The sequence below is a fragment of the Atractosteus spatula genome, chromosome 3 (assembly GCF_055471065.1).
Source record: "Atractosteus spatula isolate fAtrSpa1 chromosome 3, fAtrSpa1.hap1, whole genome shotgun sequence".
Classification (NCBI taxonomy): Eukaryota; Metazoa; Chordata; class Actinopteri; order Semionotiformes; family Lepisosteidae; genus Atractosteus; species Atractosteus spatula.
This window is the reverse complement of record NC_142708.1, coordinates 21,414,561-21,558,739: the sequence shown is the minus strand read 5'-3', so window position 1 is coordinate 21,558,739 and position 144,179 is coordinate 21,414,561. Positions and strand designations below refer to the sequence as shown.

Genomic DNA, 144,179 nt, shown 5'->3' with positions numbered 1-144,179 from the left:
CTTACCCTTTTGCACCACCATTAATAAGTAATAGTCACATGTCCATTGTCTCTGGTTATTTTCCTCAAAGACACTGAAGGGCTAGAACTCTCATTATTTTCTCGATGCAGCTGGTTTTTCTTGTCTTTGCTCCCAGCGACAGCTCTTAACACGACTCGTAGCAAGGCGATGCTGTTCCTGCCCACAATGGCAGAAGCTGACTGCTGTCATTTTGTAAGAAATTCAGACTAATCGTAAAAGAATCCTGCTATTCATTTTTTGTTTCATCATAAGAATTATTTTCATGAAAAGAAGGGAAATAGCTACATTGTTGCTTAATACAAAACATGGCTATCATAAGTATTTACCCCCTTTGGACTTTTTCACATTTTATTGTGTTGACAATATGGAATCTTGAAATGTGTTTAATTGGGATTTATTGCCACTGATCCACACAAAACACATTATAATGTCAAAGTGATAACACAATTTTACAGGCCCTGCTAAACTAATTTTAATTATAAAACATTTATTTTTAGAATTTTATTTTCCCAATTAAATACATCATATATTTTATAGTGTAACACAATGTTAAAAAGTCTAAGGTGGGTGAATACTTTGATAGCCTCTCTATGTTATATACGTACATAAGATATTACATGTTACATTTATACATAATGAATTACACAAAAAATAACTTCTCCTGGATATTTTAATCTCAGCTGTTTTTCAAAGTCGCAACAAGTACTGTATCAAGTTTACTCAGGGTCACGTTTGCCTCTGTCTTCTTTTTTTAAACAATTAAAATACCGAACATTGGGGAAACCTGATTTTAATATAAGAACATCAAAATGACACCTAACTGTAACTGACATGTGACAAAGTGTCCAGAGTCTCCACGACACAATCAGTGTCACAGCTGTATTTTCACCTCACCGTTTTGAGAGGTGATAAGATTAAAAGGAGACAGAGGAATGTAAGAAACTAAAGCCAGTTTTGCTATAGCAACCATTTGACGTAGAAACAATAGGTGGATAGTTGCAGGAATATTCTACATTGGCAGGACCTAAGTATATAGAGCCATATACAGCAGCTGAATGTCTCCCAGTTGCTTTCCCATCCCCCAAAAAACTGGACTATTTTCATTCATTCTTCGCACAGGTATAAGCGTATAGAGAAGGAAACTTCAGTCATTTTTCACCAGCAGCCTTGTTATACTGCAGATCCTGTGGAGAAGTAAGAAGTTGTTTCACCAATTGAATTAAGGGGGAACTTCGGGGAGACTAGATTTCTCAAGCTGTCAAGAGAAATTTAAGCAGGACACTCCTACTCTTCAGAGCAGTGCCATGACAGCTTTAACGACCCAAACGGCACTGAAGGACAGCACCTCCAAAAGCCCAGTTTGAACAAATTATATGTCTGAAAATCTGCTAAACGTGCACTGTGCTACTCATGGCTGACAGACACCATACAGTATTTTAAAACTGCTGCAAAACGCCTCTAAAAGACCCTAGGGCAGTGTCTCCCTGTAATGTTCTTCGATGAGTCAAGGATCATGCTAGATTTTCAAGATGAATGAGATGGGGTGTAGAGCTGAATGGAATGACGTTATCAGCCACCTACACCTCTTTTTTAGAGACACATAAAAGACCAGTGAAACAGATAAAATATAAATATTCTGTATAGAGTGTGACGATCTATGCTGTCTCAGATCTAAAGTAAAAAAAATCCTGATATGGTGCGTGCTGATTTTAAGATAAACTACAAATTTACAATACCTTAAATTTACTTATTTTTACAGTGGAATGCTTCATGTGTCTGCTTCAGGCTTTTCTCAAGGACTCTGGAACATCTCAAAGGGACCGCAGAGACTTCAATACTTCAGTTTGTGAGGATTGCTCTTATCCTTTGAACAGACACTAAAAATTCCTATATTTAGTATTTGCTGAACACCTAAATATCTTAAACTCTTTTGATCCCGTTTACCTACCAAAATAGTCTAACTGAAATATGTCATTTTACTTTTAGTTGCAATGTCAGTCTTAATACAAAATCAAAGCTCTTATTTGGTTGTATTCTGTATTAAATAGCTGTATTCTAAAGCTATTTACTGTACTAAACAATGACATTCCCAAACCAGTAGTCAGTAATAAAGAATAACACATGAAGATATAGCTCAATTATATTATATAAACCCCATAGGCATACCTTTCCTTTTGTACTATAGTAACATGTAATTTCAGTCGATGTCCATTGGCTACCTTCAGGACATTTGATGCAGTGCAGGAATTTTGTCTTTAGCTTTGTTTTGTCTACTCATGCCTCTGGAATTGCTGAATCCAGACAGTATTTTTTTATAGCCACTATTCAAATTGGCAGAATCCCCAGACAGTTCACTTTGGGACCTGAGATGGGTTTATTTAGCAGCCTGTACGCTGATAGGATTTAGATGCTTTGGTCATTGTTCTGATTTCTTGTTTTTAGGAACCTCTTATGAGAGTGGATTTAGGGCTTTGGAATTTCAGGATGCTAAAGAAAACCATATACTACAATAGAAGTAATTTAATTCATATAGCATCGTAATATGGCCTGTAGAAAGTTTAAATCTAATAGAAAACTTTCAGCATAAACCCAAAAATATACACAGAGTAATTCAGAGCAGTTAACATCAACACTAATTATGTATAATGGTTACAATGAGGTAAGTACAACTCTAATTTTCTTTAACTTTGATTTGCAGATTTAACCTTTTGAGCCTTGATTTTTTTATTTTACTTAAAGTGTGTCTGCTACACTGGGTGTTACTATTACACACTTAATAGAGATTCAGATTCTTAATTGTTTGAGATAAAAAAATACTTTACGTTTTCTTAATTTAGAAATCAAGATGGGAGAATAATTTCTGTCTGTGTCTTTCAGAGTCCTTATCACAAACTGATACATGCCAAGCTCCTCTCTCACAGTTCTGGAATTCTTTGGAAGTCGTTAGATACAGTAGGTGAAAGGTGATTAATTGAAAACTACCATACTGTATGTGGCTATTACTGTACCATCACGTTTTTTCATGCGTGTGTCGTACATCAAAGGAAAACATGTCAAAGGGCAGAATATCAATGGAAGGTCTAGGATTCTTTAGGGTTTGATTGAAACTAAAAGCTATGACAAGAGAAAGGTTTTTTTTACACATAAGGATGGTAGACTTATATTGTAAAAAGGGAAAGAAATGGAACTGGAGATGCTCTCACCCAACTCTATGTTAATAGTCTTCTGCCCCAGAGCAAATCACTGTGGACAGTAAAGGCCAAAACACAACCTACAAGAACTCTCATTCTGATTTTCCTCCTATCAGATTTCAGCAACGACCAAGATTCAACATAGCTATTGCACCAATGCCACCTCAAAAAAAAAGTAAAGCTGGAATCAAGGATCGATAAACGCAACCATCTCCTTCCCTGTTCCCCAGGACATATGAATATGGCATATGAATTCAGTAGAATGTGTAGGGGAAAACAAGATGTGCTCGTCATGCAGAGAAAGAATAATTTTACACTCAACAGATGGAGAGCATTCTATGCGATGAAAGAAGATCCAGGATTAAGTATTCATTCAAAATTTGAAAAGGCTCTGGCAGTAACGAAAGAGAAGAAAATGAACAAAAGCAGCAGTTATATTTACATTATAATATTTTTGTACAGATTTAATAGACAAGTCTTGTTTGCCTCTGTATTTTTGACACATTTTGTTACATTATTAAAAAATTGTAAAATTGTGTATTTTTATAAATGCACATCTGAGAGTGAAACGTAATTTGGAGCTTGATTTGCTCAATCGGTCTGCATCCTCAATGTGGATGGTTGACTTTGTTCAACATTCAGTTACAAGAAGAGTAAGTATAGGAAGCTTAATGCTTTTCTTGAGGCACATTAATTTTGTTCATTGTTGAGTTCAAAGAGAACTTTATTGTTTCACCTCTCTGGCACATTTTACGTGTGTAGAAAATAAGCAATATGTCTTCATATTGTAGCACTCTCCGGTTCATGTGGGTGTGCCTGGGGACTCAAACCTGGGCCTCCGGCATCACTCAACTGGGACCCAGCCAGTTGAGCTAAAGGGAGATCTCCCCTCAGCCCGGCAGCTGTGGTCCCTGCTATTCACAGGGAAGGGTGGTGACGTCTCCGCGCTGGCAACTGGCTCGCACAACCTGTAATGTTGGCCGTATGCATTACAATATGTTTATTGCTATGTACATGCTTTTTTCAGTATTCCATATGTAAGGCTCTTCATTTGCTTTAAATGGAAATGTATTATTAATTGTACATCAGACACCGTTCCCTAATGAAAACGAGTAGCTGATCTGTGAGGTGCACTGCCAATTAACAGATGGAAGTGAAATTCAAGGGCGTGTAGATTTTGTGCAAGCTGTAAAATGACAAAAACTTTCAGCAATTAAGACTTCTTTTTTTTACAATGTTGATAAAAATATTAAATTGGCTTTGGTCAAGGAAGAATTTGAATACCTAAAATATCTATCTTGTATTTTTAGTCTGAGTTGGCAATCCCAAATTCACAGATTAGTGACTCAGTAACTTGGAAGATATGATAGATATAGTCCTTGGGTGTGATTTTAGGTACAGTTTCATTCAGCTGTGAAATTCCCGTTTAGCACACACCTACTGCTTTTTTCTCAACTCAACAGTTGTTGTGATTTGGGCAGTTTGCGTTCTTGCAGGTGGACAGGTAGAGGTATTCACTTTTACGCTTTTTTCTGTTTTCTTAAATACTGTTACCTCCTTGCAAAGAATAGCAAGGACAATGTCATGTAAGCCTATTCCCAGTGTGTGCTCCCATGCTGAGCCTGTTAGAAGACTTATGCACGAGCGGGGAGCTGCTGATTAACCACCAAGCCTAGAGATAAGAAATGTAATCGCTGACCAAGATACTTCGGTGGTCCCTTGAGGCTGGCAGCATGTGATAACAACCACCTCGGCAGAGCGCGGGGCAGAGGAATCAATTCTGCCGCACCAAGGATGATCAAAACTGTGTGAAATAGCTACTCACATTCACCGTGCAGGGACTGTTTTTAATGGGGTTTTTTTTTCTTCGCATTTGCGCCCTTTGGACTCTAATCTTCTGTTGGTACACAAAATGCAGCTCGAAATCTAAGCAGTCTACACTTATTGTTCTGTTGCTCAAAGACTGGGGAACCACCCTGCCTTTGTTAGATCTTACAAGTCATTTGGCACTTTAAAATACTGTCCTTAAACATGCCTGTATGCTCCAGCTTCACATTCTGTTTAATTTACTGCTCAGTTTTTTTATTCTTTAACCAGGAGACAGTGATTTTTATTCTATCTGCTGTAGGTTATTCAAATAAGGTCTTTATTTAATACATGACAATTTATGAGGTTCTCATATATTCACATAGACCCAATGTTTGATTCCAGCTTCTTTTAATTCTTTTAATTGGATCATTTTTATTTCTGTACTTCACTTGATATGCCAATTGACAATGATAACCTGGAGACCCACGTATACCACCGGACATTTGCTGAACAATGCGAATGAAGTGCTCATTCTAGCTCATGGGTACAACAGCGGCCTGTAGACTTTCCATTTCAGAGTCAAACAGTACTCCATACTATTGCTTATTGTTAACGCCTTTGGCATTACAGCATTTATTTATGCTGTAGATCCAACCTATGGGCATCAATTTAATTCAGTGTACGGTCTGAAGTATGCAGTTGCCTTATAATTTAGTTTTCCAAGGCAAACATTCTGATGATACTGAAAATAATAATTAGCCAGACACTTTAAAGACATATATCAGTTGGATGACAAAATAAAATACCAAAAGAGATTGTAACACCTGGAAAATAGTTAGCTAAGTTTTGTATGTTTTGAATTTCTTTTCAACCAAATATATACACTATTAGTAGTATTCTGAAAAAACGTTCTCAAATGTCGACAACTACTGTTAATGTACTTTGCTTTAGTGTTCATTCCGTTTTCTAGAATATTGTTTTGTCACTGAATCAGAATTACATAAATCTAGTTTGGGAAACCCTCTTCTCTATGGAGAGCTTTGTTTTGCCTGATTTTCAAGGAGCAGTACTTTAAACAACTCACCTACCAGAGCAATATTGTCTGTGTAGTCTAAATCAGACCCCCCTGAATTCTACACTGCAGGATCCAGCCTACTGAAACAAGGACCAGATTCAGAGCAACGGAGGAGCTTTGGTTCCTGACAATCTTTATGCAGAGTGCATGATACTCCATGTACAGACATAAAGAGACATTTAGATCAGGGTGTCCAGTAAATGCCAGGCCATGAAAGGGCAGTGAGATAGAGCAAACTGTAGAGCAGCAGTCATCTGAGGCCCTGCTCATTCTTCCAGAGGGAGGATAATTCAGTCAGCCAGCCATTACAGTTCTTCTTAAAATAATTAACCTCATAATTTCACAACCTAGGTGTCATTGTGTTAAATGATCTGTAAGCTCTTACAGCAGGTCAATATCAGCAGCTTCAGAGAATTTTTTTTTCCAGTATTGTAACAATGTCCTTAAAATTGTATTGCATTGCAAAATCCCTGCATTTAAAGACAACAGCTGAAACTAAAAGACATTTACTGTGTTGTTTAGAGCCTTCGCGCTTACAATCCCTGAATATCAGTGAAGCTTTCCTGTCCTTCGGCAGTGACATCACAGTAATGTGGTGGTTAGCGCTGTTGCGTCACAACTCTTGTGTCCTGGATTCAGTTCCTCCTGGGGTACCTTCTGAGTAGAGTTTCCATACGCTCCCTGGGTACCCAGGTATTCCCAAACTACTCCGGTCACCTCCCAACTTACAAAGACATGGTGTCTAGGTCAGTTGATGTCAGTGAATTGCCCCTGTTTGATCTACAGTGGACTGCCATCCCTTACAGGGTGTAATCCTTCCTGTGCCCTCTGCTTCCAGGACAGGCTCCAGGTTGCCTGGACCAGGAATAAGCGACTTTCTAAAAATGGATGGATGGACTAAGACTGTACTATGCTAAGGACAATCTAGAGATCGTCCAATACTTTTCAGGTATGTGAAGCCCTGTAGCAAGTTTGAAGATGTACTATTGAACAGAATTATAAAATGCCTGAACACAATATAGTGAATGTTTTTCTCTGGCTGTGTAAAATTTGTGTGCTCTTTTTTATTTGCTCATATTTGCATGTTATCCTCTATTTCTCTGTATTAATATAGAAACATTCCCTTACCAGGCCATAATTCTGAAATCCCTTGTTTTTTATATTTTTTGAAAACGTGATATTGATTAATTGTTGTGCTTATATGGGAACAGCATACTTTGCAATGCAGTAAATTACAATACTCTATATTCTCTTAAGATAAATTATCCTCTCCCATCCCTGTTTTGTTTAAGGGTTTAATTATGTACTTTGCTTAATTAAATGGCTTTAAAATAATTTTCTGTTTAATACAATAAAACTTTTTTGTTTTAAACTTCTAACTATATAGGTTGGAAATCAACTCTATTTCTCAGTGATTTTTTATTCCATTGTCTCTGAATGCTATTACATTTTCATTTGGTTTGTTGTCCTTAAGTCAAAACGTTTAAGTGATAAATTCCTCAAACATAAGTATAAATGCCATATTATATGACTAGCTATGAGCTCAACAATAAAGCAAAGGTTTCTAAAGCTAACGACCAGCAGCCCGTTAAGGAGCGCACAGCTGATAACCATGTTGTGAGCCTCTGCGCCCTGCTGTCATTTAATCCAGGCCTACAGAAAACGCCTACGAGACAATGACTCAGGATTCTCATCCATAAAGGCTTTAGGCTTCTCTCTGAACTTTTGGTGGTGTTGTACCAATGCATTCCATTCTTTCAGCCCAAAAGGAATAGAAATCTTTTCAGAAAACTACTGTAACACATCACCTCAAAAGAATCGTAACTCTTACTTCTCACAGCATTGATTTTGCAGGGAAAGAAAGGTTTCTTAAGCAAGGTATTATTAGCAAAAAAGCTTTTTCAGAGAACAGAGGAGAAAAGAGCAGAGCCAATGGTGAAGGGTATTGCTTTGACACATTTAAACCCAATTACGGCACTTGAAACCAGATCTACAAATGTTATAAGCTGTAGAACAAGAGTTTTGCCCAAGATCCATTGTTACGTGACAAGTCTGAAAGCTCGATAAAGGACACAGCCAATTAATTATTATGTTAGAAGCAACGGCTGTCACGCAGCTTGGCCATTAGGGAAAGCTCCTTTGGCAGCAGTATGTAATCAAAGGGAGGTAACAATAGAATATCAATTATTTTGGGCCACGTGGCAGCTGAAAATAGATTGAATCTTTGAAAGATAAAAAGGGCCAAGCTGCATCTCCGTGGATTTCTCTACAAAGCTCCACACGTGAGATGAATTTAAAACAGGAGGGTGGAGAAGTCAAATTTTGCTTTTTTAAGACAACAAAGAGGAGCACGAGCCATTTATGAGTAAACTACGTTTTAACTCCTGCTTTCAATCTTTGTTCTCATATTCACCCTTTTCAGCTTAAAACCTGAGCCACGGGCTTTTGCATCAACATTGTACATGTCAAGACATATAATAATGTAAATCAAACCTTGTATCTGTTTTTGGTGTATTTTCAAATTCACATAAAACATCAACAAGTAATTTCCATGTAAATATTTGGGAGTTTAATGCTTATACAAGTGCCAGCAAATACAGAACTTTCTTTTTTATTGGGAAGTATTAATTGTACTATTTGTAGAAGGAAAAAAGTACAGCACACAGGTGCAATAGTTTCATAATGGATTTATTAGACTTAAATATTGTTTTTTTACTTGTAGTCGATCAAACACGTCTTATGAGTAAAATACATTGTAGTCCAATTCCTTCTCAATTACACTAAGATGATTCGAAATGGTAATCTTTGTTTAATACAATTAAAGTTATTTATTCATGCCACTGTCATCCCCCAAACAGGGCAGCTTACAGATTTCCTTGTGTGTCTTGAAAGGCCTCATCTGTTGTCAACAGCCAGTAACAGATGCACAGCTAAGGGTTGTGTCAAGTACTCCAAATGACAAAGGTCATTAAAAAGCAGCGAAGCAGGCTGATGGCACTTACATTGTGTTGAATTACAAAGAAGTATAATAAATACAGATTTATTAAGTAGGGGTGTTCAATCCTTTGCCAAAATCTTCTGTGTAAGTTTTCTCATCCTACAGTCTGATATTCATATGATTGTTCAGTAAAAGAACAATGGAAAGCAAAAGCTATTTTATGTGTTGGTTTAATATGCTACCGTTCCATAGAAATAACATTTGTGAGCCTCCTTTAGCCAGTTCAAAATACAATCTGTCCTACCTGTCTAATTAGCATCCTGCCCTCTGGTGTGGAATATCCAATATACTGGTTTATCTTTTTTAGCAATTTGGAATTGGTAATTTTTTTTTTCTTTTAGCGCATCCAGTTAATTAATTCTTGGTTAAACTATCCCCAAACTGAGCAAGCTCAGGTAATGAAGACTGAAACTGCCCACGTCCAGTATATGCATTGCTATGCTACCCAGAGCATGGATGACAGAGCTAACTGTGCTGGAAGGAGGACTGACACAGCTCTCTCAGGCTTGTGGTTGCATGATCAGGAACAGAAATTGTGGGTGTATACTGAGCAAACAGTCCTTAGTCGACCTCAACTCACCCAAACCTTGTGACATTTCATAAGCTTTTACCACGCTTGTGCAGACCATTTGAGGAGAGGATTCGATGTGCCTCTTTGAAGAATCTACCCGCTCAAGCCACACAGCGCACACAGATATTCAGGCAAATGCAGTCAACAGGCACATCACATGACTCAGCAGCTTTGTAACACCTTTCATGCCCTTACTGTAGCTCCTACTGAAGGATCACTTTAACATGTAAAAAGCTCCCAGCTATAGTCAGGCAGTAGTATAGCCCGTGATCTTCTGACTATTTCAGAAGAACTATGCAGGATTCCCCAAACTACAGTGCATAGTAATACAAGTATAACCTGCGTGATGCAAAAGTTACTTGTGTGAAGCCATGATTAAATATTGAAAAAAAAAGAAATAATGTATTACTTCATAAACCATTGTTACCACATTGTTACTATTAAGCTAGGTAATACTTATTAGTATGGAGTATTTGACCTACTTACTTTTGCTCATTAAAAATACATTCTTTGACTTGATACAACAGTATTTAAATACGTTAAAATGAGCTCTCACTTTGGAATTGGTCATTATGACCGTCAATAGACATTTCTGAACAGAAACATATGGCTGTGAAATACAGTAAGCTTTATGGTTTTAATATACCCAACCTTAAAAATATGGCTCTCTGCCCCAGGGTGCCCAACTCCTGTCGTGGAGAGCTGCATTCCTGAATGTTTTATAGGTCTCTTTAAATCAGCAGCACCTGAAAAACTGGAAAAATCTGTTAGACTGACCTAATTAAGGCACTAATCAGTTCCACTTGATTTTTAGGAATGAAATCTGCAAGACAATAGGGCTCCAGGCCTGGTTTTGGAAGACTCTGCTCTATAGCAACAATGATTGGACAAGAACTGTCTTCTAACAATGACAATAAGCCAAATGAGCACCAGAAATCGATTCAGATATGAACTGTAGTACAAATATAAAATCTAAACATAAAGGTGAACACAAATCACATAAAGAGGGAGAAAAAGAATGGATATACAAAGATTTTAGGGGTGCTGTCCAAGAAAAAAAACTGATGAAAATAGTAGAATCAATAGGGTGAATCCTTTCTTTACTCCAGAACAATTTATTTATTAACACTTGCCATACACAAACCTTCATCCAGACACGGACACAAATTGTGTACAATATGTAACAATATATTGTACATAACAGCATGCCAGTGCCTATCATGGAAACACAGGGCACAAGGCAGGTCTTGGTCCCCAGTGCTGTGAGACAGCAATGCTAACCATTCCACTACATGCCTCTCAACTTTAAACATAATTTAGTTAAGAAGTAAATGACAAAAGCTATAGAAACCCTTGTTATCAGTAAACAGCAGCGTGCTTTTGCACATTAAGCACTGAAGAGTTTTTTATTCGAACATTTCAAAGGACCTCAGGAGCTGTTCAATATGCTGTAGAATACCACAGAATCTGTTTGTAAATCACTCCACAGTCTCTCATGTATCAGAGTTGTTCCTTAATTGTATGAAACTTTATTACGAGCTAGTGAATAATTATATATGAACAACGAACATTTGCTTTATTTAAATGTGGTATTCTACAGCAATATCTCCCTTTTCGGCATCTTTCCACATCACTGCATTTTTAAGTTTCACTATACCTTTAGTGGACTTAATGTCACAATAGTGTCAATTCGCAGGCATTGTAGTTGACTGTGACACCTAACAATTTTAAAGAACCCTTGGCCTCACAAAGCCTGTCAGATGTTCCAGAGCCAGCAGTGCACCCAGAGACCAGCACAAGACAAGTATATTGCATCTAACAGTTTTACACTGCATTCTACTTGCAAATACTGTATATGAAGTATCCCTGTCTATGAGTTTAAAAAGGGAACAAACCCCAAAATAATAAATGGCACAGGAGCTACTACCTCATAATTCTGGCTTCCTTCAGGAAATGGGCAGAGAAGGAGACTCTTGGATCAATTAACACTCAAATAGGCTAGATAATTTGAACAGCCTCCTATTTGTAACTTTTCTATTACAAATATTTCTTAAAGTTCATCTCTTTTCCTTAGATGCATGGATGTCTCTTCATTGTTTGGTAACATTATCCCCAGCCTCCATCTACACACTTGAAAAGGTTTTACAAAGATGAGTTCGAGCTCCTGAGCTGGGGGATAAGTGAGAAATGAAATCTTTCAGCTGATGCATCAGAGGTCATTTGATGGATGATCCTCAAACCTTTGGCAAGGATGTGGGAGGAAAAAAAAATACACAGAGCATAGAAGCATATTAGCAGCTTGTATTGTTATCATATTTTTTGCCTCATGAATTTCCCAGCATAAAACTAAATCAAACCACCTCCAGATGTATTTTTTGGGCATCATGCTGTCATTTCAGTAATGCAAAAGGGAGAAAAGCTGTTGACCTGGCATAATAAGCAAGAATTATTATTATTTCACACAGTTACACACTGTGAAGGCATCTATTTCTATCACTTTTATGTGTGATGTGCATGTGGCTGTTGAAAATGAGCAAGCGAAACTTTTAAATGTATCATTTATATTGCTTTACTAACAAGATAGGTTATATTTAAGCAACGAATCACTCTAAAAAGTCTGAAAAATAGGCAATTATCTGTATAATTAAATACTATTAATCCATAAAAAATCATGTTTTAAATCCCCTAGATAAATTAAGGCCGGTGCCAAAGCAGAGGCGACAATTTACAATGAATCTAATTAGTACTGCCGAAATATAAACGAATAAATCATTCATTCTCTACTAATTATCCAAGTGCAAATACAGTTTAAAAAACTCTAATTGTAGAAGAATTGCAATTGCCACTGTTCAAGTGAAATAAAGCAAGCATATTAGTAGAGAAGCATGCAATGTTGTAATGTGATTGTTACACAAAATAAAATTTCCCTGTTAGTTAAAAAAATAGTCCTTGTTAGTAAAAATATATTAAATATTTAAAGTGGCATGTACACTGAATTTGTATCAATGACATATAAAGAATAATTAAGTCATAAAATGAATTATTTAAATCATTATCATGACAAATATTCTGTATCAGGTATATAAAATCAAACAAACCATACAATGTGAATATATGCATATGTGTGATTCCCTACACTGTATGTGTTATGATCCCATTACACAATTTTGCTAAATCCTTTTAAATGTTACAATTAAGGCTCCAGGCATCGATGGAATAGGATTTCATAGTTTATTTGGGTTAAAAGAATACAGATGTGCACCAAACACCATGTTTGTTTCACTCCAGGCTTAAAAAGAAATGTAATTCCAGGTTAGGTAGTCAAGAGGACTTTCCAAAACCAGTTTCATTTCGTAACCGACTCTTGAGCACATGCTTTTGCATGCGCAGTAAACACTTACATTTTTCCACAAACTATAATGCTTAATAATATGAAGCCCAGCTGTACCACATGCTTTCCAAGACTGACTTCATACTCTTCAGTGCTTCTCTGTGACTTAATAAACAACTCTGCTCTCCTCATAAACCAGCTACCATTTAAAAATGTATGTCAACTCATACTGTGTAGCATGTACACTACATTACAAAATACCACGTAAAGAGTTCTGTTGTTTTTTTTAGTTTTAGAACAGCTTTAAAAGTAAGGGATCCATTTTTTCAATCAATCTTGATTGATCTTGATGCCCACTTAGACCATATGCAGTGGTAGAACATATGTATGTTTTGGGTTTCAATAATATTGTAACGCTAGGGGGTTCAGGTGGGCGGCCTCACCTGCTGCCACATTAGGTCGGCCCCCCACTGTCAGGGACTCGAACCCAGGCCTCCGGCATCACTCGACAGGGACCCAGCCTGTTGAGCTAAAGAGAGATCTCCTACCAGCCCAGCAGCTGCAGTCCCTGCTGTCACAGGGAAGGGCAGTGATGTCACCACGCTGGTAAGCCAGCTCAGCTCTTGCAAGCAATGAAGGCCGTATGCGTTACAATATTCTCATAATCTATGCAGTTGTTTAGAACTATTACAAAACCTTTTGACTGTAATTAATATAGCTTAATTTGGATCAGAAGAAACCAGGGCTTGCCCTTTAGTGATCTTTAATTCACTTTAATCAGAATATTCAAATGTGATCGCTCACGGTAAACTAAACATTAGAAGTCAACCAATCTGCACAAAGGATTAAAGTCTCTGGTGTTAATGATGGTGAACATTGTCAGATGCCATTTTGAATGTAGATCTAGCTATAGTACTCTGCAATTCCCATTTCTTCTTCATAATGATACATATAGATTTATGCCAGAAATACTGTATATTACACTGTAGGTGTAGTCATACTGTATTACTTTTTGTGAAAGATAAGCAGTAAAACACATAGTAGCTACTGTACCACAGAGATTAAAAAATAAATCATGAAAAAGAAAAGTATGATTGATGAATGAAAACATCCATGTGTGGCATCATAAAATATTACAAAGCAAAGGTACTTCTAAACTTATAAAAGCCTTGGCAGCAGTTTACAGACAAAAACAGGTCACCATGGAAACAGCAGACTAGGAGGAACACTGAAATCTAGCTGTGACATGGTCTAGCTCAGGTGAGTGTTGGCAAGGTCTCTAAAGCCATAGACGGAAAGAACAATCTTGCTGGCGAGCATTTTTAACCCACAATTTCAATTCCCACAGATGATGTGCATAAAAAGCTACGAACATTCTTCCTTTGGGTTCATTTTCTGTCCATTCATTTAACTCCTTTAACCTGGCAGGCAGAGGGAGTTCAGTGGGCCTACAGCCTGAATAGAGCAGTTATAGGGCATGCAGACACACAGGAGCTTATAGACATCAATTAACTTGGACATGTCTTTGGAGTGTGGAAGGGAAACAGAGCCTTCAGAGAAAACCCCAGTGGACAAGAGAGAAACATGCAAACTCCACAAAGAATCAGACACAAGACCCAGGAGATGCAGCAGCTCTAATCGCTGCACTGCTCTGGGTTTGTTGTTAATAATAATTGCTTACACTTATGTTGCACTTTCTTGGACACTCCACTCAAAGCGCTTTACAGGTAATAGGGACTCCCCTCCACCGCCACCAATGTGCAGCATCCACCTGGATGATGCGACGGCAGCCATAGTGCTCCAGAACACTCACCACACACAGCTAACAGTGGGGAGGAGAACAGAGTAATGAAGCCAATTCATATTTGGGGATTATTAGGAGGCCATGATTGGTAAAGGCCAGGAGACATTTGGCCAGGAACACCAGGGTAACACCCCTACTCTTTTCGAGAAACGCCCTGGGATTTGTAATGACCACAGAGAGTCACAATCTCAGTTTTACATCTCATCTGAAGGATGGCGCCTTTTTACAGTATAGTGTCCCCGTCACTATACTGGGGCATTAGGACCAACACAGACCGCAGGATGAGCGCCCCCTACTGGTCCCACTAACACCTATTTCAACAGCAACTTTAGCATTCCCAGGAAGTCTCCCATCCAGGTACTGACCAGGCTTACACCTACTGAGCTTCAGTGGGCTGACAGTTGTGAGATGCAGGTATGCATGATACTGTATGGCTGCTGTTATTGTCTCAATAGTTCATAAAACCGCTTGGGTCTTAGCTAGAAGAATTGATCACAGAAATAATGTGTTCCGTATTTAAGGTGCTATTAATGAACATATAATTCCAGATAACAGTATGCTACCATGGCACATTACTGCCCTATAGATGAGTTGTGATGCATTTAGTGCATCTTAGTAAATTCAACCACCCAAGACAAGCAGCTGTGGTAACACATGTCCTAGCATGCTGCCATTGTACAATTGTAAGGACACTTTTAAATACATGATTTAAATACCAATTTAAATAATACATTTCTATCCCTGAACACATCTGACAAAACATAATCGTAAGATAATTGAATCACCATGAAAACTATTAAGACTTTTTAAACTCTAGCTTTGGTTCATTGGCTGAAATGTTATATTTATCTCTGATAGTCCTGTAGCCTGGAGCTACCGTGAGTTGAAACAAGTGATCCTTACCATTGCGTTATTTGCAACATGAATAAAAAGTAACAACTTAGCTGAGGTTCGTGTGAATTCTTTAGATCACTTTGGTGTAATTTTGTCTCTGTTATTCTACGGCATTGTTATTCTTTAGACATACAGTATCTGTACCTTCTAACATCACAAACAAGACTCACATTAGGTACACTTCACTGTTTAGATAAAGTATACTGTAGGACTACAGATTTGTCCAATGCTATGATGTTACTGTCTTTATTCTAATTTAGCTCAGGCCCCTTCCATGCCTCTAGATTTTGTGCCAATACCAGCTTAGTTGAAAGCTACTATGTATTCTCCAGTAATAGCAATGCACTCATTTGCTTGATCTCCATTCTTAGACCTGCAGAGCTTCAACTGGCTCTGACAGGAATAGCTGTCCCCTGCTTACACTAAATCCCACCAGCCCTAATTTACATTTCTCCTCACTGTGCTTTTGCTTTCCAGAGCTAGCCCGAATCGTATGACGTTACGTAATAATTCCATGAATATCAGACATTACACAGGTTCTTTGTAAAAATGTAGGTTCAGACTGTTATGCATTGCATGTGCTTCATGACTTTCAGCGGGACTTCAGAACAGCAACGTGAAGCTGTAGCAGTGGACAATAATATTCCCCACGAAGCCTCAGTGGCTGTTTCACATGGCACAGCAATGCAAAACAGATGGTCTGATTTTGGAATATGCTTTGCTCTTTGTTTGACCATATATTTAAAACTCCAGAAACTGCTCTGTCCAATTGTTAGAATCAATGAAGTCTATAGACTCTGATCCTTAGAAATAAATGAGATTAGATTTAATTTATCAAGGATTAATGACGCAAGATTGGTATTTCCCTTTTGGTATATATTTGACACCGATCTAGATAACCTAAAGGACAGGCCCCTCTGGCTCTGATGAAAAGGATTTCTCTGGATGTCAGTCCAGTGGGAGGTGAGGTCAGCTTGCCCTGATTATTTCTATTTTTATTCTGCCTTCAGTCATATTGTTATTATAGCATGACCCTCTTTTACTATTTTTCCTCCTACTTTTCTCTTTTCAGACATGAAAAGCATCTTTTATCTGAATTTATCAGGCAGTGTCCAGAATCATTAAACCAGTATCACATTATTTGAACAGTATCAAATAACAGAATAATAAATTACTATAATTAAGGCCAAATACTTTAAATTCATGCTGAGAGGAGATCTGAAAGTGGGCTAGCAAAGAGGAAAGAGGAGTTATGAAGTATTTGATCCAATTTCAGTTTTTGAGTTCAGTTACTGAGTGTCAGCGCAAGTCACTCTTATGGAGGTTCTATTTTAAACCTGACCCACATATTACTGTTTTTATTCAGAATGCAGTTCTTAAAATAGACTTTGGACTTTTTTTTTCCCACTAAAAATCACTTTTTTGTTGGAGGTTTATCCACTACATAATTAGTCAAGTATTAGCAAATTACCTGTATGACTAGACAGAGACCAAAATAATTGAAAGCAGCAATCAGAGCAGATGTAATTAAATTGTCCCCATTTGCAATTTTTCCTTTCTGAAATGAATATCAGCTTGCTGTTACATCATCCCAAAATGACTGTTGATTCCTGTAAACATCATGTCAATGCATAACTTTATGACGTTAATGGATTTGAACAGTAACGTTGTTGGTACCATTAATGATGGTGGTTTAAATAGTAGAGAAATAGCAAAACTCAAATACTTTAACCACCTAGAAAATATGTATTAAATAAACTATTTTTTATTTGTTAAAAATACAAATTTGTATTCTGTTCCAGCTTTGTTATACTTTAACCACAGGTGTTTGTACTGTAAAATTTTTACATGAGTATTGTAATACTAATAATTTCCAAAGTTGAGGTTGGAAAGTTATATTCTGCAATGCTAAAATATTATTTTCAAACAGTACACTAAAATTGGGAGAAAAATTTAAACGAATTGAAATATAGAGGTTTTAGATTGATTTTGTGGTCTCTGTCAGGTAGGATAATTTGTTTGTTGGGATGCATTCCAACTGATTAGTATTCAGAATTAGGCTTAAAGGTGGCTATGAGGATTTTGTTGAGTAGATGAGAACTGTGCTGTGTATTTTAAGTACACAGTAAAAATGAGAAGTGGATGAATTCTAATGTAGTTTATTCCAGATGCTGTAACTAACAGGTAAGGAAATATTGGGTGACTCAATATTAAATTTAAATTAAGAATAATGTTTGAGACTGGAAATGTTAATGTTTAGTTATAATATAGAGTATGTGGTAAATATAGAGTTTCCAAGAGAAACTAGTGATTAGCAACAAAAAAACTGTAAGAACAACAATTATTTTCTGTACTTTCAGTAACTCATAATCACTCAGTGATTCAAATTCCTGACTTTGGGAGGGATGAAAATTGAGCACTTTCATCTTTTCATTATTCTTTCCTCTCCTTCCTTTGTATGGGCATTAACAAATAAAAGCTGCCCTATCCCACTTCAGGGATGACCTCATTCATGTGTCTTTCAACTCTCTCCCACAACCAAGACTGGTATTGGTTTTTATACATTCCTGACTCACTAAATTTAAATTAACTCAAAGATAAGCTTTTAGAGATACTGCACATTTCTGTAGTTTTCCATTCTGGGCTAATTAATTTGATTCACTTTAATCAACCTCCATATCTGTTTGTTGAAGCCTATTATTCAAAAAAAAATACACAATACAGAATAAAAGATTAAGCCAGAAAGGCAAGTGGAATTCTTAAGTTAGCCCCGAGTTCCCTTTTTAAACTTCAAATTTAGCAATGATTAATAATTTAAAAAATCAAGGTTTGAAAATTTTTAATTACACAAAAAACTCAAATTAATACTTACTTTTCAGATCTAGCAATCATCTGTAAGAATTTAATAGTAATTAGGATAATTAATTCTTTTTCCTCCTTTTTGAGTGTCCTGAACAATGCTTAATAGAAATCTGTATGAGTCTTATATAATCCCTTATTTCTTGCCTCTTTGTTTAAGACTAAATAACTACATGCTTGCATATAATAAAATCAGACTTTCCTAACATACAGCAACATGTGAACTCAGCTTCATGGGGAGAAATTAAGTTTAAAAATATATTCCATGTTATAAATACTGTATACTGTAAGAGGGAGTATATCTTGTAGATTCAGACAAGATTAAGATCCTTGTCTGAACTACATCTCCCAGAATGCTGCTAGGAATATGTCTCTGCCTTCGGTCACCTGACCAGTTGTTGGAAGACAATTGTTCAGGTGAATTTAAAAAGCAGCAAGCGGTAGCTTGAATGGTTGGTTATGAGGTGGTGTCTGGAGGCAGTGGGCAGAGGGCATGGAGCAGAGGGCAGGGAGCAAGGAGCAGGGAGCAGGGAGCAGAGAGCAGAGGGCGGAGCCTCTGAGTGTAAAATTCACCAGAGGGAAGCAGAATGAAGGAAGTGACTAAGACTCTTGGGAACTGTGGAAACACGAGTTTTGGAGAATTAAGAAAGACATGTTAGGACATTTATGTTCTGTTATTGAAGCCAGTACAAGAAGCTTAGCAGCCAAGTTATGAGCAGTAAGAGACTGTGAGGAAGTCAGCAGCTCAAAAAGAAGCTTAGGCATTTGTTTTGGTTTATGATAGTTTTGTTTTAAGTTTTTGTGTTTCCCACAGTGTAAATAAACAGCACTAGCTTTGTAGCTTAAGACTGTCTTAGTGTTTCTTGAGACCCATCTATATAAAAGATCACTCACTGTGGTACAACAACCCCAGTGTGTTTGTATATATGTATGTTTCACAGTCCTTAGGTCATTAAGAAGGAAAAGTAATTTTATGGAAAATCTGGATTTTCTTTATTGTATGTTTCATACAGTCATTTCACCACAAAGGTTCCCAGTCCCACTAATGCTGTAACTCCTATGTGGACAAAGTGCAAGTATCTAAACACAACTGAGGTGTGAGATTCCACCCAACCAAGGCACTCCCCCCACTGCTGGGAGTTACTTTTTGTTTGTTAGAGGCAACTCTGGAAGCAATGTGGGTGGTTGTGTGAAAGGCGAATGTCTTTTGGTTTCTTGTATTTCTTGCCAGGTAATTACTGGCTTCTAAAAATGTAAAGGTTTATTAAAATAAGCACATATATATCTGAATCTCTTCAAATTCAACTAATAAGCATCTTTTTAATAAGCAAGTTTATTAATTTCAATTTATGCTTTTTTTGTCCACAGTATTACTATGATTTAATTTTGAAGGCCCTTAGCACCTCATAGTTCTCACAAATCTGTCCTTTTTTATTGGCTTTAGCTCAGAGAGCAGTGACTGTAACAGATAAAATGGAGTTCAGATAAAATGGCCTCTGCAGTATACTTAATATAGATGATTTATTGTTAGAGTCTGGGTTGAATTTACAGACTCTTCATTGGGGTCACAGACTTAGCCTATTTCTGGCTGTTACAAAAGAGGTTACTACGTATCGTAACTCTTCCTGTGAGGTTCCAAATAAAAACTAAAATCATCATTAATTTACATTTTCCTCCAGTAGTTTCCAAACTTGTACAATTTCCTATCATCTCAGAAATAGATGTCAAGGTGAGGCTATCCTTGGTTAGCTAGACTAATGTGCACTTTAATGCATGACTCCTGATAGCAGCGGTTTCTCTATTATTACTGCTTTAATTTTCACTCCAAAGCACATATAAATGTGTACAAAAGGGGAGGGTGTTACGAGCAAAGGGTTAATAATATGTAGAGCAAAGCCATCAATCTGGCACTGGTGGTTGCAAGGAGAACTGGGGCAGCATCAGTAGTGCATTTAACACAGGCGAGGAGACAGCTCCAGCTCCAGGGACACTTGAGCCAATACGAGCACAGCAGTCCCCAAGAGCACAGTCCCACTCCTTTCCATTTCTCCTCCGACACGACTGTGAAAACTGCAGGCAATATTCACATGACTGGCTTGGACTGGACTGCTATGAGGATAATGTATACTTGTATATTTATACCCTCTTCGAATTTCAACCCATAAGGGATAAATTGTTTTTAAAAAAAATGCTTCTCTGCTGCGACCACTGTGTTTTCGAAAGATATTACAGTTCTTGGGCTAGCATCTTTGCTGATTATTAAGAGAGATTAATCAACCCTGCAAATCTCAAATGGCGATTTCAGTGCTTCCCAGATTCCCAAGGTAACCAAAAGATTTTCATGAGGAATAACTATACTAAACTATAGAATTAAATAGATTGCAACCCATTTATTGAGGGTGTTTCACAGACACAGTGACATTTGGTTTAGCCTACTTGGCTGAAGGCCAGTGTCTTGGCTGTAGGACGAGGAGACTGGGACCCCCATGCAGACTGAGAAAGGAACCAAAGTGAGGGCAAAAAATATATAGTATTTATAGATAGTATGACGTCAGGGAAGATTACGATTTAGGACAGCCGAGGTAAATTGAATTTGGCTGCTGTCATATCTCCTGCACTTTCATTGTAAACTCTATTTAATATAGGTCAGAGGAGTTGCAGTCTCAGGGTCTTGAAAGACAAAAACGGAAGTATTCTGTGCAAGATACTGCACACAGCACTATTGTGTAACTTATTAAACATTTGATGTTTCAGAAACACAGGTTGTTGTCTTTCAATATTAGACTGGTTTCTGGAAGGCTGGTATAGTCTGGCAGGGAATGTTTTAATTTAATAATTTTGATCATTTTCACAGAGGCTTGCATCAGCTGCATGGTATAGGACTCTGAGGTACACAACCAAAAGAGCAGAGGGATAGATGAAAGGAGCAGCTTTTTGAGATTAGACAGAGAAAATATTATAGCTGGATTTACTGTCTTCGTACTTAGGGGAATACTAGATTTGTGCTTGCCTACTTAGAGAATCCTTCAGAAGGAGTGCTATAGTCTGCCTGGACGTTACAATTCCCTGACTCTCTGATTTTAGACTAATTTTGCATTCCCATATCTTCTTTTTTTATCTGTGAATCAGTACTACCCTTATACAGTTTAGAATCATGATTGTGTGCTTGTAAATACAATATTTTGGTCAAGACATACTTTGATAATTTTTAATACAGTGATCTCAATTACCTTACTGTAATTCATAACTTCTGACTTCTGTATGTGATGTTTGTTTATGATTCAGGGCTACTGTGGAAGAAATGCTTTCATGTAAGAGCTACTAAAGCAATGACCTTGCTAAGCCTGACAAGTACTCTTCAGCAGCTCTGAGGTGTGAAGTGCTGTGTAGTCCTGTAATAGCATTGTTTGCCTGTTTAGATGTCATTGCCTAACTGTCCCCATGAACCCCCAGAAGATGTTAAAGTTGTAAACATGATTTCCTGTGCCATTAACTTCACAGTTCAAAGTGCAGTCTGTAGTACATGTGGACATCATGTTTTCCAGCAAAAATGTCGTTTTCTGAATTGCTTGTGTAATTTTATCAACTTCCTGACTGACCAACTTTGTGTAGTAAGGACATATTAAAAAGGTAAAATAGAAACATTACCATTAAAGATGTTTAAGCTTTTCCCTCTTGACTTGGACTTGACCTGTCTGCCCACAAGACCCTTGCTTAATAGAGAGGGAGCTTATGTTACAGGGGAGCCATTGCCAGCAGTTCTGTCACAGTGTAACTGACAGGACGTACAGCTGAGGCCCTGACAGCTGTAGGTTTCCTGCAGCTTCGCACATTCCCTTCATCTGAACAGCTATGCTGGTAATTTTGTTAGGATCAACAGCCAAACACAAGGCTGAGCAACTCACTCATTGCAATGTGTCTTTGAAAATTTCACAAACTTAAAGGGCAGGAATGAAGTTCACTACTGTACATGCTGCATGTGTTGATTTAAGGATTTAACTTGGTAATATAACACAATATATAACTCTATAATACTATATATATAATATAATACTCTAAGTAATATAAATCTTTAAATTTAATGTGAAATGTAAAGTATAATATAACACTACAGCAAACTAAACTGCATTGCAAAACATGATGCTGCGCATAGACAAGTATTCCCAATCTAAGAAAATAAAAGGTGTGCACTTGTGCTACTGTACACTATGTAATTTTATAATATTGATATTTGTAGTATCTATTAATCGATAGCCAAATAAATAACTGAGTATTTGAGCAACCTCAGCATTCTTTAGAATTAACCAGTATCACTTCAAGTGGACTAGGTTCAATCATCTTCGATGCCCACTTCATAATGTTAAACCTTTTCTTCTTTAGAAATTCTGATATGATCTTGGCTGCATGCTTTAAATTGTATTTAATGGTATGAAAGCTTCATCTCATGCCAACATAACAGGGCAACAGGAATGTATCTTTTCAGTAAATAATAAATGGGATCCAACATGCTGTTTTCAGTACAGCTCCTTTCCAGACCAGGTGTTTGAAGTTGTCCTTGAATTATAATTAAATGTATAATAGGTCATGGCAAACACTTTCATTCCTTAACTGATGCAGCGTAGAACTAAACTATGACAAAAACACATTAGAGAAATTGCACTTTAATTATTCACACAAGTGAATATGCTAGTGTTATCAAGTAACAAGTTAGTTACTTACTGTACATACTCTTGTTTCAGGTTTATGCCTAATTTACATGGAGATGACTGAAATACTAACTACATGTTAGATGAAACTGTTTTAGGCTTTCTCCTGCTCCGGCCACAGCCACATATGTAGTGCCATGACTGAGATCCTGTTCACAGAGGAGAAAACTGGCTTTAAGTATTATAATATATAAGTGTAGGATTACTATACATTTGACACTCTGTAATAGGGTATATGGAAGACACACATAAACTCAACATAATGACAAATGTAACTCTCTGGCACTTTATTGCATTTAACACTTAGTAATGCATCCTACCTGAGTTTAGACAGTCAAGCTGTTTACCATCATATGGTATATAAAACAAAAATAAAATAGAGAGCTTTACCAGCACATTTGGTCTTTTCCAGACATTGATCAATATCTAGTTCAGGTTCTCCTTCAAAAAAAGGTAGCAGACAAAAACATACTGTAAATCCCCGATTGGTCTCAAGCTCCTTATTTTTGTCTTTGTCTCTCTAGTGTATCCTGGGAGTTGTGTGGTTTGGAGTGAATGAGAAATTCAGTTTCTGTCCCAGACTGAACGAAAAGATTAGAGATTTTATTTGTGAGTCTTATGCCAAATGGAATCCCATCTTTATCATCTTGAATTAAATGTCTTTAATGTCCAGACTGGAGCCGGGTGAGGGGGATAGTGACAGAGTGCCAGAGAAGATGTCCAATGGCATGACTAAGTCACAAAGTGTTTTGGAAACCAGAAGCAGTTATGGGCTCAGTTATGGATATACAGCTGTGACTCTGCTTCTGTACAGTGAAATTCAGAGCATACCGTACACTAGTGGTTGGAGTCTCCTTCAGAAAGTACAGTACAAGGAGATCAGACAGGGATGCTCCACGTTGAGGGATGCCATATTCCCTGGCCATTGAGAAGCTCTTACATGGCTTGAATATAGTTCTCTCACTGCCCTTCATGTCTTCAACTTTTAACTTACTCCTGAAAAGCTCAACCATTAAAGGCACTTATCCCAGTGCAGGTCAAGCTCCAGGTGTCCAACCTCAGGTCTTGAGAGTTTGCATCACAGTCACTGGTCCAGTGTAATCAGGATACCCCTAGCAGCCAATTGGCTTAGTGCTGCTGATTGTGAGGTGGGAATAGCCAGTCAGGTCTCTCTTGGCTTCCTGTAAAGTCAGCAAATCTTTTGACCCAAAAGGTGCTATAGGTGAAGAATGTGACTCTCCTCCAACCCTGAATGAGCCTAACATACAGTATGTGACCATTGCGGTTCCGTGTGGGCTCGTGCCCTCTCTGCTCCACTCCGCCAGTTCGTCCCGCAACACCTGGGCGCAAACCCGGGTCTCCAGAGTAACGCAACAGGGAACCAGCCGAGTGAGCTAAAGGAGACCTCCCTCAGCCCAGGCGGCTGAGGTCCCTGCTACGTGCAGGGATGGCGATGACGTCACCGTGCCCAAACTAGCTCCCCTACAAGTATAAGGTTCTGTTCGCTGTGGCACACTAAAACATGAGTGACGTAATGGTGGATGGGACAGAGGAGTCTGCCTCTTCTTCCTTGTGTCCCCCGTGTGCAATCACAGGGTTGACAGCCTTGAGCTGAGACAGGAAAAACACACATTCTAACAATTCCAGCATCAGGAGAGTATAAGATATAATAAATAATTGGTGAGGCTAATTTGTTTCAGAAAAAACAATCCTGTTCTCAACAAGTGAGTTTCTTTAGGGTTAAGTGCACTGCTTTATGTCAAAATGAATACCTTTCATCTAACTTCACCCTGCCACACTACCAGGAAAGTGTCATGATGACAGGGCTGTTCCTTGAATGAGTTACTTTGAAATGTTTCCTGAAAATATTTGAGAAATGATTTCCTGAAATGTTTCCTTGTGTGTGCTAAGACTACTGTAGCTATCTTTTAGTAAAGAACAGATGTATTGTTACAGCTGTAGGTGACTAGGAAGTGTCTCTAAATGTTTAGATAAAGTGTGTGACACCTGGCAATGTAACACATTCCAGTTTTAAAGCAGAGGAGATGTTTGCTGAGATGTGGGGGGTCCCCTGAGCAAAAACAGTTGGAAAGTTTTTTTTGTACTTAGGTAATTAAGTTGTGGATTAATGATTGTCAATGAGCAGTCCAGAAACACACTATATAAGATAATTTTAGACCACAGAGAGGAGGGAGACAAAAAGAGGAAGAGAGAAAGGACAGAAAGAGTAAAGGTCAGACCACAAGTGAGGAGTTGGAACTTGAAGCTTGTGTGCGCCAGGTGAGAGCTCCTAATTCATGATCATCCAAACAAAACCTGGCTGGAGCTAAGTATTTGAACCTTGCTGGAGAGAGCTTGCTATTCTGTGTTTTAGGGAACTTGGATTTCTTGGGTGAAAGATACCTTAGTTAGAGGTGTCTTTCCTGCTTGTGGTTACATGTTTAGAATAGGGAGATGGGCTCCCATTTATTTTGTGGCATCCTAGTTTGCAGAGAGTGATTTAACCACAGGTTGTATTGCATTTATTTAGAAAGGCAACTTATCTCTTATTTGGCCTCTGTCGGCATAATACTTAGTATAATAAGTTACATAATACATAATATAATAAATTTAATACTTAGTAGAAGTCTGGGGGTTTTCTGCATGATTAGGATGTTAGGCCTCTGAAACTCCTTGTTTGTACATACTTGTGTGTTGTATGTTTTGTTGTGTGTAGCATAGTGTTCTTATTGTCCTTGTTAATAAATATTTGTTTAACCAAGTGTGCCTGGGTTATTACTCTTTTCACAAAATCTATGCCAGGGAATAAATAATTCATGCGCCTCTAATTATACCAACCACTCGGGTATATTCTGGAGAAATAACTTACAAGTTGGGGGTTATGAATGTTTGTTTTACTTATTGACTAAACCACCAGGTCATATTCAGATATTTACCATTTTCATAGTCCGCATTTGTAACAGTATAATCTTAGGTAAATAAATGTGGAAAGAAAAAAAAATCTGTAAAAGAGACAGGAAGACTTTTTTTTATATTTCTTTGAAGATGTCTTTGGAATATCTATGTGGTTGGAACATGTTAGAATATGTTAATTCTAGCAAATGGACTGTCATTGAGCAATGACATAATTTTCAAAACCAAATTGGAAAGATGGCTTTGGTGTTGAAAATAAGATTTAATTCCTTAATTTGCTTTAATGTAAAATAAAGACAAGATCTAAACCTGTTCTCCCAGAAGTTTTCTCCCATATAGACTACATGGTCAATGAGAAAGTACTCCTAAAACTTAATACTATACATCTGCTTTTTTATTCTACATTTAATGCTGTGAACAGCAATATTCCATGCACATATTTTAATCACAAGATGCTAATGAATATCAGATAAAGATTTTTTATTATTGTTGTTATTATTATTATTCCTTACACTTGTTTAGTGCTTTTCTGCAATCCACTCAAAGCGCTTTACAGGTAATGGGGACTCCCCTCCACCACCACCAATATGCAGCCCCACCTGGATGATGCAACAGCAGCCATAGTGCTCCAGTACGCTCACAACACATCAGCTATTAGTGGGGAGGAGAACAGAGTGATGAATCAATTCATAGATGGGGTTTACTAGGAGAACACATTTGGTTAAGGCCAATGGGAAATTTGTCCAGGACATGAGGTAACACCCCTACAATAAATTATGACTCTATATAATAGAGTGCAGTAGGTTCCATTATATAATAATGACACTATACAGAATGTTTATATAAATTCCTTATAATTTATAGTAAAGCAGTCTTTTTTTGTTGTTTTATTAAAGCAGTTGTAAAAATACAAAGAAATGTTGGAAGTAATGAGGCTACAATATGAACACAAGGAAATGTTAGTCACATTTAACAGTTTAATGACAGGCTACTGGGTGGGACCTCCTTCACAGCTACCTCTAGTGCTGATCTAGGAGGAACATCCTGTACCTTTCCAGCATCTCGTTGTATTTTTTTTAAATGCTTTGAATTATTCCGTCAGGCATTTCCAGCACACAGAGCTTTTTTAATTTACGTCATTCTTGTGTTGCCTGTCTACTAGCAGTCAGTAGGAATCTGATTAAATCAAGCACTGATACTTTATGTGAGACAATAATACTCAATACTCTAGAATCTGGCGTATAGTCACTGACTTTCAGTTTTTTGAAATACTGATTTCCGTATAGTTTTCTCATTGATAGTACTTCTAAGAAGAAGAAAGCTCAACAAACACTGTAACATGATTTTAGTTTCTGTAAAATATTTGTCTATTTGGTGGCTGGTTCCAGTCTATTAACAGAAAAAAACAATTCAAAAGCTGCATCTTCTGTACATTACATCTCATACATTTCACTTGTATTGTATCTACAGTGTACTGTATATAACATATACATATATGAGCCATGGTATATCACTGATTTATTTTATTAACTTTATGATCAATAGTTTTATACTTTTATCTGCTTTTGTCCTGTTTCTAACTTCAGCTATTCCTTATTTTTGTTTTAATTTAACAATACTTTTGTGAAAGGTATTGTAATTCACTTTGTACAATTTTGTTTCCCACGATGTATAATTAATTCAAAAAATTGGGTTGAGAAATGAGGTTGGGTATGAATCTATGCTTTGACAGTGATATTTTTGCAGGTTATAAAAAGCTTTAACCCACTGACAGCCACCACAGTGCAGTTAGTATAGATGGGCCCATAGTGTAAAATGAGACTGTTTATGTGATGTCATTCTCCATAAATTACCCAAATATTTAGTACTAAATATAGAGATAAAATGTATCAGTAACACACATCAAGAATGCTGAAACTACTAGTAATTCTTAGCCTGGCTGCAGATGAACTGTGCACACATACAGTGTTTACTTGTTTTACTATTGTTCTTGTGTCATGTTAGATACTGAGATCAGACAAGAAACATAAAAAATGCTGAGTCACAACAGTGTTTTTGCAGCCTTTGGCCTTGACTGATGTCACTACTACGACTCTGTAGTGCAATAAGGGTGTATACTTTTTGCAGCTCCTATGTCTCAAGGGTTTGAAGGGTTTTTAGAAGAGTCTGCAAGTGATTTTTTCAAGAAAAAATGGGAAATTTGACTTTAAACAAAATGTGTTCATTTCCATTTCAAACATTTGGTTTCATATTGTTATTTTAATAAACCCTAGATTACTCTTTTCTTTTGTTCCACAGATGGCTTTGGTCAATATGCTTTGTGAATGGTAAAAATGAACACAGTGTATTTTATTTTGAAAGTACTGTGTATCTTTTCTAATTCACTCTACATACAGATGTGATAAGACTCAATTAGAAAAAAGAAAACTGATTTATTTGTTCCAAATTACCTTATGTAATACTGATTTTTATATACACAAGGAAAATTGTTTCCATAAAAGGCATTCTCTGTTATCTTGCACACTATATGGTTTATGTGCAATATATACATCCCCATCTGTCTGGGCAGTCCCTTTATCAGAACCAGCTGTAGGGGAATGAGACATCAAATCCAAGTAAGACACATTTTAGTGTGACCCAAAGAGGTAAAGAGATCTTTTGGTGGGCAGTGGCTCAAAAGGGGAGAAGGGGCACTTTCCGGGGAAGGATTTGTTATATTAGAGTATCCTGGACACAAATCAGTGCCCGCTTGTATTTCTGTGTTTTTTAATTTTACAGGAAGTTTGGATGTGACTTCAGAGGCATTATAAAATTCACAACCTTGGCAAAAAAATTGGTTTTCATAATTGCTGATTATGTTTGATTAACAGACAGGATATGACTACATTTTCTTAAGGAAATCTCAAATCTAGCTAGCTAAGTAGCCATGGAGACAATAATGTGGCGAATTCGTCAGTTTGCACATTTACAATAGGTGAATGAAAATAGTCTTTCTATAACACAAAACGTTCAATACGACATCCTTGATGTGTTACTTTTGTACAGTCCTTCTGAAAAATCTGTGTATCTTCTCACCGTTCAGAAATGTTTAACATGACCTCCACAGGTGTAGTAACCTACAAGCAGCTTATTGCTGCTTTTTTTCTCTGCTTTTTACACTTGTGCTCGGATGAGATCAATTAGGTCCAACATTTATTTTCCTAACAGAAGCAGAATCGTCAAGTGGCGGAAAAAAATGAAATTGGTTGGACTTTTTTTCTACAAGCAAAAGAGGGCACTTGGGCCAATGAGGGCAAAGTGGCAGGGGCTTGAGCCACTGTAGCCACCCTGCTCCGCACGTCCCTGGTGTGACCCATGTTTGTCCAGTCCTGTCCTGGAAAGCTGATGAGTCTGCAGGTTTTCTAAGTCTCCTTAAAGCAATCCAATCATAATGACCTGATTGAGGTTGCTAAGAGCTGATGTGGAATGAAAAAGTACAGGTACACTGGCCTTCTAGGATTAGGACTGGACACTGTGGTGTAACTGATCAAACCTCACCAGCGAATTTCTAGGAGGTGGAAAGAGACCAGAGCATCTGGTGAAAAGCCATCATTGGTGTACACTATTCTCAGCAGACAGGTGCCGCAGCCCAGAAGCAAGCCGAAGACCCTGGAGCTGTGAAACGATACTAACAACAATGTGGCTCAGATCTTCTGCTTTCTTCTTCACAATACATTCTGCAGTTCTGTTTCTTCATGAATAGATACTTCTGGTCTCAAAGCTTTTACTTTTTCAGTTACCAAGTTCATGTCTCAGCAATTAAAAACAGACGCTGATAAGCTTGAAAGCAATCCCCACAATAACATGCCTATTGTTTTTTTTTAATGTTATCTATTTCAAGTTGCAGGGACATAACATCCAAATGAGTCAGCTGGAAGCTTTTCACATGTGTACCCTTCAGATTGTTTAGCGTTAGTCACTATTCTATTCAGAAAGCACCTAGGTATGATCCCACCAGCTCCCAAATTAACTTGACACCCCCATGAGTCCACAAGTCCCATTAACATTTTTTTTGCCAAAACATCTCTTCTTTATTCTGTTTCACCAGATTTTATTAAGACATAACATGTCTAATAATCTATATTTAATCTATTTATAATAAGCTATTTTACTAAGCTACACAATTATATTTCTATGAATATGAATTGTTTCAAGGCATGCTGTAGATTAATAAAAGTATGCTGTAGCATTTCTCTTTCATGTGTTATAGGTTACCTCAGTATCTACTGGCAAAACTGTTCAACTTTGTAATTATAGCCTTTGCTGAGTGAACTACCAAAATAGTATTTTATCTAAGGAGAAATATTTCATCATGAGAAATAAGGCTTTTAAAATACTCAATTTTCTTTAAATTTGTGGCAGACCAGCAGTATTGATATATCAGTTTCAGCTGACCTCAAGCACATGTACAGCACATAGATTCACATGTAGTGAAATAGTTAATGAATTACATAATTAGTTAAGAGTGAGAGTCACATTCTCACATGGGTGTCATTTAGTCTAGGTGTGGTAAATAAAGGGTCTTGCGGTGAGAGTGAGACTGTGACCGAAAAATAATTCCTTATAGACCAGTATTTTCTTTCCATTGTGATTTGTGCATGTGCTCAGACCTCAAGAGCTACTTGTGGTGAGGTTGGCCTGTCACAGGGTTTTATTGTTTAGAGGTAATTAGTACAATCTACTGTGCATGGTTTTTCTTTACATGATTTCTGAGCCTTAATCTGACTGTTTAAGAAATCTTCTGATGTGGCAGGGGTGCCTCAGTCTCATGCAGAAGTACCCTTCATTAGCTGATATCATAGTTAAATAATGGACGTAGGGCATGGTTTTGGGCATAGTTAAATCGCCTTTAAAGTCATGAACTACTTCTAAAGGGAGGCATTGTAAAATAAGCAACATCTGGCAACCACTATTGATTGCTTCACTAGACCAACAACTACCCATATGTATTTTGAATATAGTTATTGCATTGTTATTGTACATTACATAACTGTTCTGTTGCAAAAGATATTGCAGGTCATATCATTCAATATCCAACTAAAATACATGACTGCATTATTGTCAGTGTAGTTCCCCTCAGGTATGGACTCTTAAGTTATACAGCGCAACACATGCAATAGGAGCTACACAGGAAAGATATTCTTTACAATAGCACTCCTTCTTCAATCAGTAAAGTTCAGAAGTCTTGAAGAACTTTGTCTTATTAAAGGTTGTCATTGTGTAACTCCCAAATTATGCACAAGCAGGACCTTTTACATTTTAATGTGCAAATTTAAGTGAACCAATTGCTAATTAGGTAACAACAGAAGAGGAACAAGCTGCTTGGTGATAATTAAATATATATATATCATCAGAAATTAATGAAATTATATAACTATGCAAATCATAAGAGAAACAGAGAATTGAATTCCAAATTAGAGAAGACAAGACTCCCACTTGCACAATCTGAAATATGCAAATAGTTCATTTAAATGTTTATCCTCAGTTCTTAGCTCTAATTTGTACTGCTGTCAGCTTTTGTCAGAAAGATAGTCTTGTAGCTACAGTATTTAGCACATTGTGCCAACTGTTCACTGGATTTGAGGGTCATATTGTGATGACCATTTGAAGATGTAGGTCTTTAAAATAAAATTATAACTTTGACTAAATTGACAGTGAACAGTGGAAAGGTGACTCTTTAGTTATTTACCAATAGTACAAGAAAACACCTTCCATGTCCTCACCATCCAGTTTTTAAAAGCAGGTTCCCACACAGTCCCACTGTCCATTGTATCTTCAATGAACAGAAATAAATCCAGCAAATCTTCCTACTTCCTTTTTAAACAAAAACTGAATCAAAGTCTACTATTTAAGAAAGGTTTTTTTTCTCAACAACAACAACATTCACCTGTTTTCGAACCCCTTTATCCAATTCAGGTCTTTTCTAGCAAGCAATGTGTGCAAGACAGTATACACCCTGGGCAAGATGCCAGCATTTTCAGGGCACACACAGACATAGACACGCGCACCTCACACCAGGGCTAATTTTACCAGAAGCCAATTTGTCTACCAGTATGTCTTTGGGCTGTGGGAGGAAAGTGGAGCTCTCAGGGGAAACCCATATGAACAGGGGAAGAACACATAAACTCCATGCAGATAGCACCCCAGGAATTAAACCCAGGGTGTTGCAGGGTAGCAACGTAAGACACTGGGCCACTGTGCCACCCTCAACAATAAAAATTAACTTCAATTTCTGTTGTGTTATACACTGATGTACTTTACAGCTAAAAACAGACTTAACCAAAGATAAACTGAGAAATTCAGCCTCCAAGCTCAAAATACAATCACAGCGCTTGATTGCAGGTGAAGGCCTGAGAAAGAACTGATTCCATCAAGAATCTGAATTGTCAGTTTTCAGTTGGGAACGAGTCTCGAAAGAATAATTGTTATGCCACAGTTGTTTCATGCACTGCCACAGTCGTAATGACAGGCTGCGTTCTAACTGTAGGACGTGGGTTAGTTCAGGAGGCTGTGGAAATCCCAGTTTGGATTGGGAAGCCTAGAGAGTTGAGGTTGACAGGGAAGGCACATTGCTGGAATCACTGCCAACTGTGGATGAAGATCAAGAAGTTGAAGTAGAGTGATGTTTCTGAGCTTCAGAATCTCTCAAGGGCAGGTTTCTAAAGCAGATGGGGAATTGTATTACTGTAGGTAGTTCAATGTCAGAGCACTGATTCAGCACGGTAATGGGAGTAAAATGTGGAGCCTAATTGAAGGATTGATTGGATGATTGGGTCCCTGATTGAAAGGGAAACGTACCCACAGACCAGCAGCCTGACCTGGTCCTCCTGGGCTCTGGTAGTACACGAGGAAGAATGTTCATGATTACCACACATCCTTTAATGAACCTTCACATCGTGCAATTTGCCTAGCTAATGTGTTAATATTAGTTAACCGACAGTGAAACTACTAGTCAATAACTACAGTACATTTGTAGTGATGTACAGTACATTCAATTTCCTTTTATGCTACACTGCTTTTTCCCCTTACCAATCAAATGAAAAGTATTTTTGTGCAATTGTTCATTGGGCGACGAGCTTGGTGCATCTGTCTGAGTAAGTGAAATTATTTGTGTCTCTAAATGTACAGATCATTAATAAAACCCTCTTCTGAAAACATATGCTATAGTCTGGAACTAACTCATAACTAAATGAAGCAATGTTTAATTTACATTTGTGGAAAGATGAAGTAGGATCTCAGTTAAAATTGTGAAGGGCACCAGACTATTTCATTTAAATTTTTATGTTCTGTTTTGGTCAAAGTCTTTCATAAATGATATGGCAGCTCTGGAATCAGTCCAGAGAAGAGAGACCAGGAGCATTCCCATGCTTAAAGGAGTATCATATACTGACAGGCTAAAAGGACTAATGTTTTGTAGCTTGAAAATAGAAACCCACAACTAGACCTGACTGAAGTATTCCTTAAAGTCATCAACGTCTTCAGAATCAACAGTAAAATACAAACCAGAGGACACAAGTAGAAACTAAATTAAACAGGGAAATGCATTTAAAAATAAGAACAGCAAGCACATTTTTACACAAAAGGAGTGGATGCCTGGAAGAAGCTATCCAGCCAACTTGAAGAACCGGAGACACCCTGGCTCCTTTCAAGAAGTGACAAAATGATATCCTTCTTACTAATCAGCTACAAGCAACCAAACAAGCCACGTAGTGCTTTCTGGTAACAGAGTGCTCTGGTAACTTTTCCTCACTCTCATGATTGACCAGGTGAAAAATATCTGAATCAATATTAACTGTGTCAGCACAAGAACCTGAGCTGTGGTTAGCATTACCCATGGAAATGCTATATGCCGAGCGGCCTGACATTTCAGGCTTGACAGGGTGCAACTAAAGACCAGCATCTTGATAGCATTTAAAGGCGAAGGACAGAGAAAATAAAACAGATTTCTAACATTGCTGACAAATATTTCTGAGTATTCTATTAATTAAAAAAATGCAAGAATTATGTAAGAGAATATAATGTCTCGGATTTCTTTTAGAAACTCTTGTAAATTGTTGTTAAAACTTTCTGATTAGGTTTTCCTTTGGACAAATCAGGAAGTGGTCATTCTTTACACTGCGGTATTTAATTGCCTTTTTTCCACTGGTCATTTAGATAGATTGTGCAAATTATTTGTTTACACTTCACCTTTAACATATCACGTTAAGATGGAATACATTATATTTTGTAAATAGGAAGCATGCATTTTATTATTTTAAGTTTACTTACAACACTTACAAACTTAATCTGCCAGCAGCCATATCACTCTGCAACTCACAACTGGCACCCTACTAAAGCTAAGCAGGTGTGAGCCTGGTTAGTACCTGAATGGGAGACCTCCTGGGAAAAATAAGGTTGCTGCTGGAAGAGGTGTTAGTGGGGCCAGCAGGGGGTGCTCACCCTGCGGTCCATGTGGGTTCTATTGCCCCAGTATAGTGACGGGGACACTATACTGTAAACAGGTGCTATCCTTTGGATGAGATGTAAAACTGACTCTGTGGTCATTAAAAATCCCAGGGTGTTCCTTGAAAAGAGTAGGGGTGTAACCCCAGCGTCCTGGCCAAATTTCCCATTGGCCCTTACCAATCATGGCCTCCTAATAATCCCCATCTATGAATTGGCTTCATTACTCTGTTCTCCTCCCCACTGTTAGCTGATTTGTGGTGAGCATTCTGGTGCACTATGGCTGCTGTCGCATCATCCAGGTGAAAGCTGCACATTGGCGGTGGTGGAGGGGAGTCCCCATTACCTGTAAAGTGCTTTGAGTAGAGTGTTCAGAAAAGCACTATATAAGTGTAAGCAATTATTATTATTACCTATGTAGTCATTGTTTTAAACAATCTGTAATAGGGAATCGACCTTCCTGTTTTTTAAAAACGAAGTTTTAAATGAAGTTCACCTCATACAATCTACAGCTAATACACTATGTGTATGTCAACTATCATGCCAATAAAATACCTTTTTGTTTAAACTTTACAGTTATGTTTTAAATGCCACATTTTTCTTAGATTATGAGCTAGTGTCTCCTATCTGGATTTGAACTACAGTATATGAATTTTGTTAAGCATAGAATAAAACTAAATGAATATTATCTGAAATCTAAGTCTCATTTGTAATTTACATATTCCACGAATACCTTAAAATTAGATTGATGTGTCCTAGTGTTTGGCTTGAAATGAGTCATGAATTTGCTTTGACTCCTTACATGATGATTTTCTGTTACATGCTGCAGTGTGGGAGTTTCATAATTCAATGGCAGAAATCTTTTGCTTTTTAAACTACTTGTTTCCTGGGAAACACCTTACATGTCATTAAGGCAGATGGGGAGTGTTCAGGACTGAGTCACACTCTTCATAAAGGTGTGTCTGTAACCTCAAGCTACATGAGACACATTTTATTTCCTTGTTTATAAAGTATATTCCAACAAGAGCACTTTCATATGAAACTTGATGTTATTTTTTACAGTCTCTATGTATCAGATTCGTACACAAAAGCTCTGTAAACACTGTGGAACCAGGTCCTATCGTGAATGCCCCTATCGTGGTGAAGCAATGTATCCTTCAGAACACACTGATTCTTCTTTCAGGGGAGGCTCTCATTCATTTATGAATAATTATGGAAAGTTAGACAATTAAAAGTTTTTTAATCCTCCTTACCATGGACTGAAATCATATGCTAAAGAGTTCTGTATTGCCATGACTACTGACTACTATATTTATGTATTATATTTCTAAAACATTTCTAGAGTTATACAGTCTGTTTGAATTCTCTCACTTTGCAATCCTCATTACCTTGATTAATTACTTCTAATTACTTATCTAAAAATGCTACTACATCTGCTGTTATATTATTGTTTACATACCCTTTTTATATTTTATTGGTAAAATTGTATAATCCTTACCACAATAATCAACAGTCATATGGATCTATATCATAATATGGAGTTTATTTGAGTATTTTCTAAAAATATCTTAAATACATTTTATAATATGTTTTGGATCTTTCTTTATAAAATTTGTAAACATTTAAATTCTCTCACCCATAAAAATGTTTAGTTTTGAGCATTTGAATATTAAAAATGTTCACTTTGAAAATCTATCTATGTCATTTGTCATGTATTGTTATTACTGGGCAAACCACAGCTCGCAGGCCTCGGTCTCCTCGACAACCAGACTCATTTGCATGAATAGCTGCACGCCTCCTGGGGCTGTTCAAACTCGCATGGGGCGATTCTCCAAACCACCTTCCTCCAACGAACAGGCATGAATTCCATCAAGGCCTGGCCGTTTAAACCCCACTCTGCCACTGATCCAGTGCTCTGTCATTGAGATACCTTCTGACCTGGGTTGAGAACTCAGCAATACTAACCTGCGCCTCAGAAGGATACTCAGCCTGAATCCTACACCTAAGATTCCCAGTCTGTCCTAAACCTGCTCTGCCTGTCTGCAGTCCTTTGTTTTTGCAAGTACTGGACCAGTGGCTCAGTTCCGAACTCCTTGCCTGCAAATTGTGCAGGGGCACAGCCACCCCGTCTGTATCAGCCCTCATAGCTGCGCTCGTCTCCCATCTCAGACGAGTCCTGTTAGCTACTGTCTCCGTTCTGCTTTGGCATTCCCCACCAGTCTCCATTCGCCGAACTGCTTCGGCAATCTCCATCTGACTTTGCCTCTCTCCGAGCCTTCACTGGGTTGCTGGTCTTGGATTCTTCAGTCTGACAGTGGGACACAGCTTTCTCCATCAGCTTGCCCTGTCATAACAGCAGTGAAATGGGGCGTTATTGGAAGGGCACTTTTGCAAGAAACGGCATGTAAAGGAATATTTTATCCCACGTATCTGACTCCTTTTAGTAAGTTAATATAATAGTCTAATATACACCATGTATAAAGCTAATGGGTGAAAAAAATACTTAAAGGTCTCTAAAAGACTTTTTATTATCATTCTGTGGAAGAAAATGCTTCAGTCTTTCAATCTCTGCTTCTCTCTTTAAAACATTAATGGTGCTTCATCTGATTATAATAGGCTGCGAATGCTAATTTAGGTTTAATTTCTAAAACAAACGTCATCATAATTATATGTATATCTTGTTACATAGTTATAATTATATATTGTTTTGTGGACATTCATATGTATTAAAAATAATTTTAAATCTGAAAACTACAGTATATTTAAAGAAAAATCAAATTCCATACAAAGCATAAAGGGTACATTGGAAACTAAACTATGGAGGAAACTTTCAGGACATAGTAAGTTATGAAAATACTATAGCAATTGTGGAGCTCAATGCCTTCATAACTTAGACAGAAATTAATCTAAAGGTGGTTAACAGGTGGGTGAAGTTATAAAAACCACTATATGAAGAGCAGAACAGTTCCTACAGCCCAGAGTCTGTCAGAGTGAACTCAGTTTATGACAAATCCCTAGTGAAAGTACTAAACTTGCAAAGATTTGGGATTTGCTTCTGGCTAGACTGGAGGGCCTAATAAAAAAGCCAAACCAAATCTTAAAAAGCACATCTAAATTAAGAGAGCCTATGTTAAGATTATACAACCCACTAATAAGACTTGATTTAGAATATTTTATACAATTTTGATCAGAAAGTTCCAATATACATACGATGTAAAATTTGACCTAAAGAATGCAAACTTGAAATGATTCAAATATGCCAAATATTCAAAGGTATAGACCAAATATTTTTAATACAGTTAAGACTGAGGACAGGAGGCACTTCTTCACACATAGGGCTATGAAAGTCTAGAACAAGCTACTCAGCCATTATGTTAAATCCAATATCCTATTTTCCTTCAAGAAAAGCCTATACAACTTCAAAACATGGAAGTATAGTACTAGCAATCAAATGATCTAAATGGACGAGGTTCTTAACACACATGGACCCTGTATTCTATATGACTTAAAAAACACAGCACCAGTATTGTTAACATATTAAAAGAATACCAAAGCATTCTGTGTTCAGATACGCAACAGTATAAAGAGTGCAGCAGACTGTTGTTATTGTGTAAGTTGTTTTAGGGATTCATTGGATCATCACTGGGGATCCCTACCTTTCGTCTAGGGGTCCCCCCTGAGAGGGAGGTACACACCAGGTGCTTGCACAGCTGAGACTTTAATTCCATTATTTCTGTTCGTGATGTGAAGAGTTAAAGAGGGCAGTTGGGCAATCGAACAGGAGGCAGGTGTGTTTCCTTTCTTTTTCCTTCTATGTGTGCAGAAGGGATTGCCAATGGGCTCTTCAAAATATTTTAATCTGCCATTCAAAATGATTAAATGCCTAAGAAAAGACATAAGTTGGTGATATTCAAATTCTTTAAAAATTGTCATTTAGAGCAAGAGGTAGACCAAGCATTCATTTTACTCCAGCAGCCAGGAAAGCCCGTAGCTTACAGCAGTCAGTTTCTTGAAAATTAGACTATGGTATCTGATGCAGTACCAGGACTACTCTAATATTTCATAATACCCCAACAATAGCCAGTGGTGATTTACTCTGAAGCAGAATACAACAGACTACAGCAGAATACTAGTGGATTATTTAATGTACTTAGCAACTCATGATGTATTCAAAATGATGCATGAAGCCTTATCCACTTTCAAAGTAATTTCATACGGTTATTGAAGAGCCTTATGCACTGTGTAGATAGATGATATATTGTGGTAAAATAGACAAACAAGGTTGTCATATACATACTGTAAGGCATTCTGGGACATACAGTACTTATCCTTCTCAGCAATCTCAAAATAGCTCCCATATGTAGTTTCTTACTGCTGTTAATAGTATATTTATTTATGGCATGGAAAAATGTTCACCAATCCATCATGTCCTTCTGAAACATTCAGCAAAAAAAGTGTCAAACAATTAACAGAACTAGCATATATTCCAGTAAAAGGTAGAAAAATATATGTCTGTATTCTGCTTAAATAATACGAATTCAGATTTTGCAAATGTATTATGATCAGGTAACATAAATGGCTATTCTGTCTAAATTGTGTGAACCATATAAACGAGTTCAAACATCAATCTAGCTAGAAAATCCTTGAGTTTAAGAAAACCTTAGGAGGTAAAGTAAGAACATGATGATGTAAGTGTGATGGCAGCTTGGATTTCATAAATGTGTGTGGTATTTCAACTGCAACATGTGTTAGACACAATTTATGTGCTGGGAAAATGTATCATAATATGATTCAGACCTTTGGCAAAAGTAGAAACACATAAACACTCAAATATACAAATGAGATGGACACAAAATCTGTTGACCTTGAAACTCCATAGCTCTGCCTATGGCATCCATGAATTTTCCCTAATTCTGCTGGTGTAATAATTTCTCTCTTCCCTGCCTGGTTTGCTCTGTTGGTGCATAATGGGTACGTCATGCACTGCTGTTGCCATCATCCTCCTCAATCTGGACTCTATAGCTTTAGTAGGGCTGGCAGCAGCCAGATGGGTGCCTTGGGTGCGTGAGTAAATGTATATACAGTATTTGGTAACTGCTATCTGCTCTGCTTTGCAAGCAGATAAAGTAGGAGAGAGTGACCAGGGGACTTCACTGCAGACATTTGTCTCCTGAGAAAACAGATGTTCCCAGAGATGGACGTTACCATCTTTGCCCATAAGCTGATCACTGTTCCACTCAGGCTGCACTGAGAGCTGGAGAAGCCTAAACACTGGTGGAAACACCAAGGGGATTGGAATTGTCCTCTCTTAAACTACCACAGAGTTGTAGAGAGGTATATCAGACTGTAGCAGGGCTCTCAGCTGAATCGGCAACTCAGTAGCACAAAGAGTTAATGACTACACTGCTAAATGCATTGCCTCTTCCGAGACACTGACAAAGTTATAGTAGGTGGTGGTCAACTGTGTGACAGATGAATCCACCCATTCACATCTGCTTCCACCATGTTATTCAATTCACCTTTCTTTAACTGTGAAAATGCCACTTTTTTTTTCTTCTGGCAGCATATTCACAGTTCACAGCATATTTTTCAGTGCCCCTTTTGTGAGCTGTGGTGGATGCTTGTCTCCAAGTCAACCAATATGACGCAATATCCAAGAACATGTATACACACAGCAGAAAAAATCAACAAACTCATTCCGATATATTGAACATTTTTAGAAGGAACATTTTTGTGATTCATAATTATACAACACTAACTCGTTCATTTCAGCATGATACTGTAAGAGCTCGTGTCCCCATTTCACATTTCTCTTTAGCTCTTGACTATGAAGATAGGCAAATACAATAGCCATTTGTGAGTTTGTCAGTGCAAAGGGGATATGTCCTTTGAATCTTAACCCACTGAAACTACGAGTTGGGTAGACGATTACATCAGTGGTAGTCACCATCAATAAGACTTCTGATGTGCCATTTGCCTTACAGATTGAATATAGCAACACCCTGTGGTCTGTGTTAAATGCCTCGTCATGCTGTGTCATTCTGTTCATATGTGTGTTTATGTATGACAGACACAGCTGACACTGATCACTTACAGTATGTAGTGTTGCATGAGCTGCATAAAACTTTAATGCACTAGGTGACACCCAAACGACATGTGATTTTCAAATTTTCTTATAACAATCCTGTTTACAAAAGATTGAATAATGACAGATTCAAAATGTATCCATTATAATGATTTCCTTTAATCTGGCTTTGCATATATAGTTTTTCAGTACACTTCTTCCTCCTCAGTGTGAAAATATACAGAAGGATGCATAAGAAACGTCCATCCCTACTCTTTGAGATACTAAAACAGTCTTAGTTTAGTCCATCTGTTCATTTGTCATGTCTATATGTGTTTGGTGTCATGTTAAGCAGTATGAAATGATTTGGTTCAATTCACTGTCTTTGATTTCTTATATAATATAGGTGGCTGACTCCAGATGCACAGGGACTAATCTAATCTAATTATAATATAATATAATATAACAAAAGTATGTTTTTACTTAATGTGGGCAATTGAGCCCTCTTCCCAGATCTTAGGCAGTTCACAATTCAAAGAGAATTTTGGACTGCAGTCTAAGAATACTAGTGTTGATCACCCTTGTCGTTAGCTGTGGATATAATTATTTTTAAATAAAATGTGTATTTAAAAACAAATGTATCCTTTCAAAAAAATCAGCAACATTTACAATGTGTTACAAGTCACATTTGGTTCTGAAATCAAGCGGGTAGTTCACTCAGCCAGGTGACAGGAGAAAGTTTTACGGTCACAAATGATGGATGAAGGTCACACTGCAGCTACCGTGCAAACTTAAGCTGATCTGTTTTTCTGTGCACTCTCCTTCAGTCCCTGCCAAACATACGGGTCAGTTACAGGATGTGTTTGGTTCTTCATATTAGAGAAGTATTCCTGGAACAGAAGTGTGCTGTGTCAATGTAATTTCACAACCTTTGTAAATTTATGGATATGTACAGTAAGTGCGTGTTATTTCAACTTCAGAGATTTGTTAGTAGATTCTTTCACACGCGTTGTTTTTTTCAAATAATGATTCAATGATGCGGAACTGTGCTCCTTTCATTTTCCTTTTAATATAATCTACGAAAAACAAAAAAAAACTTGATAATAATTTTAAAAAATAAAAAATAATTTTAAAAATTAAATGCAGAGCATAAAGACGAAAGTTGTCTTGTATGTAGTCCTTCAGGGTCGCAGTGTGCATGGCAGGAATTGCAATCATTCATCCCCTCGATCAGATTATGAAGACCTGAAACTCCTACTAATCACTTTGGCAAAATGACCAGACGAGGCGCTTCTTTGTCCTCATTTCTATTTTAGACCAGCAGCCAGCCGATTAAGGAGTTCAACTAATTAAAGTATGATGTTACTTTTTAAAGGAGAACTGAAACAATAGTACAATAATTTGATATTGTTTCAGTTCGCCTTCAAAAATCTAACATCACACTTTATAATTGCTGTTCTCTGACTCACGGCAGCTAAAATCTCAATGTGGTGCTTCTGTAGCTCTCGTTCGCTTACCAGGGTGAGATTTACAGTACGTCAAGGTCCTGCAGGCATGTGACTGGTGCCTCAGTCTGAGACTTTAATCCCTGCTCATTCTCATTTGCTGAGGTGCAGATGAAAATAGGAAACTGTCGCAACTGTTGGTCTTTAAATCCGTGGGGACCTGTTGCTGTTTACATCGTGAGGGTAAAGCCGACTTGATACTGAGAAACGATATACAAAACATGTTTCACTCCGTATCGGATTTCACTGTTCTTATGAAGGTGCTCCATTTCACCTTTTGCTCGAACCCCTAGGTGTCCAGAACAAAATAAAATAAAATTTTGGCAGTCAAAATTAAATAATTAAGAACATAAGGTTGCAAATGAAAGGAGGTCATTTGGTCCATGCTGTAAAAGAACAAGGTGTGATTGAAAGAAAATTGTGTTTACTGCTTCTTAACTCATACAATAAAAGACCTCTTTAAACTTTGTGAACTAATTATCATCTGGCTGTGGTATCCATTTTGTAATTAATGTTATTATTAAACTTATAATAATAAAATCAGCATCATGCACAATTATGATCAGCATTACAAAAATACATGCTGGGCCAAACAACTTTGTATGCTGATCAGACGTTTGACCTTCTTGTGAGAATATTTTCCTGTATTTCATAATCCTGGTTCTAGGGCAACAAGAATGAAATCTAGCATGTCACAGTACTGTCTGAGCTCAAGCAAACAAACTGTTACTTAATACTTAAAGTATACAAGTGGATAACATCTTTTTTCCCAAATTATTTTCAAAAGTTTTACAATATATTTGTTGTCTTAAAAATATGATCTTTTGTAAGCATACAAAGCTGATATTTCCATTCTTGTACTTAATAAACACAGAACACATGGAAAAATAGCACGTATCCTGGAGACAAAAAAATATCTTAAAGTTATTGAAAGCGTAGTTTAAGCAATTTTTATATTTTAAAATGTTTTCTGCACACTACTCTTTCAGAAATAAACTCTTCTACAGCTGTTATTTTCAAGAAAATCAGAAAACAGATCTCTGTTATAACTTGGATATCAAATAAAGATGTAGGTAGGAATGACACTGTGTCTAATACTCCAAAAAGACGTTCTCTTTATGATGTAAAAACCCAATGGGTAAAGTCCTCACTGGACAATTAAAAAATAAACCTAAATAGGAGAGCATCTAGAACAGGCTTTATTGAAATTTTAACCCTATTCTGCTAAAAGCTGAAACGATTCTACAACACACACGAGCTATTTAAATGTTTCAATAAACTAAATGAAGAGTATTTAAAAGCAAAAGACTCAATAGTGCACCTGGACCAAGACCGTAACGCTTCCAAACACCTTTCACTTTGCGAATGATCTCCAGCTCTAATTCTGATTTCTTAGCACCCTCTCATGGCAAAAGGTGATTAAAACATTTTGAACTCGGTATTTTCTACAGGTCGGCTTACTATGTATACAAATAAATGTAAATGCGTTAGTTATGATAGTTTCTTATCAGCAGCTCGTTCTACTGGATTTTATACCCAAACTTGAATTAAGCATATTAATTAACTGTGTATTGTATCGATTTATTTTCAGTGAATAAAGAGCGTTTCATCTGTATCAGTTCCTTTATACTGTACAACTTGCCAAATCAGTTTCATATTAATATCACAGCGTCACAAAAATTAAGACATCTTTTATCATCTCCCAAAGCACTAAGTCAATACAATACTGAATTAAAACATACAAAGAACAGAGAAAATGCGAAAAATAATAATATAGGAATGGTAAACCAAATCAAAATGTCTTTCCCTAGCCTTATGTAGAGACTGTCCCAGAGGAAACTGTTCCATCACAAACAGGTGTTTTACTTTACTCAGCCCTATGATACAATATATGTTGAGCGTCAGTTTTAAGCCACTTTATAGTACAGTATTTTTTTTACAGTTATCAGTGGGAAGTATTTCAGCTCTATGCTATCTGCACTCTTCTCCACCCCAAGCGACTAGTTATTATTAAAGGGTTTGCCCTCCTCCCCACTGACAGCTGATGTGAGGTGAGCGTCCTGGCGCACTTTTATCATTATTAAAATAATAATAAACATCCAAAAGTCACACAGCTAAGAATGAATCTAGGAACTACTTCAAAGAGAAACAGACCTTGACAAAGTATTGGCTCAGTGAACCCAGGCTGGCCATACCAATTGGACAACACAGGCAGACCTGGTCACCCAGAGAGAACAGTGTCCTCCCACCACTAGAGCAGGGAGCTACAAGAAATATTCGGAGATTAGAGATACATTCTTCCCCGAAATAACAAATCAGATCCCAGGATCACCACACTTGCCAGGATCAGAACAGCTTTCAATCCTGCTGGGGGGGTTGTAGGAAGGTATGCTGTACTGTGATCTCTCACAGACTGAGGAATAGAGAGCGTGCCTCTCAGAAATAAAAACAAGGAGAAGAAAAAGAAGAACAGTCTGTACTAAATCTAAAGGTTTGCGAATTCTTACTGCTTTGCCACCACTTTAATTAATCAAAATCATCAAAAAAAGTATTATGAATCTGAATTTGAGATGCAAACGTGTGATTACTGCGCCGCTGCTTGATGTCGATTCACACTCCAAACGCAGTTGTCTATTCTCGCCACTAGGTGCGCAGTTTACTCCCCGCTGTGTCGGCCTCAACATTTGTGACTGGAAAGAGAAGTTTTTTTTCAATCCGGCTCCAACATGGCTGCCTTAACAACCGCGGCGTCAGCGGAGACCTGTTTTGAGGTACAGGTAAACTCTCTTCAGCTTTTGATCATTTGTAGTATTGCGAATCATGAAACACAGCGCCTAACAATGTTATAAATGTAGTTGAAATGCCTTATGTTTTATATAAAATTTGACACAATCTAAAAAACAGATGGATTTCTGTTAGTTCTATGGTTCACCTCATACAGCACTGCTGGTGAAGACGTAAATATAATGTTTCACTGAAAGCTATGACTATATGTTTTTATAGCTTTGTTTTAAAAAATGTTAATGTCTAGCTGTGTTTTATTTTTACAGGATGACAATGAATTCCAACCTACTAGCTGTCATGATAAAGAGTTTTACATACAGAGTTGGAAAGCGAAAGCTGCTCAGTCAAAGAAAGTAGAATTCATCCGAGAGGCAGACAAACTGAAAAACCAGTATGTAATCGTCTAATACTACGACAAAGTCTGGTGTTTTACTTTTACCCTTTCTGTACTCCACATCTTCATCTGGTACAGGGATGCGTATGCTTTATCATAAGAATTGCTTGTATTTACAGTATGTAATAGCGATTTGCATCTAAAAAAATCCTACACGCTTCACAGAGAACTGAGGTTTTTGCACCGAACCACTACACAGCAGATGAGGTAGAGAAGTGAAAAATCCGTTGATCCGTTGATTCATTTGAAGTCTGTGTTCCTGACAGAAGCGAGACCGATTTAATTAAGATTTATCAAGGGGGAACCTACGGTATGTCAGGCTGTGCGAGCCCAAAACAGATTATTTTAACAGGTAAATCAATGAAGAGCAGCACATTTACAATGATGATGTGGAAACCCATTTATGCAATGTGAAGGCGGGTCCAACCTGGGTTTTCAAACCATAAAGGTCAAGAGGCCCTAATCATTATTCTATGCTGCTGCCCTAAATTGAAATAAACTAGGACACAGGGATCACCACACCTGTTCTCATGAACAGTGGCACTGTGGTCTCTGTTACCTACAGAGGATCTGTAAATTCTGGTTCAGAGAGAAGAGTCCAGAGTTCGTGGCTAACTGGTCCATGACTGTTCTGATGTTACTGGGATAGAGGGGCTTGGTCTTTTCCTCCATATATATATATCAGTAGATGTGCTGTACTTTATATGTGTATTAGTGTTTCATGCTACAGTAATTAGTTATTAGTTCATTATATTAAAAATGGAAAGGACTTAATTATATTTCAGGAAGAGTCATTGGGGCAAAATGGAATTGTGCGAGAGAGACAGATATTTATGGATACTGTAATTTATTAATTAAGTATATAATTTATATTACTTTCATAACGTCAAGTTCCAAGCCATAACTGGTGATTCACCTCAGAAAATCCATTTTAACTTCTATGAAACTGTCATTTCAGGATTGCCAAACTTGAAAAAGACAGAAATGTGACCGTTTATAACAAAAAGAATGATTTCAGAAATGAGTTTGGAACTTTGGAAGAAGTGGACCTCAAACTGATGAATAACAGGAAAAGTGAAAGTAAGTTAAATAAATGGAATGATGTACAAATGTTATTTTTATTTAACATTTACAGTACATTAGAACATATTAAAAACTTCCTATTAAACAGTACTTAAAACATGCTTTCTTATTGACTGCATTCAGGATATTCATACACATCTTAATTTGTTTCCCATTTACATTGGTAATTTTATCAACCTGCATAGCTTAATGGGTCTTGGCTTTACAAAATATTTTTTATATCTACATTTACATATTCTAATAAACTCATTATTATAAATCATCTAAATTTTGTATTATTGTTTGATCCAGTCCTCTTAGAAGCACTGTTAAAAGGATTGTACAGTATATTTATTTTTTGTATTCCCTTGCAATTGTGCATAATATAGTTTTCACTTGGAGAACTGAAATTAATTTATATATTCCTACATCTTTTTTTTGGGGTGTGATGAGCTGTTGAAAGAAGAGAAGATGTGCTTTATTTGTATATAAACAAAGCAAATGTCTTCTGATCCTTTTGATTGGAATTAAAAGTGCCTGTAAGTGTACAAAGTCATTATTGTTCTCACTGCATTTTATTTCTGACAGAGGATAAACTTCAGCAACAACTCGTCAAAATCCATAACAGTGTGAAGAGATTTCAAAGACAGCTGCAGGATGTGAAGCCCACTCCAGACTGTATGGCAGCTTATTCTACAGTTTAAGACATGCAAGAACGTTAGCTGTTTTCCTTGATAATGTGCAGGCTTGCAAAATAAATTAACCAGTTTTAATTATGAGCTCTTCTAAAGAATTGTTAAGTGCTAGATGTATAAACTGTTAGAAAAGCAGAAGGTGAAATGGGTTTAAAATTGATTTGAGTTTTTTAAAAATTTGTCTGCATTACTAAACTAGATTAAGGAGGCGTGCTATTGTGGTTTTCTCAAATGTAAAGAAAGTCAAGGTATCTTTCATCTAAGTTACATTCTATGTTTAATATGCTGCCTTATGTTTTCTGATGTCATGCTTTTATTTGTAATTGACTATTAAGTAGTAGTAGTATTCCAATGTGCTTGGTAAATTCAAAACAAGCCATTTCTGGCAGTAGTCCATTGCGATCTTTAATTTGTGCTACAATATCCTATAATTTTTATGCTACTTTTTATTTCAATTGTTGTGCTGTTCTTAGAGATAGTTAAGATTTATTAGATCAAATTAAATGTGGTTTTGAATTTCACCTTGATGCTTACCTTATTTGGTTTACTGCACACATGAAATCACTAAGCTTATATGTTAAAAGATTTGCAAAGTAACTATGGTTGATGTGGTAGTGCGTTCTTCCCACTATACAGTATATTAACTTTTTATATTTAAGTTTATTATGACAGTCAATGTGGTACATTTTAATTATGTTGCATATATTGTGATTTTAAATATCATTTATCATACTGACTGCTCAACTGTATAAAACATTTTTAATATTTTAGATATTGGAAAACTGAAGGAAGTAATGGAAGAAGTTGAAAACTCTATTAATAATTTCAAAGAAGAACAGCGGCAAATGTAAGTAAATATAACAGAACAAATCACTGCAAAATGTCCTGTGTTGTCCTTTGTTTAAAGACATTATTCATGTTAGTGAACTATTGTCATGTATTATTCTGGTTGTCCTCTTAGCTACACTATTGAAAGTGTTGTATTTTTGTTTGTTCTTTGCAATCGGGCAGAATAAATAGCTGTCCGGCTAGAGAACTGGAATGAATCTCAACTCTTTTTAGTTATGATGAGCTCTTGAACGAAGAGAAGACGTGCGCTCAGGAAATCCTGGCCTTGGAGAAGAAGATCGATACCTGGGCTTCAGCAGTAGCTGCTCCACCGAAGACCTGTGCCAAGGTCCCACTCGCCAAGTCGATCGAGGAGCACCTGCCTGCTGAAGTGGCGGAGCTTGAAAAGTTCCTGCAGCAGACGGGAGGGAGGCAGGGCGGCTGGGATGACTTTGATCATCAGAACTTCCTAAGAGTCTGGACAAAGCACAGCGGGAAGCCAGCATACCTGAAGGAAGCACTGATGTATCTTCCGGGCAGAACTGAGAAAGAGATTAAACTGCATGAAAACTGGTATCACGAGTTTCTTTTCCTTGAAGAAAGGAAAAAAGAGGTAGGATTTTTTTTGTTTAATTTTAGCTTGGCCCCACTGCTCTCTAATCCTTTCTTCATTAATTTCAAACAGTTAGGCACACGCGGGTGCGTATGAGATTTTGTGATTTCCCTTCCAAACTCGTGCTTTATTTCAAATTAATTCTCGCGTGCAATATCGACAGTTCTTAACCTTTCAAGACGCTGCCCTCCAGACTTATTCTTGCGCCGAAACAGGAACAAAACATAACAGATTTACAGGATGGATAATGCTTAAGGAATTCTAAAAATGGTATGCGCTAATCTTTATAGCTTTGCATTGATAAAAGCCCATTTTATCATTCTTTACATTGGGAACATATGAGGGTTACATTCATTCACATCTCCATAGTTAGTATTTTGTAAATCCTATAAGATCCTCTGGCGTGACTTATACTGACAAGATGCCTCCTGTGCCATGAAGTTCTCATCTGAGGGGAGATTTGTGACCATTCCTGTGACCGTTGCAACATGTTGTTTCCAGTCTACCTGAAGACTCCAGTTTGCGTAGATCTCTGTGGCCTTTGCACTTACAGTTGCCTTCCCAAGCCACTTGTCTCGCAGCCCATGTTGGCTAGATCCATTTGTGCTCTCAAGCCAGTATGGTTGCCACTATACCAGTAGCCTTAATTTTTAAGAGTGAGCACTTTGAAAGATAGTAGTTCTTGTGGATTCTTTAATAGCTCTCCCCCAGCTTCTGGAGGTCAATGGCTGGGCTTTACAGAGCGGTCTAATCTTGACAATAATAATGCATCGTATGGTTCAATGTCTTCCATTTGTTACCTGCTTCTATGTCCCTGGGAAACTGGAAACCTGCAGAGACATCTGTAAAATTGTGTTGGATTTTATAGAAAGCAATAATGAGAGGTGTGAATAAATGCCACCCTCTTGTTTCCTGAAATTCAGTTATTTATGACAACTACTGCTTTGCTCGGTGCAATCCTATTATGTTCACAGTGCAATATTTCAATTTTTTTACAATACAATCTGTAAATCTTTTTTATGTGAAGATCTTTCGGTGGGAGAACGGATAAATCTGAATGGCTATACAAAACAGATATTAAAAGTAATATCATGGAGCTGTCTAAGAAACCACTGTTCCAGTGCTAGGAGTTGCACTTTTTTGTTCAGTGGTCTAGCATGAACTGTGATTCATCTGAGAACACTGAGTGTTACAACTGGACTGTGGCACGTTGTGGATAATATTTGATGATTCCTTGCATTTATACGGTGCTTTTCATTGCAAAACATCTATAAGAGGGGACTACTTCACCCACCACTGAAGTGCAGCACCCACCTGAGTGATATATTCCAGCCTTTAGCCCCAGTGCACAGGAGTTCAGGTAGACAAGTGAGAAACTCCTTCACTATTTGAATTAAGGGGGAACTTTAGGAAGTTCAGGTGATACAAGCCCTTGGAGGAATTTGGTCAGGATTCTGGGGGTAACAACCCCACTCTTCAGTTCAGTTTATTTGTCATACGCACAAGTGAAATTACATGCTTATTTACATGTATGCTCCAATACGAAGGCATTAATAAATCACCAAAACATAAACACAGAACAGCAGCAGCAACAGCTGAATAACATACAGCTTTAAAAAAGGCAACTCAGCACAAGCCGTGTGAGAAGAGAATAAAAAAACATCAGTGTGAGTCAGTGTTGGGGTACAGTTCAGTAATTTGACAGCTTGTGGGAAGAAAATGTCTCTGAATCTGGAAGTTCGTGCCTTCATGCTTCCATAACTCTTACCACAGGGAAGGGGGAAGAAAAGTGAGAAACCAGGATGACCGGTATCCTAAGCAGTACTTCCAGCCTTCCTGAGACAGCGAGTAGTGAAAATGTCCACAGTAGAGGGGAGCTGTACTCCAGTGATGGACAGGGCTGACCTGATCACCCCCCTGTAACGCCTTCCGGTCAGACAACGAGCTGCTGCCAAACCACACTGTAATCTCACACGTGAAAACACTCTCAATAGCGCACCCGTAAAATGTGGTAAGGACAGTTGAAGACAGGCCAAGTTTTTTCAGCTGTCTGAGGAAAGTAGTGCTTTCTCTATAGCTCCAGTTACATGCTGGGACCATGTTAAAGCATCAGTGATGAAGGTACCCTGGAACTTGAAGCTGCTAACCATCTCTACAGCCACCCCATTGACGTGAATAGGCACTTTTCTCTTTTTGTAAACGTCATGGGATCATTAATGACCACAGAGTCAGAACTGAGGTTTAGAGTCTGACCTGAAAGATGGTGTCCCCTACAGTACGTAGTCAGTTTGTTGCCATAATGGGGAATGTGGGCTTTTTTAGAAACTGTGCTCCAGTGGGAAGAGCGCCACCTGCTGTAGCTGTCCTCCAGTACCCCTCCCGGGCAATCCCAGCCTTTCTGGGAATCCTGCTGTCCGGCAGCTGTGCGGTCCCCGGGTCGGCTCACTTGTGTACGTCCTCCAGGCGATAGCGAAGTGGCAGAGTAAGAGGCGACGGGAGAAGGAGGAGCTGCTGAAGCAGAAGGAGACATCCGAAGGAGAGCTGGCGAGACAGCAGGCGGCGCGAGAGGAGGCCCGGCGGAAGAGAGAGGAGCAGGAGAGGAGGGAGAAGGAGGCCCAGCTGCAGGACTGGAGGGGGCAGAAGGAGCTGCAGCGGCGCCGGGAGGAGCAGCAGCGGCTCCGGGAGGAGGCGCTCCAGAGGAGGCGCGAGAAAGAGGAGCGGCGGCGGCAGCTGGAGGTGCGGCTGGCGGCGGAAGAGTACGCGCGGCAGAAGAGGGAGCGGGAAGACCGCCTCCGGGTTGAAAACGAGCTGCGAGAAAGGGCGGAGCTGGAGGAGAAGAGGAGGCAGGCCGCCAGTGAGATTGTGAAATTCCAAGAGCGGGTAAGTCCTAACAGTGATTTGTGAGTTTCCAAAAACAAATGACTTAATTATAGGCCATTTTCTTTTACAAAATGAAGCCTGGATGAATGGTGAGTTAATAACATGGACAAGAATGTATATAGAGGTAGAGTATTTAACAGAGCATGGCCAGCAGCTATATCACCCTGCAGCTTACAACTGGCAGCCCACTGAAGCTCAGCAGGTGTGAGCCTGGTCAGTACCTGGATGGGAGACCTGGAAAAAGTAAGGTTGCTGCTGGAAGAGGTGTTAGTGGGGCCAGTGGGGGGCGCTCACCCTGCAGTCTGTGTGGGTCCTAATGCCCCAGTATAGTGATGGGGGACACTATAGTGCAAAAAGCATCCTGACTCTCATTAAAAATCCCTGGGTGTTTCTCGAAAAGTATCGCAAAATCTTTTTAGGGACATTAATGCTGTCCATTTAGAAAAAAAATTGAACAATGTCTTCAAAAATGAATTTATGACTTGGGAAGGGACAGTATATAAGATGATCCCTTAGATTTGAAGGACTAGTGTTGGTTACCAGTGTCTTAAACGGACATGTTAACATGCAGGAATTCAAGATTTTCTGGACTAATAGTTACAATTATTGTCATCCTCAGGATCTCCTCAAATTAGAGGTCAAGCTACAAGAAAAACAAGCAAAGGAGGAGGATAAAGCTGAGCGTGAGAAAAGACTTGCCAAGCTAAAAGAGAAGGTGAGGAGGTACAATAGCAATGCATCTTGAAAACCAGGTCTTGAAATGTCAACACGCTCTCTTGTTGAGAACAGGACCTCTAGGAAAGAGTGGGGTATGTAACTGTATGAAGTTCTGGATCTGCCTGCCAGTGCAGTTGGAAACAACATGCAAAACCATACATATTCACACTTTAGATATTTGTTAAATATTGAATTCTCCACCATTAGCATGATATTTTTGGAAACCCTCAAGGGTTGTCTTTTTTGTCCCTGAGGGCTACTCATCTCACGTGGGCTGTAGGGGCCAGCCACTGTTGTACTAGAACTCACTGTACAACATTGCTGTTCAAGTCCTCTAGGAACTGCTCCCATAGGGTGTATTGCAGGAGTTGCAAAATCAATTTTTCTGATGATTTGAATTTTGTTCCAGGCTGAGTAGTCAGTTAAACTGTACATCTAAAGTGAACTGTATTTCAGCCATTTACAGTGCCTTTAAAAGTTTCCAAATGTTGCTGGGGTACAAATTATACTCCCATGTCTTTTTCCCATCAGAGCAAACCCACATGCTCAGACAAAAATTTTTTTAAAGACAAATTTAGTTACTTGTCAGCAGGTATCGTAAAGAAAGTCAGAAAATAAAACATGCTGCTTGCGTAAGGAGTGGCTGGCTGTTTTGTCTTTACATTTTTTTTCCTGTTTGAGCATGTGAGTTTGCAATAAGAATACTTACTGGAAAAGCACGTTGAAGTATCATTTGGAATCCAGCAATATTCAAAAACTTTTAAAAGAGTTTTTTGCAAGGTACCGTGTCAAGTGAAAAGGTTAGGTTACAATTCAGTTAAGAGGTATTACAGTTTTGTGGTTAATTAAATTGTTAAATGAACAGTATTGAACTCAAAGACAAAGACATTAGGCCCTCCATGTGTTAAGCTTGAGACCCCAGGTATAGAGCATATCTCTTGAACATATAAATGTGTGGCGTATATATCCTTTCTGTACTGAAGAGCCATTCTTATTTTGCTTTAAATAAAGGTGGAAGCTCACATAAGCAGAGATCCCTCAAGACTCTGGAAACCCACAAAGGGCTGGGAAGAACGCACTAAAGAGATCGGTCCAACAGGGGGAGGCCCTGTGTTGCACTTGCCTCATAGGTACGTCTACTGAAACTTGTATTCTCATACTGAAAGATGTTTTTTTTTTTAAATATATATTTAGTTTAACTTATGTTTTTTTTTTCTTTCACAGAGCGGTCCCAAGTTGGAGACAAGGGATATAAGCAGGATTGTTATCACGAAGGAATGAGGATGATCAAACATTGTAGAACAAAATAATGTGATTTCATACCTCAGTTTCAACCATTGTTTTTTTAAATGATGACTTTTGTATATATTATACTGGTGTGACCCTTGAGTCTGTGTATTTTTGTACATTGATCTATAATTCTTTGATAAAATGACTTTTTGTGGGATAAGTTGTTGCAGTATTTATTGTTACTTCTGAGATGTTTTTTTTTAATTGTCTTCTAATCTGTTTTAATTGAATTACATTGTCTTATAATAATCTTGAAGCAGTTGTAAGTTTAGACTACTATAATGGTTAGGCTTTCTAATTATAACATGAAGACAGAAAAGTAAGAGGGGGGACTTTTAGGCTGTAACATTCCCATTCAGCTTTGCAGATTTGTCCAGTTTCACAGGGGCAAATCAACTTTTTTTCATGTAAGAGATACTGTAGTCTCTCACTGCTCAGGATAGAAGATATTAATATTGTACATATAATAGTGTCTGCTTGTCATGTAATGGACATACAGTCTCCATGAACAATATAAATGTAATCCATTCTTCGGTTTTCCATTCAATTTACTGAACAACAGTGGAAGTCCTGATCAGCCATTTCTGTAAGATACTGTATCTGGCTTTGCACCAGAAGGCATTTAATTGAACATTTACATTTATTGTAGTAGTGATTTGTTTTTTACTTTTAATTTGAACAACAAAAAAAAACATTTCTTCTAAGGTTTAAAGGAGTTCAGTGTTTTTTATTCTTTTTTTCCCAGTTTTAAAATGCAATACTGAAGTTTAGAAAACATTGTGCCTACTTGATACATCAATAAATCTGAGTTGTTTTGCATCGAGACCTATAGCATAAAGGTACAATAAACACATGTATATCATGCATTAATATGCAAAAGGAATGATTATTTTTTACGTTTTTCACATTGTTTGTAATTCTTCTATAATATCTTGTTACATAAACCTTTCAAAAGTACCTGAATGCAGTTCTAATTTCATAATTTGTCATTGAGTATTTTTATTATATGTTTAATATTTCTGTGGATCAGGTCCAGCATTGCAATATATAATCAATGGAAAAAGGTGTATAGATGAAACAATCTCTGATAAAAGGGGAATATGGAGTGTTTATTAATATTATTTACATTCTCCTTAATGAAACAGATGACAAGGAAGTAAGACCATACATAATGCTTATTATTTTGGGCAAAGCACCTAACTCAGAATTAAATTAATGAAAAAAAGTTGCCTTTCTTAAAATACTTAATAAACCCCTACTAAACCATAAATCGTGATTTGACAAAGTATTATGCAAACAGTGTAAGTCAGAACCCCTAACTTCTGTGGCTGTCTGGCTACATTTTATTGCGACTGTATGGATAGGATTATTGTTATCATTCCTCGTTCCTGGTGAGTCTTCTGGTAGGTATGAATCTACAGCAGAACTCTGTGAGCCCAAGCATGTAACATTAGTGATGTCACTTCCTAGGCATTTTTTTAGGTAGATTTTTCCACGGTTGATGACCCTTTTGGCATAGTGAAGCTGGCCAATTATTGAGCTGAGCACAGCTGCAAACATAACTTTCTATATGGTTTCCAGTCAAGTAGTAGTGATTTGTTTTTTACTTTTTAATTTGAACAACAAAAGAAAATACAATACAAACAAGAGTACATATGTCAATAACATTGTCAGGGGTGCATATTACAATACAAATACCCATTATGAAAAAAGTTTAAACAGAATAAAGACAATGTCTGCACAGCTTTCATGTTTTTACATTTTGAAATGGTTTTTCAAATGCGCCTTTACGTCCATTTAAAAATGCTCAAACATAGGACTCTTTCCAAACCATTTCACTTTTTGTACAGTAAATAACAACCTGCCAATATAATAATTGTCAATTACAAATGGTATTTTTGTATTATTTCCAATGAGATTGTAGTTTAACATCAGTTTCTTTAAAAATAATATCAATATTAGCCTCTTTTTGTAATACTGTATAACTTTGCAAATCAGACCAGAAGGTTTTTACAGTAGGACATAATTTGTTATTACATCCATAAATCAAAATAGCCTTTTGCTGTAGTCTAATACAAGCTGTAATTTCTTCCATAGTTTCTAATGGACTACTAATGCAATTCCTTAAGAGAATCAAAACTTCCCTAGGGATCGCATTCATTACAGTAAAATATTGATCAGAATTAATAGAAATAGTATATCTGTTAACAAAGTTGGTGTAATTATATATTTCACCATCAACATTAATTAATTATTTAACCCAAACTATGCCACTTTTCTAGAAATTAAAATCCGAAGAACAAACGTGCGTCTCTGGCAAAAAATAAAAATCTGCAGTAAACCTCCAGCAATACAAAAAAGAGCCTTTCGTTTTGTCAAATCACGAATACCGCTGACATTAATAGAACAAAGTGACAAAGATAAAAAACAAACTTTATCAAGAAAAAACTTTTTTTAATGAAAACTGAAGTATATATTTCTTCGAATGAGATGTAAAACTGAGGTCCTGACTCTGTGGTCATTAAAAATCCCAGGGCGTTTCTCGAAAAGAATAAGGGTGCAACCCCGGCGTCCTGGCCAAATTTCCCATTGGCCTTTACCAATCATGGCCTCCTAATAATCCCCATCTATGAAATTAATAGCTGATGTGTGGGGAGCGCTCTGGCTCACTATGGCTGCCGTCGCATCATCCAGGTGGGGCTGCACGTTGATGGTGGTGGAGGGGAGTCCCCATTACCTGTAAAGCGCTTTGAGTGGAGTGTCCAGAAAAGCGCTATATAAGTGTAAGCAATTATTATTTATTTGTAACTCGGGGGTCTTTATTAGTAGTAGTGATTTGTGTCCAAACGCTAACTTTTTTAACGATAAATTAACGTATTTGTTGCTATATTTTCTATGTACATCAGGGTTGAATGTAATTTTGTTAAACTATTCCGTATTCATCCCCACGTGTGATGCCTAAAGTCCCTTGGAATGAAACGCGCTATACAAGTACAGGTTAGCAGAGAGAGCTCTACCTACTACCATAGAGCTCTAGCTGATCGTTTCCAGGATGTGACGTTTCCGGAAGTTTTTAGGCAAACATGGCGGAAGATGAGAATCCATTTGCCGACTTTGAACAAATAGACTTTCTGAGAGACCGGCATGTTAAATATTTCCAGAGATGTTTACAAGTCTTACCGGAGAGATACTCTTCCCTGGAGACCAGCAGGTATATAAAGTGATGAAAAATATTCTTCCCCGTGTTCATCGACACTGCCGTTTCTTCCTGTAAATGTACGGTGTTTCCGCTGCATTTCCCTCCGAGATATATGATGGTTTTAGAACTTCCGAAATGCTCTGAAACGTTACGTGTTACATCTTGAAATTTAATTTTATGCGTGTTCCTCGGTAAATTTAATACGACCGCCGGTCTTTGGAAGAATGAGTGAAAATGAAATTCTTACTATATAGCTGCTGTGCTGATTGTTGCAAGTAATCCATAATCAAGTTTATTTATTAAATAAAATTATAATTAACGAAATAATAAGTATTCTAGTGCAATAACTTATGTTGAAATTCAGTAAATATTACTAGTAAAGACATTGAATTGATAGAGCTACAGCATCTGTAGTTTCCTTCGGGTGCCGATGTGTATACAGTATACACATCTTTTGCGTGTTAGCATGATAGAGTAGCTACGTTTTGTAGTACTTCTCTTCAGCACTTTTTAAATTGAGCCTTCAACTAATTATGGTGTATATTAGGTGCCAATCTAATATACAAGAGTATATTCGAGTATTGCGCGTAACTTAATATCATAATATGTACCATTTCAAATGGGAATAATGACCTGTCGGATGTACCATGTCTGATAGTCACTTTTAGAAATGCTGCCTTTTTCCATCTCAGATGGCAGTTTCGCTCTTTCTTCTGTATTATGCACTGTTGTGGAGTTTCCACAAGTCAGATCCTCTACCTCTGTTTTGGTTATTTTAAGTTCAAGGTTCTTACAAATATAAGTATGTGTGATTTCAACAGTGAAAAGACTGGCAGCTGTTAATCATTCTTCTGTCTTTATAATATGATAATTCAGTGATGATAAGGTGTGATTTCAGTGCTATCATGCATCCTGAATTACGTCTTCCAAATGAGGAGAAATGCATTGATATAAACCAGCCTTTTTAAAACCACAATCTATTGTAAATGGTAGTTTGTGTGTTCAGTTAAAATGTTTATCAGAATAACCTCCATTTCGAGGTTAAAAAAGTAAATTATTGATATTCTATAGACCATTATCAAATTCCAATGATGGAAAGCCACAAATGCTTGGAATCAAAAAGTGCACATTCTCTTTCCCTCTTCACATCACACACTGAAGCTCACCTGCACATGAAGACCTTGTTTCATGCCTTGTCAACTTTTGGAATTTTAAGACAATTCATGGTATGATGTTTGAACTAAACTAGACCTTACCTTTAGTACAAAGTGCCACCCTAATGTAGTAGCTGCACTGTAATTAAAATAGACAAGATTTCATTTTTTTTGCCCACATGCATTCTTTTGGCTAAACAGGATTTAAGAAATTAATGATTTCTACCTTTTAACTTTGAGATTTGAAAGACCTTGAAGATTGTAGCTTCCCTCTTCTGTCCTTACACCGCTTTTTTCTCTTTCACACATCTGGATTCATTTTTTCTTCTTTCTTCCTCTCTTTATATTAATGTTGGATTTATACAGTTTGTTTAGGTACCAAATCTGCCATACCATTATGACTGTTCACATTTGCTCATTCTGTTTGTGGTACCATGTAATATTCTTTTGTTTTCTATGAAAGTCCAATAAACAAATTGAACATAAATGGGTTCATGTATAAGAACACTGACATTGGCCTTTATAGGTTTAGACTGCATCTGATTTGATTGATTTTATGATTATAGTGAGATAATTTATAATATCATTGCCATTGTTGTAATGTTCTCAAATTGTCTTTTTCTTCAGGTTGACCATTGTGTTTTTTGCACTTTCTGGCTTGGATGTACTGGATGCCTTGGATATTATTGATAAACCCGATTTAATAGAATGGATCTATTCATTACAAGTCCTTCCTACTGAAGACAGTGAGTTTTACACGTCTGTGAATACCCTCTGTCAACTCTTAGTGCTGGAAACTAGACACAAACGTAGAGCCTGCTGTAATTTAATACACATATACTCAGTCACAACTTGAAGAGGACACCGGGCTTCCAGGTTTAGAAAGCCCTAATTATTGCAATGTATACAAGCTGTGTTATAATTTTCTTTATCTTATGAATTAATATTTATAATTAAGAAGTATTGATCTTTAGAACTCAACCTATGTAGGTCTATTCAAAGTCATTTCAAAAAGTAAAAAACATCTAAAAAATCTGTTCATTGGAGCCAGTAGTTATCTTTGAAGGGGGTTCTGTTGCTGGAAGTGGTTCACACATTGTAGTGTCATATAGTCTTGGAAACTTGGGTTCAGCTATAGCACTCTTTATGATGCTTATCAGATACCTTTAATTACCAGTGAAAATCAACGACTTGTTCATTATTTATGAGTTGCAGAATTTAAATTTAATGAAGTGGTCCCATGTTGGTATTTCTGTGGCAGGGAATGAATGAAGTAATGAGAAACATACTGGGTCGTGGGGTGAGTGGTGAAGTCAATTATCATGAAACATTCAGCAGTTTTAAATGAGTTCATTGCCCTTTGGTCTGTGTATCCTTATCAGTACATTATTTTATTACATGCTTTAAATTCACTGACATCATTAGCTCTTGCTGTGTTTGGAATTGAGAAATGGAAAGCAGAGAACTATTTGTGTATTTGCACTATAACACACCTAAAAAATACATTCTTAGTCTGAAGTAGTTAAAGTAGGTAGCTGCGTCAGCATGTGTAGGTTGCAAAGGAACAAGTAAAGGTTTATTTCATGCTGAAAAGAGAAGTAAATTAAATTCTTAGTCTGTTTACTGATGTCTGGTAAGGAGGGAAACAAGTTATGTTTTATAACATAGCACAAAAGACAAAAAAAACATTTGAAAAACAATGTAAATGTTTAACAAAAAACTGTTTTTTCATTTTATCATTTTTTCTTTAAGTAGGATAAACATTTATCTGATAGTGGCCAAAGTAAATAGAGTATACCTCATTTATAATTAAAAAACATGTTGTTCAATAAAATTGGAACATGCTACAGCAGATTGTATGTTAAAATCACTTTGGGGGATAGGGTAAATTTGTAAAACGTCCAGTTCAGGACGGGTTAGTTTTGTTAATGGTTAACACACCTTAACATCACCTTAACACACCTTAACATCTTGGAGTAACTTGGTCTAACTGTCACATTCTTAATCCAGGATCCTGTATTTTTGTTTTTAGTTTTTACTATGGCATGAAAAATGCATGGCACAGTGGGCAGTAGTTAGGTTATCTGTAAAATCAGATCTGATTTAATTCTATACAATATGCACTGTACATTCCTTGTGCAGTTATAATGTTAATGACTCTGCAGTGTAAGGGAAGCCCAGTCCATTTGTCTCAAACACTTAACATTATTACCATTATAGCAGTTGAAGGCAGTAGCGCAGAAAAGATCCTAGTACTTCACAGGAAGTGTGTCTGTGTTTAGACGTTACCTTTTTTCAAAGGTTTTTTACACTCAGGCTTAAAGAAATGGCTGTAATCAATAGACTTGGAACAGATTCATTTTTAAAAGAAAGATTATTAATATTCTGCCCAGCAGGTGGCAGCATTGGCATTTATTGGTCATTAAAATAGTAAAACGGTAGACCAAATATTAAAATAACAAATATCTGCAGAAGCTTAGCAGCTCTGTATATTAATAAAGATATAGAACTAAAATATTAGAATATATATTTAGGGCAAACATAAAAATAAAATCAGTGAAAATTATGGAAATGTATAGTACAGGGAGTGTATTACCATATCTTTTTCGTTGTGGTTAATTTTTTATTTTTACATTACAATATACAGCCTTATATGTAATTGCATTTGTTGCATTATTCATTCAAATAAATATAATTTTAAAAATTTAGGGTAATTTTATATTTTCTGGAATAATCCTCCTTTGTTTAGCCATGCATGGGGGAGCTGGAGAATATCCGGGCAAGTAGTGGGCACAAGGCAGGATACACCCTGAATGGGAGGCCAGTCCATCACAGGGAACACACAGACACGCTCTCCCACCAGGAATCATTTTCTCAGACGTCAGTTAAATTACCAGTATGTCTTTGGACTAAAGAGGAAACTGGAGCACCTGGAGGAAACATGCATGACAATAGGGAGAACATACAACTTGTTGGTCACAAACAGTGGCCTTGTACCACTGCACACAGATGGCACCCAGGGCCCCAGCGCTGTGAGACAGCAGTGCTAAGCACTGTGCCACCCCTCTTTTGTTTATTCTAGGTAAAAAATATTGATTTAAATCCTTTCATCAGCTTTAGCTATCGCGGTTGTTTATTTGACTTGCAACACACCATAGAGAGTATATGAATGATATGGACAATAGATGTTTTGGTGTGTAATTGTGTGCAGCTGCTTTGCCTCTTAACATTCTTCTGCGTGTTCCTTCAGAATCCAATCTGGATAGATGTGGATTCCGGGGGTCTTTGCATTTGGGGGTTCCATACAACCCATCAAAGGTGAGGAATACCTAGCCTCCTTGTTGGACACGAGCAGTGGCCTAGTACCACTGTATTTGTGCGCCCCAGAGGAGAGAATCATGGAAAATAAATGTTTCAATGGGCAAAAATGTGATTTCATATACTGATATTTTCAAAGTCATTTTTTATACAAGACTCAACAAGATGTTGTATGAAATGAACATATAACACTGAAGCTTTTATGGTGATGATTATGTGTTTTATAATAGAAATTGATTTCTTTAATGTGGGAGTGTTTGCAAAGTTGATGTAACATTTTAATTTTCAAATGCTATCTGTGTTTCAGGGCCCAGGTATATCTCATCCGTATGACAGTGGTCATGTTGCAATGACCTACACGGGTCTGGCCTGCTTGATTATCCTGGGAGATGATCTGAGCCGGGTGAATAAAGAGGCCTGTTTAGCGGGTCTGAAGGCGCTCCAGCTGGAGGATGGCAGGTAGGGGAGTTTTTGCCTAAGATGACATACAGCAGGCATGTCTAATCTTGGTCCTAGAGAGCTGGTGTGTCTGTGCTTTTCTATGCCATTTCAGCTTTTGTTCAGCAAAACCAGCTGATTTCCAGCTTGACTGGAATTTACCAGCTGAATTCGGGTCTTGTTGCTTTAAAGACACCACGAATATGGCTGCATACCCTTTCTGTTCTGAGTGGTTAAGCCACTCTCCTTTCTCAAACGTATCAACCTGTTTAAGGCCTTTCTGCTACTGACCTATGTTATCAAAGCATGTTAAAGTACAACAGAACTTCTGCCTACTGATTGAGCCTGACATAAGGGGATATGGAAGTATATTTGTGGAAGTAAAATTATTAGTGGTAATGATATTTTAATGTGTCCATCTCATATGTTCATCGATCTAAATTAAGACAAAAAAAAGAAATTTAATTGTAGGTGGATATTTTGTAATATACAGGCATAGTCTTTTGTAAAAAAACAGGCTTCACTTCAGCCAGTGGCATGAGAATGAGGAAAGGGTAAGTAAAAGAAAAAAAAGAATTTCACTATGAAATGGTATGTTTGAGTTATTTACATATTCTCAGTGCAGGTGGATGACTTTGTTTTGTGAAGGTATAGTTTGTGATAAAACAGGTTTGACTTTAAAAATAAAACTGCATCTATGTCTGACTGCAACAAATGAGGAAGTTATGCACCATTTTCATGTGTATATTGTTCTCCTCCAGCGCAGTGTTCTGGGGTTGCGTTCCTCCAGTGTTGGCGGCAGGCTAACTGCTTTGTGCAACACAGTTCATATAGTACAGCCGCAGTTCTCATCCAAGCACTTTCCCAAATATGTTTGTATGTGGGGAAGCTGTCACTGAGACAGTGTTAAAATGGGGGTCCCTAATGAGAAAGAGTTGAGAACCCCAGTATTACGGCATTAAAGGTTGCATGCAACTCCTAGCAGGTGCTTGCCTGTCTTTCAGGTGCAGGTGTGTGTTCTGTTTTATACTCCACCCACCTCCATAACTCAAACAATAGAGCTATTTGGACCAACATATGTTGCTTTCTAAGAGAGAGAGAGAGAGAAATCACTTTATTGGCCGTATACAATTTCTTGCATTAGAAATTTGTCTTTTCACATACCACAACTTGCTCTCCATGAGACACACAGACAGGGAGAGAAGTTTGGGGTCAGAGCACAGGGTCAGCCATTTTATACGGCGCCCCTGGAGCAGTTGGGGTTAAGGGCCTTGCTCAGGGGCCCAACGGAGTAGGATTCCTCTGCCGGCCGCAGGAGACAAACCGGCAACCTTCCAGAGTGCTTCTTTCAGGATCTTTTCATGTACAGCTGCAGCATCTTAGGTGGTTGTCTTTGAGGACTGCCCTGACGATCACCCAAACATTGTCGGGCAGTGTGCCTCTGAACTACTAAAAGTGCTGCCAGCATAGTGTAAAATTGGTCCTGTGAATGGAATATTTATTCACTGTTTTGACTCTATATGAAACATGATTGCATTATTGAAGTCATTTTCATTTTGTTGTTTGATTTTCAAATTCTAGATGCCACCTCCTGCTTACTGAGCGCAAAGGTTTTAAGATGTATATTTAAAATAGATGACATTTTTATGTTGGTTTTCTTTGTCCATTAGTTTCTATGCTGTTCCAGAAGGGAGTGAAAATGACATGAGGTTTGTGTACTGTGCTGCATGTATCTGCTACATGCTAAATGACTGGTCTGGTATGGACGTCAAGAAAGTCATCGATTACATCAGAAGAAGTATGGTAAGTTAGCCTGACTGTACTACAACTTTTGTGACCAATGTTAAGAATTCTTTATATTGGCATTATTTTTACTTTTTTAAAGGTGTCTATCTATAAAATAGACCACTTTAAAAAAATATATAATCAGTGTTTTGCATGTACATAATTACTACTTCAGGTTTGGATTTGGAAAAACAGAAGCTTGTTGATTAATATGTGTTCAGTATCTGTACAATCAATCTGTCTCTAGGTTTATTATATTAAATATTTCAATATATGAAACAGAAGATCTGTGCTGTAATGAGGTGCTGGAGGTGTAGCCTTAGCAGTTGTGAGGGGAAAAAAATACTTTTTTCCCACAAAACTTCTGTAACAGGCAGGCAGGTGGCAGCCCAATTGCATTCTTGGAGCTCGCACCTAAGGATTTCTTTGAGCCTTTCCAGTCAGGGCTTATATTAAGAAACAGTACTGAAACATCCCTTGTTAGGGTGATTAATTATTTGTTGTTGGTTTCTAAGTCTAGGACACTTAATATTCTCAGAATTATCTATGTGCAACAGTATGATGCTGTCTAGCTATCACTGGTCCTTCCCCCTGTTGGTCTGACTCCTGTGTGGCCAATTGATGCACTTACTCAGTGTGTTCCACAGCATTCTGTTATGGAACATTTACAATTTAATATTCACTCTTGATCAGACCATTTGCTAATGACACTCAAATTTATTAGCAGGACAAATCACTGCAGTTTCTAAGTTTCTGAATCTGACGAAAGCTTCTATGATATTAAGACATGCCTCCGCATTACAGTCATATGTGCTAATAAGCAAATGTGAAAACCGAAGTGATTTCTGAGAATTGTGTCCTGATGAAAACTAGCTCCTCAGAAACTAAGTGATTTTGGAGCTTCCACTCCGGATGCAAATAATCAGAATAATAAATGCATTACTCAGACAATAGAGAAACTTAATGTGGGTGATTTCCATGACTCCCTGTATTCATGTGGTTGTTGTGCTTCAACTAGTGGCGGACACAATACAAGTGCAGGAGGTTTTCCAGTCTCTTTATCTACATAGTGATTGCCCTGCAGAGGAAACGGTGCTAGAGGCGCCTATATCTTTGTTTGAGCTGAAGCACATAACATAGGGAAACTCTTTTGGCATTTAAGACATTGTCCATCTGTTTGCTTTCTGATTTTTCACGCATTCTTTCCCGTGTGAGTGTGGTTGGCCTCATTTCAGAGAATTTTTAAACATTGATTACAGTGCTGAGAAAGTTTTTACACTCCCAATAAAATTATTGGAATGACATTTTTTTTGCTATTATACCTTTGTTTTGATCTTTTCTTAAATAATCAAAAGTGACTATTTTTGCCAGTTCATAGTTTTTTGCAAACACAATGTGGTGTATGACAATGAAAAAAGAAATAATTTAGAATCAGTGTATGTGAGTTAATAACTTGGGATTCACTTTACTTTGCACAAATAAGGTGACAATATAATGGATAGAACTTTGAATATGGTCTTTACTATACAGGTGTGTAGAAACATCAAATGCTACATCATGTCATAATCAAAAGATTTCAGCAGACCTCAGAAAAGGAGTAATTGATGCTCATATGTCTAGAAAGGATGGCAAAACCATTTCTAAGCAGTAGAATATGCCACTGCATTGTTTGTCCTGGCAAGATCTCCCCAAGAAAAACCATCATAACATCTAAGGATCTGTATCAGACTGTTGCTGTGGCTAGTGTCAATGATCATGGCTGGTCATCAGGAAAAGACTGAACAAGAATAGTTTTCAGTTTGTCAAAGAACGTCTAGGTTGCCCACAAACTACTTGAATAATATTCTCTGGGAGTACAAGTAAAAAATTTAAACTTTTTGGCCACAATGATAAAAACCACACACACACAGAACAAACTCATCCTGACCTTCAGGATGGTGGTGGTGGTATCATGGTTTGGGGTTACTTTGCTGCCTCAGGATCTGGACAGTTTGCAATCAATGATGGAACCATAAATATGGCCATCCATTTGCCAAAGGTGGGTCAGTGATCTACAGCAGAATGGAAGAAGAGGAAGTTTAACATTTTGGATTGGTAATGTTTAAGTCTGGACGTAAACTCCATTATAATTTTATGGCAAGACTTGCAGCAAACTGCCAAAAATTCATAAAAGCCAATGACGGTATTTTTTTGTTAGATAATTTTATTAAATAATTCAAATATGTCTTGTGTCTCTGAGCTGTTTGTTTATTCAGGTTTTCATAAACATTTCCTCAGCACTGTAAATGCATTTTAAAATTTCACTCTGTTACTGATGACATCCCTACTGAATTATATCTGACTTTTTGGCACCTAAAAAGGTCCTATTTTGCTGCATATGATGTAGCCATTGAGAAATGATCTGTTGGATGAGTTACAGCTATGATAAAGAGTTTAAGATTTTAAACTCTGTGTGAGCTTACAACCTTTTCCACTGACTTGATGAAGTGTCAACCTTTATGCTAAGCTGCTATCATGTCAGCTGGGTATCTGGAAAACTAGTTCCACATGGTAACGGTTGTACTGGAGGATGTCCTAAACTATGGCTTCCGATAAGGTTTTTCACCTCCATATTATACCCTAGATACAATTACAGTCTTCCCTTGTGCCATTCTTTAATTAGGTGCAGAGACAGCATTACACTCTGCGGTGGAAAAAGCAGGTCATTAGTCAAACATACCTTGACTAGTTCAATACATACCTTGATATTGAACTAAGTTTCATGTCATCCCAGTAAACGATTGTTTTAGCAGTTGTTCCCACATCTCCGCCATCTCTGCTCCCCTTGTTACCCCCTGCCAAGCTATTGGAATAGAATAAATTATAGAATTATAAAATTATTTTGAAAGTGAAGGGACTCTGTATCAAATTCACTTGATGTGAATCACTAATTTTTTTTATTTTTAGCCCTGAGTTTCCTGTAATTTGGTGTACACTTAAAGAATGTCTTACCATATATATTCAAGATCTTAAATATACTGAACTGCGGTACTTGTGTACATATTGTAGATTTTCAATCTCAATTCATTAGGAATGGGTGTTGTATAGAACGGCTTATGAAACTACAGAAAACATGGTGTGGTCCAGAGCTTGCAGTCGCAATACAAATTTCTTTCTGTACTTCCGCCTCCCTTCTGCAGTGCCTGCCCGCTGTGTCCCTGGGGGGGCAAGGTTGCCTGTGCTCCCAGTGCATAATCTCTTTAAACAAAGGCATTCGCTTCTTCTTTTCATATGTTCTTATTACAGGGTTCATCTGAGCTGATAGCAGCAGTTATTTTCTGAAATAAATACTGCAGTGTCGTAGGTGAGACCATTTACTGAATAATTAATGTCAAATATATTCGCCCACCTACCCTTATGATTTTTATTTTGAAAGGGATCACTGCACATCATTGAATTTTCTTTTATCAATATAAGCGGAATCTTGAACTCTCACAGATCTTTAAAATGCATTTTTAGATTTAAATTTTCAAGCCTCTTTTCTGCAACCACCACTGGCAGACCATATTGTTCCACATACGTGTGTCTTCAGGGATTTTATAGTGTATGCATGATGCTGAGTAAGAATCAGTCCTCCTCAGTTTGCATCAGTACATTTTGAGTTTCACCAAAAGGCAAGTTTAAATGCTGTGGTAACTGCTCCGGTAGTGAATGTTTGGCACATGGGTGTGTAGTTTTATGAATAGTATGTGTTTTGACTTTTTTACAATGGGCAAACCGTCCAAACCCATGGAAGATACTTTGTTTTGATTTCTCCATTGTAGCGCCCATGTGGCTTTTAAAGGAGGTGACTTGTATAAATAGCACAGATGCTTTAAGCAGAGAACTGCCAAATTGTTCGCTTGATTCACGGTCTTTTTTTCTAAACCTCCTGGTTTGTAACATTGTATTTTTAGCAGCTTGTGACAGGCTTTTCTCTGGAAGCCTGGATGACTGACTGCTTCAGCCTTGGCCGGCCACTTGGCATTTCAAATGGTATCCAGCAGTGATTAATCCATTAATTGACACACTGGGGAAAAACGAGCAACCGACAGCTCGAGGTGCAAATGCTTGTACACAAATCAGAAACCAAAACAGGTTGTTAGAATAAAAGATCAGCAAAAGACCAGTGGATATGTAGCATTTTTCACTTAAGTAACATAGAAGTGCTGGATCTGCTATATTAAAGCATTCCCTTTCAATCTACATACAACATGGTTGGAACACAAAAGTTTTAAATCCTTAATGTATTGCAGAATTAGGTTTATGTAAATAATTTGGTCATTAGAGGTGTGTTGTCTTGTTTATTTGTCTCTGTGCTTTTTGGCTTCCAAGTCTTTTGGGAGTTTTTAAGTTTGTTCTTTGGTACCAGCCTCTTAATAAGGTAATATTGTTCTAGCTCTGGAATGTCTATTAATAGACTATAGAAATATATTACTGCAGACTGGTGGGACCCATATGGTGACAATTCCCTTACTAATTCATTTTTGATCTCATCTTGACCCCTTGCTTGATTGTTGGCAGATTTCTTTTTTCCAAACCTTAATTTTAAATACCCCTATATGGTCATTAAACCTATTGTTTTGTAATAAGCAAAGCATTTTATTATGCATGTGTACAAAAGTGATCAAAGTTAAAGATGATTATTTTGTGTTTTTAACAATGTTGCGTTAATTTGAATATTTTTCTTTGCTTAAACTAAGTTACTTAATGCTTTCCTATTATTTAAACACTTTAGACATTTTGAATGGACTGTGCTGGTACAACAGCACTCCCACATTTTTTCTTCATTAGTGCAATCACAAAAGCTCACGAATAAAACGGTATGCTAATCAAGTCTCTACCTAAAATAGAGTAGTCGCTCATAGTGCTGCTATTACGAGAGGTTATTAAAAGTGTTGCTTTGTAGAAATTGGCATTTTGACAAGATCTCCCATTGGGACTATACAGAAGTTGCAAGGTTAACAGCTGTTGTTGCTGAGCAGTTCTAGACAAATATTACTGCGTTGTTACAAAACAAATATTCTTTTTTTTTTGTATGACCTTTTGTGATCCTGCAATGGAATTTTTGTCTTTGGATTGATGCAGTTTAAAAATAAATCCCATAGCTATTTAACCCAGAAGCGCACACATTTTAACTCTAACTTTTCAACATGTGTTTTTAAGTCATGTTGAGTGGTAGCAGTCCAATATTGCCATAGTGAAATGATTTGCTTCTGTACATTGTGCATTGCTTTGCATCTAAATATAGGTTATTTTAGCAAAGGCTACAGTATTAAAATGTATGGGATTTTTTTTTCCTCCTACCTCAACCATTCTAACAGGTTAAGGAAAGTCTAAAACATTCTAGTCAAAATCCTATACCATTTTCTGATAGCAAATGGGTTACATATATTATGTCTAAAGCATGCGAGTAAATTCAAATTTTGCAATGACAGGGTGGGCATTGGTGCTGTAATATCGCATTTTTTCCCTTCCTTTTCCTTTTTGTTTGCATTCTTACAGCCCTGTGAGGTATGACAATTTTCCTACAAACACCCTCTCTTAACTTTGCACATAATTTACAAATTATTCTGTGGTATTGAGTAAAGGGATGTTTCCCAGAGGCAAACTGTGTATGTAAACTTATTTTTGCTTGTATATTGTTGAAATATAGTGGTTGTAAAATTGAAAACACGGATTAACTAGAGATACCGTAATACAGTAGAGGATGTAATTGTCAGCATAAAGCGTAGGACAGAGTATCGACTTGCGACCACAGTTCCTCTTTGCCGATGCAGTTCGTCCATGTTTGGCATATGCTGTCATTAGTTTTGAGACTGTTCCCCTCGACGCATTAATTTAGCAGTTTTTGTGACTGATGCACCTGCAATTCGGGCACCGAGTATTTGGCCTCTTTGGAACTCTGTTAGTTGCCTCATGTTGCTTTGAAAACTCGCATATCAAAGTGCTAATTGTCAGACCTCTTTTATAGCTGACACATACTGCTAATTGGCAACCAACCTAATATGACTCGCCTTTACAGCTGCAATTGTATTTGCAATTTAATTGCTTCAAAGTTAAACTCCTTTTTCTTGTGGTCTTTCTGCTAATTTATCCACCCCCTGTATGTCTCAGTAGGTTGAAATGTTGACAGACATACAGCAGGCAGTGTTGCAGAAATATATTTAAAAATAATACTAATGGAGGCCTCGTAGAGCTCACAACATTCTAATATTCCATGTTTTCTTTTATTGATATGTAGTCATACGACAATGGTGTGGCCCAGGGAGCAGGACAGGAGTCACATGGTAAGTATCAGAGTTGACTGTATTTCACTGTAGTTCAGGTGGGTAGCTGCGTCAGCATGCGTAGGCTGCAAAGGAACAAGTAATAGGTTTATTCCATGCTGAAAAAAAGAAGAAAGAGAACACAACGTTTCGGCCGTGGAGCCTTCTTCAGGTGTGAGAGAGACAGGGCAGTAGGCAAAGGTAAAGTAGCGGGAGAACAAAGGTTGGGAGGGAGGAGGAGTGAGAGGCGGGAGCAGGGGACAGAAAGAGAGGCCAATCAAGAGGTGTGAAGTCAGAATGGGTGCAGAGAGGTGTGAAATGAAACTTCCAATGAATGGAGAAAATTTAAAAGAACGGTAGTCTGTCGTTAAGGGAAGGGAGAAGGTGTGATCCTAGCTGCAGAATAATTTTAGTTTCGGTGGTCTTTCTGATGTATGAGTTCGGAAAACCGTCTTTGAGAACACAATTTTCAGCATGGAATAAACCTATTACTTGTTCCTGTATTTCACTGTTACTTGCATCGGTCAGACCAGAAAAATATGCATCATGTGGAAACTTACGATACTCTGTTACAAAGAGTACATTAAAGTAACGATTAATCTTCTTTGGAGTGTTAAAGTAAGTTTATGAAAAATGTAGTTCAGCAAGACAGGAAGTCCAGACTGACTAAGTATATTATGCTCTGAATGCCACAGTCCCATTTATTTATTTAGCTGGTTTTAACAGATGAATCAGTTATTCTTGCCAGTAATTTGTTGTTCTTTTCTTTGACTCTTTTGTTGATCAGTTTTCAGACAGATTGGATTATACCTGACAGATGCATGTGATGGATTAAAAGCATGTCTGTCTGGACATGTGCCATATGCTGGGCTTTGTTCCTTAATTAGTTTTATGATTACTTAGTTGGTAAAGAGATAAATGAGTGGACATTTTGAAAAAAAATATTAATTAAACTTTAATGACCATGTGGGAAGTAATTTTGTTAATACACATATGGCAAGATATTAATGCAATATGATTGTCTTGACCTTAAGCCTAGAAGCCCTTTTAGAATCTGAAAGAAATACAATATCATTTCCATTTTGCTTTGGAATACCTAATAAATACTCTCAGGTAGGGTCTCAGATAGGGTAATCAGCAATTTGTAAATGTAAAGGCTCTCACACCAAATATTTTCACCTTCCCAATTTGGGTTGCTAATTGTTCATCATCTGGGCTTATGACTACAGCCTCAACCCCAGCATGGGGTGAATTGGTACTTTTCAGGCTCTCCCCTGACATCCCCTGTCAAAACAGTGCTCATTCGACAGACTGCAAACTGCACATCTTACAAGAGGAGTGCATCAATTGGATTAAGTAGTATGCTCAACTTCACTCAAAAGTGCCCCAAAGTCTGTCTGTTCTCACTGGTGCTCAGGGAGTCATATTCAGCTAACATCATTACTGAGCAGTGAGCTGGCTGTTTCTTTGCATTAGGGTGTAGCCTGTACTCCTGTCATTTCTGATAGAGCCACCAGGAAACTCCCACATCCCCTGTTTTTTACAAAACCTATAAATCTTATTTGCTTATACTGAGTGTAGGTTGAACTTTATGATCCCGAGATTGCATTGTTGAACCATAAGCTATGTCGCAAGCCCTCTGTGACTGGAATTCCCCGAGCTTAGACACACAGTCGTTTTAGCATTGCTGCGGTAGGGCTGGGATCTCTTAACTTGCAGACGTGTGAATGTCAGTCAGGGATACACCTCTCCTCCTATCACCTGAACATCCCTGCAGAGTGCGTCAAAAGATGAGTGACCAGGCCAGAGGAACTGGTTTCCCTTTCTGATTCTACTCATGTTGCTATGAGCCTAGCTGTAAAGAACAAAATGGTGATTCCAAATTGGATGGGTAATTAAAAGATACAGCATCATGTTCAGCTTTAAGCCAACACCACTTCTGAAGATGTAATAATTGAAGGCTGCTGTTCAGACTAACATAAGTGTTACTGATTTGTTCAGGTGGATCTACATTCTGTGCCATTGCCACTCTTTGTCTCATGGGTAAACTGCAGGAGATCTTCAAAGAAAAGGAGCTAAACCGAATAAGGAGATGGTGTATTATGAGACAGCAAAATGGTTTTCATGGACGACCTAACAAACCTGTAGATACATGTTACTCCTTCTGGGTTGGAGCCACACTTGAGGTAAAACAATGATTAAATTAATCACTTATTGTTCACTCAGAGTAAAATCATTTAGGTCAATATTTTCATACATAGTTAACATCATATTCCTTTTATACATTGATAGTGAGACACTAATGTCCACAAACTGAAATGTCTTCACCAGTGTCTATATATTGGACATTGAAACATTTTGTCTTACCAATATTGTTATATTTGCTTTTATTTTATCTGTGTATGGGAGACAGAGCAATTTTGTCTCACCAATATTGATTTTTATTTGCTTTTCTAGCTATGTAAACGGGCTATTCAGGAAATCTTAAGAGCATAAAAATACTGACTTGTTTTTACCATGGATTGCCTCAAACGTATGAGAAACACAAATACACATCCATTCAAGAGCTAGCCTTGAGCCATTTGTTTTGTACCGCACTAGTTCTTAACCATCACAGTACCGAAAAATTTGGTAGAAAGTGAAGTAGAAAGAAAGTAAAGTAGAAAAAAATAGCCATAAACATGAAAATAAATACTCTGAAAATTGCACCCTGACAAAGACCATACTCCTGGTTTTATTTTACATCTAAGTGCTGTTTGAAAGTCTACTTTTCTGATGTCACAGTGGTTCCAAAATGTTTCTGCTACTTTCACACTTCTATAGTCATAAAGTCTGCAGTTTCTTGGACTTGAATTTGCTAACAAAGAACATTTTCTCAAAAAAACATTCTGGGCTGTTTTGTTACAACAGTTGAGCCATCATCATATGAGCCTTTATAAACCCTTTCTGTCCTTTTCAAAGTCAGAAATGATATTTTTATGGTTTTTTATTGTGGCGTTCCATTTGTTTTCATATTATTGAACCTTACATTCTAGCTTTGATGCTGTTGGTAATCATATTCTTTCTAGTGAGACATACTGACAGAAAATGTATTTGGAATTTCTTGTTTTTTTTAAAAGCAGGAAAACTGTTTTTTTTTCTGGATGAGGCTAGTTTTTTTCTTTTCTTTTCTTCATCATAATTGTTATAATGCCTTTTCTCCAGGAGTTTCTAAGTCTACACTGAATAAATCACAGCATGTTTAAAACTCAGCACTGAGAACTTTAGGTAAAGTCCCAGTGTGATGCTCATATTATTTATGTTCTGCAATCTCTGCAATGATTTCCAGTTGATTTTAAAATCATGTTGATATCTTTCAAGATCTTGAAAGTTTTGTCTTCAAAGATGTATTATATCTCCAGCTATCAATCTTAACTGCAGCAATCTTTGATTCATTAAGATCTCTTGTCTAAGAGGACTGTCTGTGTACCAAGATTAAAATACACTTAGGAACACATTAGGAAATGTAAGATTATTAAGGACAATGTATAGAAACTCAGATGCGGTATCAAAAAATGCCCTTGCATTTGTCCTGGAACTTTCCTAAAAGTGACAAACAATAAGTTGTTTGTCCCAGCGCTGCTTGCAGCTATATTTCTTATTGTAGCCTCAAAACACAAAAGTACACTGAAAAGCTAATGATAACTCACTCTCAGGTTGATTTAGAAAAACATGTAGACCTAAAATATTTCATATCACTTGAAGAGTGATATGGAATAAACAGATATGCCCTAAACGTTTAAAGGTAACTATGATAATAGCTGTACTGGTATCTCTTGCCTTTCTCTTGTAAACTATACTTGTCTTTTGTTTCACTTTGTGATGGTCTACAGAGTACCTCAATGAAATGCATAGAAATACGATCACAGGCTAAAACAAAGTAAGAGATAGATAATCCAGGCTATCATTCCTTCCTGTGGTGCTGTGTATAGTGATTGATATATTTGGTAAAACCCAGCCTTTTCTTTCAGCTTCTTGATGTTTTCCAGTACACTAACTTTGAAAAGAACCGCAGCTATATATTGTCAACTCAGGACCGTCTAGTGGGTGGATTTGCTAAATGGCCTGATAGTCACCCAGGTAAGATTGCATGGGGTGTCTAAAAGAGTGTTATGTAAAGAATTGTTTTATTTGTGTTTGTGTCTGTCAGCTGAAGACCTAAAGCTATTCAGCCTTTAAAGGTGCTGGATCTTTTATTCACAAGCCCATTGTTTAGCATTGATTAAGGACATCTGAGAGGACAAGGTTCATGTTATGTGATCTGATAGACTGAGTCCAAGACCTTGAAGTGTAAAAAAGAGAAATAGTTTGTGAGAAATAATTCATACCATATAGCACTAAAAGCCACTTTAGAACCCCAGTTATTTTGTCTGAATTTCTCCCATTTGTATTTTAAATTATTAAATCATAAACATTCTATTCAGTAATTAAGAACCTTAGATGGAACACTGTATTTTCAAGGCGTTGCTGTCGTGTCACTATATCTGGAGTACTTAATTTATTACAGGAACTAACACTAACTCACTAAGAGAGTTGATGTCAGAATTCCTTAGTGCTGTTTCTTGAGCATCAAAAGACACCTCACATTACCTATTCAGCTATACTTTTTGAAAAATAGATGATATTTGGATATTCATCAATACAAAGTCTTTTTGGATTTTGGATTTCTCATTTTTAGCATCGTTTTGATTAATTGATGTTTTAAGACTGACAGTGATGGAAATAAACACTATATTAATAAACACTAAATGAATTAGAAGTGTTGATTGGGCACAGGTGATGAGGAGATTTAAGTTGAAAGTTGCAAAGGAATAATGCAAAGAACCTTGTATGCCCAGTTTATCAAGAGAATTATTTCATGCCTTTGGTATGTTGGAGTCTAGAGTCAGTGCACTTTGTTCACAACCAGCAATTTCTAATCCTGCGAGACATTATAGTTAAATGTAGTCAGTCATTGCTAAACTATAAAACATTGATAGAATCTGGGTGACCTTGAGTTGGGGATCTCACTTCCTTTACCTCTTCCTCTGAACAGATGCTGATATGACATAACATTCTAGCAGGACAACATATCCACATACTGCTCATGTAACAATGGCTGTCTTGCAAGATAAGAACTTGACAGTTAAGTCATATATGTCCTACTCGCCAGACTTGATATCTTTTGATCATTTGTCAGATGAGTTGGGATGATCTGTTCACAGACTGGGTTCTCCAAGAGAAATTGGACAAAATCCCAAACGACAGCACCTGCCACCTGATTCACATTGCAGATATACCGTACATCTTGGATAGCTTTCAATGGTGGCTACACCATGGCGTTACCTGTGACTTTCCCAGTAGACAAACCTGCTGATAAAAATAATGAGTTTACCTATGTCATGTCTGTTCAAGAAAATGTGAGTTCACCAGCTCCATAAAATACTTTTGTCATTTTCAAGAGATAAATGTCATTTCTTTGCTGTTGCAAGTAATATGTTTCTTTGGTTGCTCAGCATATTTTCACTTGAATGACATATTGCACATCTCAAATCCCCTGTGAATTTCTAGTTTTGAATGTGATCGTCATACATAATTAATTTAATCATAATTCAAACATCAAACTGCTTATTGTGGAACTTACTGATTAACACTTAGTCAGCACTGGCAGATAACACAGCTATATGTTAATTGAAAGATGACACTAATTGAGAGCTGCATCAATCAAGATGCAGCCTGAGACATATTTTCTAAAAACTCTTCTTCAGAACCATTAAACCGATTTGTAAGTTGGCAAGTTTTTTAAGCCTTTCCTAGCTACAGGCATTTTGATGCTGTGATGTTGAAGTACTCTGAAGTCCTGCATTTTACAATAGCACTTTAGCTTTTGGTCTAAAGCAGCTTTTCAAAACCAAAATATCTTATGATGGTTATTTGATTGTATTAGAATCTAGCAGTGTTTGAGATTTTCAGCTCAAAAGTTTATAACACTTTATAAAAGCAACACTTGTTTCTTATTAGTGTGAAGGGAGCAACAAGAGACCGTAAAGAAAGAAATGCTAAGAAGAAAAGTCACAATGAATTCTCGTTTGGTTGCTCATGTTAAATTTGCTTTTTCAGCTGAAGCTTATTTATTTAAATTGAACATATACTTATAGTACTGGGCAAGAATTCATCTTTTACAGTTGTGTAGATGGCCAAAGTTGCTTTTGTAAATATAGACGGTTTTTTAATCTGACACTCTTCAATGTACAATTGGGATTCAGATTCCAGTGTAAACTATCCTTTTTAAATCACAATGTGTATCCTGTAGCTGACCTAGTTTTTCAGGTCTGCTGAGTTCTGTCAGCTGAAGTTTGACCAGTGCCTAAATGCTTGCTTGCTTGCTTGCTTGCTTGCTTGCTAGTGTGAACTTTTTTTTCTTTTTCAGATGCACTGCACGCTTACTTTGGGATCTGTGGTTTGTCATTGATTGGGGAATCTAACCTTCGCAAAGTCCACCCTGCACTGAATGTGAGCATAAGAGCTTTTGAACACCTGAAGCACCTGCATCAGACGTGGAAAGAAAAGAGCAACAGACCCCATACAGAGTCTGAGTCCATCTGTACATGAGACCTTTGCACTCAAATAGGAAGTATCGAGCAACTATTTTAAAAAGCCATGTGCAATTAAGGGTGCAGTAAAGCAGTGCTGGATTTGTATGTACCAAATCAATTATTGTCAACATTGTTAGCAATATCCCAAGACTTAGTGGGTAGCATGTTGAACACTTACTTGTGATTGAACTTAATGGAGTGATAAATAAATAATAGATTTTTAATTATTGAAAGCAGACTGAAGGAATGGGCTTTCCATAGCCTGCCAGATGAACAGCTAGTGTTAAGTTAGCAACAAGGAGGCTTGATTTCTTTTGTCTTTTCAGATGTCAGAGTCCATTAATGAAAGCTAATCAGTCTTTGGTACCTTGTGTCTCCTATATGTCCTGTTAAATGTTCAGAAAGTTTTATTTAAGTCAATTTTAAGACTTTTGACTTTCATAAACATTTTTTTCTTTATTTCAAATGCTCAGAAAAACTTTGCTTTACCAATTTAAGTTTCTACAATGAGGGGAAAGGGGAGAAATCCTAGACAAGACATAATCCTAAAATATTCACTTCTTAAGTTTCTGGAAGGAATTTGGGGAATACCAAAAAGCTTTTAATTTGACCGTTTTTTTTATTAAAAGCCCAGCTTTAAAAGACAATATGACAGCTTATGTTATACAAAGATTCATGTATTGTACTTCCTGCAGAAATGAAAGGCATGCTACCCACAGAAAATCACAAGGGTTAGTTTAGTTGCTCTTAGGTTTCTTTGCTACTAAGACACGTGAATGTTTGCTCTAAGTAGTGGTATACATAACAAGCACTGTTTGAACAACACGTATTCAATGTTGAGCCTTCAATGTAAAGTTCTTTATACTAATTTTTCTAAATGAGTTTTCAAAATATTCTGTTTATAGAATAAAACTCTACATGTATACAAATATTTTATTGTTCTTCATTAAAACTCTTCAGTATCCAGTGACCCTACAACAGGATTGGTTTAAAAGCATCTTAATTCACATCATTATTCAGATTAATATTTCATGTAAGCAGCTTTTCACTTTAGATTTTACATTACATTTTTCATTGCTTTTCATTTTTTGATATAAATGTGGAGGTCTCTGTAAACCAAACATTTTAAGTTCATTACTTTAAAAGCTTGAGGGTGGGTATCTCTTGAATTTGATATGATACCTTTAACTAACCTCTTTTAATCTTTTTCTATATTGTTTCAATTTATGAAATACTGAAGTGATCTCATATCATTTTCATCACATCTGCTATTCCTTTATACTCTTCCTCATATCACTTATTAATACGGAAGGGGCATAATTATTAAATCTATTTTCAGTCACATTTTTTGAACTAACTGGTTTGCAAGAATCTTAATTAACCAGGGTTGTGTTACTAGCTTTTACCACATGTAAAACACATTTCTGATGAAAGGGTCATACACCTTGGATAATTAACATGGTTAAAGCTATGTTACACTTTTGTGATTTAAATTTATTATTTTAATTTCTGTGCCTTTAAAAAGTATTTGGAAAAGGAGTGAGCCTAGTTTCATTTCAAAAGCTGGAGACAAGGGACAAGATTCTGTATATTATTCAGTGATAAAATGAATGAATTGCAATATGAAAATTGTTTGGGACTCTTCTTTACTTATCTCTTCACATATAATTTATTGTATTTCTGAATTTAGTTTTAAACTACTTTCATCTAAATTTTAACATACAGAGGTATTTTATTAAACCTTAATGTACCATTTAACATTTTTGCTTTTTTCATCTCCTAGGTAAAAAAAGCTGAATTCCATTGGTAGTTTTTGAAAATCTTATTTCTTTGATGGTTAGTTTTAGATGAGATTGGAATATCTGCATTTTAAGCTTTAGTTGATGCTAAAAATGAAAGGGTCATTCTCACTGGAGACTTTTATTATTTTTGTGTAAGATCTTATATGGTGGTCTCAATAAACAAAGCCTCACCTTACATAATGTCATTCAAATATGAAAGGTAAGAGTATTTCCATTTAAATCTTCTGAGCTAATCTAAGATACACTTTCTCCCCCTGTGCAGTTACCTGTCTAAATCTCATGTTTTGTGCTTCAGTCCTTTTGGCTCGGTCTCCTGTGTACTGTAATTGCCAATCACTCTCTTATTCGTTGTGAGGACTTAAATTACTATGAAAACGCTTTATTTAACAAGCTAATATGTGCAGCAAAGTGGTGCTTTCCAGGAATAAAAATAATCCACAGATTTGTCCAAGACGTGTTATATTAAGCATTAACATTTTATGTTGTTGAGTTTCCCCAGGCACCAAAACCAGAATTCCCCTTCAAAGCCGATTCTGGTTGAGCAGGCGTTAGAACAGTAGTAAGATTATGAATGAGAGGACCTTGTTTGGTTGCTAGTATTTGGATGTTGAGGATCTCATCCAGACTGTTCTTGAAGGGAGACGGTATATGTTCCCATTCAATAAAATGTCTGGATAGCATGTTCCAGATTCACTCTTTGACAAAAATGAGCTTCCTATTCTCTGTTTTTAATTGTTTTGCCATTCTAAGGATGTTCATTGGATTGACTTTGGATTGTCTTCTCTGACCAAGACCAAAATTAAACCTGTTCTTATAGTCCGGCATTGATGAACATTTCTTTGAGGACCAGGTTGTATCTGGTCACACTTCTCTGGAGACTCCATTGCAGCAATATCTTTTTTGTTACGTGGTAATGCCACTTGCTAAACAAGGTCAAAATATAAATTCTCCAACAAGAATGGTAACAGAGTGATAGAAAAAATAAACTAGATGAGACCATTTTTATAATAGTCAGTGTAATTCAGAAGTGTTTTATGCTTAGGAAGCTGTCTTCTGTCTTGCTGCTTAAAGTAGTTTTACAATAAGGATATCTAGTGTACACGGAGACGGTCCATTTCCACCCGTTTGTCTCAGAAACTTTAGCTCCTTCTTTGAAGTAAATTTGTCTTATTTTAAAATTTAACTGCATTTATCTGCAAAGAACTGCAGAGTTACATGTGTTATTAGAGGGGTTTTAGCAACTACTAGCTACCTTTTAATACTTTCACGTATTAAAAGGTTTTGAAAGTGCTTCTTCACATTTTTTCCTTATGCCAAGCAATGACACTGTTAAAATAACAAAATTGTATTGTAGTGCTAAGGCCTCAAAAGCTTGTTTACCTCTTTCGTCATATTGCTCCATGACATGTTCCTCAATAAGCCCAGATAAAAATGCAATTAAATGTATAAAATAATTTTAAACTTTTAATTTGCAACTGGCTTATTATGCAGTAGGTTTAAACATTTTCCTGTGAAACTGATTTAAACTGTTATTGTATTTTGTGTCCAAAGTTTCTTTTTCTTGAAAAATTGATTCACAAATCATTTTCATATTTAGAAAACAAATTTAATGCATTGCTTATGTTGCAACATCTGAGCCCTTTCTAGAGAACAGGACACTTGGACAGATTGTAAAATGTTGAATACAGACAGTTACTGGTTCTAAAGTCAAATTATATTTTCACAGTCATATGTCAAATACTATGTATTCTAATGGTCTGGAAAAGTACACAGTACATATAAAATGATTAAAATAATGTATGCAACCTGAAACAGAAGATTTGAAATTTAAAACATTCTGAATTCTGAAAGAAACTGACAAACATCACCTGCAATTTGTGTTTAAAATGAAGTAAAAGTGAGATGAGATGAGTACTACATGTACTCTAGTCTACTCTAGTTTCTTCAAGGAGTTCTGGAATCACTAACCTACTTCCTATCAAATGAGCAAGATCAAGTGACATCTTGCCTTCTGTAGCCAATCTTACATTCTCAATTTGTCTGCATTTCCAGAAGACATGAAATACTCCAGTTTTAACACTGTAAGATAGTTATCTTTTACCATTTCACTAAATACTGGCAATTACACTGCTTCGATTCTAAAAATTAAATGTTGCTTTGCTGAAAATAAACAGAATGTCTGTACTTACATGTACCTACCTACACACTTTTAAAGTGAATGAAAGTAGTGCTACTCCACTTAAGACTGAATTAAAACTTTTATTGCCAGGGAGTATTACATGTGCTCTATGATGAAATTAAGAATTCTTAGAATTATTCTAAAATAAAAAGAACAGTGATTTGTATTGTCTATTGTCTAAGTGCAGCTATCCTGTTGCCTTTGTTCACTATTCAATGGCATAATTCCTATTTAAGTACACAATAGCTCCCCTATTCCCTGACAATTGGGGTGCAATAGTTGGTGTTGGTTATCTCACAAGCTCTAGGATCCGGGTTCCAGGCTTCCAGCTTTAAGCACCTGTGTAAAGTTTGCATGTTGTCAGGTGTTCCACTTCCCTCTCTATCTCCCCAAAATGTGCTGGCTGGGTGTGATTGATTATTCTAAATATCTCTCCTTTCCCACAGGGGAGGGGGTGGTGGTCCCAAATATGACCAGTACTGGGATCTGTGACTTAGATGGCCGAATGTCCCACTCTCATACGATTCTGCTATTGTGAAAATAAAACGGATCTGCAGTATAGTAACAGGCCTGCTTAATGACTGCTAAATCCCGCCCCTGCCCTGTGTCCAACCATTTACAGGAGTGGTTTTAATGCCTTTCTCCCCTTCGCTCGGAATCTGGCGTCTTATATACACATTTGAATATTGAAATGAAAGAAAGCTGTATTAAATGAGGTCAGTTGAACCTTTGTCGACCAGATGCACATGAATGCAGCTACTTAATCAGTCCGCGACACAATGCCAATTGTAAAATCCTTACAGTCGATGACCAACACGGTACTGCATATGGCAAATATGCTTAGCTATTTTACACAGAGCGCAGAGAATAAAATTCACCACCTGTCCATCTTTTCGGGCTTTGCCGTTTTATCAGATACGTTGTGTCTTACATCGTGATTGCTGCGAGTTTGGTTATGAAACAACGTATACTGTAGATTAATTTATATTTCTAATGATCTAAATTAGATAACGTATGAGTTGTTTCGTAGATTAGTAAAATCAAAAGAGGTGAAATGTTTTTAAATCAATTTGAAACGCGTTTATATTATTTGAAATATTCGCTTTAAGCTCCTTACGACCTTCTTAAGAATGAAAAAAGCAGCTTATAGCTGGCGACGGCGGGCAACATCAGGTCAGCAATACGCCTCGAGGAGCATCGGTACAATGTTGCTTAGAAGTCAGTGGTGATTTACAATGAACCAAGTTTTTTGTTCCATGTAGTATTTCTAATAAAAGTCAAATAGCGATTTTAATTAATTTCATTACTAGATTACATAATACTAATTCCACCCATATAATGTGCTTATGAGTTATCCCTTCCCTTTTTATTTTTGTTTAATTTAAAAGAATTAAGACCATACAGAACGCTGGAACATAACAGCAACATAAATAGTAATCAACTTTTTTTTATTACAGTACAATTACTGCAAGAAAGTTTCTCCATTCAACCGACTGTCATAAAACAATAAAAAGCACTCCTTTGCAGACACTGCTACCCAAGGTAATCGAATATCTTGGTTCACGCCCAGGGAAGGACAGTGGAGGCGGGGTTTCGTCCGGAGAAAGATGAGTCCTTTGGTACTTACATTTTCACCTCAAGGCAGCCTGGTGCATTTGCGGTTGTGGATCTTTTATGTCGGATATACCGGGTACTTAAGATAAAAGTCATTGATCGTCTTCAGCGTGTCCAAGACACATTGATCCCGAAGCGCGTACAACAAAGAGGCAGACCTGGTGGAGGTCAAATTCGCACATATTGCAGTACATTTCAACTCTCGCTGTTTTGGTAATATACTCTCTAAACATGTCCGATTCAGAAGATATGTCAGAATTTGGGTCTATAGTCGAGAGGATAACAAAAGGCGAGGTAAGCGCAAACAATACATTTTATACCATTAAGAATTTAAAATACTATGTGTGAAAATTTCGAATTTATTAATGAATTGAGCTTTCTGTGTGGTCCTTAATGTATTCGTTTAAAACGTAGTAAAGAAACTGAATGCAAGCAGTGTCCTTAAACGTGGTTGAACTCCAGCTATAAACAGTGATGGTAATGGCAGTCATGACAGATCTAAGTACCGCATCTGTCATTTTATGAAAGCCACAAAAAGTGGGTGTTGCCAGTCGTGGAATACTGAAGCTTCTGTACCGCGGTTTAAAGCCTATTTTCAGCTTTCTGACAGTAAAAATACGTGTTTCTTGAGGTGAAAGTTGCTAGCGTGTACAACTGAAAAAAACACACACAATCGTTCAGAATTGCTGGAGAAGCCCCGAAGTGCAAGTATGCATGAATATTTAGTTTTCTGCTGTCCTTACTCTGGTTCATGAAGGAGTCCGCAGGATACTAGCACCGTCAACTGAGTGTAAAACCTTTGACTCATTTAACAGTAATTGCAAGACTGCAAGTGCAAATTCTTCGTCTAAAAAACTAAAACATCGATTAATTTTGATGATGTGCTAGTAACATAATTTTCGTTATGAGAATACAGAAACAGCCGTGCTACTATGGTAATGCAGATTTTCTCCAAAGGGTTGTTTCTCGCCAATACAATAAGGAAACAATGTAACAATTGAATATGACAGGTTGTGAAGGGCCGGTGAAACCGACGCCACAGCAAGGCTGGAGATAACGGCGTGGTAGAACAAGGATCTTCTGCTTTGCAGGGGACGTATTGTATTCGTATAATAGTACAAAGCAAACACAATTCCTTCCATACAAGGAATCCAGTTCTCTCAGAAATGCAATTGTCTAATTAAAAGGTGGGGGAAAGTACAGAAACCGTGCGGTACAAAAGCAAATTAGAAATGAATTGACTTGATGTGGAATATTGTCAAGCACGCTTGTATATAACAATATATGACTGTAAACTGTGAATTTCTGAAACAAGTACCAAGTCTAAAGAATTGTCCTATAGTAAAATGGTACATAATGCATACCTGTTTTCTAAGGAAAAGAAATGAAAGATTTTAATGTGCAAACTTTTCTATTTCCCTCACATTTAGTTCAGATATTAAGACTTAAAAAATTAATAAAATTAATCATCATTAATAATGATTTTGGGGGGAATGTTTGAAAGGCATAAAGTGTACAGTATGCAGTATTACTGCCCAAGGAAAAAATCAATACATGAAGTTCACAAGATGGAAGTTTTCTACTGGGAGATAATTGCACACTAATAGAAACCATTACACCCAAAACAGGCTTTTGTTTTCAGTAATGGACATCCGCTGACTTTGCTAACTGAGGGAGTGGTACCCTGCACTACTGCACTAGAAAAAAGTGTCCCATGACTTACAATCTGTATACAAAGTTAAAGTTTTCAGAGAGTAAATGCGTATTTCAAGTGTCCTTTGTCATGAGGTAACTGTTTAGAGGAAAATGTCCAACAGGGCTCATCACAGTATGACAAGTACTTAAAGTTGACTGTTCACATCGCTAGGAATGTATTAAATTAGAGTAAAAAATATTGGAATCAGAGAAAACTAAAATAGAAAATATTCTATAGGTTTATTACGAATTTTCTTAAGTAGTAAATAAATATAAATATGTTCTTAAATCTTTATATATATCATACAGTATGTTTGCAGAAGGGTTAATTTATTGTATTACAGAATTGATTTCCTGGAATTAAGCTATTCACTGATTCAGCATTCCCTTGAACATGATTGATTTTTAGTTTGTAAGTATGTTGCATTTATGTAAGACAAAGATAAATGTGCTGAATCACGGAATGAATTCAGATCCATTGTTTTCATCATAATAATGATTTAAATGGGGTTAAGAGTTTATGTTCCTGAACAATTGTTTTCAAATTATATAAAATATTCTCCCTGGCATTATCAAGGGGTTAAAATTGATTACTTATGTGCTGGAATAGATCCAAACAAGCGATTAGCAGAGAAGGTTTCAGATCCTATTAGTGGTGCATTGAACCACTGAGCTGCCTTTCAGGGAAAGCTAAGATAATCGGGCATGACACCAGCCACATCTTTGCCCCGTGCACTGTGGACAGAAAACAACCACCCCAGATGCAGAGAGATCTGAAAACTACCCTTCTGAAAAAGATTTTACCTACATTAACTATAGCAGGATTATCTTAACCCGACCTGTTTAAAATGTGATGAAGTAAAAACACACTTGTAGGTGCTTTTCTGGCAGAAAATATTTTTGGCATTTGTAAGTTGCTATTAAAGTTTGTTTTTAACATTAGGTTAAAGTTATGATTCTCTCTTTAAATTATTTCTCTTCTTTAAAGTTTTCTTTTTTAAGAACTAATGTGAGTAGTTCTGTGTCAAACATAAATTTCAGTGAACTACCATGCTTGCTATGTGGGCAAGAGATCTGATACATACAGTAAGTTATATATTGTTTTACATTTAAGCTTCTGCAACTTTAAAATATATTTTAGAGGTTTTTCTTAACCTGATTTTTATTCAGTCTATTTTTTGTTTTTTGTAGCTTTTGAACATAACACCCTTTTATGGCTGGAGAAGGCAACTGTCCTTTCTGGATACATGCATAATCATATTGACTAAGCCAATCTAAGGACATACACAACATATAAAAGATGTCTAATGCATTTTACTTTAATGCAAAGTGAACACTTAAATTGAATTTAAGTTGAAGGATGTCTTGCTGTTACTATAAAATATGCTACTTCAATTTCATTTAGAATGTTATCTTTAGTATTGACCACTATATTACTGAAATTAGCCATGGATACAGTTGAAAGCACAGTGGTCAAATTAATTTCTGGGATCATTTGAATGTCATATGCAGAAAGACCAAAGTAAATTAATCTTTTCAACCTTGAAGCAAAGGGATTACAAGGGGTTTCAATTTAAGTTTGCAAAATTCTCAAAACTTTTGGAAATGTCAACCCAAAGGATTTTTTTTTATAATGTGCAATGAAGACACATAGACAAAAGGTCACAAATCGAAATTTAGAGGAGACAAAAATAAAGACAAATTATTTAATAGAAAGGGCTGTGGGCATCCAGAACAAAGCTGCCTGTCTCAGCTGTTGAAGCTTACACTCCAAGATCGTTTTAAGAAGCAGCAGGATGACATATTAGAATCAATTAAGTACTAGTAATAAATAACCGATAGGTTACATGGCCACTTGTAAGGATTAATGGAACTTGTCATTTGTTGTCAGATTCCCCAAACCATACTCCTCGTGACTCAATGGGACAACACTTATGAGTCCACATAATAGAATACTCTGCTTTTTTTCTAAAATCAAGCTATATGACCCACCTTGTCCTCATCCTGTTCTTGTTTCCTCCTTTCATCTAGAGTATTAAGAATAAAAGAAAGGATAACAGTCTTAATATTGACCCTGCTGTTTCTTAATGACATAATGACATAACACCTGCAACTACTCACTTTCCTGTGTACTATTTTGCAGTTCATGTAAAAATACAATACTACCTTTATTTGCCAGTTTTGACCTGAAAACTTAGTGAAGAAATGCAACAGGTTGGCGAAATAGGGTGCGCCTTTTCATCTTTCAGCCATCTAAACTAGAATAGTTTTATAATTATGATACTGCTTTATGTACTAGATGAGAGACTGATTCATCTTAAAAAATAGCATTTCTTTAGTTTAGAACTATATTTGTTGAATTCCATCAGCTGTTTAGCTGTCCCACATGTAGGTCAATGATTACATGACTTTTTTATTTAGAATTTCCAATTGTTTTACTCTTCTTTGTTATACCTACCTGGTGTTTTTGTAATTGCTAGTTGAGCATTTTTCACATACTGTAAGTTCAAGGTTATGAACCAGACAGCTTGATGCAGAGGTGAATGAGGGAGTGCTGTGCACGTCCTGTGCTTGGTGGTGCCAATCCAATCGTACACTGCCAGTTGGTGAATCCCAGTCACAGGCTCGAAACTGTGCCCCCTGAGAGAACTGATCCTGCACCTAGGTCAGCACCTTCACTGGTCGAGCCACTCAGTAACCTTTTAAAACCCACGGTAATACTATTTCCTACTTTTTATTGGCATCTCTGATTTTTTTTAACTTGTGCTTCCAATACAGTATATCATCAATTCCTTAAAATCCTGATGTTGTTATTTATATCATTTTCATTTTTACCCCTTGATCTTAAGAAGGTATATTCTTCTGAAATTAGGCATAGCAGTTCTACTCTAAAAGGCATTAATAGCTTCACAAGGAATTTCATAAGGGTTGTGTGTCTGCTTTTGACTGCTGAAAATAATTCATGAAACTTTTCAGAACCTTACAAAGAGTGTTATTGAAGTCTTACTCTGGCATCTGGTGGTGAAGTCACTGAAGATCTCTTCAAGTTTAAGTAGCTGTACTTTGTATTTTGCAGAGAGCCTGAGGCTTTTTTGGGAAGTTGAAGTAGATAAAGAGTAAGGTGAATCAGCTGGGTGCAACACACAGAAAACAGTTGCTGCCTATTGTTTATATATAACCATATTGTTTGAAGTACCATACCAGCTGCTCCGAATAACACATTTTCTATGTGGCATGAATTCTGTCCATTCTCAAAGCATTACTGGTTTGAATCATTTCCTGTTTCTCAACAACTAATTAATAGCGTATCATCTGTTTTGACAACAATTAAAGATATAAATTGAGAAAAATCTTATCTCCACCAAAAACAGTAGTTTAAAAGTAGGTTTAGAAATACAATCTCCCTATATATCTTCAGATGGCACATTTATGTGATTTAACTTAATGTCTGAGCACTGGAAGCATAATATTATGATAAATAATTGTTGGTTTGATATTATGAAAAAGTACTGGGTTTGTTTCTCACTAGTCTTTCAATACTTGTAGTACTGAAGGTTTGGGTTCATTAATCGTTGCCACATCACAGAAAAGCTGGCACAGCTGGATTCTGTGCTCAAACAGAATTCCCTCAGGGTTGATGAGCATCGTGACTACATTGCCACTCCCCCCACCTTCACCAGATAGCGTGTCTGTGAATGGGCTTGAGACACACTGGCTGAAAGTTCCATTTACACAACATAAATTTCACACCTGAAGAAGGCTCCACGGCCGAAACGTGTTTTCTTTCTTCTCTTTTCAGCATGGAATAAACCTATTACTTGTTCCATAAATTTCAGGTACCATGGTGTGTGCCCGTCTTTGGAATGAATACCGTCTCAAAGAAAAAGGAGTCTTGCATTATCATTTATTTCTTAATATTGCAAATTACTGTGATAACCTTCAGTCCCATAATACAGTTAAACTTGTGAAGGACTCTAACCTAGTTCAAATAAGGACAAGGTGCCTGTTATTCTTAACCCTGTCCAAAACCCTGTAGAGATATTGCCTTATAAGGAAAATAATTATTTATATTCTATTCTTCTTAGAAAGAAAATGTTTCTAAGAAAAAACAGCATTTCCTTACCTGAAATACCCATAATCATGTAATAAAATTCAAATCACAGATAAGATTACTTCAATAAACCTCTACTGATAAATCATATGCACAATATATGTATAAGCAAATATATTATATTTTTAGTTCCAAGTAGACTGTGATAACTATTATTTCATTAACTTACTAGTCATTTCCCCTCCACCTCCATCAACACCAACACGCAGTACTGCCATATTAATCTGTATTACACATTTGGGTAAAAAGTGTATAATTTCCTAGTACTTAGAGGTTTATTTTTCTATTACTGTGGTTCTAAACTATCCGAAACTCGAATGAAAGGCGAAGTGTTTCTCCTTCCGTACCCGACGCTGACTTTAAAATCAACAGATGTTTGCTTACGAAAGGTAACGAACTCGAGAAAGGACACTTGTTTCTGCGCACGTTTTAAAGGTTATCAGAATCAATTAGCACTTCAACTAGCTGCTCCAGCAAGAGATTTAAGGGGCGGGACTGCCGAGAGAGCTTTCTGCGTTATCACGTACTTAAATGAGTCACTTTTGTTTTGTTACATCACGTAACATCGGCTGTTCAAAACGTGAGAGTTTTAAATGGTTAGTAAGACATAAAACGTACAGACACCCAATTTCTTAAATATATTATGCGTCACAAAATAATAGTCTACCGTCATCCTGAGAGAAAGATTCACATTTTTCAAGAGACCTGCTGAGGCCTATCGACCCATCACTTATCTCCGGGTCACCGTGTAGCTTTTACCCTGTTTGTAAGCAATTAAAATTAGTGAAAGAGAGACGACAGCTAAGTCGCACAGGCCAACTTTTCGGCTATTTTTAACATCATACTCAATACAGTAAAACTGAAACTACAGCGTTGATGGACAACTCACAGGTTACAAAGCGTCTGCCTTTTTGCCGTAATCTTTAGCTAGTCTACGCATTTTGAACTATTAGCAAAAACAAACAAGAAAGAATTAACTATTAGCGATAAAACAAATAATCTTCTCAATGCTGCAAAGGTCTGCTTGAGGCCGCAGACAAACCGGGAACCCCCTTCTTGATGCACTGAGCACAGGAGCTGTTTCTATGGAGATCTTGCCCGTGTCTCCACCCCGTCTGCTGTACTGCGGGCGCCTCACTGTTTAAAGAGCAGAGACACGCTTGTGCTCGGCTGCGGAATCACGGTGCGCTCTCGGCCAGGCAACTTAATTCATTCGGCTTTTTACTGCGGATGGGGGTTTAATTTTTAATCAGTCCACTGCTGGGAAACGTCTTCAGCGCCGTGCCTTGTACTTACAATGTCCGCTGTTTCTCAGAGACGTAGCTCAATTTTGGTAAGTAAATGGTTTATGTTTCGATTTCTTGTTAGGTTTTAGCATATGCTTCTGAACCAGAGAGTGGCTTTTAACATACAAGATCGAAGCGTGTTTTCTAACTTGTAAAGAACCACTCTTTTGGTGGGTATGTAAAAGGGTCCGAGCGTTATGAGGAAGATTTGTCAAGCCCGTTTTCTTTTGAAATATAGTGATCACCTTGATATACATGGATATTTTGATGTTCATTTATTCACACTTACGTCGTTATTAAAGATTAGTTTGTGTGTTTCTGTGAAACAAGAAGTACTGTCCGTGTTCCTTAGTTCCCTTTTTTAAAAACTAAAGAGTGGATTTACAGACTTTCACAATTTACCATGCGTCAACATGAGCTAACCAGGAATTTGACCTGTCACGCGCAAAAGTCAATTTTTCACACTTCAGCACCAAAAAAAAAAGAAAACAATGAAGGGATAGGCCCCCGAGGTTATCAGCCTATTTAATTGTTTTTTAAACCATTGTTAGGGCTTATTTAAGGATCAGTGCACTTCAAAGGATTGTCGCCTATAAAAGTGAACTAATAGAGACAAGATTTCTTGCACGTACTTCCAACAGTAGTCTCGGAACGCAATTCGGTTAAACGAGCTCGTCAAAACCTGCTTTTTGTGTAAATAAGGGGGTGTATTTTTAATTAACATGTTTGTTACCTGGGGGGGTGTATTAACCTGCAAAACAACAACATCTCTCTTTCAGGTTCCAATGAAAAACATCGAGCGGGAGCTGATCTGTCCCGTGTGCAAGGAGCTGTTCACACACCCCCTGATTCTTCCCTGCCAGCACAGCGTTTGTCACAAGTGTGTGAAAGAGCTGCTCCTCCTGACCCACGAGGACTCCTTCACGGATGGGGGCTCGGAGTGCTCCACCCCGGGGAGCCCCCGCTCTCGCGTCCCTTCTCCCAGCATGGAGAGACTTGACCGGCTTGTTAGATCAGGTTTGTGCCGCTCTCGAGTCTGTTTGTTTTCCTGCAGCATTTACATATGCTATTTGCATTACCGTTTCGGTTTAAGAGGTAGCTGAGAGGGGGGGTTAAATGTGGGTAAATCCACAGCTGCCTGTTTTTGTCTTATCCTCAATTGAACACACCTTTGCTTTGGTTGTGCTTTAATAGTCATCATTTGTCTCACTTGTCTTGTCTGGCATGCCCCAACCTCAACATATGTCAACTAAATCGTGAAAAGAAATGTTATTTCCTTATTTTTACACGAGTACAAACTTGGAGGATGAAGTGCAGCGATTGAACATATTGTAGGGGGGGGGTGACTTTTAATTTGAACTGAGAACAGACGACTCATTTCATAGGCAAGTAAGTTTACACACTTCTGATGTGGATTTTGGCAATAGGAGTGTTTAATCTTATTGAACATGAAATGGAGTTCATTTCTATTTCATCTTAAACCTGTTAGCCTTTTCTTTCATTAAGGGGGTTACATTCTGAAGATTATTAAAGCAAAAACTTTTTTTTTTTTCTCCAAGTGGAGGAGCTGAAAACAGTATTGGTTAGACAAGGCAGCCTTTCTCTAAAGCAAGGGTCTGTCATCTCCCATGTAAGGCACAGCTGCAGAGTGTGTGAGGAGAGCAATCCTGGCTTGCACAGCCTGAATGCATTCATTCTTCATGTGTGCACTGCAAACAAGACAGGAGCTTGTTCGCTGGTAGACTTTGGAGAGCAAAATGGTCATTCATGTTGAAGACTTCTGTTTGTTTTTCAAATCGTAATGTCTTGTTTTGCCGCCAGTACTGAAAAACATTCTTTTAGTAGCAAACTGAGTTTACTTGAATGTATATTTTAGGAAATATTTATTTTAATATGGGAGAGAATTGGGGGGAAAAAATACAGAAAGTCCTTAATGTGACTGACATTTATCATTTAAGGTTGTGTAGGTCTGACATGCTCAGTCATGTCAAAGGGCAGACTGTTGAAATATTAAGGAACAAGTAGAGGTTAATTCCAGCTGGGAAGAAAAAAGTCTGGCTTTGCAGAAGGCTCACTAAAATGTTCCATCTTTTTTTCAACTTTCAACATGGAACTAACTTCTGCTTGTTCCTTCGTAGCTTGATTTGATTTTCGGTTGAAATTTCCTGAATGAACTTTTGTTAGTAGTATCCTAAGCCACTGTTGTATTTAAAAACTTCACTTAATGAAAGTGAAGGTCAGTGCAGGAGTGCCTGATGTGCATTCACTTCACCTGTTTGTGGCTGCCTTGATGATGGTTATAAACATTTGCTTGTTACTGGCAAGGGATGCGTTTGAATGTTAACTGATGTGCAAAACCAACCTGAACATCACCTGTGCATTTTGTCCCCCTCTAGCATTTTACTTTATAGGTTTTGACTGTAACCAGTAAGTAACAAACTAAAAATGTAGCATTGTGTTAAACCAATATCTGAAACATCCCACGCTCCCCACAGAGTCTCATTTCTGAAAATATAAATGCATAATCTAACATTCCCACTAGAGTGTTTTTAATGATTGAGCTACAATTATTGTATAGAACCTGAAGAGCTCTTCCAGTGATTTACCACTTAGACCCTTCGTATCTCATGAGCAAGTCTGAATATGAACGGAGCACCATTTAAAAAGGTATTTGTTACTCTTTTGTTTCCTTCACTTTCCCTGACCGAGTTCTGGCTCCGGGGAGGTATATCAGTCTGAGTTGTGCTGTCAAACCTGTGTATCTTACTCCCAACTTTCTGTCCGATTGCAGCCTCTCTGCGGAGGTCGTTCGGAAGGAGAGGTAGAAATGGGTTCCATTTTTTATATAGCTGTAGTGAGTATAGTGTTTTTAGATTTCTGTGAACACCCACATAATATAGTTTTATGTACACACAATTGACACAGTAGTCAACCTTGTGAAACAGTGGTCAAGCAATTCATTCTTTTATGGGACAGTGTAAAGGAGCATTGATCTTCATTTGCCTTCCCTCTACTCTTAACCTTTCTGCTGGCTCGAATTTACTCAATATCTAATTAGTTCAATTGGATTTTGTTTCTTTAATTCTCATTGTCCCAAAGTGCAAATCCAGTGTGCATCTCCCCTTCAAAGTGGACTATAGCATTTATAGAACGGTTAATCTTGTTTTTCTGGAATACTTTTCTGTTTTCTAATGTTGTCAAAAACTGTGGGCGACCAAATTTTCTGGAATCATTTTAAGTTTTGGAGGCAAGATGACCTGAACAAAATCTTCAAACACAAAAATTGTATACTCTTTAAATATTTTGATTAATTGCTCTTCTTTTTCATTATTTTCTTACAGTATCTACATTTCTAAGAGCCTTAGGGTTAAAGTTTTACATATGTCTTGCAGATTTATAACCTAAAATGTGTCCACTCTGGTGTTTTTTAAAGCACCTTCCACAGAGAATGCACAAACACCTTTTATTGCCCTCATGAGATGCTTTATTTTTGTATCTGATTTGACCCCTTTCTCTGCACTGTAAAGCACATCTGAGTCTAGATGCACCAGAAAGACGTAGCTCACTGTGATGCAGGCAGTATCCGCAATTTTCCTCCCTGCGCTGCACACCTAAGAGCCTAAGTACACCATTATTTTCTTTTAATTATGTGACATTGCTTCGAATTGACCACTGCCAAGTCATTCTTCATGGCACACAAGTTCACACTTGTCTGAATAACCATGTTTGTGTTCACAGCATGTCCATTATGTGCTTGTTTGTCGCTGATGCGCTGTAAAAATGGCGATGTAATATGCATTGCTAGTTTTCATTTGTTTTGCTTGCTTTTTTAGCTTTGCTCAGTGTTGTGTGCTTGTGCTTGCAGTGTTATTCAGTGTTCTGACATGCAGTTTGTTGATCAAGGCAAAGACCAGTTTTGTCTTGTATAAGCTCAGCCTCTGTAAACATATGATGGCATAATGCCCTTGTATCTGAAAGATGGATGTTTGTTACAGTGGACACTGGATTCTACAGAAAAAAAGAATGTTTAAGGCATTGAGAAGCAAAAAACCTATTACCATAGTCCCATTTTATGTGAAGTGAATTGCAGAGATGTATTTTCAAAGGTCTCAATCTCATCAAGTCAAGCTTTATCAGCCTTTCCTTTTGTGGCTTTTTATTTTTAAATTGGACAGATTCTATATAAAATGAAAGAATTAATGTTTAATTAACTTCAAGCTGCTTCATTATTATTCTATTGGAATTGAGGGGCCCCAAATCTTAAATTGATTACGAAGAAAAAGAAGACTGTTATCTGTTGTTGATCTACAACAGTTTACAAGACTTCAGATGTGTTTTTGGGCTTTATCAGATGGGGGGGGGAAGGAGTATGTGCTGCTAAGCAGAAATTTTCAAAGCATCGAAACAGAAAGTAGAAACTAAATCTTACTGCTGTTAGAATGGAATAAAGTACTCTGTAAATTTATACTTATCTCATTCCCCATTCACAACAAGATTTAATATCATCAAGGAAATGGTTCCAAAAAGACCCCCTACAGATGCATATTGTAAGACATGTAGTCTTCAGAATGCCTTAAGACCTTCTAATTTGTTGTTTTAAACAATGCCGAATTTGTCAAAGCCCCTTTGGAGGATGAGGAGTAATCGTATTACTTCAGGCATTGTTGACACACCCACCTGACACACACACACACACACACCCTCTGGAAACAATGCTTCATTGAAATTTGACATACTGTAGTTTTCAGCCTGGAGTTTCTTTCATTTTCATCTTAAAGAAGCTGGAAAGTTAACTTTTGAAAATCAGGTTAGCTACATCGCTTATAATTGGTGTGCGTTCCCTGGTTCAGATCACTGACTACTAAAAGCCCTTTCTGTCTATAAAAGCCTGCGTGAAAGAGTTGGTCAGCTGAGGTGCCTGAGAATGTTGTTGTTTTATAACCCGTTTCTATACTCCTTCTCCCCCCTTGATTGTTCTTTCACTGTTCTGTGTAATTAGGGTCAAGTACCCCATCAGGATGGAAACGCAACTCCCTCACTCCTCGGATTACCATGTTTCCTTGCCCGGGATGTCAGCACGGTATCGATCTCGGCGAGCGAGGTATCAGCATGCTCTTTCGAAACTTCACCCTGGAGGCCATCGTGGAAAGGTACAGGCAAGCCGCTCGAGCTGCTGTGGCCATCATGTGTAACCTGTGCAAAGCGCCTCCCCAGGAGGCCACCAAGAGCTGCATGGACTGCAAGGCCAGCTACTGCAACGAGTGCTTCAAGGTGCACCACCCCTGGGGAACTCCTAAAGCCCAGCACGAGTATGTGGGCCCAACCACCAACTTCAGACCCAAGGTACTAATCACTATCACGCACTTTAACCCACGAAGTCCAGTGTACAGTAATGGATTAGTCAATGTGCCCCCTAGTATCTGGAAAGCCCAGCACTGGTTTGCTTCAGAGCTGTCATATACAGCCGACTTAACAAAACCTGTGGGTTCTCTAGAATTCCTGAACCCATGTTTGCACCTTAATTGGCTGTTTTGATTTTTTTCCTTGAATTTGGTTTCTATAATAACAGTGTGGGAAGAAACAATCATGCTGCCATGATTTAATTGGAGCTGATGTCTAGTATTCCTGTCATTGAAGAATCATACTCGGCAGTTTGGCATCTGTGTGGCCTTTAGGGATACTTGCATAACGCTACAGTTTTAGTACAATTGTAAGGAGTTAGATTTTGGCTGGGTTCTAATTTTAATAAACTGGGATATGTATTCTGAGCGGACTGTATCCACATAGACTTTTTCTGGGTTCTCTGGTTTTCTGGTGCCTCCCAAAGACATGCTGGCTACACTAATGGGTGTAGCTGAATTGTTCCTGTATGCCTGTGTGTATCTTGCTATGAACTAGTATCCTGTCCGGGTTGTTGTCCTGCCTTGTACCCTGTGCCCACTGGCTTGTCTCCAGGTTGTCAGAACCCCTAACCAGGAGTACGTACAGTAGCTTTCCGATAATGGATCGGTTGGTTGTGCCATGTTTCTAGGCCTGTAAGTTACAGAAAGGATAAATTGGAACACTTTCAAAAAGTTATCGTTCCCCCTCCTGTGTATATTTCTGTATTATCAGATGTTTATGTAATAGAAATTGATGCAAATGGTTGCAATAAATATATCGGTAGTAGTTTTCTGTTTTTTAATATAGACTGTTAATGCTCACTTTACAATAAGTGATTTCTTTCACATTTTAAACTGAAATGGGGTTTCTAACCAGTGCTGTTGTGGTGGCAATATTGAATTCCTGATTTCAAGTAGCCTATCAACATCTACAGCCTGTAACCTGGAGTTCTAAGGTATGCGTTGCAAGGAGATGTGCTCAAATGGAGCAAGAGTATATTGTATTCTTTTTGGAGCATGTCGCTGCAGTTTCTTTGCCAGTTTGATTTATATCTGCTCTTCTCCTTCTTGTCAGATGGCAGTTGGTGTTGATTTTTAAACCAAATCGAGACCTTTGTTTCTGACCTGCGGTTTCTCCAGGAGCCTTTGTAATCAGCTCTGTTCCAGATGCGCTCGGACAGGGTGTTGCTGTGGCTGATGCTTTGCTCCTGCTGCTGCGTGTTTGCAGGCCTGACCTGCTTTTTATTATCAGTCCCTTTGCCATGTGTGCTTCCTTAGTTCTTTGCTTGGATAGCTAGTTGCTGATCTTAATCATAGAGCCTGGTTTGCTCAAAATAATCATGATCTTCTGCGAAACTAAAATTTTACTTAAAATGATAACAATTAAGAAATATTACAACTATTAATTAAACATTGATTAGGATGCACTTGTGACATGAACAGATTGTTTAGAACACATTCAGGCTGCAGTTAGTGATTTTACCGAAATAAGATCCCTCTTCCATTACTCAACTATGGGTTTTCCGTCTGGACATCAGATCTGGCCATCTGGTTGTCCGACAGCACACATCCATAATCTGTAGCAAGCCTGCAAATGATTTTTTTTTATCACCTTGATTCTCTTTGTTTTTTTTTTTTCCTTTGCATTGACCGGATTGTCAAATAAGTGGTTGCAAAAAGATTCACATGCAGGTATACGTCTTTTGTGAATTCCTCCTCTGGGTATTGTGCAGGACTTTTACTTTGCTATTCCATCATCTGTACTGTACATCTATGGGCTTCTGTCACCCAGAGTTTTGCCCGCGTTTTGTACGAAATCCGCCTGTAGGTCAATTAGAATAATCACTCGAGCAAATTGAAGAAGGCAGCTGGTCTTGACAGAGCTTAAACTGTTTGGATTTGTTTTGCTGAGTTTCAGCTGTTAATGTTCTACAAACAAAAGAAAGCAAAGCAAATGCCATTTGTAGTAACCGATAATCATTGGAGATTGGCCTTTAAACAATAGAATGAAATACTCTGAACAAGAATTTTATGGTGCCTGCATAATTCTGATATAACTATACTCTTACCCAGCAATGTAGCAGATGACTGTAAGCACTCCTTGTGTTCTGCCAGTGAGATTGACAATTAGAAAATCTTTGTATTGTTTTTTTATCGCTGTTTGAACGTTTCATTGTTACATTTGACAGAAAATGGAAAATTTATGGATCTTGTCTACTCTCAGTGGCACATTCATCTTCAAGATCACTGCATGTGTGTGATCAGTAGGTAATATCACAGGGCTGCAGCCTCCATAAACCATTATGGCCCCAGTAGGGAGACATCTGTCTGCAACAGATTGTTGAGCTAAACTGTTGGTCACCGTGGTCAAGGCATAGTGCTTTGTCTCTGTGAGCTTCTGATAAAGGCTCAGTTACCTTTTGATAACATCAAGATAAACCTGCTGCACTGCCCTGTATGGGGCAGAGTAAAGATGGGTAGATAACCTTTCAATGTGAAATTTTAGTATATTCCAGTTCTTCGAATGAAAAAGTACACATTTGCTTTATACGGGCAGATAAATGTTTTTACACCATAGTTTTATTTTAAGATCTTGTTTATCTTCTTAAACCTGTTAAATCCTATTTTGATATTACAGTTTTATCCAGATATTATTATTGCATCTTTGTTAGGGTTAAAACTTTAATTTGTAAGAACAGTAATAAAGTACTTGTAGTTGGTAATTATTTGTAATGATATATATATATATAAAACTGGATGCCTTATCGATGTCTTTTTCAAGATGTCTTATTTTCATGACTCAATCCTATTTTTAGGATTGTTGCTCACAGTAGAGCCTGGCATCATTTGTACGAGCACTTTGGCTTTTAGTTATAGACGACAGAACTATAGCACTCTGAGTGGGGTCTGATGTTGCATATAAAATGAAGGGTACTACCAGTGCTGAGTGAGCATGAATATTCTTGAATGTTTGGCCACTTCTTGGGGACTTAAACTGCCAAGTACTCAACTTGTACTGTACAGTAAACTTTTATTGGTTTATCCATATGTGACCTTGGACAACCTGTCCTTTAGAGTATGGCTTCACCCTCAGAAACTTCTTGCAGCAGGGTGTTTAACTGTGGCTTGCATCTGTCTCATTCTCCAAGTGCTGTGGGAGGCAAAAGAAAATGTTCTTCACTTATTTCAGTAAGCCTGTCGGCTTATATTCACTGTGTACAGGGGACAATGAAATGAGAAGAAGCCATTCAGTCCATCTTACTCACTTTTGATTTTTAGTAGCTTAGTGGTTTGAGAACATCATCCAGCTGTCTGAAAGAGAGCCATCCTTGACAACACGGTTGGCTAGGTTTTTCCTAGACTCCCGCATCCCCTTTTCTAAAATACCTTCGTATTTTCTTAGCTTTAAATGCACTTCTTCCCTTAATTTCCTTTTTTTTTGGTTCATGCTTCGTTGAGTCTGAAGACGTCCGTTATGAAATGCCTTTGAAGATTTTTAACATTTCAGTCCCATCTCTTTGTAGTCTTTTTGTTCAAGAGTGAAATATGTAGTCCCTTAAGCCTCAAGGATCAAGACACTCCTCTGGTATATATCAGATTGTTCTTTTTCTGAACTGGTTCCAAAGCAGCATTGTCTTTTACAAATTGTACACGGGGGTCACAGTGAGCAGAGAGAGCCCCAGCAGCCTGACAGACTGATCCTGAATGCCAGCCCTTTGGGAATCCTGAGCTCAGGTCATCTGGTGAGATGATTGTACAGCTCTGACCTTACCTGGTGTGTGTCTGGGGAGGACCCTCGAAACTATGCTTTTAATGCCTTTGTCCCAACATTTGTGGGTTTTTTTTTATCACCTCTCTGCGTTGTCCGCCAGATAAACATAAACGCCTCTCTTTTTCAGAGGTAGCTTTTTCAAGCCTGTCTTCCCATTTAAAACTTTTTGTTCCTTGCACACAATCCTTCTCTACATTAAGGGCCTTCCAACAGGTTTGCCCAGTCTCGAGATTTCCTTTTCATCTTCTAGTGTTAGTGCCAAAATAAAAGGATCAATCTGCAAGCTTCATTCAATTTACTATGCCAGAATCTAGATTATTGATATAAATTAGAAAGGAAGAAGTAAATGTTTATTCCATTTTGAAAAGAGAAGAAAAGAAATGCAACATTTCAGCTGTGGAGCCTTCTTGAATCTTAATACTACGCCTGACCCTGTGTGGTGTCTCTAGTATATAGTACAAGTTTTGTACTTGGATTCTTGCTTATTCATAAGTTGTTCAGTGTTATTGTCCGTTCACGATTGTGTAGTTTAAGGTTGCAGTATACTTGGTGAATCCTACTCTGGAAAATGAGATTGAATCCAAAAGTCACCATTGTTGTTGTACTTTAAAAGATAGTTACACAATGTTTGCAAGCATGGACATTCACTGGAAACGTAAATAATCCGTGTCTCCAGTTTTATCTTTTTTTTAAATGGTGTTTGCATGTTTTGCAATTTGTTGCATAAATGTCATTCTGTGAGGAACGTGAAAGTAGAGAGACTTGAATTGTTTTGAAAACGTCTTGTTTGGCAATTGGGGGACTTTAGCAGCAGGCCAATATGCATCTGCTGCATAATCAAGAGCAATTAAAAAGCAATGCTCATTGTCTGCATGCTGGCAAATGGAGCCTAGTTTTTTTTCCTCTTTAGGCTGCAAAGCGCTTAATTTGAGTATAATGAAGAGAATCATATCGGGTACACAAATTGCTGAATATTTTTTTATTTACTATTAAAACTATGGACTGCTTAGCCACCTCCTGTATTTCACAAGCCTTTATTCAAAAATACTTTACATCCAAAGATTGGGCAATCATATGAAAGCAGACCATTATTCTCATAATTTTGCTCACTTGTATTTATTTTAGTGCATGAAGCTGAAATAATTGAAATACCCAAAAACAGAGGGGAGAAAAACTGCACAATGATCATTGTGTCTCAAAGTGTCTACAAAGATCCCTTTTTTTCAAGTTTGATATTTTCTAGGAATTTAGGGCATTTGGCTTTGGGCTGATCTAGAATGTTTTACAAGTGGGTACGTTTGCATGCATCTAATCTTGTATTTTAACCTGATTAAAATTTCTCAGGAATGTCTGCTTTTGTTTTCTTATTTTGCACTAAATTTATTTTTTAAGGTGTTGATGTGTCCGGAACATGAAATGGAGAAAGTCAACATGTACTGCGAAGTTTGCCGAAGACCTGTTTGTCATCTTTGTAAACTCGGCGGCTCTCATGCCAACCATAAAGTCACATCCATGACCAATGCCTATAAGATTCTTAAGGTATGCTCTCTAAAATGAAAACATGACAGTTAATAAATGCATCGATGTTAATCGATTTTGCACTTTCCGAAGCACATGTGTCATCTGCAATTGCAGCCCATGTGCAAATCACAGACCCTGCAGGCTGTTAAGAATTCCCAAATCTCATTCCCGTTTTAGCACTTTGGAAGTCATATTTTGTGCGTCTTGCCACGTTTTGAGTCGTACTCCAAACCATACAAGCAACTTCCATTAGGTCTTTCTGGGCGACTGCACAATGAAGAAAAACATACCTAGACAGTCCTGCCCCCAGTTAATGGGTTTGTGCATGTAGTTTCCTGTGGTATTTGTGTTTTTTTTTCTGTCTTACTGTATAACATAGAACTTTGTAAATAAAAAAACTGTGTTCCCATGGGTGGGGGGGGGAAGGAAAATGAATTATGATTACCATCAGATACCTCTTAGACAGCTTTCAGATAAACACTGGTTTCAGTGAAAAACCTACAGTTCAGACCAAGAGCTTAAGAATAAGTTTAAGTGGGTGGTTGGGTTTCAGAGATCTCTGCCCTTGTTTTGCAATTTAATATGACCCTTACTATTGACAGCTCATTCCTAAGAATACAATAGCAGCTACAAACAAGAGAAGGCCATCTGACCCAGGTAGCTCATTTGTTTAGTAATTAGTCGATTATTTAATTGAATGATGTATATGCTGTGTATTGTGACCCAGTTTATTTCTTAAACTACCTCGTTTTCTTTTGAGATTCTCATGTTTCCTGTGTTATCACTGGTGTGCAGAACAATATAGATCTGTCCCCATGTTGTGAAGCTTCAACAAAATGATCAGGTTTCCTCCAATGTGAGTTCCATATCCTGATGTTCTTCTTTGCCAACAGGAGAAACTATCCAAGAGTATCCATTACCTAATCAGCAAAGAGGACCAAGTGAAGACCCAGATCTCTGAGCTGTCGGTTTTGATTAATCAGACAGAGGTATGAATCTCATTGAATACTGATACAGAATACCATATTGGCAGTCTTTTCTAGGCTTTTTCTTCTAAGAGCCCAAAAGTAATTTGGTTCTTATTTCTTTGGCTGTTTAATGATATACGGGTGTATATACTGTACATTTCCAACGAAATATTCAAGGAATAAGATGCGTAAAACAAAGTTGTGATGCCAATATATTCCCTCAACGAAGGGCAACTGCTCTAGGTAATATTAAGCTTTCTAAGTGAAATTTAAATGGCTTCTACATAATAGAGTTCACATTCATAAACATTTATGTGCAAATAACTTAACTGTTTCCTTAGTATTTTTTGTGAAGTTATGATTTCAAAAGTACATTTGATTTGCAGACTTATTGTCTTTGCAGGCTACGTGTGATCAAATGTCTAGCTTTCCTTGCAGAATCAAGGAGCTGATCTCATTTGTGATGTACTGTACAGCAACTTGCTGTATAGTCACAGATGTCAGCTTTTCAGTATTATATGGGGCTCTCAACTTAGCAATTATTTACATTAATAAAACATTTCCTACCATCAATGAAGGCTTCACAATGTTATTAAGGAGAACATGTTTCTTCAGCATTCAGTGAAACAGATTTTCATGAATATGGAGAACAAAAATGCATTTAGTGCTTATTTTAGTGTTTTGCTAGAAGCTTTATAACAGTTGTATTGTACACCCATTTAAAATATTGGTATCATCTACAAATCTACATCTACAACCACAGAGCTAGTGCCTACAGTGTGTGCATCTGGCTTCTACGTTACTTTGCATAGGAGTAAATATAATATATTTTATAGTGCATAGTCTTATTGGATGAGCATTATGCATTGGTTGTACTTGTTCATGTTCTACTTTTACAAGAATCAATGTTAATTTAATAGTGGGGAAGAATTAGGAACCTCAGTCTTGCATATCCTAGCTATGAATCTATCCTTGAAAATCCACTGAAAGACTGCACTAGCTTAAGAATGTTAAAAATAAAACTTGGATTTTGATGGCTTTCAGTTTCTTAGACTTTTCATCAGTGTGTGCATAATCCAGTACAAAGAAAATCCTAAGCAGAAAGTATGTCTCTACCCAGCGCTAAAAATAGAAGAGGAAGTGCCATAACACAAATGCATGTAAATCAAGATAAGTCAGAGGGCTTCTCATGCTGGAAGAATAAGCAATAGGTTAGCTATTATTTGAATAATTTCTGTATGAAAAATATTGGTTTGTGTAGTTTATAATGGGGACAGTAAGAATTTGCCTACTGAAGGTAACGGGTCTGGGGGATTTGCATTGTGCCTGGAAGCCAAACGCGACTCTTTCAATGGTTACCTTGTATGGAACTTTTCTCATCGATCATTTTGAATTAGTGATGATTTAAATGAAGTTTTAGAGTCATTCTTTTTTGTTGTTACCCCCCCAAAAAAAAGCTATTTATCAGCATGGTGGTCAATTTTGTACAACATACTTAATCTTATCAACAAGATTTAAGGGTTATATTGATTTTATAACTGGGGGGTGAATAAAAAGCCAAAATAGAGCTGTGTTTAAAGAACATAATCTTCAGTGATGTCACTAACATATCTGATACGGTAGAAAAAGACTGAACTTTTGCTGAACACAAGACTGTTTGTTGTCTGTAGTATCTATTTCAAGCTACTCTTTTTGAAAAGCAATTTTCCACAAATACAATGCCAGGATCTCTCATCCTAGCGTTAATCCCGCATCAGCAGGGTCCGCTTGTCGGCACGCCCGTCTCCATTTGGTGGTTTGAACCAAATCTTTGAGCTGACGTTGCCATTAAATGCGACCGAGGATACTCCAACCGGCGCATCCAAAAGTGCGTAGAAATATCAAGATGGGCCTGAAGAGGAAATCCCATCACAATGCCATCTAAAATATTTTTACTAAAGTTAAACAAGCCAGACAGTTCCGTTTCTGCTGAAATCTTTGAGAAATAATGATTGTGGTCATCATCCAACAAGAGTAGAGCGCCTAAGTAACTAAAATCCCTGTTAACAATAACGGGGGTCGGTGAATTGTTATAGAAGGCATTAATTTACAGTTCAGTTTTGCTCAAGGGTATGAAAAGCATGGCATAATCATTTGTTTTAGTCAATGTGTGGTAAACTACACATAACAACTGCTGTAAATGTAACTTAAGGGGAAATTATATTTTGATATGTTGATGTTTTTCATTGTGATGTGCACTTCCAGAACTGGGACAGTGGCATAGGATAACAGCTGAAGGAATCTTCATGTTACATATTGGTTCACCTCGTGCCTCCCAGTGCAATCATTTATGCATGTCTTTACAGCAGGTCATCAATTATGTATACATTATCAGTGCAGATCAGGAGAGAGGTGCAGTACACAAATAAGTTGTACAATTTTACAGTAGCATTTACAAGATTGAAAAGGTGCTACAAAACCTGATTGTTCAAGGTTTTTAGTGGAGAAAGTTTTAAGATGTCAAAGAACCTGTACAAAAAAAAAGGTACATTTATAAAAGTCAACAATTAGTGAGAATGTAAAGATGCATCAGGAGCTGTTATGCTAAATGTGTACCAGGAATTTCAGGCCAGCTAGTAAAAGTTTTATTTAGGCCAGATCTTAATGTTTTATTTAGGTTACCTTAATTTAGGAATCGGAGACTGTTCTAACTAGAGCTGCATTTCTCAGACCAAGGTTAGGTATCGGTGATAAAAGATTTGGTGACCTCCTTTTAAAGTCTTTGTTACTGTGCGGGATTAGTTTGCTTTTAGGTTTTTGTTCCCCCTGTATCTCATGTTTCTGTTGTCTTCTATTTGCCGAGATCTGCTAAGCTTCACAAATGTCAGAGCAATAAGTATGTCTCGCATTTAATTCCTCGCAATGGCTGGGATTCGGTTTTAGGAAAATGGACAGCAAGCAGAAAGGCAAGTCAATGAGCATTTTGAGCGCCTCTTTGACATCATTCAAGAGAGGAAGACGGACATGCTGAAGTCCATTGAGGTCTCGAAGAGCAGGCGTCTGGATAAGCTGCGCAGTCAGATGGAGGAGTACCAGGGGATGCTGGAGAACAGTGGGCTGGTAGGCTACGCCCAGGAAGTGCTGAAGGAAACAGACCAGTCCTGCTTTGTCCAGACTGCAAAGCAACTGCACACCAGGTTAGGAAAGAGATGGTTAAACTGGTTTCATCCCTTAACTGCTTGAAGTTCATTCAATAAATTTCCAAGGTTACATTTAATATGCATTTTCCCATGTTTTTAAATTAGGTTTATGTACTTAAGGGAAGATGTCTGATGTCAATTTATTTTGAAGTGTAGTCACCATAGTTGGAATGTCGAGTGAATTTATTAAAGACCCTTACACAGTATATTCACACCATATACTTTGTCATGAGTGCCGTGTAGGCACATCAGATGGGATTGGACACCCCTGTGACACCAGAAGAAGGCTCCACAGCCGAAACGTTGCATTTCCTTTCTATGGTGCTCGTCAACGACTGGTTTCTGTGATCTGCTTTTTCAAGTTGTCATCTCTGCTAATAAGGAGATGCTATAGTAAAACACAGTGTCCCTGCACTATGCTAATGGACTTTAGAAGGAAAATAACATTTTAATCTAAAAATGATCAGGTTGATGGGTTTTATTTTTTAAGTGCTTTAAAAAAAAAAGCAAAAGTATTGTAAAATAGGGCAAGTGTAATGCACGTTAGTAGAAGAGGAGCACAGCTAATTGACCCAATAAAACCGAATTAAGCAAAATGGTACTTTTAAAAGCTATAATGAAATTAAGTGATTTTAGAAACAGTCACAGAGCCTCTAATGGATCCGGGCAGTGAGTTCTGCGGATGGGCAGCTGTACAAGAGAAGGCTGTGTCACCCATTATGTGGAGCCTGATCTTTGGTGTAGTAAGAGGACCTGAATTAGCAGGTCTTGGATTAAGTGTCGGACTATAGTTATGCAGTAATCCCATCAAATAAGATGAAGCACAACCGTTCAGTTCCTTACACGTGAGCAGGAGATGGGGTCCCATCTAAATTGCCTAGTGTCCCAGAACATTTTTCTAATACACTACTACTGATACAAACACAATAGTTTTTGTCTTAACATGAGTCACATATTCTAGTCATGGTGATGCCCAGTTTTTAATCAGTGCTTTGATGTAGGCAATCTAGAATTTTGTGTTGGAGATGGGCAGGGTCCTAATGAATGGCTTAAAAATGGAAAATAATTGAAATAACATACAGGCAGATAATGGTTTGTTAGTTTCTTGATTTCCAATTATTTTTCATGTTATATTTAAAAGTTAACAGTGAACCAGAGCTAGACAGTGGATATATACACTCCTCTAATTTGTGAAATTATGTAGTGTAAGCACGTTGTGCATATTGCTGCTTACAGTGTTCGTAAAGATATACATCCTTGAATATTTGTGCTACACCTATTAATCGTTTTTTTCATGTATTACACGTGGCAACTGTCTGACCATGTGCTTTTGAGTAATGGAAGCTGCTCCAAGACTTGACTGAACTCTCAGTACAGTTATAGCCCTGATGCTCTTTGCTTTAATCCTATAATTGATCTCCCAGTGGCAAACTGATGCCTTATCCTTGCTTGCTACTATTATCACCATGCAAGAAATTGAATGCTTATTTTCAGTTTACTAATTTTCATTGCCTTGTGCATCAAAATACAGTTCTGATGGGATTATGAAGTGTAAATTTGAGGATTATTTATTCTTGCATTCCATTCCTCTGTCTTCTAGTTCATTTAATGGATTCAAGACCTTAATATTGTAATTTTTCATGCATAGTTTTTAGATTGAGATATATTAGGATGTGCAATTTTTATTAAAGCTCTGGTTTTGGAACCATGTCATCACGTCTGAAACCTCTTTAAGTCTGTCAAAAAAACCAAATGCTGCCGTCTTGTCTTTTAGAATCCAGAAGGCTACTGAGTCCCTGAAGACCTTCCATCCAGCTGCAGACCCTACCTTTGAGGACTTTGCGCTGGATGTTTCCAAGGAAGAGAATATGCTGAAGGATATGTGCTTTAGAGGAAGTAAGACTTTCTTGGATACCTTTCAGCTCGGAGTTCTGACATGTCTTTAAATCTGCTTAACCAGACTTTACTGCTGTGAGTGTTTTCCTTAGTCATCAAATTCTTTTCAGCCTGCTTCTGTCTGCACTGCTGGAGGCACTTTAATTAAATAAGGCTAAAAGATCTTTAGTCTTCTTAATATGGGAATTTCACATGTATTATACATATCAGAAGCTATTGCATATCTTTTTAATTATTTGGATTATGTTATGTGCCACCTTTTGGCAGTCTTGTTCAGATAAAGGTCAGACATATCAAACTTACTTCATATTTCAACTATTTGTGGTTAATGAATGTTTATAATCTAGGGCAAGAGTCAAGGGTAAGTGGTATTAAAATGGTTTTGCTGGAAAAAGGGAAGATGATTTTTAAAAATAAAATCCAATTAATTTATTGTGCGTAAAAAGGAGTAATGCAGTGCGAGGTTTAATCGGCTTAATCAAAATTAGCTTTTAGCTGTCTCATCCTGCAAAAGAACCACGACTGGCGCGATTGTGCTTCTTTACTGAGATTTCTCGTGATGAGCTAAGACAACATGGGCGCAAAGCCTTATCTGTGCTCTCTAGTCCATTTTCGATGGCTACCCCAGAGCACAGGGGTTGAGGCTGATCAACAGGGTTACACGAGAACACTCTCTGGAGCTCTGAGAAGTGGCGTCCTATTCTCAAGCAAGGTTTTCCGACAAGGACAAACCAACACAAATGATAAATTTATGCCCTGTGGATTGAAATGTGGGTTATATATGCTCCTGTCTTTGTAAAATATTTAGTATTTAAAGGCGAAATATTTTCAGAGGAATTTTAGATATGTTCTTGAAATTCAGGAATAGAGCATTAAAAACAAATTTATTATCTGCCAGTTTGATTTTTGGCGGAAAAACATTTAAAACTTTAGAATTTGAGTGAGGTCCAGCCTATAATATCATGAGCTTAATATAGTGTTCTGTAACAAATCTCAGTTTAAATTAAATATCATAAATGTCATGATATTTATGCTATTATTTTTTTAAAAAGATTAAGTGTTTATTTTTGGATACACACTAAACTGGCTACACTAGAATTCCAGGCAAGTATCCATTGGTTTCTATTGTATTTAACTAGCGGTGAATGATGCCTTCTGTGCTGGAAAATAACCCCAAGACAGCTGTGGCATCATTGCCAAGTCTGCAAACTAATTAATTATGAATGAAAAGAGAAACAAATCAAATGGTATAATTTTCTTCTGTATCCTGTCTGGTCTTTTAATTTGCAAAATCAAGGATTCCAGACTGCTGGAGAGCGCTGACAGACATGGCCAACCATTAATTTCTACCTGAAAGCAGTTTATTCCTCTTCCCTCAATCAAAGCATTGCAACAAAAGGAAGAAATAAAGAGCAATGTTTTTGCAACTACATGCAGTCTTTGAAAGGAGCAAGACACACTAGAACTTCAGTTAATGTTTTTTGAAATCTCCAGAATAATCGACACATAAACACCAGTAAAGGAGGAGTACAATTATTCAGTATGATTTTAGGTTGTTTATATAACGGCCTGTACATTAACTAAAATGAATATTCTTGTCCATTTCTGTGGCATCACCACCTAGAACTATTCAACGAAGTTGTGATTTAAACACATTTATAACATGCCATTCTGTATTGTATGTTCACGATTCATTTCCAAAGTTTTAGACGCGAGTTACTTGTTTTTTAAAAAAGTGTACCTAAAATGAAGGGGGCTTTACGTATCTGAGGCTCTTGGAAATACAGTTTTGAGAATAATGCCAGAAATTGTAATTTGTTTTATATCAATTACAGTTAGTGGACAAACAAATGGAAACTCCTGGATAAATGATGCACCGAGTATATTGCACACCAGTGTAGCGGTATGATGTAGATAATAACATCCAACCTTGCTCAGGGTCATGTGCAAAAATGACCTCTTGCTCAACTTGCTGACGTGTCATGAGCAACCATGTCTAAGGTGATTTCAGCATGGAGCTCTGGGAAGAGCGCCTCATTCACAAAGGACAAAGGATTCATGATTTTCAGCAGCATGACTTTTGGAAAAATATATTCACATGTGCATGTGTTTAATTTATGATGATATCTTTTTAATACTTTTAAAGAAAAAAATTCAGATTTAACTGGGTGATTGGACATAAATATATAAAGTTAAAGAGGTGTGTTTTTTAATATGTGTGTTCTTAGTCTGCAGTCCAGAGCTTTTCTTACAGTTTTTCTTCTCTCTCAGTTCCTGATGTGCCAGTCATTGACCAGTCTCTGAGTCGCGTCTACAATGAAGGACTGATCTGCTGGCTGCTGCCAGAAGACTCTTCCCCTACTGACCACTACGTCCTGGAGTACAAGAAGCTGGATAATGAAGAGGAGACCTTCTGGCAGAGCAGTGACAAGGTGTACGGGAACAGCAAAGTTGTTTGTGACCTCGACTCCAGCAGCATGTATTCCTTCAGGGTTCGAAGCTGCCGCAACTCTGTTTATAGTCCCTACAGCCGAGAAGTGGCCTTTCATACACCACCAGCGCCAGGTGGGTAATCCTTCACTTACCAAGTTAAATTTGTGTATACTGCTTTATTATCCTGGATTAAATGCAGAATCTAAAAGTTCTAAAAAGTTATAAATACAGTAATATGGATTGAAATTTCTTTTGGTCTCATATATAGCCTTTTTTAATGGAAGCAATTCTAGCCACAATCACTAAAGAAGCTACATGACCATTAACAGATGAATATCAATCTTTTATGCTTTGCCTTGTGTATTACTGGATCTAGCAGAGTGCTTAGATATTGACTGAGGCTTCCAGATTGACCTGAAAGTACTTCAGCAGAGGTATTTAAGCTAATGAGGTTTGTGAAGTATCGCTTTCAGACAATTGAAACCACTCTGCTCTGCTTCCTTTCCTGAAGACCCTATATATTGTCAAATTGATCAGAAAATGATCATAAAGGGTTGCTGCTGGGTTTTTCTTGCATGACTTTGTGAATTGAGAGTTTATTTTTCGCTGGGAAAGTGGAAGAATTTCTGACTGTTGTGTTCAGATACCGGCCTAATACATCTTGATTTTTTTTTTAAACCACTCCTTTTTCTTGACTAGATTTGATTTTTTTTTTAAACTCAAGCATGTATATGTACCATTTAACTATTATCTTACAGAGTTGATTACAGTATTATAAATATGCTTTTAACTCCTTGGGGTGGATGAGAATGGGCTCGACTTGAAACGTTGTCAGGTTTATGAACAGTGGCATATTACCTAATATCTGCACAATCTTGGCAGTGTACAGAAATCAACTAATTTGAGGAAAAATTATTTACTTTTCATACGAAACTGGATTTTTGTTAACCTCCATTAAGTATCTTTTTCTCTATATCAAATGGAGAATTTTGAGGAAGTTTTGGTTGGAATTATTCTTAGTTGCAATTCACACTTCACCCAGTAGAGGACAGTGAAGAGCAGCAGTTTGGAAGGCTCCCTTTGCTTCTGATGGAGAGAGACGTTGTGCTATATTTCTCAGTCTAGACATTCCCTTTCCTTGACACTTTGGGGCCCAGAAAGGCCTTGAAAGCCTGTAGCCTTGGAGAGGAGTGCTCACTGAATCTGGGGGAGGTCAGAGGGTGAACAGAGTGGCTGCCAGCGGAAGGCTCCAGAAGGCTGTCAAAGCGTAGATTCTGTCAAGCAGGACACTTTCTGTTCGGACACAAAAGGGTTTTTCTGAAACACCTTTTAAAACACTTCCGACAAATGAGAGGGCTGCATTATTTATTGATATATTTTTTTTATCTGTGTGCCTGGCAGGTTTTCTCTAAGCTTAGGTTGGAAAGTGTCCCAGATTTCATTAATTTAAAAGCACATCCAAATTCCTTAATTCCTCAGGACTTGTAAGAGCAAATGAGCAGTGGGTTATTAATGAGCTGGAATTCCATGCTGGTAAAAAGCTGATGGTGATGACTTGGGAACACTGCCACATCTTTGAGCCAGTTAGCATTGAAATGCACAGTGTCTGAAACCACCATAGCACATCTCAACTGTTGTTTGCAGATTGTAGTATTAAAGTGAATTGTGAAGTTTAAATATTGCTATTTCTAATGTTAAACTTGCATACTGGGTATTCTCTCACTGAAGCAGCTTAGTTTGTCTCCTAACCAGTGCCGGATAAATGAAGCTGGTTTGTCTGTTTTCCTAATTTATCATCAGCCTTAATTATTGATGTACATGCATGTTTTTGTGAAAACAATTCTCCCTGCTGCTCACATTGTCAAGCCTGAATTTGATCATAGCACCTAGCAAGGATGTTTCTCTTCACTTCAGTTCAGAAACAGAAATCTGATAAACAACTATCAGATTAGTTCCATGTGGAATAAACCCTTTTTTTTCTGGCAGCACTTAAGAGAAACATAAAGGAGATTAAAAGGTGAATTACAGTTATCACACTTTAAAGGGAATCCGATTTGTGCTAAAAGCAGAATTGTTATTTTAAGAATCGTAATAAGCTAGTATTGTTTTTCTATCGAAGGCTGTGGTGCATTATTTTAAACTGAAGTAGCTGCTGAGTGACAGACTAAATATTTAATGTGGAAAATTTGGTTTGCATGTGAGGGGTTTGTTTACCAGTAATTTAATCCAGATAATTGTGGGTATGTTGGCCAAACATGAATGAAGTTGGAAATGCATGTTTTTACAGGGCATAGTGATGATTACTAAAGTTTTTAAAAAATGTTATACTTTTAAGCCTCCCCATGTGTCAGGAACTGCCATTTGTGAACAAAATTAAGTAACACAGATTGTCTGAAATAGTTTGACAAGAGATGAAGTGGGTGTAAATGTGCGATAGACTTGAGACTCTTGAGCCCTTTAAAAGTTGTCAAAAGTAGGATTATGTGTGATTTTTCTATCTTCACACCTTTATCCTTTTAGTGCTTTATTTCATAAATTATTTTTTTACATGCAAGCTTCTAAAGTCAGATCATTTTGGGATAGAAGGTGTCATTTCTTTGATCTACAGTGTATATAGGCCTTATTTTGAATAACTGCAAATCATTTTCTTTTGCTCACAGTCATTTAAGTAATTCATTGTTGATTTTCAAAATTTGTTTCGATGTTTGCTTGAATGTTCAAACTGCAAGTAATGTGAAGTATTGAACAAATGTTCTTCAGTCAGATGGAACCAAAACAGTCTAGCTCAGTGGTTCTCAAACTTTTTGGACCAAGTACCACCCCTAATCCAACCAAAGCATCCAAGTACCACCTACAAGTCATCTTCTCATAGGAACCCCAGACATTCTCAATGACCAACATTGCACACACACACACTCACACATACATATAATAAATATTATAATAATAAACTGTATTTGATATAGCACCTTTAAAGGTGGCTTCTCAAAGTGTTTTACAGAAAAAAAACATTAACAACAACAACTAATAAAAAAGCACCATTTCAGTGAGAGGGGTGAGCCTGTTTAGTTGAGCAAAGCAGATGTGAATTCATTCTTTGAGCCTTGATACAATTCACAACAGAGTCTAACAGATATTAAATCGTCAGGCATTTTCTTGACGGCAAAGGTCTCGCGGTGGACGTTGTAATGCGTACATTAATTTTTGGAGCAACCTATTTAATTCGTGCAACTACACCGTTATGTCGGCTTGTCATTGCTCTAGCACCGTCTGTACAAACTCCGACATTTTTTCCAGTTGATGCAATTCTCTTCGAGAAATTCATCCAGAAGCTGAAATATGTGCTCTCCTGTAGTTCCTGTTGGTAGCGGTTTACAGAACAGAAAGTCTTCATGGGACATGCCCTCAAACTCGTATCTAACGTAAACGAGCAAATTGGCCAAATCGACTACAGACTCATCTAATTGCAGTGAAAAACATCTGCTCATCTTAACGCGCTCTATCAGTGTACTTTTGATATAATCCTTCATTTCAATAATTCTATGAGTGACTGTGTCTTTCAGGGGGAGGGGGGCAGCAGGTCGAGCTGTTTAGCAGCTTTTTCTCTACACATAATACGTGTCAGCTCTTTTGCCAACGGTAAATAAGGTTCTTCAAAAATAGTGTAGCTTACCTGCTTTAGCAATACGCAAGCTTGCATTTTTCCGTGTTTCCATTTTATTTCCGTATTTATTTAAAGTTTTTATTTCATGCGCATGGGAGCGAAACACAGAGACGCTCGGTGTATTTTTCTCAAATTAACTTAGAACAGTTCTTAAATATTTTTCTGTTATCTATCACGCTTTCCTGTGCTCACAAGATTACCTGCGTTCGTAGCACGTATTTCTATGCATTCCTGTGTTTACAACGTTGGCATTGTTCCAAAATCACGCACATTCGCCTTTCTCCCTATTTGCTGGAGATACAGTAGCTTTTTTTAAATACAATTGGTCACTTGCATCCATAGCACGCATTCCTATAGAGTGGTATAGAATTAGAGTATCTCTTGTGTCCACTGAAGTATTAGTGCGCACTGTATCGTAGTACGTAGGCTGCGTATTCGACACATATTAAAATACAAAATATGAAAACCCGTCCCGATTTTTCAGCGCACACGACACAGTTCCAGGGTCATTTGGCGTACCACCTGGCGGCACTCCATGTACCACTGCCGGTACGCGTACCACAGTTTGAGAACCACTGGTCTAGCTGAACTAATTGTGCTGAGGTAAAGGAAAGTGTAACTAAGTGGGCCTTTGGCTACTGAAGTTACCATGACGATGAATTTGACAAACATGCAAAGTTGCTTCAGCATTGTCATTGGGAGCCTAGGGTCGATTGAAATGAAATGATTGTGTTGTTCTATGCAGTGTATGCATTTCCAGTTATTAAGCAGAGTACAATAAGTATGTACGTTGACGCATACCTTTTATTCAGCCTGTTGACAGATCTGCAGATCAGCTGGTTATGTTTGATATTCTAGTGTCAAAGCAGGTTTTCATGGAATTCTACCTACTGAAGTGGAGGAGATAATGTCGAGTGTCAAAACGTACTTGGTACCAGATGCTCTCGATCTTAATGCTTACTAATAAACTTCCAGCAGAAGGAGAAGCCAGGATTCCCACCTGGTGCTCTAGACCTCAAACAATGCGATGGTTTCATTTATTTTCATCAGAACTCCCCCACTGTGTTAATGTGGAGCTCAGGACACATAAGTGTCATGTTCAGAAAAGTATGTATTCATTGTACCTATATTATTGTTTAAAATTTCAGTTTATAGTAACATGGATTTGTTGGTCAGAATTTTAATTAATAGCTAAGTTTGCCCTTGCATATAAAACGTCAAAAGGCTCTTTGGGTGATACCATGTAATAGTTCCTGACTAGGAGAGTTTGTAGCAGGAGTACAGCCTTTTGATATTTACCAATTCACTTGGAGGAAAAAACTAAATGGCATTAACAATTGGTGTTTGACAAAAATGATTTGAACAATGCCAAAAATACACAGAACATTGTGTGACATTTTCCAATGTTTTAATATATCACTAATGACTGACTTTAAGTTTGTCACTGTCCTTTTTTTAAGTAGTGTGCATTGCACAGATGGCATTAAGGAGTCAGGCATTGTGTCATTAAGGAGTTTAGCTGAACTAGCTTGGAGCTGTTTGTTGCTTTCAATATGTTAAATTGTTAAAGTAGACTGCTTTTACAACATATATTCTTGCATACAGGTATTTTTATTGTGTAGTTCCATTCTATTCTATTTTCCCAAGCTGCTGTTTATGTGTATGGTTTTTCTAAACAAATTTTCTCTAAAAGGAATGGATTATTCCATAATCCAGTTTCATTTAATTGAAATTTCCATTATTCATGTTTCATTTGGTTACCCCCTTTATAATTTTTTCTTTATTATTGTTGTCTCCATTTTTTTCTCCTGTTATTTTTTAGAATAATCTGAGCCTCAGCTTTGGGTAATCTATAAATAAGATGTTGCCTATGTGGAGGGAGGTTTCTGGGTTGCTTTGCTACTGATTGATAAATCACTTCTTTGCACAAACTCGCTTCGACAATGGAAGTCAGTGCAATGTAATGCCAAGACTATTACTGCTTGTTACAGGAGCAGCATTGATTTCTACAAGACAACCAGATAAGAAAACTGAGAACCCATGGTGGTAGGAATTACACTACCAAAACCCTACTTTTCTGGGACATCTTCAGTGGTGGTGTGTCAGACACCTGAAGGTTCTCCTGTCTTCTGCTTGTCTGCAGTGTTCAGTTTCCTGTTCGATGACAAGTGTGGATTCAGCCCGGAGCGCCTGCTTTTGAACAAGAAACGAGACTCAGTGGAAAGCGTCGCGGGGCTGGCTCTCCTGCTGGGCTCGGAGCGAATCCAGATGGGCAGTTACGTTTGCCTGGACTATATCGTTGGGGACACGGGCATCTCTCGGGGAAGGCACTACTGGGCCTTCCGGGTGGAGCCCCGCTCCTACCTGGTGAAGGTGGGCGTGGCCTCGGACACGAAGCTGAAGGAGTGGTTCCACAACCCTCGGGACACAAGCAGCCCCAGGTGAGCGTCTCGCCAGCTGTACCCTCCATGTCAGTACCGTCCCCACTGCTGGGGATTACATTAATTCTCTGACTTCATGTAAAACCACTTTCCCCCCCTATTGGAATGGTTAAGTCTGTTACAGATTCTTTGTGTGAGGAATGACTGCTGTTTTAAAGTGATTGTCACTTTTTTTTTTACAGGTATGACCACGACAGTGGCCATGACAGTGGGAGTGAAGACACCTGCTATGACCTCTCTCAGCCTTTCACACTGGTCACCATTGGAATGGGAAAACTCATCATCCCCAAGGGGTCCATAGCAGCCTCTGGAGACTACAACAGCCGTGTCTTGCCTATGCCTCATCGTATTGGCATCTGTCTGGACTATGAGAAAGGAAAGGTTTACTTTTATGATGCGGACAACATGAGGTGCCTTTATGAGCGACAAGTGGATTGCACAGGAACCATGTTCCCAGCCTTCGGGCTAATGGGTAGTGGCGGAGTATGTTTGGAGGAGTTTATCACAGCTAAGCGTTTGGCATATACTGAGGACACTCAGTAGACAAGGACGTCACTGATCTGTCACTTCTCATTTCACCTGATTGTCACCTGGCTGTGAGACTTACACTGCTTTAGTGAATGAACGATCAACCTTTATGGGTGCATAATAGTGGTTAAAGACTTGAATCATGGTGTGGCAAAAGTCTTTTTTTTGTTTTAGTTTTTGTAGTTGGTTTCTGAGCTTTGAAGACCTGGTTTTTCACTTCTGTGATGAGACTTAAATATTTATAAGTGGCATAACACTACAGGTCACGTAATGCACATGACAAGTGAAAACTTGGTAACCTCACGTCTGATCACTGGTGTGCCTTTTTTAGGCCTTTAGGGCTCCGTAAGATCCGGCGAGATAATATGTGAAATTTATTGGCTGCTTATACAAGGCATGTATGTTAAGGTTTTTATTTTGCATCATCCTAAAATTCACTGGAACATAACAGCGTATCTTGTACTCAGCCATTTGAGTTGCTTGCTGTTTCCCTGACATGATTACAACACTTTACAGGATAAGGCTTATTTCTATTAATGCGTGTTCTAAAAGGAAACATTTTGATAAATAATGTCACTTCTGTAAATCCCAAAGGATAAATTATTGGCACAGATGAGAACCAGTTTACTTCACTACACCATCCATTTTTTAAAGGGTGAAATAGCAGTTCAACAACATGAAATTATCTCAAACATAATTTAGATATCAAGACCTAGCATCTGTTTGTTACAGTATGGAGTCTTCAGTCTCTCGCTGGTTTCATGGACCACTGTTCATCATAAATTTAGGAATAACTTCCCCGGTAGATTAGGGTCCGACATTAGTGCTGCTTCTTTTTTAATCTATAAAAGCAGATCATAGTTCCGTTAATTATCTCCTTTTTGAAGATGTGTTTAGGATTTCACTCAAGCCTTTTGTTTCTAGTTTTTGTTTTGATAAAAGTAGACCTTTTTTAGTCCATGCAATTTTTTAATACATTTCTTCAGTCTATAGGGAGTAATATTCTTATCTGTTGTAGAATTCTAACTGTTGTTGGTGTGTCACCTGATGGGCTTTGAATAAAAGTAATCAAAAGTGCCAGTTTTGAAATTAACAGAGCCCTTTCCACTTTGGGGAAAATAAGCCAAATACTATTGAAGATGTGAAATAAAGGCTGGAGAGTGGATCTGGGGCTCTGAGTAATTACAGCAGACTCCTTGACAATCGGCACTAGAGGCTTCAGAGTCTTTTAATTGAAATAGTTTGTTATTTTAGAGAAAATGTTAATTTTTTTTAAAATCATTGAAATTAAACATTTGCAAAAGTTATTTGAACATAGTTTTGATTTCAGAAGCAGAATGAAAAAAATAAAGGAGCAAATGTAAAGAATCGGTCTCCTGCCACAAGGTACTCCAAAACATCTTTTATTTTGTATTAAAATATTGAATTAATGTTTTTGGTTAATGAAAACCATACCTGATAGAGAAATTCAGTTTCATAAATAGTTAAGTGATTCAAAAAACAAAAACATTTAAAATTGGTGGACTGAATGCAGGTTGGAGCATGATTAATCCTTTGGGGGGATTTGATATTTCCTACTTGCCGTTATGAATTATATTCTTCTTGTTTTTTATGAATACGAGAAGTGGATGTGTAATATTTTTGCTGTCGTGGAAGGTTTAGATCAAAAAGTATAAAAAACAATCTAGTGGAAGACTGTTTGACCATTGTAGCTGTATATCCTCCCTTTCTCAAAAATAGGGAAACACTGCTGTGTGATGAACAAAGGACGTGCACTTGGGCACCCTGTTATTGGCTTCGGTATTGAGGTGTGGACTTAACTTCTACATAGTCTGCTGTGTATGATGTGTGCAACTACAGATAGAGACTAACAACTTGGTGCTCAAAACTACTTGACTTTTTAACAGTTTGGTGTGAAGATCCTAAAAGAGGATGGAGGTAGTAGTAAGAATGATGCCATCATAACAGCATACTATGTTGATTTAAAGCAGGCCTGCATATTTGAGGAAAGGGAAATTGATGCCCACTATATGCAGGAAAGTAGCATGGCAAGTGACTGTGTGCATTCGTATATGTGAACTGGTGGGACATTTGGAAAAGAACTGGGTTCAGGGACCAAACTGGGCCTTCTCCGAATCACTGCTTCTTAAACTCCTGCTCTTAGCCTGATCAAGTAAGCCATTTACTCTTTTCACTTATACTGTAATTTTAATGGAATTCTAGAGAATATTTATGTTTGTAGTCCTTTTTGTACTATTGTGCTTCCTGAGAGAATATTAGTGGTGCTTAGATCATGGCCTAATCTAGGGCCAGTCAATGCCTACCTCCTTTCTATATGATTTTAGACACTCCCAGAAATATCTTACTTTGTAATCAATGAGTGTTCACACTTTTCTATGTCAAAAGTTTGATTTCATAATTTCCCCTTTTTTTGTCAAATCTCTTTAGCGTCAGGATTAGGTTACAGAAGCCTAAAATATGTGAATACACTGCCTTTCAACACTTTCCCCCCAGGCTACCCTTACAGTGATTGTATTCTTCATAGGTACAAAAAGTTAAAAAGAAATGGTTGTTAAAGATGTCATCAAACCATTTAAGTGGTGGTTATTTGGCTTGTAAGCACATCACTCAATGTAGTACTTATTGTTATGAAAACACTATCAGCAGCGGTAAATGGGGGTTTTAATTTGAAGTAAATGCATGAATCCAATTTTAAAGCAAAATTAATACATTGTGTTCTAATAAAACATTTTGGCTTTACATTCACAGCCTGAAGAGGAAATCCCCTAGACCCCAAGGCCTTCACAGTCTAAAATGATCCCCTTCTGCTTAATCCCAGCTCTCTTGGACAGAAAAAGAACAATCAAAAGCTTAGATTTTGATTGTATGTTTAGTATTGCTGAACGCTGTGAATGTAAACAGCTGCCCTGTGCCTAAAAGACAGCACTCCACATGGGCTTTGTAAAGTGTGAACATTCTCGTGATATCTCCCTCATGCTTTTGTGTTTTGAGTGAGGAATTACTGTCCTAGGTTTCTTAAAATGAGTGGTGAATTTGAGATTCTTTTCTCCAGTCAAACTTTCAAAAATACATGTGTGGCGACTGAGGAAAATATATCTGAGTTGTTTGTGTTTTCTACTTAAATTCCCTACAGCCTTTTTCCTCTGATCAGAGCTTTTATACCAAAACAAGATCTTTCCTTCTATGCTAGATCAGGGTGTGAAATTGAAATTGATCGCAATGAAACAGTGAGTAGACAGCCTTATAAACTTAGAGTGCTTTTGCATGGCCTTCCTTCAGATCAGTTTTGTAATACTCCCCTTACCTTGTATTTAATCAACATATTGCAGTTTAGTGTCTAATGCTTTTTGTAGCCTTAATATTTAGATTCCTCAAAAAAGATGTTATAAGACAACCAATAGGTAATGCACACTAAAATGTTAAGAGAATTTTAACTTTCTACAATTTACTTTTTGCAAAGCTACAGCACTTTATAGCATGTACTTCACAAAGCGCTCTGCAGGCCTGTGTGAATTCTTGTGCAATATGGCTGCTAGACTGGTATAATTCTTAATCTCTTGTATTGACCTAAAACTTGGAAGTGGAGCAATAAAGATATGTGGAGATGGTTTTCTGGGGAAAAACATGTAAAGACTTTAATGGGAGGCTTTTTTTCTGTAAATCTGAATTGCGATGTATGTCTTTCTCATGGTCTTTTTTTTGCTGTAATTTATGGGTTTGGTTTTATAAAAAAAATAAAAGTATATACATACAATAGCTCCTGAGTGTTATTTGTTTACCAGAAGCACGGTGGCAACTGATTTCCAAAATAAGATACAAGGACGTGTCCCTGCCTAAGTTAGACATTGCATGACTTTAAAAGCTATAAAAATGGGTCTAGATAATTAAAAACTTTTTACAGTGTCAGCTAGGCAATGAGCATGAGCCACTCTGGGTCTCCACATAGAGTGAGTCAAGAGGCTGCTACAATGACTGCGATGGTGGTGGTTCAGTTTGTCATACGCACAAGTGCAATGAAATGTGTATTTGCATGTATGACCCGATACAAAGACATAAACCCAGAACAGCAGCAACAACAACAAAGTTACATCATTTCCAAATTAAATACAAGTCAGCACAAGCAGTGTGGGGCAAAAAAAAACATTAGGTTGAGTCAGCAGTAGGGGTTAGAGATCAGTATTCTGCCAGCTTATGGGAAGAAATTGTCTCTGAATCTGGAGGTTCGTGCCTTTATGCTCCTATAATGCTTACCAGAGGGAAGGGGAGAGAAAAGTGAGAAAACAGAATGATTGGTATCCTTAGGAAGGCTGTAAAGTTTACTGAGACAGCAAGTTGTAAAAAAAGTCCACAATAGAGGAGCGCTGTACTCTAATAATGGACTGGGCTGACGTGATCACCCCCTGTAATGCCTTTTGGTCAGATGAGCTGCTGCCAAACCAGCTGTTTGGGGGAGTTGAAGGATCTGTGACCTGTATTTGCTCAGAGGAAAGGTCAAGCCCCAGATAGAATTCCCTCTAGCTTATATATTTTTTGCCAGTTAAGGCTGTACTACAAGTCCTGAGCTCTGACCATATATCTGTAGAATAAAATAGTTCATTTTTATTTTAATTGTAAAATGAGTGAGCTGTAAAAATGATTAAACAAAATGTGAAACTATGGCACGATTCTACTATTTGTCGGTTACAAGTGCTGTGCTATGGAATACAGTACTGAAAGTTTTTGAGCTCCCAATGTAACTTGGAATTATAATTTCTTTCCCTGATACCCTTGTTTCATTGATACCATTGTAACAGAGTGGGTTTATGGGCTGCCTTTTTCACCGGTGGAGGGTCGATACCTCTGGTTGAGGCAGAGAGCCGACGTGTAGTCACAGGGATGCGTTCTCTTTAGCCCGCACAAATTAGTGTAGCTATGGGAGGGTAGAAGATTCTATAAGGGAATAAAACGGATGTCTGCAGCCTTATAGCTGGTGCCGTGGTTCTGAGGCGAACAAAGGGAGGTCGCGTGAGAATGATATGTATAGTTTCTTAATGAGGACCCAGGTATACATTCTCGTGCGAAACTGGTTAGAGAGAGGGCAGCTAGAAGGCCCTCTAGTGGTGTACAGTGGGAAAATCCTCCCCGCTCTCACACTATCCATCCATTTTCTAACCACTTTGTCCAGTACGGGCTTCCAAAAGAAGGACCTCTTCCTGACCTTCACATCTTATGGTGTGCCATCAGTGACGGAACTGTAAATATGCTGCTTTATCTTTGCTTTAGTCCAGAGGAGAATGTCAGGCCATCAATTCATCAGCAATAGCTGAGCCATATAGCAAAACAAAATTCCTAAATATTCAGACATCTACAGCAGAATGGCCAAAGAAGAAAGTTCATTTTAATAATAATTCTTTACTCTTACATAGTGCTTTTCTGGACACCCTCCACGCAACACGCTTTACAGTAATGGAGATCCCCCTCCACCACCACCAATGAGTTGCCCCCACCTGGATGATGCGACAGAAGCCATAGTGCACCAGAACGCTCACCACACATCAGCTATTAGTGGGGAGGAGAACAGAGTGATTCATAGATGAGGATAATTAGGAGGCCATGATCGGTAAAGGCAAATGGGAAATTTGACCAGGACACCAGGATAACACCCCTACTCTTTTCGAAAAACACCCTGAGTCACAGAGACTCAGGACCTTGGTTTTATGTCTCATCTGAAGGACACCACCTTTGTACAGTATAGTGTCCACTATACTGGGGCATTAGGACCCACACAGACCGCAGGATGAGCTCCCCCTACTGGTCTCACTAACACCTCATCCAGCAGCAACCTTTAGTTTTTCTGTACTGACCAGGGTCACACCTGCTTAGCTGCAGTGGGTTGCCAGTTGTTAGTTGCAGGGTGATATGGCTGCTGGCAAGTTTTAGATTGGCTATGTTAAAGTCTGGATCTAAACTCCACTGAAGTAATTTGGCAAGACCTGAAATTAACTGTTCGTGCAAGGAAACTGTCACTTGAACCCGTCCTGTATGGAAAAATGGGCCGATATTCATAAACTCTGATGTGTAAGACGGATACAGTTATAGAAAACATGTAGTTGAAGTCATTCCTCCTGAAGGAGTTGGATCATTTTATAATTTAATAATCCAAATGTCTTACATTTGTGTTATGTTTATTCAGGTTGTCTTAATCCTTTAGTGAGACTTTCAAGAAGATTTAAATATGTATATTATATAAGATCACTTTATTGGCCATAAACCATTTCTTGTTTTAGGAGTTTGTCTTTTCACATACCCCAACTTGCTCTCCATGAGACACACAGACAGGGAGAGAAGCTTGGGGTTAGAGCACAGGGTCAGCCATTTATACAGCACCCCTGGAGCAGTTGGGGTTAAGGGCCTTGCTCAGGGGCCCAACACAGTAGGATTCCTCTGCCGGCTGCAGGATAAGGAACTAGCAACCTTTCAGCAACAGGCACAGATCCTTAGCCACAGAGCCACTGCAACGCCTTGTTCAGTGTGGTGTGGTGTATAAATATGCATATACAAGAATATGGGAGAGCCTAAGGGGTTCACAAACCCTTTGGCACTGTAGGCTTGGATTGTCTGCTACTTGTTTGAGTGTGTGCAGTTTGTGTCTACTTTTCAAGCCAAACCTCTGTGCAGAACTAAACTACTGTATATTGTGACATTTTCACAGTTTTCTGTTAAGTTTGTTATGCTTGTGGTATATTTAGATTTCTGGAAGGCTTGTGATAAGGTTCTTCGTGAATGACAATTTTTTCACATTTCAGGTGGCATTCAAGGTAATGAATATACTGTACTTGGATTATGAATTTGAAACAGTGGAGTACCACAGAGATCCGTGTAGAATATCTGTATCTGCTCTTTATATCAATTGCGATTCCAGTATAGCTAGTTCACTAAGTTTGTAGATGATGCCAAACAAGACTAACAAACACCAAAGAAGATGCAAAAGAAATTCAGGATTTAGACCAATGTCAGGACTGAGCTAACAGCTGGCAGGCAGCAGATAATGTGAACAAGTGAAGAGTGCTGCATGCGGATAACAATAACATGAACAGTAAATATAAAAAGCTTGAATAGCCTACCTTAAATACTGTATTACCTTTATTATATTAAAAATGTATTCCATGTGGGCCATGTGTAGCTCAGGGTAGTGTCTTTCTCACTGTTTGCTTCTTCAAAGACATGATCTTATAAAGACAGCTGTGATCATATCCCAAGGCTGTCCAGTGTTTTCCAGGTACTGTGATGTGTAATTTTATCGTTATGTTTTTAGTGACATTGTTCCAAAGAGATGGTATAGAGGGACTGTTACCAAGATGCCCTGAGCCTATGTGGGCGGATTTTCCCACATAAAAACAGAGCACAAAAGTCTGTCTAAATACGAAAGAACCCCTTTTATTGTGCACGGATGCGAGGACAAAGGCTTAACCCTTTTCAGAAAAACAAGACTGAACACAATAGATTGAGGGAAAAAAAACTAGGCTTAAACTTTACAGCCGTATGATCAAAAGATGCCTGAAAAGACTCCTTGGCGTAACATTTTGTTCTTTCCAGGCAAGGGGATTACCGAAATACTGTAGTTTAAATTCTCCTAATTAAATTTTTTTCCACAAAATTAAAAGTTTAAATCCCTTAATTCCCAGGGTAGGCGATACTAATGTATCCAACAAGGCAGGGTTAATGATCAATACTACTTTATACGGATTCACCAAAGAGCTAAAAAAATATTAGATTCCTACACATTAAAACGTCTTCTGAACGATACATATAGAGTTCAGATACTTCGACCGACCCGGGTCGTGCCTAAACCCCTACCTCACACTATGGTTCCGGAAGGAGCCTTACTAAAAAACGAATCTACATACAGGCGCGAAATTTAAAAAAATATATCAGAAACGGCTTCTGAGCAAGGTGTACCTAACCACCTAAGGTAAGAACATAAACATTTGTAACGAAGTTACAAATTCACAAAACAGTAAGACGGTTATGTATTTCCTTTGCGACTTGGCTTTTTTGGGACTGAGAGTGAAACTGTTTAAAATAAAAGAAAGCTGCGCTTTGCATTCTCCTCTGTTTCAGTCCGATTACTGCTGTTCATATGACGGCAATAATCGTACTGGAGTACAAAACATCAGGGGTGACATACAGTACTGTACATCAGACACTGCCAGTTTTAACATGAACAGTCTGGTCGCCACAGTGATACTACCCAATGGTAACAATATCATTTACATGGACAAACACTGAACAATTGAACAAGAGCGTGCACAGTCTTTGGTCTTTCTTTGCTCAGGTCAGTGTGAGCACATACTGTACACTGAGGCAAAATGTCAGAAAATAATGTACTGTTTCCAATTCAAAACCTATATTTCACAATAAACTAAGCAATGTGTGACAATGAAGTACATTTTTTTCCTATTAGAATAACCAATATAATAAATTATCAGTATAAGTATAAAAGGAATGTTGCTGTCAAGGTGTGCACTTCTAGTGACTTGAGTTTTTTTTTCAGAGTAAACCATTAAGGCCATTAAATTGCTCAAAAGTTTCGAGAAACGGAATTTAGTGGGCAGCGATTATTAAAAAAACATCAGTCTGTTCATGTCTGGTATGTAATGAGCTGCCAGAGGGGAACTGGCAAAGGCACACAAAGGTACTTTAATGACAATGAAAACAGAAAAAGAGATCTTAGAATAAATGAAGGGATCCCTAAAACTGTCAACTGTTCATTAAACATTACAGATCAGAATGTCTGTGCTTGAAAGAAGAGATGAGGAAAAAGATTTCGGGATTAGACCCATTCAAATGACACCCAATGATTAAGGCACCCACACTAAGCTCAGGAGAAAAATATGAATTGATTAATTGATACTGAAAACTTGTTAAGTTGTGTGATAGAGTTACCACTGCATTTGCCAGGTTTGGTAAATGTCTGCATGATTTAGTAACTGGCCTCTTCTCCTATCTGACATTAAGCCTCTGTGTATTTGATCAACACTGTCCTGAACAAAAGACCTAAGACTGAGCACACTCTTGTCCAATTGTTCAGCATTTGTCCAAATACGTATTTTCATAAGCCAACTACAATACAAACATTGGGATTTAAATTGTTTTGATTTTGGACTTAATCAATTTCATTTGTAGCTCATTCTCCTTATTTTCATAATTTCATCTTCTTATCCCAAGTTGCTGTATTCGAAGGTTCACCTTAGACTTGTTCCAGAGTACTGTTTTCATTGGGGGGTACTAACGTTTAGCTAAGCATGTACATTCCTCAGCCAGGAAGTTTGGAACAAGTTTGTGTTGGAGGAGTTTGCCCAACTATATGTGGGCTAAGAGACAAGTAAACTCAAGACTATCAAAAGATGCTTCTGATTTACTCAGGATTATTGTCTTCATTTGGAATCATTTAAGGCCACCATATTAACAAACATGCGTTCAACATTGATGGAACACAGCATACATACAGAGGCAAAGGAGAGGAAAAGGTAGGAGAGAAAGAGAAGAGGGAATCCACAAAAGAATAGAGAGAGAAGCAAAATCGTCAACCTCCTTCTCTTCCTTTCAAGCTCGAGCCATGCGAGAGGACCTTGTTCTGACCAGTCTGGAAGACAAGATTCTGGCTAGGTGATCTTAGCATTGTTATACAGAGCTTGAATCCTCTCCTAGTTTCATTATGCATTTGATATAGGAAAATGCATTTCCAATCTCTGTTGGGCTTCAATGTTTTAGGAAGGGAGTTTTAGCTCCCAGGATGTATCCCACCTTGCAGTTGGCTAGGCTCGGGCTCCCCATGAACCTGAATTGAAAGAAATGATTAGAAAAATGATGGATTTAGGTTGATTTAGGATCCATTTATGAAAATGGACATGTTTCATAGTTTGGATTAATACCAGTTTTATTACTCAGAACAGAGAACAGAAAGAACCCAGATGCTTCACAGTTTATATAACATTTGGGTTATTTCCTTACCTGCTATTTTGTAACAATAATACTAACATTATAGAGCAGTAACTGAAGAGTTTCCTAAATGGACATTTGTGAGGGAGATACTCTGGTAGATTGATTAGTTTGTCTGAGCTTAGGTCCCCAAAGTAAATTAGGAGTTTTAAAGCTTGGCACTTAGTCTCTGAAGCTTTAAAATCTCCTCTTTTTACATTAGTGAATTAATTAATAAGAAGGATAAAAACAAGTTAGCCAAAGGCATAGTACAGTGTGATCCGTACAATGCTTTGACAGCTGGATAGGTGTGTCAGCTATTGCTTATTTTGGATAAACTTCACTACGATCCAGAGAGCTTTGTGGTTTCTTGAATTAACTTCAAAAATGTTTACTTCAATTCATCAACCAGTATTTGGCAGTATTGAACTGTGGTGCAAGTCCTCGTTAAATTTAAAGTGGGTTATTCAGGGTGCAATATCCATATAAATTGAAACCTTGTCATACATTGTATGTTTATTGTGTATAGAAATGGAGCTGAGCAAAATCCTTACATCTGCAGGAGACAAGGTCCCTTGAATGATGTTTTTAAAGTGCTGTGAGTGCTGAATGTGAAATGCATTTACAATGTGAACAATCAGCAATGAAAGAACATATGACACGGGATTAGAGCAATTGGAGTTTGCAACCAAAAATGACAGTATAGTCTTATTGAAGAGTGACGTGAGTTGGTGGAATAGCAGTCAGCATCCCTGCCTTGCAGCTGTGGGGCCCTGGGTTCAGTTCCTGGGGTGCTATCTGTGGGGAGTTTGCATAATCTCTGAGGCTAAGGATCTGTTCCTGTGGCTGGAAGGTTGCTGGTTTGAATCCTGCTGTTGGCAGAGGAATCCTCCTCTGTTGGGACCCTGAGCAAGGCCCTTAACCCCAACTGCTCCAGGGGTGCTATATAAATGGCTGGGCAAGTTGGGGTATGTGAAAAGATGAATTCCTAACACAAGAAATTATATATGGCCAATGAAGTGATCTTATCTTATCTTCAAGAGGATCTCCTTTGGGTGCCTGAGTTCCCATCACCAGTCCAAATCTATGCTGGTAGGTTAATTGGCTTCTGTAAGAAATTGGCCCTGGTGTGAGTGTGTTGGCGCCCTGTGATGGACTGGAGTCCTGTGCAGGGCATATCCATATCCATGCAATCCATGCAATAGACTGGGCCACTGTGACCCTAAATTGGATAAGGGGTTATTAAAACTGATGTGATATTAAAACTGCAAGCTATTCAAGGGATATCAAGAAACCGCTCAATAGACACCGGAAACACAAGGATTGCTGTAAAGGGATTGTATATTTGGTGTCAATGTCGTGGAGTCAATTTGGCACCTCTTGCCCCTTTAGTTAACAGTTTATTGATCCAAGGCTCTCATCCAACTGTTTCTTGAAAGAAACCAGGGTAATAGCTTCAACGACATTGCTGGGCAGTTTGTTCCACTCCCACAAGGTAAGGAAGTGCCTTCCTTTGGAAACACTTGTGTCCTCTGGTTTGTGTTCCACTGTTCATTCTGAAAAGGTCTGCTGGGCTGGCTTTGTCACTGTATTCAGACTCCTCAAACACCTGGATCAAGTCTCCTTGTAATCTTTTCTGATCAAGGCTTAAAAGGTTCAGTTCTTTCAGCTTGTCAGTGTAGGACATTCCCTTCAGCCCTGGCATGTTTTGGGTTGCTATTCTGTGAACTGATTCCAGTGAAGCAGGATCTTTTTGTTTTACCTAATGACAAATACATTCTAAATGAGACCTTACTTGCATGTTATATAATTTTATTATAAAGTCTCTTTATGGGATCAGTGGTTTTCTGACAGTGGTTAGATGGCATAACACGCAGAAGGCCACCCCAAGTAAACAGCGATTGTGATTCATTGCTCTATATGTGGCTCTGAGCAGTGCAGGTACCATGCTGGGAGCAGCTGGCTCCCTTTAGTGCCAACAGAACAAGAATAGCTTCAGTGTGAAAGAAATGAATCTCGTTTGTGCCAGAAGACAGATTGTGTGAAAGAACACAGTGGGCTCATTTACTATTCATGGTGAAATGCAGGAGCTTCTCCATTAGCAACAGAAAAGTACAAGAGATCACTTTTCAAATAAAAAAGGGCAAGTCTTTCAGTGAAGGATCTAAGATTACTGTATGGCGAACATGAGAGGACAGGTCATTGAAGGTTAAAATAATGCAATAAAAACTCCATTGTCTTTGCATTGATCAAAATAAGGTCTAAACGATCTTAGAAATAGAAATTTAGAGAGAATTCTCTGTGAACTATTTTGTTGAATTGGTAAGCTTCCACTACTGTTCATCAGTACAATTACAACAAGGCAATGACTGGATGAAATCCGTCCGGCTGTATTAAGATTAGAGGAAGTAATTCCAGATTAGAGGATGTAATTCCAGATTTTGGTGTGCTGGGTGGGCAGTGGGTGGACAAACACTTGATAGCAAAAACTAAAATAATTATTTGGATTTGTTGAATTAATTAAATTTATATTACTTTTCACCCAAATGGATTCCAGAGCAACTAATCTATAGGAGACCCACTTCTTCCAACACTGAATTGCAGCATCCACCTGGGTGATACACGCCCTGCCATTAAATGTCAAAAGCCCCATTACACAGCATGTCAGGCAGGGATGTGAGAGAAATTGTTTCATTGATTGAACTAAGTGTTAGCTTTAAGTAGGTTAGATTTTGCAAGTCCAGAGTAGAATCTAAACTCTAGCAGGTTTAACACTTCTTTTCTTAAAAATAGCACCACAGGATCTTTAATGACGAACGTCTAGTTTAACATCTCATTTGAAAAATGATCCCTTCTAGAACAGTGTCCCCAATTACCATACTGAGATTTAGAAACTTCTGCTCCAGAGAGAAGAGTGCTATCTATTGTCCACTCACACCACTTAGTGCAGTGATCTGGTTTTAATAATTCATAATTATAATAATTCCTTATACTTATATAGCACTTTTCTGGACACTCCACTCAAAGCACTCTACAGGTAATGGGGACTCCCCTCCACCACCACTAATGTGCAGCCCCACCTGGATGATGTGACGGCAGCCATAGTGCGCCAGAACGCTTACCACACACCAGCTATCAGTAGGGAGGAGAGCAGAGTGATGAAGCCAATTCGTAGAAGAGGATTATTAAGAGGCCATGATTGTTAAAGGCCAGGGGGAAATTTGGCCAGGATGATGGGGTAACACCCATACTCTTTTTGAGAAACACCCTGGGATTTTTAATGACCACAAAGAGTCAGGACCTCAGTTTTATGTATGTCTCATCCGAAGGATGGCACTTTTTTACAGTAGTGTCCCTGTCACTATACTGGGGCATTAGGACCCACACAGACCACAGGGTGAGCCCCTCCTGCTGGCCCCACAAACTGTTTTCCAGCAGCAACCTTTGCTTTCTCAGGAGGTCTCCCATTCAGGTACTGGCCAGACTCATACCTGCTGAGGTTCAGTGGGCTGCCAGCTTTGAGTTTCATGGTGATATGGCTGCTGGTTTTTCATAGAGATTTGACATCCCACTACTGAGCAAGCCCAACTTTGCCTAGCTTCTGAGATCTGACAGATTTGGTGAATATATGTCAACCATGTTCATTTGGAAAGCAATTTCAGCCATCCTAAACTATCCCATCTTAAAATTGTAAAGTAAAAAATACTTTTGGCTTTTTTCCCCATTGAATTGTTTTCCAAAGCTGTATTCATTTTTTCTAGTTGAAACACATTCAAGGGCAATTGTTACTTTCAGGTTCTTGGTTGTTCCACCACAACAAAAAAGCACCAGTGAACATCCCAAATGACAGCTTTTCGACATGAATGATTAATGCAGCATTATTCCAAACCTGTTTCTCCTTCTTTGTTGTCAGGAATATGAATTGGCTTGTCTGTTCAATTAAATGCCACGTAATGCTAAGCACAGACAAATACATATAATATAATTACAGCTTAAGGCTAGAGTCTTTTTGCCATTCAGAGAAATTTTGATGGATTTTGATGGTAAAACATGTTTTATGATTTTTGTGTAGTGTAGCCGAATTTGGGGTTTCCATTTCAGCCCTTTCATTTTTGCACTTTCCACCACACTTAAGCAATAGGGACAATCGATCAAAAAATGCAGAATGAAAAAGAAAAACAGTTTCTCTACTATGGAGCATTCTATTCTTTAAATATTTCCAATTTGGTTATCTGTGTGATGAAGCATTGCAAGAAGGAGTTGCTTTAATATTAGGCCAGTTCTATGTTTAGTCCCCTGAGGTGGGTGTTGATGTGAGGGCTCCTTCACAGTCAGTGTCCTGAGGTGCTTTATTTCCTTAACCCCCTTACCTCCTGGGAGACCGAGGAAAAGGGAGTTCCTCCATTTGATTCTTAGAAACTCCTTGGGACCCCAAAGCAGCCAATAATTCTGCAGTATCAAGACCTGTAACTCCTGAAGTAGCGTATGTTCTTGGTAACTCATAAATATGCTCATGAAAAACCAGGTGCATTTCCACCCCTGGTGACCTCCAGCACTTTCTCTTTAGAAGCTCTCTGTGTGTCACACAGTAGTTTTTTGGGGGGCAGCTCAGTAATTGGCTGGAGTAAACTGTTCTGGGCAATGAATGCAAATCCTTGCAAGCGACGCATTGTGGTCTCAGGATTCTAAACAGAATGCAAAGGGCCCATCCTTTTACTTTGTGAGCAATAAAGAGCACTTATGGAGAGTGCAGATAGTGACTGCCAAATGAAGTATTTCTGTTGCAGCACTAAAATTTCATGCCGAAATCTGCAATAACTTTCTGTGACAACGCATCCGGTAATTCCACTTGGAGCCACAAGAGGGCACTCATGTCCAGTCAATTCCAACCATTTAATCACGGTTTAACTCCCACCTTTTAAAGAGAATGATTCATGAGGGAATTCTAACCATGCGCAGCTGATCTCTGTTTTCTAAGACTTTAAAAGGACAGCTGTGGAGCAGAAGGTAAGTTCATTTAGGGTGGAAAGGATTTTTTCAAAATATATTTTCTCACTTAATCAGACGTCTGACCAACTAAGAGAAAAGGTAGGGTACGTTCTTTTTTTCTAGATGCCGGAGACAAAAGGGTTTGATCTGTATGAAACTTAAAAGACCTCTAATAATAAAAAAGACAATATCCTCAAGTTGGGATGTATGAGCTAAGGGCAACCCTAGTGTCTAAATTATTATATTTATAAATAAATTATTTACCAACAATACAATTTATTCTGCAATTTCCCTCACGGGATCAATAAAGTATCTATCTATCTTATTGACCAATTAACATGCAATTAACCATGAAGTAGAAGGCATTTGGCGCCCTCTAGTGGTAGGTCCTGGTCATTCCAAACACCTGTCATCCTCGCATTCACCGCAGTGGAGTCTCAAATGTGACAAATGGCTGGGTTGAGTGCCATAGCAGTAATTTTGCATGATCCATTTATAAGAATGTTGCACTGTGAATGAATTTATTTTCAAGTAAAGAAGCATTGGGGGAAGGGGAGAGCAAATTTTTGGACATGGTTTCAATTCATAATTTCAAAGGCAAATTTATGCTAATATGAAGGACATTATCCTTAATCAGGCCTTCTACTGGAATGTAGGGGTCTTGTGACAATTGACAAGGCCATAATTAAAACCAGGGAACTATCAATTTTGCTTGAAAGTGCATCTAAAATAACTTGTTATAGTGTGCTATATATTAAAAAAAAACAGCAGTTTGGGAGAGGAGACGCATACTTACTTGAATCTGTCAATTCAGGTACAATTTTAATGTTAAATTCTCTGGCTAAGGTTTTGAACTCATGCCCTCTTTGGAACTCATGCCCTTTTTGGAAGGACTCAGATCCTTCCAAAAGAACTCAACTCTTTTGGAAGGATCTGAGTACTTTTGCATGGCTCTGTACAACTTCAGTGTATATTAGATACTGTAATGTATGTCTCCATTACATTAAATCTTTCAAGTGTATGATTGATGATTGTGTTCACATGTACACAAAGAATCTCCTCGAACTCAACAGGCTCCAGCAGAGATTAAGTTTGCCAGTTTTAAGAACTCTGGTCCAGATGTCACAGGGGCATAAACACATTTTAAGTTACACCTTAGTTCAGCTGAGGTGCACCTGAATAAGGCTTCCTGTTTTTCCAGTGTGTTTTCATTGTGTTCTCTTCAGGTATAGCTCATCTAAGACTTAGCTTCCATTTACCTATAGTCCAGAATTTATTTTTCTGTAACCAGCTGCTCAAAAAGCCTATAAAATGAATGTTTTGTGCCCTTGACGGGTTACAAAAGCATTTACCATTAAAGTTTGGCTATACTTGTCTTATTTGGTTTTAAATCCAAAAGACAAAAGCTTTTAGCATACATATGGCTTGGCAAAAACTGTGATATTGGGTGTAATTTCATTCTTGAGGAAACAACAAAACAACACTTTTTCAAATGCATCCTAAACCAATGCAAATGCATCACAAAGTCTAGGTGTTGTTCAAACCCTAAACCTAGCTTGGGCACTTCTAGAACATGGCAAAAACTTTGCCTATAAAAAAACTGTTTTCAAAAAGCTACCCAAATGACTTACCCAAAAGTAAGTTTTAAGAATTTTTAAGATGAATGCAGGTACATAATTCAGTTGTGATCCAGTATCCCCACGACGACCATATGTTTGGACAGTTCAAGAAGTTATTTCTGCACTAGCACCACCACCCCCTCTTGAAGAAACTGGACTGTATTGGTGGGTCTGGGGGTGGGGGAAGCAGAATTTGGGTCATTAGTTCCAAAATCAAGTTACCTCATTGTTAGGAAGATGGATATACACTCTTAGCCTTTCTTAGTCATCTGTTATGGAGTCTAATTAAAGTAGGAAAGCTGATTTCTTTTTTTTCTACTGCAGAAGAGGATGCCATTATTTGCAACTTTGGAAATATCTTGTTGTTTCAGGTGAGACTTACCAGGGTGAGAAATAAGTATATGCAAAGAGGATCTAAATACCCTGTTGGGTGTTTGGCAGGGGTGTAAAAAGTACTCAAATATGTTACTTGAGTAAAAGTGCTTGTACTTTTTAAAAAAAGTAATTCAGTAAAAGTTTCCATTGGAGAAAACTACTCAAGCAAAAGAACAAAAGTAGCAAACCTCATCAGTACTCAAGTATTAGAAGGTAAAAAGCAGCCATCCTTTCTGATGTTACCATGACTGTTTATGTGCTTATTTTTATTAATTTTCTCAAGCTATTATAATGAACAAAACTGTGTGAAAATAGTTCTAGATATCTTGACATAGCTGAGCAACTGTTTGTCTGATGCCCTCCCTTGCAATTCACTCAAAATATTAGACAAAAAAGCAAAAACAACGTGACATACACATTCACTTTAAGCAACAATTGCAGTAATGGAAGAAGCATAATTTGCTTCCAGACTTCAAAATAAGTCTAGACACAGAACAAAATGTTTGAACAAATGTCTATATACTAACACATCAAATTTGAAAGTGTGAGGCGAAAGAAGTTGAGAGGCCTGTGACTTCTCAGATGATTGCAGTACTGCACAAACTGAGCTGACACCAGCCTGTGCAAATAAAGATGGATCTACTTTGCTTCTGAAATGGGTGTTCTATGTGCATAGTGTTTTTTACGTAGCTGGTAATTTACTTTGTTTTTTTTCAAGTGTATCCTATTGCACAACAACTGGAGTTCTTCTGTGTCTTTGCCATTTTGATGTCAACTGTATAACTAAGCAACTCAATTGATAACTATACAATAGACCCCATTACCGTATACCAATCACTTTATGCAATTCAGAGTCAGTGGGGAGCCAGAGCCTTGACAAGCAATGGATGCATGTGATCTGACAGCATGCCAGTCCATTGCTGGGCACACACAGACCCCTGAACTGAACTGAACTGAACTGAACTGAACTGAACTGAACTGAACTGGGGTGGTTTTCCTAGAAGCTAATTAACCTACCAGCATGTTTCTGGACTCTGGGAGGAAACCCATTTGAACATGGGGAGAACATACAAGCTCCATGAAGCTAGCACCCTAGGAATTGAACCCAGGACCCTAGTGCTGCCCATTTCACCACTGCTATGTGCAGATTGTAGCATTAAAGAAGTCCTATTTGATTCCATTACATAAGTGTTAATTTTATTTAACACTACACAATAACTGTGCCATTCACCAACAGCAGATGAAATGGGTTTCCAGATTTTTTTTGTTACTTCCTTGTATGAAGGACTGCTAGGTTCATGGAGCTTGGTGTACTTATTCACCTCAACAATGTTTTAAGTCTTGGAATGCATTCTTGAACTGAACTTTTCATTGAAGGCGCTCAAGGATGTTTTCCACAGGGTGGCAGGTGACCTCATCAAGCATCCCACAAGAATGGAACCTAGGAACTGTGCAGTACTATGGAGCTACTTGGTGACAGTCCTGGGAGGAACTTGAGCCTGTTCCCACCCTATTCTCACAGCCTCCTGTGGGTGTCATCTGCCTCTTATTATAGTGTTTTTGCTTTCACTGCAGTCGGTTTTGTCTTTGTCTCCACGTGGGCCAGGGACCATACCATTGTCTCATCCACCCACTGTCTGATACCCATGTAATGTTAAGTGGGTATTTTATATGAATTGTAAGGATGTCAAGTTCAGCAGCTTCTTTAGTCTCGAAGATTTTCACACTTTCTTGAACAGAGGGAGTGAAAGAAAGGTACAGAACAGCTCTGTGTGCAGGGAGGTCTCCCACACAGTTACTGTATGGACCACCAAGCCTATGAATGGCACTTAGTGTTTCTTTGATGAAGCTGCCCTACCATCTTTATTACTAGTCTTCATATAAACCACCCAGCTCAAGATTTTCTGTCTCGTATATCATCCTTACAGAGCATGACCACTACAATATAATGAATGAGCTACAGCCAAAAACACTTGGACGCAGACTACTTATCAGGAAAGCTTGTCATGTTGCCTCCCCCCCCCCCAAGTTTTAATTAATATTTTCCTATAATAGTAGTTTCACTGAATAAATGTTATACTGTAAAGGATTTATGAGGAAGAATAACTACATAAATCAAGGGAAATGAAGCACAAATCTGTCCGGATGCTAAAATGGCATGCGCTTTCAAGAATGTTCAAGTTTTCTTTATGCTAAGCACAATAATTATAAGACCCAACATATTTCAAATGCATATTTTTCCACCACATCTGTTAAGTAAACAGTTCTCTTGCTGTAGGGCTCTCCTTTTGTTCGGTGGCAAATGTTTATTATTTGCCAGCTTCAGACAGGATATCAAATCCCTTTTCTTAATTATTTGCTCTTCCCATGAAGCCCTAAACATAAAAACTAAATATTGTAAAAATTAAAATTTAGACATGGTGGTATGGTAGAGCTGCCATCTCATTGGGTACTGGGTTTGAGAAATTCCGAGTATGTCTGCTGTGTGCAGTTTGTCCATTTTTTGGGTGCTCTGGTTTCTCCCTAGAAACATGCTGCTTAGGTTAATGGGTTTCCATAAATTCCTTGTGTATGTGGTCTGTGGTGGACTGGTGTCCCATTGAAGGGTAAGACCTGTCTGAAAGCAGTGCAAAAGAAGCAGCCCAAATCACAACATGATTCATGAAATCATGAAGTGAACAATGATCAAATTTTTGGTATAGCAGTGTCTTCAGTTCATACATTTTTAAAATTCCTTTAGAAAGTATTGAAGTTATAAATACTCAGCATGCATGATAAAAACAATGTGTGGTGATGTTATACAATGACTCTATTAAACATTTTGGTTTTACATCTTGAGGGTATTTTATCATATCTTGACAATGATTTGTTGATTCAGCAAGTATGACTACTGTATACCTCTAAACAAGGTATATTATTTCAGACATTTACCAGTTGTTAAAAATGTCAAAGACAAACTGAAATTACATATTACATATGCAACTTAGTTCTTTGAAGTACTGTACATCTGATAGTCCTGTAAATCATTTCTAAAGAACTTTGGATACCATTATACCATAGTGTTGTTACTGGCAGAGCATACTGTATATGAAAATTGCATAACTTCTTTGCAGGTTATAGCTCATGATTTCTACATTTCTTCCTTTTATCTCTTGCATGATTTTTTTTCTTTTGTATTTGATTAACAAATATCACATCTGAAACAAATATGACTGAAATTTGTCCAATGCTTAACAACTTTAAGTGGAATTCAATTAAACTTTGTCATTATACTTACACTGGTGAATAGTATAATGAAAAGTTTCTCATTAGTCACTCAGGTGCAGTATATACAGAACAGCAGACTAGACAATAGACCGTAAATACAACAACAATGTAAACAACGAGTATGGTACCAGTGTGACACTTCCCATATCTGTTAAAAACGGCAAAATTACACAAACGGAGCAACCAGTGCAAATAAAACAGTGTTATCAAATAGTACAACTTGGTCTAGTACAGTTTTATGTTCAAGTTCGGCTTACATTCGATTATGGAAGGTGTGGTGTAGGAGTACAGTCTGTGTGGCACAGGAAGAAGTAAGATCACAGTTGGGTGGGTGGAAGTGGGGGAGGGTCACCAGCTTGACGGCTCTGGGGAAGAAGCGATTTTGGAGTCTTGGTGTGTGCGACTGGATTATCAGGAACCTTCTACCAGATGGTAGGGGGGTGAACAAGTTGTGAGCGGGGTCAGTCATAATTTTGGTGGCTGTTTTCGGACACCTGGTGTTGTAGATTTCCTGGATGGATGGTAAGGCATTGTTGATGTGTGGGGCAGTTTTTACCACCCACTGCAAGGCCTTGCGGTCGGATGCAGTGCAGTTGCTGTTCCGGATTGTGATGCAGCTGGTATGCTCTCCGCCATACATATGTGGAAGCTGGTGGGATCCGTGGATTCAGGCGTATTTTCTTCAGTCTTCTCAGAAAGGGCAGCCATTGTTGTGCTTTCTTGATGGAGACTGGAGGTGTTGAGTGCCCATGTGAGGTCCTTAGAGATGTGAACACCTAGGAATTTGAAGTTATTCACTATCTCCACTGCAGTCCCTTCGATGTAGATGAGGGAGTAGACTTTTCCTTGTCTCCTGAAGTCAACGATCAGCTCTTTAGTTTTGCTGATGTTGAGACATACAGTAGGTTGTTGATTCTGCACCAATCTGCTAGTTGTCTTATCTCCTCCCTGTAGGCAGTCTCATCATTCCGTGATCAGGCCCACAACTGTGGTATTGTCAGCATACTTAATGATGTTTTTTGTGCTGAACTTGGCAGTACAGTCGTGGGTGAACAAGGAGTAAAGCAGTGGGCTGAGCACACAGCCTTGAGGGGCACCGGTGTTAAGGGTGAGCGTGTTGGAGGTAAGGTTGCCAATCCTGACAGTCTGGGGTCTGCTGGTGAGGAAGTCCAGGGTGGTATCTAGACTCAGAGCCGTGAGCTTGGTAGCAAGTTTTATGGGTTTTATGGTGTTAAATGCTGAGCATTCTTTTATAGGTGTTTTTTATCCAGGTGGGTTAGTGTGGTGTGTAAAGCTATAGAGATTGCATCCTCTATGGAGTGGTTTGTGCGATAGGCAAACTGGCAAACTGGTGAGGATCAAGTGTTTTTGGGATGCTGGCCTTAATGTGTGGTATAAGTAGTTTTTCAAAGCACTTTTGATTGATCATATCTTTGTCCTTTGAACGCATGTAAGGCAAAACTAGATGTAGAAGACATTCCTGTTTAAAAATCTGGTTTGTTAGTGACTTTAAAGAAAAAAGTAGCACATCAGCTCATCTCTTTGAAACTTGCATGTAGAAAATATACTATACTGTACCAGCAGTTTCAGATGATTGCTCTTTATCATTTGTCACAGATGTACTGGGTATGCTATGAAGACCTGCTTTTGGATGTTTTGGGACTTAAGTGGTTTTGAATGTGATTGGTGTGACTGTACTGTTATCAGTCAGGCTTGATGATTTTCAAATTACTAGCGATCATTTTACTTGTCAATGTGACTCTAGCCATAACAACCTTTTATTTTACAAGGTCAGGTTGAGACTGTATTAAATTGTGCTTGGCTGCATTTTGATTTTCTGGAGAAATGTATGGCTGGGTTACTTCAAAACCTGCAACATTGTCATGAGATCCAGGCCTTCATTTATTTGCTTCCTTTTTGAAGTTCCAGTTTGAAATCTGGCTAAAAACAGGAACATATTAAAATATAACAAGATAATGGTATGATACTTGTGCTTGTTTGTGAGCTTTATTTTATAGCTTTTTTATGTGTACATCTCTGCAACCTAACACCTTCATTTCTTTTAGATTAGTTTTGAAAGAAATCTTCACTAAACCCCATTGTTCTTCAGAAATGAATTAGCACAATTTGGAGGCTTTGGCATCTGATTTGTTTGAATAATACATCAGTTTAGCATTGACGCACATTTGTCTGTTTGCACAGTGTGTGCAGTGGCAATCTGTCATGAACAGGTTTTCTGCCTCTCAAGTGAAGCGATTAGCAGATAAATCATACTACACTGCAACAAAGGCCTTATAAACTAAAATAAAGTGAGGTAGAAATCTGCTCTATCCCTGGACACCAGAGTAATGGGCAGCGTTCAAATTTGTGTTGACATGCTTTAGCTGATGTTTAAATAATGTCCTGCAAGTGTGACTTTCAAGAAACAACTGGACAAGACACTTGGATCAATATGCAACTGTACCGTCCACCATGATCAATCAATTATATACAGCAGTGGTTCTCAAACGTTTTGGACCAAGTACCACCCCTGATTAAACCAAAGCATTCAAGTACCACCTACAAGTCATCTTCTCATACCCCAGAAAACCTCAATGACAACATGAGCGCATGCACACACATATAATAAAAATAGCACTGAGCATTTACAATTTCAGTGAGATGGATGAGCCTGTTTAGTCGAGCAAAGCAGATGTGAATTCATTGGTTGAGCCTTGAAAATTCACAACTTTGTTAGTGGAGTCTAACAGATTTTAAATCCTTAGGCATTCTGTTGCCTGTCAAGGCCTTGCGGTGGATGCTGCAGTACCCCTAATAGACCATATGAAGTCCTTGGAATGTTAAGGATTATAGAACTAGATGCATGAAACGAGTGAACTGGGATGTGTGGGGGACAGTAATTGTTGAATCTACACATGGGAACAGACAGTGCAGTGCCTAATAGGTCAACAAAATAATTTTCAAATCTATCTGGCAAGAGACTAGTAAACAGTGCAGATTTTTCAGCACAGGAGAAATATGTTCCGTTTTTACGGTCTGGGTCAGCACTTGAGCAGTTCTGGATGTACTGGAATTTCTGAAATAAATTCTTGGATGAACCAGCTAATATGTCATTGCAGTAGTCTCACCTTGAGCATATAAAAGCATGAACTAATTTCTTGGCATCAGTAAGAGAAATAATTGGTCTTAATTTGTGATACTTTGTGCAGATAGACGAAGGATGTGCTGGAGAGTTTACAGACATGATTTGAAAGAAAAGGAAGATTCAGGTTTTTAACATAATGTGCAGGGAAAATTGATATCACTAAAAAGTGAGTTTTACATAGCCTAATCTAGAGACTTGATGGGGACAGCCAATTAAGATAATCTCAGTCTCATTCTTGTTTAACCGGAGGTAATTTTAACCCATTGACAAATGTATATCAAGATGTTTTGCTGAGGATCATCAGGATGACCATGATGGTGACATCATATATTCTGATAACCTGGATTAATGGAAAGATATACTGTAAATATTGAAAAGGGCCAAGGACTGAGCTCTGAGGAACACCAGAGATTGCAGAAAGGTATTTAAAATTGTCAAAGTTAACAAATTCTTTCAGAAAGGTAAGACTTAAACCACTGCTATACAATACATTACTAAACCTGCATAACTGATTGCTCCAGTTGATTGATTGAATATCAAAATCTGCTGAAGGGTCTAATAGTAAGAGCATGGAGTGAAAACACAGCATCTGCAGCAATGAAGTTCATTAACTTTCACCAAAGCAATTTCAGTGCTATCAGCAGCCCTAATACCAGTGTAACCAGTTGGGATGCCACAACACATTACAATAGTTTTGCTAAAAAGGGCAACTTTAAAGTAGGCTTATGTGAAAATTTAAAAACTTTCAATTGGGGAAGAAATAATGAAGTTGATGGGGATTATTGTAGTACAAATAAGAAGATGGTGCTAAGAAACACCTAAATACATAAGAAGGAATTACTGTACATCTAGAGAACTGTTGATTTAAAATTTATTTTCAGAGCTAAGTTGGAAGAGTGACAAATTCTGAAAGTGTGAAAACATTTGTTCCAGAGTGGCAGTGAGACTCAAAAAAAACAACAACTTGCATGGCTATCAATTACATTTGATGAGGTATGCCTGATAGTATTGATGTTATTACAAAAAAATATCAAGCTACCGGTTATATAACCCAGCAGAGAAAGTGAAAGAAGACATCCTAATTTGGTTTAGAAGCTGGTTTACTGCCCTAAAGAGGCATTAAGGATTTAAACACTCAATAATATTGGAATAGTAAGAAGCATGAGCCAACCTCAAGGCCAACTATATAAATTGTCCATATCAGCTCAAGGTGAACAGAAAGCACCTTTCTCCCACAAGCACTCAGGTCTGCAACCATTTGTTTTCATAATGCATTACTCATCAGTGGACCATGATGATGTAGGGTTTCTGTGAATTTATTGACACAATTTCAACTGCAACAGTAAATTCCTTACCTTGGCTATCAAGAATCAATCAATAGACTAACAAGCAGTCTGCACACAGATTCTCAACACATGGAGCACATTTATTGATATAAAATGTGTACATAAAAGCAATTCAAAGTAAATACATGTAGTCTGCTTCAATACAAGTGGCAGCGTCATTACATGAAGGTAATAAAGCTATAGCTGATATCAAGCAAAGATGGAAAAACAAAGATTATGTATTTAGTACACCGAGGGTTATACTAACTCTATAATCAACATTTAGATGCTCATAAGTGAATATTACTTAGGTGAATTCAATTGATATCAGCATATTAGGACAGAAATTGAATTATTGAGTTCAGTAATGTTGGATATTGAACTAGACTCATCCACAACTAGGGATTCTTAACTTACAAGTGGAAGGATAAGGGAACAGGTGATGGGGGTTTGTCGCAGTGTTGTCAAGTCTCCTCTGTTGACTTGATGGTCATCCACTCCTGATGTGGCTTGAGTTGTTAGGGAGAGAGAGAAGTCCTTCTTTAGCTTCGCACTGACTGTTGTCTTCAGTGGGATGTCCAGGATCGCGTTGAGCTGAATTGGGACAAAGTCTGTGCAGTGGGGTGACTTCCTTGGTCAGGGTGAGTCACACAAATAGGGGAGAAACTCATTTTGTTCCCGGCGTATACGCTGCTGCTGAATAATGACAGTTGTATTGATGAAAGTCCAATCGTAGGGCTCTGGGGATCAAGTGGATACACAGTGGTAGCTAGCTGGTTGCAAGGTCCTGCCTGAAGGCTAGACTGTGGGCAGAATTCTGCCTTTACACACAGGCTCATTCAAACTTTTTGTCGAATTAAAGTCCCAAAGTTTTAGACAACTGTTTTGGCAGTGACATGGTTTCGTTGTCAGCCAGCCAAGTTGGTTTAGTGGAGAGAAGTAGTTAGAGGTGATAAGCATGGCTTTTTTTACAAAAAAAATTCAAACAAGATATTGGGATTGGTGATTGGTTAAGATGTCACCAGGTAGAGCGAGCTCTCCATGCCCTACAAGTACACGGTTGGTTGGTCATCTTTTTGATTGATGGACCATAACCTGTGATTTAAGACTGTCATACAGAAATTACTATGACTTTAAGGCCACCATCCAGGCACCAGGAGTGGACTTCAATCATGGGAAGTACTGGTACTGGTTGGTGTCACCTTCTAGGGAGATGCTATTATCAAACACAAACTCCTCCATCCTACATTCCACACTACAAAGGTGATTATTTATTCTGTGGTTGGCATCAAAGAGAGAGGCCTCAATTAAGAATCTAAAGCAACACTTAATTGTGTGGTTTATTGAGCACCGCTGCTACAGACATGACCTAGTATTTGAGATCAATTGAGTTTTAAGAGGAAAAAGAGAATTCATAGTATTGAGAGTAATATAAGCAAAATTAACCAATACCTTTTTTAAAGAAGGTTGGCTTGATGACTGAGATGGAGCAATCATAATTAAAAATGATAGAATTTCAAAAGAAAAATAGCTATTGAAGTCTACATGAATATTACAATCGCCTAAAATCAGAACTTGGTCAACTGAAGGGCAGACTGGTGTTAGTTCAGAGAATTCTAAAATACAATGCATAGAGTTTGGAGGGTAATACATAAGATTGCAATTGGCTGAGCAAAGTTTATTTTTAAGTTTGAAAGAGTTCAATGAAGGACAAGGCAGCAGATGCAGATCAAAGGTGGTGGGACAGAAAACTTCTTAACCTATGGCCTTTTTTTCAGGATTTCTCCAGATAAGTCAGGCCCAGAGACATCAGTTCATTTAAATTACTTATTGTCCATTTACTGTCTGAAGATTTGGTAACGCAGAGCACTTTTGTTGTTTTTCAATAAAATCCTTAAGAAGCAGTGTCTCTTTGTTGACTTTGTGTTTACCAAAGAAATCTTCAGAGGGTTCAGGAAGGAAGGTTCACTCTTGTTTGGAGAATGCCTTTCTGGGGTCTGAGGAAACTCCAGTCAGACATTTACCATACTGAGCAATCTAGATAAGAAACTGACCAGGAAGAGCTAATTCCAACACTTTTAGGCATAATAACAAAGCAGGCAGTGCCTCTGTGAAAATTAGTCAAGTCTGTTAAGGATTCTATGATGGCCAAAATGACCTTTGCTGATTTTTGGTGTGTGATCTTTATAATGTTCTTGAACCTATACATGTACAAACTAAATAAAAACTTGACATGTGGCAGATATTTTCAAAATATGCCCAAGCCCTCTTGTTTGCAATATAGAAATGACGGACATCCTCTTCCCTTACCATGTGGCCAATGTAAAAAACAGCAGCAAAGGTGATTTGTTTCACTCTTGTGTATGCAGTATATAGACTGTAAAACTTCTATTTGTTATATAATTGTCATTTCAGACAATTTTAGTGACCACTTTTCCCACATTCAGAGACTGAATTTGCTGATTTTGGGGGTGTCCAGTCGTGCACAGTAGGAAAGTAAATAGGGGAACCCCCTTCCCTACCAGTTTTGCCGAACTTGTCACTGTCTGTAGTAAAGGCATAGTTTGGTTAACAGAGTAACCATGTTTATGCAGAAGTTCAAAATGGGTTATGTGTCATTCAATTTCCTTCAGAAAAATGTCAATCTGTTGTGGTTGGTTGCCGATGTGTTGTGTGTAGACCCGTTATCAGAATGAGACCTGTATGTCAGGGTTGTTCTGTGAAATAAAAGAAAAGTGAATTAACAAAACAATCTCTCTGTGGTCCCAAAGTTATCGGTCTCGGTTCACTCAATTCTTGCCGAAGATGAGTGGAAATGATAAGAATGAGAATTGGACCATTTGTAACAGTAAGTGATTTTGAGTGGGTACACTTAATTTGCTTTCTTTTCTGTTATTACTGTTAGTATCTGTTATGAAATATTACAGTACTATAGTGCTGTATTTATAATGCAAATAAAAATAAAGAGTAAAGGAAATGTGCTCTACTAAGATTGGAAAAAAGCAAGCTATAATGTAGCCTTCTGCTCCCCTCGGTATTGGATACTGCTGCACTCTCACCTATACCCCCGTCTGTTCCTCTTCTGCATCATCCTTTATAAATGGAGACCCCTTTCTTTTTCAGCTCATGTCCTGTTGTGGGAGATGGTGGTCAGAGTTTTCTCTCCTCTAGTGACTAGCACGCCCCCTGTAATGGAAAAGTGCAATCAACCCCCTTTTCTTAAAGCTGAATCCTTGACTCTAGCATCCTCTCTGCCAATTTCCAGCTGCCAAACTGGAGTGTAGGGATGTTCACTGCTGTGTCATAATGGTAATTTGTTTGCATAACTTGAATAATAAGAGCAAAACAATGCTCTTTTAGGGTTCCAGTGCTCATTTTCATTAACAATACTCCAAATAATTACTAAAACTATTTCTGAAACTCTTAACAATTCTAACAAAAATATTGCTACGGAAATACTTGTTTCACGAGCTATGGGACCCCACTCGATTTTCCCCATAGAGGATAAAGTCATGGATTCACAAATTTGCTATTTGCAAGACTTCAAGGTACGGAACCCTCACAAATACCAAACAACAGATTCGAGCTCCTGTGAAAGTTACCAGGAGCAATTAAAAGCATTACTATGCCACCTCGTGACTAAAGGTTGTCATGGAATTGATGTGTGGTGAATTAGCATGGTAGGGAGAACAGGTCTTGCAGATCAGGTCAACGGCAGATTCTAAATTATTATTGAGAACAGATTGAACAAAAACACAAGATAAGAACTCAAGCTTAAGTCATTCAAAGTATAGAGTCTTGTGCTTATGCGGGTTTTATTTCAAGATGTGATTACATTAATCTTTTTACAAAGAAACTTAAACTTTTATCTTGTTAATTTACCACAGTTGTATATTCAGATGACCTCAAAAGTCATTTCAGAAAATGTTCGTTTCTATCTGAACTTATTAGTGTCTTCCCCCCCCCCCCCCCACTTGTGAGAATAAATCGTAACATAAGTCACCCTGTTGGAAAAACAGCAGAAATCTAGAGTGAGCTCACAGATGTCAAGATCACTTTAAACTTCTTTTGTGTTCTCAGGATGTTTTGGAAAATTTGTGTTTATATAGAGAGTCCCCCTTTGATAGTATAATTGAGCTGGAGATAGCCAATTCATATTCTTTGCGGCCAGTTCTGTTCACAGTCAGAATTATCTCTGGTGCTGAGGGCACCGTTTTGAATTTTGTAGTAGAATAGGATTTTATGAGGATGTGATACAAGTATTTAAAACGTGGCTCATCCAAGGAGGAACATTTCAGAAAACACAATCATGATTTCTTCACTTTGACAATTACTTCCCTCAATGCCTACCCCACCGCAAAGCACAAACTTCCACAAAGAAACACAAAGCTCAGGCATTATTTGTGTTTGGACAAGTTACATAAGCATAAACATAGGCATCAGCAGCACACAACTCTGATGAATGAAGTGGAAAAAACAACTAAACTGGTGATGCTCTCACCATGGAAAACAGACCAACACTTTCATCACAAGAACACCACATCCATAGCCATAAACACTACTGATGCATGATCACAGCACTGAAGTTTTTTATATATAAAAAAAAGCTTCAGCTTCAAGCTTTAACACTTTCCTTGGAGTGGATTATCTCGGCAGACGCATCTGAACAAGACAGGTGCCAAACTGTTCAGAGCAAGGATCTGCAGAGAAACTCCAATATATGTAAAC

The 144,179-nt window shown here is 37.8% G+C and overlaps 3 protein-coding genes across 5 annotated transcripts; all 3 read left to right on the top strand.

Annotated features, from left to right (window-relative positions):
• The first annotated feature begins 44,948 nt into the window (after window positions 1–44,948).
• On the top strand, window positions 44,949–54,031 carry ccdc112 (coiled-coil domain containing 112). Its single transcript, XM_088909857.1, has 10 exons — window positions 44,949–44,999; window positions 45,273–45,397; window positions 46,359–46,480; window positions 47,051–47,140; window positions 47,929–48,004; window positions 48,220–48,598; window positions 51,062–51,478; window positions 52,098–52,193; window positions 53,207–53,325; window positions 53,420–54,031. The coding sequence occupies exons 1-10, from the start codon at window positions 44,949–44,951 to the stop codon at window positions 53,448–53,450; spliced, it is 1,506 nt and encodes a 501-aa protein (XP_088765983.1). The 3' UTR covers window positions 53,451–54,031.
• A 2,531-nt stretch (window positions 54,032–56,562) lies between these two features.
• On the top strand, window positions 56,563–77,909 carry pggt1b (protein geranylgeranyltransferase type I, beta subunit). Of its 2 annotated transcripts, none has more exons than XM_088911901.1 (9): window positions 56,563–56,696; window positions 58,466–58,584; window positions 61,089–61,156; window positions 61,464–61,615; window positions 63,265–63,397; window positions 69,642–69,687; window positions 71,668–71,852; window positions 73,677–73,785; window positions 76,115–77,909. In XM_088911901.1, the coding sequence occupies exons 1-9, from the start codon at window positions 56,569–56,571 to the stop codon at window positions 76,294–76,296; spliced, it is 1,122 nt and encodes a 373-aa protein (XP_088768027.1). In that variant the 5' UTR covers window positions 56,563–56,568; the 3' UTR covers window positions 76,297–77,909. The 2 variants fall into 2 exon arrangements, with proteins under 2 accessions (XP_088768027.1, XP_088768028.1); XM_088911902.1 differs by lacking the exon at window positions 76,115–77,909 and adding an exon at window positions 74,741–74,826.
• A 4,197-nt stretch (window positions 77,910–82,106) lies between these two features.
• On the top strand, window positions 82,107–118,525 carry trim36 (tripartite motif containing 36). Of its 2 annotated transcripts, none has more exons than XM_088912411.1 (10): window positions 82,107–82,169; window positions 89,747–89,984; window positions 93,967–94,310; window positions 99,513–99,659; window positions 100,535–100,630; window positions 103,532–103,785; window positions 105,563–105,684; window positions 107,956–108,249; window positions 113,925–114,222; window positions 114,405–118,522. In XM_088912411.1, the coding sequence occupies exons 1-10, from the start codon at window positions 82,107–82,109 to the stop codon at window positions 114,763–114,765; spliced, it is 2,217 nt and encodes a 738-aa protein (XP_088768537.1). In that variant the 3' UTR covers window positions 114,766–118,522. The 2 variants fall into 2 exon arrangements, with proteins under 2 accessions (XP_088768537.1, XP_088768536.1); XM_088912410.1 differs by lacking the exon at window positions 82,107–82,169 and adding an exon at window positions 88,930–89,014 and having other exon boundaries at window positions 114,405–118,525.
• The last annotated feature ends 25,654 nt before the right edge of the window (window positions 118,526–144,179 follow it).

Excerpts from the sequence above, each read along its gene's own strand:
- ccdc112 (XM_088909857.1), top strand. The coding sequence starts at position 44,949 with ATGGCTGCCTTAACAACCGCGGCGTCAGCGGAGACCTGTTTTGAGGTA. Across the intron at positions 45,398-46,358 it reads GCAGACAAACTGAAAAACCA|GATTGCCAAACTTGAAAAAG; the intron begins GTATGTAATCGT and ends CTGTCATTTCAG. Across the intron at positions 53,326-53,419 it reads GTGTTGCACTTGCCTCATAG|AGCGGTCCCAAGTTGGAGAC; the intron begins GTACGTCTACTG and ends TTTCTTTCACAG.
- pggt1b (XM_088911901.1), top strand. The coding sequence starts at position 56,569 with ATGGCGGAAGATGAGAATCCATTTGCCGACTTTGAACAAATAGACTTT. Across the intron at positions 56,697-58,465 it reads TCTTCCCTGGAGACCAGCAG|GTTGACCATTGTGTTTTTTG; the intron begins GTATATAAAGTG and ends CTTTTTCTTCAG. Across the intron at positions 69,688-71,667 it reads AGCAGGACAGGAGTCACATG|GTGGATCTACATTCTGTGCC; the intron begins GTAAGTATCAGA and ends TGATTTGTTCAG.
- trim36 (XM_088912411.1), top strand. The coding sequence starts at position 82,107 with ATGTCCGATTCAGAAGATATGTCAGAATTTGGGTCTATAGTCGAGAGG. Across the intron at positions 94,311-99,512 it reads CCACCAACTTCAGACCCAAG|GTGTTGATGTGTCCGGAACA; the intron begins GTACTAATCACT and ends TTATTTTTTAAG. Across the intron at positions 114,223-114,404 it reads CGGGACACAAGCAGCCCCAG|GTATGACCACGACAGTGGCC; the intron begins GTGAGCGTCTCG and ends TTTTTTTTACAG.